We start from the raw sequence: 101,681 nt of genomic DNA on the forward strand, positions 1-101,681 counted from the left end.
ATCTAGTTTCCCTGATGGAACCATCATGTGAAGCCTCTTGGAAGGAAAGTGGTGTGCTTGAAGAAGTTGTCTTCCTAGGAGCTGCTTGCCTGCCTTCCTTCCTTCCTTCCTTCCTTCCTTCCTTCCTTCCTTCCTTCCTTCCTACCTTCCTTCCTTCCTTTTCTTCTTCTTCTTCTTCTTCTTCTTCTTCTTCTTCTTCTTCTTCTTCTTCTCTCTCTCTCTCTCTCTCTCTCTCTCTCTCGCCTCATGTATGTTTTCTGTGAAAGAGAGAAGCATTTCTTTCTGTATCTCTAAAAGCTCTCTGAGGAGACTCAAAGAGTCTGAGTGAGGCAGGAGGATGAGGGGAACTGTACACTTGTAGGCAGGTGAGAAGCAGGGGATGGATCCCAGTGCTCCTGAAAGGAGCAAGCAACCTCCTTCAGCATCATGGAAGTTGTCATTCTTCTTCATTATTCTTTTTTAAAAGACTCCCCTCTTCTCGTCTTGCCCCTCTCCACCCCTGCATGAACTATGAGAAAAGATGGTTCAAACGTCCAAGGCCTTGGCTGAGGCCTTGGCTGAGGCCTTGGCAGGCACAATCTACTTTCCAGATGGTTGCCCTGAGCTGCCTGTGAGTCCAGCATGTGCGGACAACAGTTTAGTCTCCAGAACACACAGGGCCTTATCTCCTAGCCCCACCTCTCAGACTACTGACACTATCAGCTTTCTTCAATCCCAAGGACAAGGCTCATTCACCATATGCCCTTTCCCACTTGTATCAGCCCTAAGTCTTCCTAAACGGAGCAGATTTTACCCATCATGTCAGAATAAAAAGACATGGCTCTCTGTGTTTTTTTATTACAGCAGACCAAACTACCTTTCAACTTGGTTGTTCCCAGTCTATGTCAACATTTCCTTCAGAGCAGGTAGCAGGGATTCTGCCCAAAGCTGAGGGGCAACTCATATGTCCCAAGTCATTCTCTGCACAGCTCACTGTGGGGCCCAGAACAGCTTGGCCACACTGCTGCCATGACAGGCTTGATAAAAAACCAGCTAGTAGTTCCAGGAAAAGCCATAAGATGGCTCCATCCAGGGATGGGCCTGTATCTGAAGGGAAAGTATTTGACATTCCAAATATTCCAACTGTTAGATAAGATTAGATAAGATCCCTAGATGTCCCTGAATCCAGCATACACCTATTTCCCTTTTACCAAGACACCCCTAGACAAATGTCAGTCAATCAGGGTCCTGACCCCTGGAAATCCCCTCACCCCCAACCTCTACTATGATGAAAAACCCCACCCCACCTGGGCTCAGCATTCTCCGATCCCACTGCTGCATTGGACACACGGAGGGTCCAAACTTGAGCTAGAAATAAAGGCTTTTTGCTTTTTACATACAGGAATCTGTCTCTATGGTAGTCTTTTGGGAGTCCCCGTGATCTGAGCATAATACTAACCTCTCAGGATTTCTGTGTGAAAGAAACCACTATTAAGAGAAAGCAGGCCGGGCGGTGGTGGCGCACGCCTTTAATCCCAGCACTCGGGAGGCAGAGCCAGGCGGATCTCTGTGAGTTCGAGGCCAGCCTGGGCTACCAAGTGAGTTCCAGAGAGGCACAAAGCTACACAGAGAAACCCTGTCTCGAAAAACCAAAAAAAAAAAAAAAAAAAAAAAAAAAAAAAAAAGAGAGAGAGAAAGCAGGACATGAGAGAGTCCTGGAACCACCTTGTGTTTCTACTGAGATGCAATTAAATTCAGAATGCAAGACTCACTAAGGTTGAGAAGTCTGTGCAGCAAAGTACAACTAGACCTTGGTGGGAGCTAGGGCTGAATCCAGGATAGTCCTTAGCAAAAGTAGAGGGAGGAAGCAGGGGAAAATTTAGAGCAAATACACTGTGTTGAGGGGACTTTCATGGAAAAAAAAAAACACCCATGCACCTAAAATAAACTTTAGTGACAAAGACGGGAGAATTTGGACAGAAAAAGGGTTAAAAGGAGAAGCACTGATTCTGGGCATTGTCCACTTAAAAAATACCAGGTTTTGCCGGGCGGTGGTGGTGCACGCCTTTAATCCCAGCACTCGGGAGGCAGAGCCAGGCGGATCTCTGTGAGTTTGAGGCCAGCCTGGGCTACCAAGTGAGTTCCAGGAGAGGCACAAAGCTACACAGAGAAACTCTGTCTCGAAAAACAGGTTTCTACATGTGACTTGATGGATGTTGATGACAAATGAAAAAGAAAATCTAACCCAGTGTAGAAACATCTTGACTGAAAACTCTGCAGACAGCTATGTTGGAGAGGATGTGGAGTAAGGGGGACACTCCTCCATTGCTGGTGGGCAGGCATACTTGTACAGCCACTTTGGAAATCAATAAGGTGGTTTCCCAGAAAATTGGGAATCAGTCTACCTCAAGACCCAGCGATACCACTCTTGGGCATATACCCAAAGGATGCGCAATCATACCACAAGGGCACTTGCTCAACTATGTCAATAGCAGCATTATTCATAATAGTCAAAATCTAGAAATAACCTAGATGCCCCTCAACTGAAGAATGGATAAAAAAAAATGTGGTACATTTACACAATGGAGTATTACTCAGCTGTAAAAAACAATGACATCCTGAAATTTGCAGACAAATGGATGGGACTAGAAAAAATCATCCTGAATGAGGTTACCCAGACCCAGAGAGATAAACATGGTATGTACTCCCTCATAAGTAGATAGTAGATGTAAAGCAAAGGATAACCAGGTTAAAATTCACAGCCCTCAAGAAACTAGGTAACAAGGGACACACTAAGAGGGACTCATGGATTGACCTGGGAAGGGGAAATAGATGAGATACCCTGGGTAAACTGGAGGGGGGTTGGTAGAGGAGAGGGGATGGGAGATGGGAACATGAGGGATGCAGATGGTCTGGTCAAGTTGGGGGAGGGACAGAGAGGGAAAGCAACAAAGGAGATATCTTGATAGAGGGGTCCATTTTGGGGTTAGAAACCTGGTGCCAGGGAAAATCCCAGGAATCCACAAGGATGATCCCAGCTAAGACTCCTGTTAATAGTGGAGAGGTTGCCTGAACTGGCCTTTACCTGTCATCAGATTGGTGAATACCCTAACTGTCATCATAGAAGCTTCACCCAGTAATGGATGGAAGCAGATGCAGAGATCCACAGCCAAGCACTAGGCCAAGCTCCCGGAGTCCAGTTGAAGAGAGGGAGGAGAGATTATATAAAATAGGGGGTCAAGACCATGAAGGGGAAACCCAGAGATAGCTGACCCAAGTGCATGGGAGCTCACTGACAGACTCTAGACCAACAGCTAGGGAGCCTGCACGGGACCTACCTAGGCCCTCTGCATGTGGGTGACAGTTGTATAGCTTGGTCTGTTTGTGGGGCCCCTAACAGTGGGACCATGCTCTGTCCCTGGTGCATGAGCTGGCTTTTTAGAATTTACATCCTATCTCACTCAGCCTTGATGCAGATGGGACGAGCTTGGTCCTGACTTAACTTGATATACCATGCTTTGTTGACTCCCATGTGAGTGGATAGGGAGGATAGAAAGGAGGTGTTGGGGGGCGGGGGGAGAACTGTGGTTGGTATGTAAAATAAAATTAAAAAAAGAAATGTCTTGACTGCCTTATGAAACAACTGCCGCGTGCAAAAGGCAAACATTGATCTCTGAACTCAAGTGATGAAACATCTTCCCACTGTGCACAGAGGGGACTGGTGGCCGAGGCAGCCCCGGGGCTGGACAGACCTAGCAGCCGAGCAGAAACCAGCCTTCCACAGCTCTAAGAGCCTCCGCTATGGGACTGAAGAAAATTGATAGTGTCAGTAGTCTGAGAGGTGGGGCTAGGAGATAAGGCCCTGTGCGTTCTGGAGACTAAACTGTTGTCCACACCTGCTGGACTCACAGCAGCTCAGGGCAACCATCTGGAAAGTAGATTGTGCCTGCCAAGGCCTCAGCCAAGGCCTCAGCCAAGGCCTTGGACGTTTGAACCATCTTTTCTCATAGTTCATGCAGGGGTGGAGAGGGGCAAGACGAGAAGAGGGGAGTCTTTTAAAAAAGAATAATGAAGAAGAATGACAACTTCCATGATGCTGAAGGAGGTTGCTTGCTCCTTTCAGGAGCACTGGGATCCATCCCCTGCTTCTCACCTGCCTACAAGTGTACAGTTTCCCTCATCCTCCTGCCTCACTCAGACTCTTTGAGTCTCCTCAGAGAGCTTTTAGAGATACAGAAAGAAATGCTTCTCTCTTTCACAGAAAATGGCCCATCTATATTCTCAGTGAATCAAAGTCTATGAATAGGACATAAACATGTTACTCTGCTCTCAGAGGTAAGAGTTGGGATGAATATTCAAGTTGACTGGGCTATAAACCATCTGCAGTTTTAGAAGGAAAGAATGAGGGAGGAGAGAGAAGGGGGAGGGGAAGACGCAGGAAGGGTGAGAAGCCTGTGCAGTGTGCGGAAGAGATGAGGCAGGAGGAGGCTCACAAAGAAGCGAGTCCTCAAGAGAAAGCCCAGTTTTGCTGAAGCTGCTGCCTTCCTCCTCACACCCCTGCAATGCCCTCCCTTCCTCCTCACACCCCTGCAGTGCCCTCCCTTCCTCCTCAAACCCCACAATGCTCTTCTTACTCTTTACACCCCTACAATGCCCTTCCTTCCTCCTTATACACCCCTAGATATCTTTAGACTCATCAGTACTTACACATACCTGAGAATCAGCTCTTGTATCTGGCCCAGAGTCTTTTATTGTTGAGGACAGTGAGGGATGGAAGAGGAGAATCAATCCTCAGAACAGAGGGATGCTAAGATGGAGATGGCCACTCACCTCCTTCCCTTGATTCTTTTAGATACTTCGTGTTATTACTCAGAAATTGTTTGGTCATCTTCATAGTGAACCGTATTGAAAGACCTTCATCTTTCTATTGTACCATTATAATCATAAGACAGTGTTTACCCAGAGATATTTGGATTCTGGATGATGACTGCTGTCGCCCAAACAAGAAAAACAAATAGTCTCTCTGAGATGTTTCAGAATCAAAAGCCTCAACCTACAGGTCATCATGACCAGCACTAGAGATACAAATGGCTTTTTGTTGTTGTTGTTTTTTAATTTGAGACAGGTTATATGTTATATGTTGCCATTGTTGGTCTCAAGCTCATGATATAGCTCAAGTTGACAAGCCTTCTCCTGTCCCTCAATGCTAGGGTTGTGGGCAAGCTCCACCTTGCCTGGACAAATAGCTCTTCCTCTATGGTTTGTTTTTTTAATTATTCATTTATTTTTATGTGTCTGGGTGTTCTGCCTGCATGTATGTTTGTACACCACCTGCGTGCAGTGTCCTCAGAGGCCAGAAGAAGGTGTTGGATCTTGTGGGGCTGGTGTTACAGGTAGTTGTGAGCTGCCACGCAGGTGTAGGAATAGAACCCCAACCTGGCCCTCTTGAAGGCCAGTGTTATAAACTTCTGAGTCATCTCTTGAGTCCTTGTTTGTTTGTTTTTAACTGAGGACCACAGAAAATACTAGCAAAGGCAAAGATATGGCTTTCCAATTGTGTGGAATTCTGAATCATTTCTTTGTTGTGGAACATGAATCTAAGGATTGATTCCTCGGAGAATTCACCGTTGCATTTGTTCACAATAATCTGATAAAGTCCATTCTAATGACATTCAAGAGTAGGTTTTCTCTGATTTTTCTTCCAGACAAAATCTCCCAGGTTGAAAATCATGATGAGGATATTTAGAGTGAAGTCATGGAAAAGGTGGCCTTAACTGTTAGTGACAGGAAGAGTGTATTATGCGTAGTATTTTGACATGTTTACATGCAATAAGGTAGAATCCAGTATAAGAAGTGAAATTTCTAAATCTGTGGGCCCAAGAAGGAATAGCATGTTATTTCCAAGCATTATTGTGACTTGCTTGGTCACAAAAGATAATGGGACTGTCTTTGGACAAAAGAGCTCAAGAGTTCCTGTAGACTTTGCTGAGTTTAATCAGGACAACTCAGCCTTTGCAGAAAATAGTGGATAGTAAAGACAGTGTAATTTTTGAATGAGAATTATGGTGTTATGTGCTTAAAGTGCTTGTCCCAATCACTTGTGATAAACGTTGGGATATCTCAAGTTAAAAGCACAAAATTGAATAGCTTTTTAGGGGCTGTAAAAGTTGTAGCTTTTTGGAAAGAGAATTCTTCAAATCATCCTGAAATAAATACACCACGGTTAAAACATATTCATGTTTCTGGAGGATGACAGCTGAAGGAGTGTCAGAAAGTGTCCAAAGAACCCTTGATGAATTCTTGGCCATGTTCCTCCTGTACAGATTTTCTGTGACGGAATAGTGCCTTATCAGTTTGCACCAATGTTGATTTATTCTATCAGCCCATCTGAATTTCATGGAGACATTTACGTAACACAGAGGAGGAAACAGTCTTGTCTCTCAGTTGCTGCAACAGATGACAGATAAGCATATATATATATATATATGTGTGTGTGTGTGTGTGTGTGTGTGTGTGTGTATGTGTGTGTAAATATATATATACACACATATATATGTGTATATATATATATATTTTTAATGTAAGTTTTACATGGCAGAAAGTTTGAGTTGGTTGTTTATGGACCAGATTGTCTTTGAGCACTGGGATGTGAATGAAGGGTCATGCAGACCTTGTCCATCTTTGTTTTTCAACATCAGGGACTGAATGCGGATACTTTATAGTGGCTTCTGATTATCTTCAGAGATTTATCCTTTGGAGTGTACATACACACAAGTAAGTAAAGATCATCCTTGTTAGGTCTCAGGAAGTGCTAGGACTAGTACACTGTGAGAATCAAACAGGGGTCTGAGCTCAGGCAGCTAATCTCGGGAAAGAAGACAGGAAGATAAGAGCTGGCTTAACAGGCTGGCTTCGTAGCTCTTTCTTATCCCCAGCTTTCAGCTCTGCCTGTAAGAATTTCTCTCTCTGCCCTACCACAGGGTAATTTACCTCCTGCTCCTAGGTAAGGTCAAATGCCTGTCTTTACCTGCTGGTTTTCACATGCCTTCAATTCAAAGTAATGATGAGCATGACAGAGTGGCCTATTTGAGTTGGTGTGTTCAGGCTCCCTCAGAAATACCCACCTGATACTGCTTGATAGCTGAATGGCTCTTTGAGCACCAGGGAGGATGTAGGTGAAGGGTCATGCGGACTTTGTTCAGCCTTGTTTTTAAAATCAGGGACCAAATGTGGATATTTTATAGTGACTTCTGTTTATTCAGAGATTTATCCTTTAGAGTGTACATACACACAAATAAGTAAAGGTCATCATTGTTAGGTCTCAGGCAGTGCATATATCCAGAAATGAGTTCAAGCCCAACTATAGAAGAATTTCGAGTGGTTAGATAAAAGCCAACATTCCACAGGAACATGTGACAGAACTTGTCCCTCTGGCAGAAAGGACCTATGGCTTTCCTTTGACATATACCTGTGGTTGCCCATCACAGCCCATGCTGGCTTCCAGACTCCTACCGTCTCTAGTCACAAATACCTGTTACACACTTCAAAGCTGCCCAGAGTAGCATCCTGGCCCACTCACCACCTCTTCTCCCACTCCCATCTACCCTAAACTCCCAGGCCTGCTCCAGCTGATGGGCTTCCCTCCACCCAGCTTCTCATCCTCCTTATAACCCACTACCCTCTACTATTCTCTCTCTTGCTAGTCACTGCTCTCGTTTCCCTAGTCCTGGCCCTGTCCTGTGTGTTTCTTTTTCTTTCTGCTTAGTACTCTTCCAGATGTCTCTGCATATTTTCTCTGTCTTATCCATAATAAAAACCTTCCCCCTAATAGAGTAGCCATGTCAGTGCTTTCTTTACTGTATTCTTTGAGTACCATAACCATCACCATCATCATCATCATCATCATCATCATCATCACCATCATCATCAACACCACCACCATCACCATCACCATCACCATCATCATCATCATCATCATCATCACCATCATCATCACCATCATCATCAACACCACCACCGTTATCATCATCATCATCATCATCATCATCAAAGAGTGGGCTAGATATGGTGCTGTGGGATGTATTTCTGTAAGCTATGAATATGTGTTGCTCTCATTGGTTGATAAATAAAGCTGTTCGGATGATGATGATGAGTCAGAATAAGGTTAGGTGGTACATTCAAACTGAAGACAGAGATGAAGAAGGGTGGAATCAAGGAGAGACACCAGCCCGCTGCCCACGGAACAACAAGATGCCAGCAGACGGGTAACACTACAGCCACGTGGCAACATATAGATGAATAGAAATGGATTAATTTAAGATGAAAGAGCTAGGAAAGCCTGAGCCATAGGCCATACAGTTCATAATTAATATAAGCCTCTGTGTGTTTACTTCGGACTGAGGAGCTATAGGACTGGGTGGGACACAGGAAAACTTCTGACTACAGACATGAACTTGCATGGTTTTAACCTCAACACTCATAAACAGGCAGATAAATATCTGTGAGTTTAAGGCCAGCCTGGTCTACACAGAAAGTTCCATGCTAGCTAAGGATACATAGTGAAATCCTATCTCAACACACAAAACACACAAAATCAGATAGATGTCAGGTTTTTACCCTCTTGTGGATGGAGAAGTCGTTTAGCACTTAAGAGCACTTTCTACTTACAGAGGAGACTAGTTTATGGGCATCTGTATTCATGTGTGCATGTGCATGCACACACATACACATATACACCCTTCTTAAAAATGGGTATGCATAAAAACCAGCCTAGAGCTCAAAATCCCTCCTGCAGAAAGTCAGGTCCAAAAGAAACTCTGCTTGTTCAAATTCTGGGGACTGTTCCCCTCTACCAAAGAAGTCATTTCATCATCGCTGTCAAAAGAGACAAATGGCTACCTGTGGTGCCTATTAGCATATCAAAGGGCACATTGGCCTCCAGGATCACTCACTATCACAACTCCCTATTCTTTTTACCCCACCCCTTACCCTAAACTTCTCCAGCTCATAGGCTTCACTTCCAGTTCTCATTCCCATATAACCCCGCCACTATGGCTGTGCATTCCCTGTGGTCTTTCTCTCTTGGCCCCTCTCTCTTTTGTCCTCTCTCTTGGTTGTCTCTCACGGTCCAGTCCAGTCTGCTGGTCATGTTCAGTCTACTACTTTCTCTACTCTGGACTCTTCCAGATGCCTCTGGATGTACTTTTCCTCCTATCTACAACAAAACCCTTTTCCTCAACCATCCCTCAGAGCAGTCATGTCCTCAGTTTATACATCTGGTACTGAAATCCTCAGTTTATATGTCTGGTGCCAAAAGAAGCCTGTAACCTGTAGAGAGTGATGATGATCATTTGCCCTGGGACAAAGAAATTTCCTTTCTTGCTATCCAATCAATGAGATCTTCCCCTCTCTCCTCTGACTGTCTATTCCCCACCAACCAATGGAGTACTGGCCTGTGATTTCCTAATTTGAAAAAATCTATTTTGCAACCAAATTAAGTCGTGCGTCCTTCGTCTTAGTCTCGTGATTCCTTAGCAGAAGTGCGTAAACTACTGGAACGCGAAGACTAAGCTTGTGCCACGTCAGGTCTTCATCACCCCCACCTCCACAGCGGCTTCCTAGATCCTAGGGATGTTGATCTTATTTGGACAACACATGAAAACAATCTTACGTTTCTTGGTTGAGGAAATTTTCCTTCTGCGACTGGGAAGGTAGTTGACAGCGTGTTTGCTTTGCAGGCATGAAGCTCTGGCTTCCGGCCATCGCACCACGACGTAAAACGAGGTGTGGTAAGTTGCTCAGAGATGGAGGCAGCAGGAGCAGTTCAAGATCAGAATAGAAAGCAGGCTTCTGCCACAAAGGACTCTGGGCCCCAAAGTGCGCAGTTTTTAAAGCGCGGTCACTGCATCCCACCAGGTCCAGGCTAAGGAAATCATCTCCCACTGCTCGATCCTCCTTGTTTGTTTACAAGGGACCGCCTCCCAGCAGGGAAAGAGGAACCCTTTGATCCGTATACCTTATAAGCATTAGAAGAGACCCTTTGTTTATGTTGGGTCCCGGGGACATGCAAACAATGGGGAACAGACCACTGAAGTCTATATTAACCAGAAGCTACCTTTATTCCAGACACCGTGGGCAGAAAGAAACTTCCAGCTCAGGGGCGCCACAGGCAGAGTTCAGGCTTCTCACACTGTGACAACGGGGTGGGGGTGGGGGGGATGTCAGGTTTGGAGCCTCTCTTTACAGTGAAAACTAAGCATCAGGTGTGGATCAAAGAGAATATTTTTTGCAATCTTGAGGTTAGTCTCAGTCACATTACGTTTTAAGATTTACAATTTTTGCTTATAGAGTGTTAGTTTACGATAATTGCAAAAGCCTGTAGCTTTCTTGACACAGCTGCTTTCCCCATGGCTGGAAAGAATGCAAGATGATGCAAGGCAGAAGGTCATGTAGAGGCAATAGTTAAAGGTTAAGGGACTATAAGGCAGGGAGTCACGCAGAAGCAACTGTTAAAGGCTAATCTTGGTCCATGGTAGTTGTCGGAGGCAAGGCAGAGGGCTATTGTTAAAGGAATCTTTGTCCACAGTGGCTGCTGGCCGTCAGCTCCCATCTCCCTAGAATGTCCTGGCTTATAATTTTTCTATTTCTGGGCTCTTCTGTTTACAGGGCAGGATATGGCTCCCTGGGAGAGGAGGTGCGCAGTCAGGGTAACCTGACCTCCCCCAAGTCATTTCATTGTGCTTTCTCCAAAACCATTTGCGGCCTTGGTTAACTTCAGTTCTGCTCTGTTCCTACCCTGAATACTCCAGGCCACACGTGGAAGATGGTGGGAAGTGGCCAGAAGTAGCGGGGCTTGCCTTGGAGGCCCCCTCCCTGCTCAGGCACTCTTCCCTTTCTTTTCCAAACCTCCTATAACTGTTCTGGAAGATATCCTTCTTCCAGATGACCCCTCTCGTTGGCTACCAGACTATTGAGACAATGGACCCTGTCTCAGTTAGGGTGACTACTGCTACAAAGAAACACCATGACAAAATACACTTCACTTCCACATCACAGTTCATCATCACAGGAAGTCAGGACAGGAACTCAAGCAGGGCAGGGACCTGGAGACAGGAGCTGATGCAGGGACCATGGAGGGGTGCTGCTTACTGGCTTGTCCATCATGGCTTGCTCAGCCTGCTTTCTTATAGAACCCAGGACCACCAGCTCAGGGATAGCACCACCCACAGAGGGCTGGGCTCTCCCGCCATTGATCACTAATAAAGAAAATGCTCTTCGGCCAAATCTTAATTTCTCAATTGAGGTTTCCTCTTTTCAGATAACTTTAGCTGTGTCAAACTGACATAAAACTATCTGGTACAGACTCCAACAAATTAGAATTTCTCCAGGCTTTCCTCAGCTGCTGCGAAGGTGCTTGGCTTCGAGGAAGCTAAGGCAGCCTGGGGTGAGGCTCTCCTTTCGTCTAGTGATTGGCACTGTGGTGGCAGTCGGCATCTGTCTACATCTCCGAGCTAGCCTGCATCCACTCTGCTCTCATCCTGCAAGAGGTGATGGACACAGGAAGGTAAGCAACGCCCTCGTTAAAGCAGCTGGTGTCAGTGGGGACCCCTGCTGGCCCAGGTTGTTTGTGAAGGCCCTGGCCAGTGTCAACACTGGAAGCCTCGCCTGCAACATGGGGGCTGCCTGGCCCCTTCCACTGTCGCTGCCCCTACCGAGGAGAAAGCGGGGGCAGAGAAAGAAGAATCCGGGGAGTCTGGTGACGACCTGGGCTTTGGTCTTTTTAATTAAACCTCTTTTGTTAACATGTTTAATAAAAAGCTGAACCTGTAAAAACCACCACCACCACCAACAAGAAAAATAATTTCCCCAGTAGTCTCATGCTGGGGAGATAAAAGGCTGGGTGGGCCCTTGTGCTAGCCAGAGGGGGAGTTGTCTCCTGGAAAGAGATTTCACACAGTTCTGACAACTTATCAGACCACTTTGCAGTAGAGACTGGAGCCAAGACAATGATGGGTCAGTGATGGGAGGGACCCCACTTTGATCTGGACTGCTTATTCACGAATACCTCTTGTCCTCCATGTAAGGCTAAAGTTCATGCCAGGATCCTGAAGATGAACTCGGGGTCACGGGACTCTATTTGTTCCTTTTTCCCAATTCACCACATTGAATACATTGCCTTTCTCTGCCTTTGCTGTTACTTGTCTCTTTAATTGATTTGTTGAGGTTGAGTGGCTGTGCCTGGCCTGGTAAGACTGCTACAGCCCAGACTTTGGCTCTACTGACTCCACCAATACTAGAACCCTTCCAGCTGCGGACAGGCAGCAGCCCTCTTATTCCCTCTTTCCTCCCAAGAAAGGCACTGTGGGGGAGACCTAGAATTCTGGCTACCACCAACTTGGTTCAGTACTGTAGAGGGGGAGGGCTTCCCTCTCCCGTGATTCCCAGGATTGCTATGTGACCTTTTAAACCTCCAGGTTGTAATTGGTGCAAACGACATGCTCGACATGCTCGACATGCTCGTAGGTGATGCGGCTTTGTGAAGGAATGTGTTTGCCATGGTTCCAGTGACTTGCTCTGCTGCCCCCTGGGAATCAGCACATGAGGTTCAAATGCTGTTCTCCCTTTCCTTGGCAGCCCCGGACATTTCCCATCCAAGCTTACAATGCCCTTGTTTATATCCTTCACGTAAAATTGGCCAAGATTTACTCCGCCCATTTTCCTTGGAAGCCAACCCCCTTGTCTTCCATATAAGTCCCACACCACAGGGACTGAGTGGCTGCAGAGGCTGGCTTCCAGTTTGCCCCGGGAGTTTACTCAGAGTTTAGGTAAGTGGCCTAGAGATGGCGTCAGAGACTATTTCCGCTTGAGAGTTGGAACTGAGAGGCCAGTCACTCTTGATTGACACTAACTCCAGAAAAGCTGGGCCAGGCAAACAGCTGGAGGCAGGGGTGGAGGCAGGACACAGTCAGGTACAAAGCACTGACTAGAGAGGCAGGAAGGACAGAGCACCCAGGCTGGGGAAGGGAGCATGTGTCTTTAGAATACAGCTCAATCCCTCTATAATGCCAGGGTCAGGCACTGGACCAAGTTCCCCAGTCCTGTGAGACAATGAAACCATCAGCCACAGTCCTAGGTGTCAGTAATGACTGAGGAATACGATTTGGCTCATGGCATATTCAAACCGACCTTCTGATGAGCCATTTGAACACTGTTGTATAAATGTGTTCTATTTTTCAAATGTATTTTATATGAAAGAAACTCCAGTATTCAGCATACTGCCAAGAATTTAGGTGACGCAGCCCACCACCTAGAGAAAAGAATGACTTCTCTTCAGTAAGCAAGGAAGTAAAACAGTGTCGGCACTTTCAAGATATCTCAGCAGAGGGCAATCTTCCAGGCTCACCTGCAGAACTTAGTTGTCCTGGGAGGCTGAGGTGAAGGACTGTCCTGGGGAGGCTGAGGTGGGGGGTGCTGGGGAGGCTGAGTTGGGGGGGTGCTGGGGAGGCTGAGGTGGGGGGTGCTGGGGAGGCTGAGATGGAGGACTGTGCTGGGGAGGCTGAGTCGGGGGGTGCTGGGGAGGCTGAGGTGGGTGCTGCAGTTCTTCTGAGGGTGTGTTCTTTTTTTTTTTTCCTCTCCTTTCCCTGTCAGGCTCCTCCGAGCAACAAAGCTGCCATGGGTCTGGAGAAGTCCCTCATCCTGTTTCCATTGCTCGTCCTGGTGGTTGGATGGGTCCAGCCTTCCTTGGGCAAGGAAACTTCTGCCATGAAGTTCCAGCGACAGCATGTGGACTCGGATTCCTCCGGCAGCAGCCCCACCTACTGCAACCAAATGATGAAGAGGCGGGAAATGACGAAGGACTTCTGCAAGCCTGTAAACACCTTCGTGCATGAATCCCTAGAGGACATCCAGGCCGTCTGCTCCCAGGAAAACGTCAAATGCAAGAACGGGCAGACTAACTGCTACAAGAGCCTCTCCACCCTGCACATCACCGACTGCCGCCTGACGGGCAGCTCCAAGTACCCCAACTGCGAGTACAAAACCAGCCAGCTGCAGAAGCACATCATTGTGGCCTGCGAGGGGAACCCCTCCGTGCCGGTCCACTTCGATGCTTCTGCATAGGGTCCCACCTAGGCCAAACCAGCGAGATGGCCCTGTCGCCCATCCTCGTCCTGCCTCTCCTCTCTTTCATTCTTTCCCGGAAGTAACCCCTGCCAGGGCTTCCATATGAGAAAAACAGGCTTCCCTCTCCCATGCTCCACTCCTGGGACAAATGAAGCAAGACAGCCCTCACCAGAACGTGGTGTCCCGTGAACCTGAGACTCCCTTGACTTCAGAACCGTGAACCAAATAAAATTCTATTCATTAGAAGTTGTGCAGCCAGTGGTGTCCTTTTAGGGCCGGTCACAAAGGACGGCGGACAACAGGCCAGTCGCCTCATTGGTCCAGACCTTCCGCACTCCGGGCAGCTTTCACTATCCTCCTGAAGCGAGCATTTCCTGCCTCTTCTGACTCACTGATCGTTCCTTCTTGCCCTACTTTTCTGTATAAGTCTCACATCTATTGCAGCACTCAGTGGCCGCGTCTCCCGGAGTCCGTCAGCTCCCTACACCAACACAGACCTGCCGAGATCTGTAGCTCAGAGGAGGCCTTGGCCAAGGGAGCAAAGGAGCCTTGCTTTTGCTTCCGCCTCACGGTGAGCTTCCTCTAGCCACGTTTCACTTCGCACTTTCTCAGGGTGGAGGAAAGGCAGCTTCCAGTCTTGCCCTCCAGGGGCTGCTTCCTCTTCTCCTGCCTCCTTAGACTGACTCAGACTTCGTGGAGCAAGTGGGAATGCGTGGGGGCCTTCAGTTTCAACAACCACAGTGGGGGTCAAATTCCAGGGACGCTTTTGGGAAAGAGTCACAAGGGTGGCTGGCGCAGTCTTGCCGGCGGATGATCCAGGATTCACGGCGGGATTCTGAGAGGAAGGAGTCGAGTGAAGGGTTAGTTCTGTAGAGCTGGCCACTGTCACGCCTGGAACAAACCGTACAGTTGCTCTGCAGATCGGTCAATAGTTTTAGGCATATTGATTTTTCTTTCTTTTTAGCCAATGATGGTTTTGAACTCTTTTTTTTTTTTTTCTTTTTCGAGACAGGGTTTCTCTGTATATTCCTGCCTGTCCTGGAACTCACTCTGTAGACCAGACTGGCCTTGAACTCAGAGATTCACCTGCCACTGCCTCCCGAGTGCCGGGATTTAAGACGTGTGCCACCACTGCCTGGTGGCTTTGAACTCCTGATCCTCCTTCCTCCACCTCTCAAGTACAGGGCAAAAGGTGTGTGCCACCTTGTCCCAGCTATTGCGGGAAGGAACCTCTTCTACGATTATCTTCCCATTTCCTTGTCTTACAGACCTAGATAATTCTAAAAAACAAACAAACAAACAACAACAACAACAAAACAGGACTAGATAGAATGATGGGTCATCTGTTAAAAGCAATTACTGCTTTATCAGAGGCCCCAAGTTTGGTTCTCAGTACCCACATGGCAGCTCACATTGCCATTTCCAGGGGTTCTGAGGTCCTCTTCTGGGCTCTGAGGGCATTTGCACACATGTGGTTCATATAAACTCATAGGGCACATACACATAAATGAAAATAGAAGAAATAAAGAGACAGGCTTTATCTTTCAGAACAGTTTTAGGTTCTGTTGTATTTTAAAAATGGTGGGAGGCGGCCTTGGTGGGTTGGAGCCAAGGGGCCCTACAGAGCCGGTGAGATAAAGACGTGTAAGTGCAGACTGCACTCACAGAGAGGATTTTATTGGGGGAAGGAAGGGAGAGAGGAGAGAGAGAAAGGGGGCACAGGGGGGAGAGAGAGAGAGAGAGAGAGAGAGAGAGAGAGAGAGAGAGAGAGAGAGAGAGAGAGAGAGGAGGGGGAGGGGAGGGAAGGGGAGAGAAAGAGAGGGAACCGGCTATGTAGGATGATGTTGTTAGGACCCTGAGTGGGCCAAGGTATTGCCTGCTTACTGGCAAGGTTCCCAAGGGGCCGGCCAGGTAATGCTTAAATGCTAACAGGCTCACATGCTAATCTAGCCATGATTGTCTTCATAACTAAGCAGAGGACTTGTTCCTCTGAGTGGATGGGAGCTAGTGTGGTGGCTATGTTTTAAAGTTCATGATACCCATGAGTCATTTTCTAGGTTTTCCTTGCAAGCTGGCAAGTGTTTATACTGAAAGTCAGTTTCTTTCCTTTTGCACCTGCCCTGAGTCTACAGTGTTAGAAAGTTTGGCCTGGGCCCCTGACTTAGTCTAGACCAACTACAGCTCCCTGCACTCATTTTTCCCTGTCCACACCATAGCTTCCTAACACATGGGGATAGGCTTGTGTGGTGGAGCATGGTGGCATGCAGGCAGACATGGTGCTGGCTACATCTTGATCAGAAATGGGCTGTGACACTGAACGAAGCTTTAGCAAAAGAGACCTCAAAGCCTGCACAAGTGACTCATTTTGTTCAACAAGATCACACCTACTTCAGCAAAGTCACTATGAGCTTATGGGGGCCAATTTACATTCAAACTACTACAACACCCTTTATTGTGGGCTAAATCGTACTCTCTCAAAACTCATATGCTGAAACCTTAACCCACAGACCCTCAGAATATGACTGTGTTTGGAAACAGAGCCTTTAAAAAAAGTGATTAGGTTAAAAATAGGTGATGAAGATATGATACAACCTGAAGGTTGGACACATAGACAGACATACCTGTCACATGCATGCACAGAGGAAAGAGAGTTGTTCATCTGAAAGTGAAGGAGAGACCGCAGAAGAGACTAATCCTGCCAGCGCTGTGATCTTGGACTTCTAGATCCTAGAATGGTGAGGGAATAACTTCATGTCATTTCAGCTGCCTCGTCTGTGTGTTGCATTAGGAAAGCCCAGTCTCCCCTCTAAATGATCCTCCAGCTTTATTGTATTGAAGCGTCTGTTGCTTGGACAAGTGCTGTAGGTCATCTGCTTATACCCTAGTTCTCCAAATAACTCCCTTCCACGCTGATATCACGTCTCTGGGGTGGGTATGTTAAAGCTTGGTGTTGGTAAGAATGGGAAGAAAGACTCCATTCTTTACTTCTTCATCCCAAGAATATTCATTACGTTTGCTTCTTATGGCATGAAGAATAGAATTGTAGGGCTGGAGAGATGACTCAGAGGTTAAGAGCACTCACTGGCTGCTCTTCCAGACGTCCTGAGTTCAATTCCCAGCAACCACATGGTGGCTCACAACCATCTATATAATAGGATCTGATGCCCTCTTCTGGCATGTAGGTCTATGTGCAGATAGAATACTCATGTACATAAAATATGTGAATTAAGAACTAAAAAAAGGATTGTAGAAATCTCTCAGGAAAACAGGAGAGGGGCATGCATATAGGTTACTGGACTCAGTAAATAAAAAGGCTCAGAACTCCAGGGACCTTCTGAGTATCATTAACCCGAGTGTCCCATGTTTTCTGCGGTGAAGGACACAGGCTTGTCATTCAAGGGGTTTTTAATGCTGCCTGTTTCTCTACTGCCCTTGACATTCTACTATGTCTAGGTGAGTGTTTCTCTCTCCAAGACTTCTGAAGAACTAAAGACAGCCTGTGACTCCCGGAGGTTCCACATGTGTTGCTGACCTTCCTTTACCCCAGAACGTCAGCTCAGAAGACTCTATCTGATAACTATCCCTTCCCCTCCCAACATCAGATGAATAAATAGAAGACAAATCCAGAGAATCCTTAAATGTCCATGGCAAAAGAAAGGATGGGGAAAAAAAACCAACAACTCTGTTTCACCTAAGAGACTTAATTTATTTTCTCTATTTTTTTAAATTGAAAATGGACTTTTAATATATATTCTGATCATTGGTAGGGAAAAAACAAATGAAAACAGAAATGAAACAAAACCACCTCATATTATCTAAGCTGTCAAAATAGAAAAAAAATCAAATAGCACAGTGACAGCGGCAGGATCTAGACTCACCTGAGGAGCCCCTGGTGCGTCCCTAGTTTGTGTTAAGTGGGTGAGCAGAGCCCCACTGGATGTAGGTGACATACTCTATGGTCTGACCAGATGGGAAGGGTCAGTGAAACATTCTTCACTCTGCCTTCTAACTGCAGACTCAGTGCGGCCTCACGCCTGCTGCCGCACCCTCCTTGTGCCATGGACTGTGCCCTTCTTAAACCTTTCCTCTTTTTTTTAGCCCTCTTTTTTTTAATTAATTTATTTATTTATCTATTTATTTATTATATATACAGTGTTCTGCCTGCATGCCTGCACTGCAGGCCAGAAGAGGGCGCTAGATCTCATTATAGATGGCTGTGAGCCACTATGTGGTTGCGGGGAATTGAACTCAGGACCTCTGGAAGAGCAGCCAGTGCTGTTAACCTCTAAGCCATCTCTCCAGCCCTAAACCTTTCCTTTTATTAGGTACTTGGTCACTGCCTTGAGAAAAGTAACAGATACAATAGGCATACCTACTCTTGATCACACTTGTAATCTCAGCACACGCGAGCGCTCTTGACAAGGCTGAGTTGTGCTCTTCCCAGAGCCAGGAAAAAAGAGAGTGTGAGCAAGTGAGTGAGGCACCTGTCATCCCAGCGCTTGCCAAGTGGAGCCAAGGATTAGAAATTCAAGGCCAGCTTCATTTCCATAGTGAGTTCTAGGCCACCCTGAGGTACATGGGATCCTGTCTTAAGAGAGGGGGGCTGGAGGAATGAGATCAAATTTAACCCAGAACAAACAGAAGAAAGTAATAAAAATCAGCATTGAAATCAAGGAAAGAAAACAAAACCACCTTTGTGTGGTTTCTATTTGATGTGGCAAAACACTAGGACCAAAAGCAACTTGGGAAGGAAAGGGTTAATTTTATCTTATAGCTTACAGTCAGTTATCCAGGGAAGTCAGGGCTTGCCTGAACTCAAGGCAGGAACTGATATAGAGCTCATGAAGGGTGTTGCTTACAGCTTTCTCCTCATGGCTTACTCAGCCTGCCTTCTGATAGCATTCACAATATCCGTCCAGTGATGGCCTTGCCCACAGTGAGCTGGGCCCTTCCACACCAACTGTCAATCAAGAAAATGCTTCAAGTCAGGTCCAGTGCCATACACTTTGATCTCAGCACTCAGGAGGCAGAGGCAGGCAGATCTCTGTGAGTTTGAGGCCAACCTGGTCTACATAGGGAATTTTCCAGGGCAGACAGGACTACATAGAGAACCTGTCTCAAAAAATAAAGTGAAATAAAGTAGAGTAAAATAAAAGAAAAGAAAAGAAAATACAGAAGCTCCACAGGCTTCCCACAGACCAGTCTGGTGGGAGCATTTTCTCAACTGAGGTAGCTCTTCCCAAGTAACTCTACTGTGGTGGTTTGAGTAAGAAAGGCCCCCATAGGCTCATATATTTGAATGCTTAGTCATCAGGGGGTGGCACTATTTGAAAAGGATTAGGAAGTGTGGTCTTATTGAAGTAAGTGTGTCACTGGGTTTGACTTTGAGGTTTCAAAAGGTCATGATGAGCCCAAAGTCTTTTCTTACTGCCTGCAGATTTGGATGTGGGACTCTCAGCTCTCTCTCCAGCACCACGTCTGCCTGCACGCCACCATGCTCCCTGCCGTGATGATAATGGACCGAACCTCTGAAGCTGTAAGCCTGCCCCCATTAAATGCTTTCTCTTACAAGCATTGCCCAGGGCCTGGAGAGATGACTCAGAGGTTAAGAGCACTGGCTGTTCTTTCAGAGGTCCTGAGTTCAATTCCCAGCAACCACATGGTGGCTCACAACCATCTGTAATGAGATCTGGGGCCCTCTTCTGGCATGTAGACATACATGTAGGAAAAATGCTGTATGTAGAATAAACCTTTTTTAAAAAATGGTTACTTATTCTACATAAAATAATTATTAAAAAAAAAAAAGAATTGCTATGGTCATGGTGTCTCATCACAGCAATAGAACACTGACTAAGACTACTGTATAAACACAGCCTTGAGGTCAGAGGTTTGAGCTTAGAACCTCCACCTTTATACATGCTTGGCTGTGTGTACCTTTAGGTCTGTGTGCCTACTTAACTTCCACATGGCTTGTGTGCAGCCAGTGTGTGCCTGGTGCCTGCTATGGCCGCCTCCCTGGTGGCTTTACAGCTTTAGGCTGGAGTGAAAACTGACTCTGAGTCCTCAATAGCTCTCCAGGCTCCTGGCTTCCAGTGACCCCCCCTCCTTTCCCGGTGTGGGAGCATGAACCTTGCAGAGCAGAAGGAAGGGAGACTAGCTGGAAGAAGTGTGGGAGAATAAGAGAAGACACCAGGGAGTGAAATTGACTGTAATTGTGAAAGGTTTTTTCTAATTTAATAAATGAGTTGATAACCATCCTTGACTACATGGTGTTGAATCCAGCCTGACCAAACCAGATGCTGTCAAACAAACAAACAAACAAACAAACAACCCAAGCCACTACCACCAAAACAAAACAAACAAATAAACCAGCAAAATTTATACTCATCATACTGAAAAAGGAAATGATTTTATTTCTATGAGCATAGTACAATAAAGCTTGATCCAAAAACATAACAGGATACATTGTTCAGCTGCTTGGACTTTTTTTTCTTCTTTTTTGGGGGGGTGGGGACCAGTGATGGAACCCAGGGGCCTTTGTGCACTAAGCAAGTGTTCAGTTACTGAGTTACATCGGAACCCACGTACCTTATTTCTTTTTGCCTTGACTCTTCTGATAGCTTAGGCTTTCTAATTCTTTCAGTGCCTTCCTTTTCTCGGTAGGAGGAAAAGGCGAAGTGGGAATAAACAGTAAGAGAACCTGTGTCAACCAGAAGACACGTGCCCTAAGCCTTAGACAATCTCATCTAAGTGCACAGGAACCAGCTGGTAAGGGGGGTCATCCTTCTTGGGACGCTCACAGGCCACAATGAAGTATTTGTACTGCACAGCACCTCTGTAGCGACAGTGTGGATAGGTTTCCCCAGTGTGCGCACAGTCAATCATGCTGACAGGCTTTGCACTCACGTGGCAGTTCCTTCGACCGTTCTTGCAGGTGATGTTGGGCAAAGCGCAGGTAGCAGCCACGTTCTCAAAGGATTCGTGCAGAAAGGTGTTTTTCTGCTTACAGTGCCGGGTGTAATTGTTGACACCACGCATTGCTGTGTTGCACTGCTGAGGACTTATCTGTACATGCTGAATTTCAAACCAGCGAGCCTTGGTGAGACCCTTAGGCTGCGTCCCAAGTGGACACACTGGCTCCCACAGCCCCAGCAGCAGTAGGAGAGGAAAGGATCGCCGAAGGTCTACGGCCATTTTTTTCTGTGTAGGAAGAAGGAAGATCGTGCTAACAGAAGAAGCTTTAAGAACGAACAAATCATGACCAGTTTGTTGGGTTTTTTCTTCCTTTTAAGATGTAACAGTCGCCGGGCGGTGGTGGCGCACGCCTTTAATCCCAGCACTCGGGAGGCAGAGCCAGGCGGATCTCTATGAGTTCGAGGCCAGCCTGGACTACCAAGTGAGTTCCAGGAAAGGCGCAAAGCTGCACAGAGAAACCCTGTCTCGAAAAACCAAAAAAAAAAAAACAAAAAAACAAAAAAAAAAAGATGTAACAGTCTTAAGAAAGAGAGAAAGCCAGTCTCGTAATTCTATGACAACTCTGAAATCCAGTGAGGAAGACAGGGGATGAGCACACAGCCCTGACTGGCATAGCTCGTCCTTCTCTTTGACCTGTGTTCATATGTACAACACTTCCCCCTGTAATCCCGTCTAACATGTTTACCCTTCCTCCCCAACAGCATCTCCCAGCCAGCTCCACTGCCTGGCAGGGCCCTCAAGTGCCTCTCTTACCAGCATCTCCCAGCCAGCTCCACTGCCTGGCAGGGCCCTGAAGTGCCTCTCTTACCAGGTGTTTTTGCTGTGTTCCTACTGGATCAGTCCCAGGTTCTGAATGTTTTGTTAGCTTTTCTCCTCCAAGCCAGTCACAGCTGTCTAGGTGGGGCAGGGCAAGAAGGACTCTTAAGCCCATGAAAGAGAAACCTTAGATTTTGCAGAAGTACAGTGGAGTGAGACTCCACCTCCAAGCAAGCTTTGAATGTTTCGATGTCAGCGAAGAGGAAGAATTAACTCAACTTAAGAAACAAGTAGACTCAAAACTCAGTTTTAAGGACCTGTTCTCTTGCTAAGGGGTTTTAACGAACTTCCTTTTTGACTGGAGTTTCAGGTTGTTTTAAAGCTCTTTGATTTCAATTTCTTAACAACAAAAAAAATACTTTGTATATTTGTATAATAGTTACCTCATACTTGGCAATGTGAGTTCCTGCAAGTACACATGAATACATCATTTGTTTGTATATGTGTCTATGGAGCCAGATACTAGGCTACGCACATTTAGGAGTTTACAGTCTACTGAAAGATAGTCAGGTAAATCAATAAGTATGTTATGAATTAATAACTACAAATAGCATTCATGGTGTGGTTCACACTAAAGGGGACAAGAGTTATTTAAAGACACCCACCCAAGTTGAGCTGCATTTTGAGGCATAATTAATTAGATTAATAGAGGGGTAAGGACCTTTAAAAGGAGAACTGTGTGTGAAAAGACCCAAAAGCATAAAGAAGAAGAAGAAGGAGAAGGAGAAGGAGAAGGAGGAGAAGGAGAAGGAGAAGGAGAAGAAGAAGAAGAAAATGAAGAAGAAGAAGAAGAAGAAGAAGAAGAAGAAGAAGAAGAAGAAGAAGAAGAAAAAGAAGAAGAAGAAAAAGAAGAAGAAGAAGAAGAAGAAGAAGAAGAAGAAGAAGAAGAAGAAGAAGAAGAAGAAGAAGAAGAAGAAGAAGAAGAAATGTAGGGTATTTGCATTTGAGTCTCTTGGCTGCTCACCACTGGTGTGCACTACAGGACTGATGCACCGCATCACCTCATGGAGGGCTGCACTGGGACTCTGCGCCTCTGGCCTTATTTCTTCTAATCAATTCTGCATATTTATTATGCATTATTCCCAGATTAATATAGTTACAACAGTACACTTTTATTCAAAGAGGTGTTTTTGTTTGTTCTTTTTCAGATAGTGTCTTGATGCTTGCCTGGGACTCAGTATCTCTTTGCATCCACCTCCTAAGTGCTGGGATGCAGGTGTACACCATCACGTTCTCTTTGACCAATAACCACAGAGGGAGGTGTTTATACATGATTTAACCACTGTGGTTTGAGTGTTTCCCCATAGACTTGAGTGTTTAAAATACTTCGGCCCCAGCTGGTGGGACTGTTTGGGGAAGTTGTGGAACCTTCAGGAGGTGGAGATTTGCTAGAAAAAGTGGGTCACTGCAAGGGGGTCTTGAGGTTTTATACACAGCTCCACTTCTTGCTTGTTCTATGATTTCTGATTGAGATAATTATAACTCCTGCCATGATTACTCCCTGGCATAATGACTGAAGCTGTGACAGACTTAAGTTGTGAGTCAAATTAAACCCTTCCTCCATTAAACTGATTCTTCCTGGGTTTTTGGTCACAGAAACAAGGTGAGTAACTAATGACATCCGCAGTCATGATCACTCAAAGGTTAATATAGAACTAAGCATGCTGGCTCATTCCTGTGATCCTAGCACTAAGGATACTGACAAGGGCCAGCTCTGGTTACCTGGAACTGGGTCTTGAAACAAAAAATAAACAACAATAACAGAAACATGTTTTTAAATGCTTTAAGGAGGCTGGAGAAACGACTCAGTGGTCGGGAGTGTGTCCTGCTTTGCATAGCACCTGAGTTCAGTTCCCAATACCGATAAAAGGCAGCTCACAACCTACTGTAATTCCATCTCCAGGGAGAACCTGATGTCTTTGGCTTCTTTGGCCACCTGCAGCCACAATCATGTATCTCCCCGACACCATATGCACCTTAAAAAAAAACTCTAAAAGTAGCTTTTAAGATTAGTTTCTTCTTTGACAATGCCATAAACACACACCCACCCACCCACACACACACACCCTACATTCTGATCACACTCACGCCTCCACCCTCTCTTTTTTAAACTTACAATTTATTCATTTATTTAATGTGTGTTTTTGCACACACATGTGCTCACACACACATGGACTTGTGCCATGGTGTGTGTGTGTAGATCAGAGGGCAGCACTTTGCAGGAGTTGGCTTTCCCCTTCTACTGTGTGGCTCCCTGGGATTAACTCAGATAATCCAGCTTGATGGAGGCTCCTAATCTGTGGAGCCATCTCACTCACCCCCCCTTCACTCTCTCTTGTTCTCTTCATACCCCCACCATTTCCGCCTTCCGACCACCAGGCACTTTCATGTATTTAGTTTAATTTTGTTTTTGTTTGCACTTTGTAACCCACCGGGTTTCAACAGGGCTGCTCATGTGGGCGTGGATATAAAGCTATCTACTGGAGCACAAGTAACTCACACCGGCTACGTCACTGAAGACAATGACTGCTCCAGCAAGCCATTGCCTACAGTTAGCTCCCCTTGGAGGGTGTCTCATGAGCCTCTCCCCTATCTGTGACTGAATGTTTATGGACTCAGTCTTGTGCAGTCAGTCCCTAGCAAGCAACCACGGATGTTGTGAGTTCAGGCATGCCATGGCCTTGTTGTGTCTGTAAGACAGCATTACATGGCCGCCGCCATCATCATCATCATCATCATCATCATTATCATCATCATCGTCATCCAGCTGTTACATTCTTTTCTCCCCACTCTTTCTTGATGGTTTCTGAGCCTTGGAGAGGATGATATAGGTGGCCCATTCAGGACTGGGCACTTGATATTCACCTGTTCTTAACACTTTGACCAACCATGAGTCTCCATTAATTGCCATTAGATGTGATTTTTGTCTTTCTCTCTACAGCTTACAACATACTTTCTTTGTTCTGTGTATTCAGTGATATGATATTTATTTTCTGGTTCTAGTTGGTGTTCTGGGTGTTTCTTCTATTTGGATGGGCATGTCTTTCCCTAGCTTTGGGAAATTTTCTTCTATGTATTCATGGAAAGTATTTTCTACACCTTTTGTGCGAAAATCTTTTCCTTCTAGTCCCACAGTTCATGTTGTCCCAGAGATTCTGCATGCTGGTTCGTAGTACATTTCAGACACACCATGGACAACACAAATTGGACTTGGTTTTTCTTGGGGGTGGGCACAAGTGTGGGAGGGTGAACCTGGGAGGAATGGGAAGCAAGTGTGATCAAGGTGAATTGCATGAAATTCCCAAATAATTAATAAAAACATTATGTCGGGGAAGAAAAGAATTCATCTGGGAGTTTGTGTCTTCTTTGAGCATATTTAAGTTGTTTTTTATTTTTTATTTTTATTTTTTTGGTTTGGATTTTCATTTAAATGGTTCTTCCTAGAGGTTACTGGATGTTAGAAGTTTTTGGAGGAGACATGCTGTCATGGTTTTTCATGTTACTGGTGTTTCACACTGAGTTCATCCAGTCAGGATCAGATCGTTGATTCCGTTTTTTGTTGTTTTAACTCAGGTAACTTTCCTTCTTTCAGAAGTGTTGAGGTGACCTTTTCCTTTTAAGCTGGCCTTTAAGGCTCTTTCCCCAGAACTCCCCAAGGCTTGAGAACTATTTCCAATAAAAATCGCAATGCTTCAGTAAGCCCACCTTGAAAACAGGGTAAGTGTTTGTACCTCACAGTCGCTCCTTCAGTACCAAGTGTTCTCGGTGTGGAAGGAACATTAAATATTAGTCTTTCTGTCAGACCCCGTGAAGCTTTTGTTTAAGACAAGGAATTTAAATCTTTTCCTACCCCCTACCTGGCAAAACTTTTGTTTATCCACAGGCCCTGCTGCATGCTTGGATCTCCAGATGCCTGCCCAGGCTCGCTTTCCTTCATTTCCTCTGTACCAGTTCTTCTCAAACTAAGCAACCTGTGACAGGCTGAGGTTGGAGCTCAGCCAGCAGGGGAAGGACACAGCACTCTTGCATTAAGATAAAGGCTGTTGAGTTTCTTGCTCTGTGGGTTTGTTCTTGAACAGCTGTGAGCAGTTCGCCCTTACAAATCAAGCTTTGCCCGACCAAGAGGCTTTCATGAGATTGGTGGTGCTTTCTTTTGGACCGCGAACTGACTTCTAACTGGTGGAAAAGGGAAACCAACAGTACTGTGTGTGCTCGTCTCTTGGTGACTGTGGATCTAGCTGGGGAAAATGAAGAAAAGGCAGCGAGAAGTCACGGGGGGATCAATGATGAGTATTAGGTTGTTAGTTTAGATAGGAAGCAGGAAAGGGAGAAGTTCCAGAGGAGGGGAAATGGTACAGGCAAATAAATAAATAAAATGAAGAGTGGGGAAGTCTTAATTGAAGATAGACTAAAAAGAAAGGGATAAAGATACGTCCTCAGACACTGTAGGCCAGTCTCGTCTCTCAGGAAGCTGAGTCTTCAAGGCCCTATATACCAGGCAAGGTGAAAGGGGAGTTTGGGGTAACGGGAAGAAAAAGGAAAGGAACCAGAAAAGACACAAGCTGTATGACAGACGAGGGGCTGGACAGATCCCTGTCAGACAGACGAGGAAAGGGGCCACTGATGGACAGCAAAGATGGCAAGTTTCCAACGTCTTCCTCACTTCCCTGACCTGAGGCAAAGTCCCCAGAGCCTTTTTCTCCCACAAGCTGGGACTCCTTGCCACTCTAGGTGGGCCAGATACGTTCAAGGTGGGTCCTGAACGTGTTTACCTGAGGCTGTGGGCTAAAAAACTCTCCTTTCTTTGTTTAAACTGATCCTTCAAAAAATTAGGGGAAAGTGTGTTAGTCATGGTTCTCTAGAGGAATAGAACCAGTGGGACACATCTCACACACACACACACACACACACACACACACACACACACACATCAGTTAAAAAAAAAAGTAATAACAGCTAAATCACACCTGAGACCCGAGAACCCAGTAGTTACTCAGCCCTTAAGCATTCATAGTAGTCCATGGTGGCTGTCTCTCACTGAGGATGGGAAAGGGGTAACAACCAATAATCGCTCAGTCCACAAGACCTCAGCAGTCCTAATCTGGTGCTAGACCTTCAGAAGATTCCTGGAGAGCAGCTAGCCCAGTAGGAAAACTTGGAAAATCTGGTTCTTATAGCAGTGACGGAACGGGAGAGGAAAGGCGGAGCAGGAGGGAGAGCCGCTTTGGGCCACTTCCCTTTTATATGAGCTACTACCAAAAGGTGCCACCCACAACTGGGAAAAGACTCCCACATCCATCAAGGTGGTCAGGACACTTCCTCCAGAGAGGCTCCTTGTTCAGGTGATTCTAATTTGTGGCAAGTTGACATTAAAACTAACCATTATAGAAGATGATCTATCTAAGGTCACCAAAACCACTTAAAATCCCCAGACCTCCATAGGAAAAATGGAGCTGCCCCCCACCCCCCTGCTCTTCAGGGAGTTTTTCTTTCGGTGTCCCGCCCCCCACTTTTTAACAAGTTTATGTTGCCTATGACTGCCTGCTGTGTCAGAGATTTTAATGTCAGCATAACACAAGCTAGAGTTATCTGAAAGGATGGAACCTCAACTGAAGAAAAAAGCGTCCATAAGATCTGGATGTGGGCATGTTCTTAATTAGTGATTGATGGGGGAGGGCTCAGTCTCTTGTAGGCGGTGCTATCCCTGGGCTGGTGGTCCGGAGTTCCTATAAGAACGCAGGCTGAGCAAACCACAGGGAACAAGCCAGTAAGCAGCACTCTTCCCTGGCCTCTGCATCAGCTCCTGCCTCCAGGTTCCTGCCCTGTTTGAGTTCCTGTCCTGACTTCCTTCAATGATGAACTACAAGGGGGAAACGTAAGTAAAATAAACCCTTTCTGCCTCAACATGCTTTTGGTCTTGGTGTTTCATTGCAGCAATAGAAACCCTAACTAGGAGAGAGAGTTAACTAGTACAGTAGGTACAATGCAACCACATGGGCCCCTTCTCCTCCCTTCCCTCACACCCAGTTGATTCCTGTCAATGCAAGACTGCCTCCCCTTCCTCTGCATTTATCAGGAAATCATAGACAGCCTGGCACAGGAAATCTTCCCCTTTCTCTGATACCCTAAGAAAGGACACCCTAGTCTGCCCCAGGAGCTTGAAGTCTCCTCAGAGTCCCGCCATGCTACCCTCTGTCTGTGTGTCCGCCCATGGTGTTAATAACTCTTCTAATGAATCTCTCACCAAATGTGCCGCCAGGTGCCCCTGAATTCCAAACCACACACTTTCAGGTCCTAGGGATCTGAATGCAAGCCTTCATGCTGTGTATCAAGTACTTCACCAAGTAACCCATCTCTCCAGGTCCAAAGACAAATGTTCTAATGAGTGAACCAGTAAATGCTGTTTGTTCATCTGTGGTTGATGCAAGAAAGGTTTTAAGGGTTTTTTGTTTGTTTGTTTGTTTTATTTTTAATGTTTTTATGGTGCTAGAGAGATGCATTAGTGGTTAAGAGTGCTTGGAGAAGAACTGAGTTTGGTTCCCAACATCCATATTGAATGGCTCACAACCACCAGTAACTCCAACTTCTGGAGATCCAACACTTTCTGGCCTCCACAGGCACCCTCACACACATGCATACACCCCCCACACACACACATATTAAAAATTTTTTAAATCGTTAAAATGTATTATTATTATTTATTATTATTGTTATTATTGTGTGTCTATATGTGACGTGCATGTGTGGTGTGGTGTGTCCATGGCACGACATGATGCATATGGAAGCCAGAGGACAATTTTGTGTCATTAACTCTCTCCTTCCACCTTTGGGGTAGTTTCCAGGGATCAGCCAGGTCACTAGGCCTGTGAGCACTATCCCTTACCTGTTGGATTAGTTACTTTTCTGTGACTGTGAGAAAAGACCATGACCAGAAGCAACGGATGCAAGAAGGAGTTTATGATGACTATGGTTTCTAGAGAGAGAGTCCATAAAGTTGGGGAGGTATGGCTGCAGGTAGCTGGAGCGGGAAGCTGAGAGATCACAACTTCAACCACATTCAGAAAGCAGACATCAAACTGGAATTTGGATGAGATTACAAACTCTCCAAGACTGCTCCACTGGTGTGGTTCCTCCTGCAAGCTCCACAGTCTAAAGGTTCCACAGCCCGCCAAACAGTACGCCAACTGGGGACTAAATGTTCAAGTGTGTGAACTCTTGGGGACATTCTCGTTCAACCCTCCTTATCTGCTACTGAACCACACAGACTTCTGTCTTGGTCAGAAGTTACTTGGTCAGGGTTACTATTGCTTGATGAAACACCATGACCAAAAGCAATTTGGGGAGGAAAGGCTTTATTTGACTTACACTTCCAAATCACTGTTCATCATTATTGAAAGAAGGACAGGAATTCAATCAGGGCAGGAGCCTGGAGGCAGGAGCTGATGCAATGTCATGGAGGAATGCTGTTTACTGCCATACTCTATTTGTTTTCTTATAGAACCCAAGACCACCTTCCCAGAGCTGGCCCCACCCACAATGCACTCAGCCCTCCCACATCAATACAATCACTAATTAAGAAAATGACCTAAAGGCTTGCCTGCAGCCTGATCTTAGGTAGCCATTTACTCAATGGAGGCTCCTTCCTCTCTGATGACTCTAGCTTGTGTCAAGTTGACATAAAACTAGCTAGTCCAACACCCCAGGAAAGATTATTTTTGATCAGGCAGTGTTTATGGCTTGCACACAAATGACAGCCTAATATCTGTCTTGTTTTTAAAAAAAGATTTATTTTTATTATTTTTGACGGTGTGTAGGTGTGTGTCTTCATGCGGTTATGTGCACAGGAGTGCAGGTGCCCTTGGAGACTAAAGGTGTTGGATGCCCTAGAGTTGGAGACATAGATGGTTGTAAACCCCCTGATGTGGGTGCTGGGAACTGAGCTTGGGTGCTCTGGAAGAGCAGCAAGTGTTCTTATCTACTGAGCCATTTCTCCAGCACCCCTAATATTTGTTTAGTGTTAGAAATCTTCTACAGTCGGGAAGAGCAAATGATTGGAACACTTCATGCATACTTTATCAAAGCTAAAATTAAAATCCCAAGCCAAAGGATAAGAAAGGAAAAAAAAAAACCCAACTACTAACTTCCTGAACCACCAGTTATAAGCCAGAGACCTACCACATTACTGACCCAACATGTTAGTTACCTGTTCCCCTCTGCCCTGATTTCCCATTTGGGTAGAGCTAAAGAGGCCACCACAGTCACTGTCCAAGTCAAGACTTGACTCTACCTTAGCACATAGGTATAACCACATGTATGTAGGTGCCTATATAAAATGCACCTTGAGCCAAAGTATAAAATATTCACATCTAGTCATACTTCATATAACATGCAACTGCACTGCTCACACCAATACACAACACAATTCTACACACATGATGTGTATATGTACGACACACAGTGGAATAACAATTTATTTGTGGAAGGGAGGATCACTGGGTTTGGATAGGCATAAAGATGAGGACATGGGGAGAGGGGGACACCCTGACTGAGTCAAGAGAAGATGCTGTGTGGTCTGGCTGTCCAATGTCCTCCCACAGGCTCCTTTGTTGAAGGCTTACTTGCTGGCTGGGTCAGGAAGGCTGTAATTTACTTTGGCAGTGGGTTAATCCAATGATGAACTCATAGCTGCGTGGGTCTGAGGACCCAGTTGGAGGGGGCAGGCCACTGGAGCCACAATTGTCATATCTTGTCGCCATGCCCTTCCCCTTCCTTCTCTTTCTACTTCCCAGTCTCTATGAAGTGAGCAGCTCTGCTCGTCCAAATTTTGTTACCATAATATTCTACCTCACTCTCCCCCATGGACAACAGAGCCAACAGACCATAGACTTAAAGCCCCGAGGCGAGGAGGCGAATCACTCCTCCCTTGAGTGGGTTCTCTCAGATACTTTTTCCCAGCAGCAGAAGCCGTGAGAGCCGAGTCATGAAAAAGGTGAATAGAAGTAGGTAGACAAGGGAGGAATGTTACTTTAGGCAGAGATCAACATAAGCATGATCGTAATACTGAGAATCAACATGTTTGGAAAACACTGGCATTCAATTTTGAAGTGGAGTAACGGTAGCTATCGTAAGCAGGGGGTTGACATTTGAGAATTACTAACGGCTTGCCCAGAGCTGGCGAGCTGGCCAGACTTTCTAGACAAAGATGGGCTCCAGCATCTTCATGTCCTCTATGCTGTCGACATGCCCATCTGCATTACAGTGAAACAGAACATAGTTGTAGCTCCTTGTCTCTATATATCTACTTATGTAATTATCCCAATGGCACTGCAGAACCTTAATCGGCATCTGCGCCCAAACGTAGGAGTTTTTGTAGCGATCTTTGAAGTTGCCACTAATGCATATATGCTCAACTTTGTACCATGACATATGAACAAATAAGTGTGAGATCTTGGGTTTCAGACCTTTCTCTGTCATGAGCTCATCACATCTGTATGCACTGAATTCTTTGTTTGGATTTAGGTGATGGTATTCCATGAACTTCCTCCTGGAAGTGCTCTGTGCAAGCAGGCTGTAGTGCAGGCCCAGCAGGAGCAGAAACATACCCCAGGACTTCAGAGAGGACGCCATCGCAGGCACCAGGGCCACCTAAGTGGGCACAGGAAAGAGAGGGGACAGTATTGAAACACTAACCTGTAGGCTGAGCTGTACTTTAAATTTCTATTCCCACATAATTTTGTTTGTTTCCTCTAGATAGTAATGATAATTGCAAAAAAAAAAATATGTTGCAGACTGAGTGAACCAAGAATAAAATTGCTAAAAAAAAAAAAAAAAAGATGGAACTTACTTTGAAAACTCCAAGTTCCTTTCACATGCCCTCACTTCTACTCAGTGGAAGGAACCCAGTACTCTCTCACCAGCTCTAGCTAACTCCTCAATGCTCAGAGGATCACGGAGCCAAGAGACTTGTCTTCAGAGTTCAAAGACTAATCCCCATTGAAGGGAACAGAGCTGCCTGGGAGATATTGCCAAGCAGGAAGGTGTTTGGTCCCTGAAATTGTAGCCCGGGGTGCAGGTCACACTGATTGCACCATGATGCTTCTCCTCTCTTGAGCCCCTTACAGCATTTCCCCCAAACCTTTCATATCTTTTCTTAGGAAATGTATCCCTATGTTCATTTCAAACCATTAGGACTTGCCAGAACTGCTTGTTGAACATGTCTAAAGGAACAGAAGGTCTGAAATACTAATATTAATGCAATATTAACATTCAGTTAACCAAATACCAAGACGAAAACTAGCTTCACAGGAGTGACTCTGGGTAGAAGACAGAGTGAGATGTTTGAAAAGACTTCTGCTATAACAGAGTCTGCCCACATTTACAGAGTGTACCTGGTCTTTTGAGCCTTTTAGTTTGTTCATAGCCCTCATATGGGCCTGATAGATCTTTGAGAGCCAACAAAAATACTTTGGTAGACTGTCTGAGGGTGGAGTAGCGGGGGAGCCACATCTGTGGGGTTAAGGCTGGGCTGAATCTGAAGTCTTGTTCTCTATGGTTTGGGTCAGTTTTCATTCTTAACCCTAAAATGTCAGTCAATCTCTTTCCTATGATTCCTGGCCTTTCAATCAAGTTTCCTGTACACCAATCCTTCTAACTCACCTAATCGGTGCCCACGTCGCTGGTTGCGGTGGGTGCAGAGATGGGGGATCTGAAGAGCAGAGTCTCTGTCCTCTCTGGAGCTCCCAGGAAGTCCACAGCAGTAGAAAAAAGAATGACAATAGAAGGAGAGGACTTTGGGTTTGTGGGGGTGGTGGCGTGGAGGGCAGGGTCAGGAACATCTTTTTGTGCCAGCCCGTTTCCATATCTTCTCATGTGGAACACTTGGGTTCACCCTGAGAACCGCCTTAAGCAAGGTCCGCATGCATCAAAGAAGGACGCCCAGGCACAAAGGAATTTCAAAGCACTGGAGAGAGGTGACCCCTGAGAGGGATTGTTGACGGACAACCGGAAATCTGGCCCTGAAACTTATTTCTCGGACAAGCTTTCTGGAGAATGTCCATGAATGGCCAGGCCATATTCTATAGGGAATTGGGCAAGGATGTGATCCGCGGCCATGTCACCAAGAAGTGAGAGTAGGTATCTAAAGTGCAATTTGTAGAGACATTGAGATAATGGAGTGTGCTTTCTACCGGTGACGCAAGGGCTGCTGGCAGTTCAGCTGCGCTGCTGGAGTGTCTTTCCAGTTTGCCTTGGCATGAAAATGTCTGCACGCATCAGTTTATACCCAGAACTTATTTTCAGAGGCAGGTGTGGCGGTGTATGTTGGTAATTTTACTAGGTAGGGAGCTGAAGCAGGAGACGCAGTTGTTTCAGGCCAGCCTGTGCAATAACAAGGAAAGTCTGTCAGAGAACACAAAAAATCCACCAACTGTTATCTGCAGATGCTAGAAAATTGGGAAGCCTGCACTGATAGGCTGAAGTGGGGCATTAGGTCGAACTACATTCTGCACATCCTCCTATTTTTTTGTTTTGTTTTGAGACAGGGTTTCTCTGTGTAGTTTTGGTGTCTGTCCTGGATCTCACTCTGTAGACCAGGCTGGCCTCAAATCACAGAGATCAACCCGGCTCTGCCTCCTGAGTGCTGGGATCAAAGGTGTGCACCATGACCACCGGGCATCCTCCTATTCTCTAACTATTCAAGGGACAGGGAGAGAACACCCAGGGGGAAATTGTGAGCACCTGAGTTTGAATTACTTAGAGATAAGTCTGAGGAAGGATAAAAAGGCAATCCTATGCACAGATGTCCAGAGCCCTTTCTAACAAGTTTCCAGAGACTACTGAAGACTTAAATGCAAGCAGTGACTTGATGGATACAGGGAAGAGGGAAACCTGCTGAGAGGTGACAGGAGGAAGGAAGGAAGGAAGGAAGGAAGGAAGGGAGGAAGGGAGGGAGGGAGGGAGGAAGGGAGGGAGGGAGGGAGGGAGGAAGGAAGGAAAGGGGGAGGGAGGGAGGGAGGAAGAAATTCTTCTTTTTGGTGGTGCTGGCAATTGCACCTAAGACCTTGAGCATGCTGGGAGAATGCTGTATTTACAGACCTACTTCCCCAACCCAAGCCATAGTCTTTCAAAGCGTCTCTCTTAGAGTATATTACAGAGCATCAGCAAGCCATTCTGAGAATTCTAAGAACGTGTGTGAGGGCAAAGTGCTGCACCCAAGCCTGTCCTCAGGATCAGGACCACGTGCAGAATTGCTATACCACAGGCCTTTCTGTCACCTAGTCAACACAGTGTTCAGCAAAGAAGTGATAATCTACTTTAAATGGGGAAGAAGATTTTCTAGGCATGCATCCACAAATCCTACTATAATCGGAAGCTAACATTACAAAGGCCTTTTGGATACACAGGCATGTTAGGAAGCAACCTAAACTGCAGAACCCTTGTGTACAGCTGCAGAAATGTGAAACTGTTGACCTAGCTGAGGAAGGTAAGGCAACCATGATTTCTGGGAACTTATTGGCTTGGGACCTGACTATGTAAGCTAGGCAGCTTGCCTGAGAGCTTCCAGCTGTCCACCTGTCTTGACCACCCAGCTTGTTGTTGCTGGGGTCACAGGCCATCATGACTCACCTTTTTTTTTTTTTCCCCTGAGATAGGGTTTGTCTGTGTAGCTTTGGAGCCTGTCCTGGCTCTCATTCTGTAGAACATGCTAGCCTGGAACTCACAGAGATCCACCTGCCTCTGCCTCCCGAGTGCTGGGATTAAAGGTGTGTGCCAACACCGCCTGCCTATTTCTGGAAACTTCTTAAAGAGTGCGCAAGTCTTATAGCTCTACTTTTCCCCCTAAAGCTTCTTAGGTTGTGGTTTCTAATTAGAGTTGCAGATATCTTCCTTTCAATGTGAAGTTTCAGTCACTCCCTAATCACACTCTTTAAAAATATTAACCTGTCTATGAATTCTTTTTTTAATTTTCACTAAACTATAGCTAGAATTTAATTGCCCCAGCCAGTGGGGTCTCAATGGGGGCGACGCACCTGTGGGGGAGAATGAAAGGGACGGGGAGACACAAAGGAAGACAGCAAGACAGGGTTCTGAACAAGCTGCAAATTTTATTCTCAACAAGGCTTATATAGCACGGGAGGGAGAGGTGGCAGGAAGATTAATGCAAGGCCAGCCTGGGCTACATGAGTATATTCCAGGATAGCCTGGGCTACATCATGAGGTACTGTCTCAAAGAATGATATAAAATATAACAAGGTTTATTGTCTTCTTTTTTATTTTAAAATGATTTTATTCTGTGCTCATGAGTGTTTTGCTGCATGTGTATCACGTGTGTGCCTGGTGCCTACAGAGGTCAGAAGAGGGTGTGAGTTTCCCTGGAACTTCAGTTACAGAAATTTGTGAGCCACCATTTGGATGCTGGGAATTGAATCCCCGAAATTGGCATTATAAACAGTTGTGAGCTGCTGCTCCGGTGATGGGAATCAGAACTGGGTCCTCTGGAAGAGCAGCCAGTGCTTTTAACTGCTGAGCCATCCCTCTAGCCTCCAGCACCTAGTACTCTTGATTAACAATACCACATACATATTATATGTATATATATTCTATCAGTTCTGCTCCCCTAGAGAACACTGACTAATACAAACACAGTAGAAGGAGTTAGGGAAAATAGGAATTTTTAAACAAGAAAAACAGCTGAACAGCTTCAGAAAAAGCTCGTAGCCAAGCATGGTGACCCACCTTTAATCCCAGCACTCCGGAGGCAGAGGCAGGTAGATCTCTGTGAGTTCCAGGGCAACCCGGTCTACATAGTGATGTAGCAGGAATCTTAAAGAGTCTTACTAATAAAATCAAACCTGTGGCCAGTTATTGGGGTGAATGCTGGAAGGTCAGAGAAGCAGAACAAGCCACAGCTAACCTCACTTGGCCCACTTCTCAGCTGGTCTTGTTTCCTCAGACTGGAAGCCTCTGTGTCCTCATATCTGAATGGCTCTCAGCTGAACTGTGCTGCTCAAAACCTAAAAGCTTAACCAGCCAAACGCTTAACCAGCCAAATGCTTCTAGTTTCTGCTCCTCACGCCTTATATACCTTTCTGCTTTCTGCCTCACTCCCTGGGATTAAAGGCATGAGTCACCATGCTTGGCTGTATCCTTGAACACATGGATTTCTGCCTCTGGAATGCTAGAATTAAAGGCGTGTGCTACCACTGCCTATCCTCTATGTTTAATATTGTGGCTGTTCTGTCTCTGACCCTAGATAAGTTTATTAGGGTGCACAATATTTCGGGGAACACAGTACCACCTCATAGTGAGTTCCAGGGCAGCCAGGACTACATAGGTAAACCCTGTCTGGAAAAACACAAAACAAACAAAACCAAAGTTCATTGCTTCAGGAGCACATGGGAAAAGGTGGCATTAGCTCATTGCTGGAGATGGCCATTGCCAGGCCACCATCCTGGCTTATCTGGAATACCGCAGAAGTTCTGGGGCTAGGCCTGTTACAAGATGGCAAGCAAGAATTTGAGGATTCCTTGGAAATACTTGGTGAAGCTGGGTCTGGCGGCACAGGTCTGTAATGCCAGCTCTGTGGGACGCTGGCGGAAGGTCAAGGCCTGCCTGGACTGCAGAGAGAGGAATGCGCATGCAAGCTTCTTGTGCACATCTGTGGCTCAACTTGTAGGATCTTGATGTAAGAAGTCCAGTGTGTATTGTGAGCATTTCCACTTCCACTGGCAGAAATGATGCATGAAGAAAGGTATAGAGCATGGAATGCGGTTTGTCCAGGTCTGTTTGGGCACGTCACTCACGCAGCATCTCCACATACTCAGTAACTTAGAAGGCTCACCAAAGGGCCTTGTTAAGGAGATTTATAGAGTTAAATCTCCACCCTAATTCTTGGAGACTGGTGGGAAGGGCTGTGCGTTTCAACTGTCTAAACACTGGGTGTTCTTCCTGACTTACTTATCTTGAGAATTTTAGGTCTTTAAGTCACTTCGTTAGCATAAACGCAGGCCTGATCAGTGCTGTCACTCTGGAAACAGCAGCAGGACCTCTGTGTCAGAACTAAGGTGACTCATGAATGACCAGCTCTCATGGCGGCCTGGAGGGTGCCCAGGAGAGGATTTCTCTTCCCACCCTCTCTCCTCACTCTAAATGTGTTTACGCAGATATGACATTGGCAGGAAAGTCTTCTCTTGTATCTACTGGCATCCCATGCTTCAAGGACCGTTGGTTTATTTACATAATTGTCTTGGCATACTTCCTGGGCTGCACTTCGTGGGAGACGTTCACTAAAGTCAGGCTAGGGAAATTCAGATAGAGTCTCTTTTCCTAGTTGCTATTATTCAAATGTCATCTTTTTTTTTTTTAACATAATTTCTTTCTTTATTCTTTGGGAATTTCACATCATGCACTTTAATCCCACTCACCTCATACTCACCCCATGTCCTCCCCTCACGCCTGCAGCGCCCCAAAAGAAAATGAAGAAAAATCAAACTGAAACCAAAAAGCAAGCAAACCAACAAAACCAAAATAAAACAAAAAGCTCTTCTCTACTCTGTCATTCCTGCCTCTCAACACCTCTTTGTTTACCCCGGGGAGCAGCCAATATCTTTTTATTAATGTCCTATTAAGTGTCCAAAGTGGGAAGGAACAGGTGTTATTGGAGTGCTAGTCTTGTGGCTTTACTCTTGTGGTCCCAATATGTGAGGTCCTGCCTCTGAAACACCAAACCAAACAGGAAACGCAACATGGGAATACACAGAGGAGCTTTAACCACTGTGAGTGTGCTGGTAAGGCAAGGACCCTGACGTCTTTATCCTGTCTCTGAGGGGCTAGCCAAAGCACTGAGATTACATAGGGAATGAACGGAGGCAGGAGGCAGTAAGCAGTTTCTGTCCAGCTGTGGTCTGGCCAACTTTTATGTCTGGTTGGTCAGGCACGTTGTCTGAGCCAGGGAGACGGCCCAGTGGGTAAAAATGCTTGCCCTGCAAGCAAGACAACCTGAGTTCATTCCCTGGAATCCATGGTAAAAAGAGAGCACCAACTCCCAGAGTTGTCCTCTGACCTCTTGCTAAGCACCTGCACACACACACACACACACACACACACACACACACACACACACAAATATAACAATCTTTCTTTCTTAAAGGGCCAGCAGCAGAGCCCGCCAGTAAAAGCCCTTGTCACACAAGCCTGATTGATGATCTGATCCTTGTTCCACAGTGGAACTGACTCCCAAGGGTTGTCCTTTGACCTCTACATGGGAACTGTGGCATCCATGCACACACACACACACACACACACACACACACACACACACACACACACTCACACACACATGTAAAATCCTGAAGAGGAAAGCCATTATTCTCTGTTTACCCATCTGTTGATCTTGGACTCCATTTGTCCACAGAAGACTCAGGAAGGACAAATCACACTCGACCAGAAACTTCAAACATGTTACCTTACGTTCAGTCACCCACTGGGCACATGCAGTCACAAACATTAGTAATGCCAATAAGGGGTGGGAATGTAGTTCGGTGGCATGGTGTTTATCTATCATACAGAAGGCCATAGGTTCGAACTCAGCACCATATTAGAAAGAAAGAAAGAAAGAAAGAAAGAAAGAAAGAAAGAAAGAAAGAAAGAAAGAAAGAAAGAAAGAAAGGTTGAAATGACACAGAGAAGATTAGGACGGCTCCTGTGCAATGTTGACACACAAATTTGCGAAGTGTTCCACACTTAAAGCTGGGTGATGGTGGTACCCGCCTTTAATCCCAGCACTTAGGAGAAAGAGGCAGGTGGATCTCTGAGTTTGAGGCCAGCCTGGTCTACAGAGTGAATTCTCAGACAACCAGAGCTCCACAGAGAAACTCTGTCTTAAGAAATAGAAAAACCCCAAAACCAAAAAAACCAAAAAAAAAGAAAGAAAGAAAGAAAAAGAAAAAAAGCCGAGCAGTGGTGGAGCACGCCTTTAATCCCAGCACTCAGGAAGCAGAGCCAGGCAGATCTTTGTGAGTTTGATGCCAAACTGGTCTACCAAAGTGAGTTCCAGGACAGCCAAGACTGTTTCACAGAGAAACCCTGTCTTGAAAAAAAAAGAAAGAGAAAAAGAAAGAAAGAAAGAAAGAAAGAAAGAAAGAAAGAAAGAAAGAAAGAAAGAAAGAAAGAAAGAAAAAACAAGCCAATAACGCAGCACTCTGATTTGCCATGGGAAGAACTGGAGCTGTTTAGCCAAGGCTGCCCCCAGGTTCTTTTCCAGGTCTTGTCTTGAGTGGGATCACGTTCTGTACAGTGAAGGAGTCAAAGTTTCTCTGTTGTAATGGATCTGATGAGTATTTGTCTTTGACCGGATGGATAGGGACTCTCAGGGGCAGGAGTGTTCACAGACTGGAGAGGAACTGAAAGAGCAGGGAGCACAAATCCAGGACCCAGTGGGTTCAACAGACAGCTCTTTATTATGATGAACACGCGGAAAGCCTCTCAGTGAAGGGGAGGGGTAAAAAAAATACTGGTGATCTACTACATTTTTGACACAGCATTTTAAAAACCTTACTAGCCACAAGCTATAATAATACCAAGTAACTCACATCTTTCATTGTGCCAGCATGCCATGTCCAAGTTCTTAAAGGTTTCCCTAAGGAGGACATTTAGGAATAGCAGGACACATGTATAGTGAAGTAGGGAGAGCCCTGTGTGAGTAGCCAGTTCAGCCGGATTTTTGTCTGAGATCTTCCACTGTTCTCACGGTCTTCAAATCCCTTAACTCTACACTTCTGAACACAGTAGCAGAATTGGCATCAAGGGCAGTGGTGAGGGCATTGAAATGAAACAATGTGAACAAAATAAAGGCACTGTGTAGTAGTGGAAATACTATCTCAGTACTTGTCATGCATACATGCCTCAGGATAGACTCTGGGAGAAGCAAGCTGTAAGGGGAGGTTTTCTTCCTCTCTTGGGTGTGCTGCACTTAATACAATGGGTTATAGTGGGTATCTATGGGTCTAAGGCATGGGCAACGGGAACAAAGCTTGAGGACTTTCAATACATCCCTCATTGCTACTCTCACTGACTCCGAGGTCAACCACCGGTGGGTGACCGGCTGCAGCAGCTGCGGGATGACACCTATCTGTCAAAGTGCACCGGGACCTCTGGGTCACCCTCACAGGCTATGACCACCCGCCTGGTGCTGGCCCTGGCCCTGTATCTACAGTTGGGAGCCCTAGAGCCCCCTGTCTCCCTGCAGTCGGTGACCTTCACCACGCCCTCGTGACAGTTCCTATTGCCGTTCTTGCACTGGATAGCGGTGGTGCTGCAGAGGCCCCGGATGGTCCAGATATCTTCGTGGATGAAGGTGTTGAAGCGTTTGCACTGAGGCGCAGTCATCTTTCTTCTCTGCATCATCACGTTGCAGTACCTGTCATCGCCACCCGTGTCCTGGGGGGCGACGTGCTGTCTCAGGAACCTCTGGTACATTCGATCTTGGCCAGAGGAGGGCTGCACGAGCCCTAACCCCAGCAGGGTCAGCACCAGGAACAGAAGCCAAGACTGGGTCCTCTGCAGAGCCATCTCTACCTAGGAAGTGCCTGAGAAGAAAGCAAGAAGAGGAGGAAAGGGTAAGGCCTGGGCACTGGAGAGGTTCTGAGAACGGCCAAGTGAAGTCTCAGGAGACTCTTCCCTTCCCCCTTCCTTCCACTTAGGATGTGCTCGCTCTTTCCTGTTCCTGCCTTGTCCACCCTTTTCTCTGAGAGCGAATAGTTTCGAAACATGGACGTCCTTGAGAAAACGACCCACTCTCTTTACTAAATGACAGGTGGTCTAGCCACCAGAGCAAGCCAGGGCAGAACTGACTGGGTGGTTAGTTTAGTGACTAGAGTGCAATACAAGGAAAGGTAAATCTGCATAGAGCTGGAGTTTGAGGTTTGCAAGAGCATTAGCTAGTAGGATCATTAGGGAGTGTTTGCTGTTCCGGAAATGTCCATTCCCAAAGGTGTAGATAGACTGGAGTCAAAGCAAGTACAAGTTATGCCAATTTGATGCCTTGTTTCTAGGAAATGAGGAAGATAAGGTAGAACAGACTTCCGTCTAGCCTTTCCTCTCCTGTGACTATTTTGTTAGTGGAGTAAATCACATGTTTGAGGGGTGTTTGGGGGAAACTCTTTACAACTCTGTTAAAAACAAATACTTGTCTCTGTGAATTCGAGGCCAGCCTGGTGTACAGAGTGAGTTCCGGGACAGCCAGGGCTGTTACACAGAGAAACTCTGTCTCAAAAAACCAAACCAAACAAACACCCCCTTCCTCCCAAAGCTCAGGGATCATTTGGAGGGAGGGAGGGAAGAGATTGAAAGGCAAGGGGTAACTGCAGTGAAGCAGTGTTTTCTGGGCACAACAGGGAACTTGAACATATGAACTCACAGCTGTTTAGACAGCATGCACAAGACCTATGCAGACTCAAGCCAGACAAAATCCCAGACTGGGGGGGAGAGGTGGGCATGAAGTCTCACCCCTAACTCAGGAGCCATTGGCAGGCGATATCGGCTTAGAGAGGAAGAACCCATTTTCTTTAAGGATGTGTGACTCCTGGTACGTTGATCGCTCCAGAGGATAGTCCACACCCAAGAGTATTTGGGCAGAACAAATTGGACTCAATGGTTTAAATAATAAAAAAGGAGGCTGTGAAGCTGGGTGGATGGGATGATGGGGGTAGATCTGGGAAGAGCTGGGAGAGGACAGTGAACATGATCAAAGTACATTGTATGAAATTCTCAAAGAATTAGTAACAACCTTATTTAAACAAACAAAACAGGATCATAAAGACATGGCCAGTACTTTTCTTCAAGAATGGTTTAAGGAATGGCTATCAGATGCTGCCCTCTGGCGGTCAGCCCTCAGATTGACCCCCAGGTGCGTTGATAAAAATCATCCCTGATGCAAGAGAAGTGGACACCTCAAAGTAACAGGGACAGTTGTTTAAGATCAAGCAGACTTAACAGTGCAAGTACAGTCCAAGAGCTGCCTCCTTCAGAGCCAGTTTAAGTACATAGATACCACTGTACTTCTCTTCAAAGATGCGGCTCCAGGATGGCAGATCCCGCCCATGACTGAAATGCCTTGTGAGTCATGAATACTTCATCCTACCTGAAGCCTATGCTTTGATAAGTGATAATTACCAGTATCAAATGCAAGTATTACTCTTTAACACTCCCCCCAATTTCACAGCCATGTCTATACCCTACTTCTGTGCCCCCGGCTACAGATTTGAGACAGCATTACCACAGTTATTAGTAGCCTTGAGGGCATTGAGGATGGGCCCCTCCCTCATGTTTGGTTTGGGGCCCTACCTCCTGTTTCCCTGGTAACACTAGACAGGTGAGCATCAGCTTGGCACTTTGTGGGCTTCCTGGTCAAGAGTGGAATATCTGCCCCTGGATGGTTACATGATATTCTGTTCCACTCCAAAGACTAGAAAATAATCTACTATTTTCTCCTCCTTAAGGGTTAATCCAGCTCTACTTGTCAATCACCTGGCCAGGAAACGGACCCTCAGAAAGACTGATGATCTAAAACCACACTAAGGAGATGGATGGGCGATCATTCCTTTAATGAGCTAGTGCAGTTAACCTGTCCAGAAGTCCATCCCTCAGTACAACCACTACTGGGCCACTGGCCTGCAGCCTGCTAACTTGTCTGGATTACTCAGAAAGCATGTTTTCTTTTTTGTCCTTTCTATCCCCTTTCTTTCAGATACTGGCCAGAATTTCTAGCCATGCCTTCCCAGAACCCTGGGCTTTCTTACTCTTTCTCTAAGCCCCTGCCTCCACCCCTACCTTGCGCTGCTTGCTGAACTCCACTGCTGGACATGGCTGCTTTCCTAGACCCTAACTCAAAAGGTATTCTTTTTTCCTTCCTCTTCTCCATCTGCTTCCTCGGGTAGCTGCCAAGTTTTACAGCTTGCATCCATTATTTTTCTTTTAAACTCCAATAAAATTGTTCTCAAGCTTCTTTCTGAGTCTGTTTCTAAGGTTTTTTTTTTTATTGTTTGCTTTTTTTTTTTTTTTTTTTTTTTTTTTATCGAGGGGACCCAAAAGAGGGAACAGTACATTCTGCTAACACCATGTCAGGCAGAGGGGAAATACGTGGTCCTGAGAGGAACAGAGGCAGGGAAAGCTGCTGCTTGATTTAGTTCTATCAGCTTGTCTTAGCCTAGAGCAGCTGCTCTCAACCTGTGGGTCATGACCCCTATGGGGGTCGCATATCAGATATCCTGCGTATCAGATATTTATGTTATTATTCATAACAATAGCAAAAATACAATTATAAGTAGCAACGAAATAATTTTATGTTTGCGGGGGGGGGGGGGTGTCACCACAACATGAGGATCTGTATTCAAGGGCAACAGCATTAGGAAGGTTGAGAACCACTGGCCAAGAGTCACCTGCAAAGGGAGTTTCACTTAAGAGATTTCCCAGGTCAGACTGGCCTATGGGGTTCTTGATGGTTAACTGATGTAGAGGAGCCCACCCCACTGTGAGCAACACTGTCCCCTGGACTGTGGGAAAAAAACCACTAGACATGAGTCTGCAAGCCAGCCGGCCAGCAGCAGTCCTCCATGGTTTCTGCTTCAACCTACTTACATTCCTGCTCTGACTTCCTTCAGTGAGAGTGTGTGACCTAGAGGTGTAAGTCAAGCAGACCCTTATGCACCCCATTACTTTATGTTCGCAAAGGATTCATCACAGCAGCAGAGATCAGAACAGAACACTGTCTCTCCAAGACCGCGGACATAGATTCTGCAGGGACACACAGTACTTACAATTTAGCTTCAGCAGAATGGGGTGTTTATTTGCCACCCCCTCTCATTTTACCTGGGTCTTAATTACTCTCTCTACTCATGCTTTCTTTTTAACTTAAAATATGGATTAGGGGGCTGGAGAGATGGCTCAGAGGTTAAGAGCACTGACTGCTCTTCCAGAGGTCCTGAGTTCAATTCCCAGCAACCACATGGTGGCTCACAACCACCTGTAATGAGATCTGGTGCCCTCTTCTGGCCTGCAGGGATACATGCAGGTAGAATACTGTATACATAATAAATAAATAAATAAATAAAAAATATGGATTAGATAATTGGCTAAATAGAAACCCTAAGGTATTCATGTAAAAGCAAACACACTCTTCAGATACACTAACCAAATGAATAAGTAAGACACACTAAGACATCCTAGGGGAGTAGTGTCGGCAGCAGTAAGTTTGCTGCCTTAATTTTAAATGCCCTTTTGTGTCCTGTCCCAGTTAAGTTGTTTGTGTAAAAATGTGCAGTTGGGTTCCGGAGGGTGCTGGGGATCAGTTCCCCTGTGGTTTTTCCTGTTTGGAAAACAGTGTCCGGCTTGCCTCCGGATACAGAGTAACCATTCCTTGACCCCTGGTGTTGGAGGGGTATATAAGCCCATGTTGGTACGAATAAAGAGAGCTTCCCTGATGAACTGAGACTGGGTGTCTAGAGTGCTGTTTAACCTCGGTGTCCCTCGCCAGATTTCGTGCTCCAGCTGCGCGGGTCGCAGCAGAGTAGTCCAACGTGGACACGTATAGGTGCATCTCAAAGGCTCTCACTATAAGAGAAAATGAAGGAGCTAGAGATAAAGCTGTGATGGTCAGTAGAGTGCTTGCCTAGCATGCATGGAGCCCTGGGTTCTATTGCCAGCAGCACACGCTGCCAGGCATGGTGGGGCACACCTGTAATCCCAACACTTAGGAGGTAAAGGCAGGAATAGCAGAAGTCCAGGCGAGCTTTGGCTACAGGAAAGAGAGAGGCTTTCGTATTTAGTATAGTTTTAACCAGGACTCTCCCCAAAGGCTCTCCCGCTGTGTCAAAGATTCTCAATAAGAACTTCTTTGGGCCAAGCTGGAGAGATGGCTCAGTGGTTAACAGCACTGACTGTTCTTCCAGAGGTCCTGAGTTCAACTCCCAGCAACCACATGATGGCTCTCAACCATCTCCGGCGCTTATAATAAATAGCTAAATCTTTAAAAAAAAAAAAAAAAAGAACTTCTTTGGACACCATGAGTCTCCTGTGCTAGCTGCTACACAGTTCAGAGTTTCAAAGTCCCTCAAAGGCCCATGTCCAAGGCTTAGTCCCCAAGGAGGAAGTGAGATCACTTAGGGCATTCCCATTATCCTTGAGCACGTATCTATGAGGAAAGGAGTTGAAAGCAGGGTCACTTTGGGATGGAGGGGCAGGTCTACTTCTTCCAGAAGGCAGACTTACTACATAGTAATAGGAAGAGCATAGGAAGAACAGAGAAGAAGGAAGCCATGTGTGAGATGGGCCAGAGATCGACTCTTGCAGAGCAGAAAAAGGAATGCCAGCTTGGTCTTCAGAACCAACTGTCTTCCCTTTTTTTCTTTTTTCTTCCTCTACTTTCTTCACTTAGGAGAAAATAACAACTGACTACAGTGTGTTATGCTCAGTATTATTGACTCTCTTTATTTTAAAGAGTTAATCACACTCTCAAAAAATCGGAGGTCTAGTTATTAGTGTTGTGTCTCCCGGGAGAATTTCCTCTCCAGTTGCATGAAATTTTCTCCCTCACATGGTCACCATTCTGTGAAATTTGAGAGTGTTTCTTGTCTGTTCCTTGCACAGCCAGCAATCACCTATGATTCTGTCTTCTGTTTCTCAGATGGCTTATTGAGACACAATGCCTTCCCTGTAAGTTGACATTTCACTCTAAATAGGTTTGTATTATGATAGAGCAAGAGACTCAGTACAAAAACACCAAGACTGTTTTCGACTGCTTCTCCACCAATGGGTGAGAAAGACCCATGCAGGCATGTGATTTTTATTGTTATTGTTATTGTTGTTTGTTTGTTGCAGGAATAGGATGTCTCCTTCTACCATGTGAGTCCCTGAACCAAACTTGGGTCATCCGTCTCGGTGGCAAGCACCTTTCCTCACTGAATGACCTCACTGGCCTATTGAATATTTATTTTTCAAGGTAACTTTTCTAATGAGAGACATTGGAAAACTTCTTCTTGTTTTCTGAAGAGATGGTGGTGATTCCTGGGCTGAGCATCAGCAGCTGACTTCCCAAATTCGAATATTGTCAGAAAGGCTGGGCTCACTCAAGTACTGGCCCACAGTTTGAGAAATGGAAAAGTAGGACTTTGGGCCCAGTTTAGGGCAAAGATAGCAATAGGAGACATGTTAGATAAAACTGCAGCCCTGATATTCAGATATCCACAGGACAGCCCAACTGGTAGTTTTAATTTATTAGCAACTGTTTTCTAAATACAACATCTAGGTATGTGTTCATAAGTCTTCCCTAGCAAGACACCACCTACGGAAACTGTGGGCGGGCCAGTGTACCAACGGCATCCCACAGGAGACATTTCACACTTGAAGACAAATCTGGCTGAAGAATGCAAAATAAGCTTGGAATCTTTCTATAACTTCCTCAGGACCCCACAGTTGTCCAGCATCACTCAATAAAGTAAAAGATTAATAATAAAAAGTATAAAAAGTAGCCAAGTTTTTAAACTTTAAATAAATTAACTGTGACAAAGCAATATGTTTGGAGTATTCCCTTAAAATCAACAATAAAGCCATTCCTTAAGACAAGAGGCAGACACTCAATGGATAAAAAGGAAAACTAGAGGGGCTATAAGAATGGAAAGGAGTCCCTACTCTGCAGTCTGGAAAGCAAGTATTTCATCACAAGTCACCACTGCTTAAGGCCTACCTCCCTTGCCAGCTGTGAACTCACACTTTCCAAGAACCCAAGAGCAAACCTTATTTCCAAGGAAAGAACATGTGCTAAACCGGGGTGTGCCCCTGGTGGTTTCTGATTCTACCTTTGCAGATGGTAATTCCACCCAAGGCATCTCCTGAGTCACCTTATGACCCCACTTATCAAAAGATAGAGAAAGGGGGCTTGAGGTGGCTGGCTCAGCAGTTAAGAACTTGCTGTTCTTGCAGAGGACCTGGGTTGGGATCCCAGCACTCATCATGACCATCAATAACTTCAGCTCCAAGGGATCCAGCAACTCTTCTGACCTCCCTGGGCACCAGGCACACATGTGGTGCACATACATACATGCAGGCAAAAACACATATAATAAAAGAAAATATGCATAAAATAAAATAAGTCATTTTAAAGAGAAAAGGGCAGATGTCCTAGCAGCCTTTTACGAAGTGACTTGAGAGGCACCCGACTTGTACATATGACTAATCCAAGACTCTCAGTTGGGAAGCCCACACCCACATTTGGGTATGTCGCACTTTCTGAGTGCCTCTCTCACAACCTTTATGTTGATAGCCTATGTTAAGATGGTTATCATTGGTAAAAATCCCCAACTCTGCTTCACACAGACTAGTCTTGAAATTCTTTTCTGTGTGTGAAACCATGAATCTGGTTTGGCCAGAGTTGAGGTCCCTAAAAAAATAAATGGAACTCATTAAGTTGCTGAGGATGGGCAGCATGATGTTGTGTCTGCCCCTCAGTGCTCACAGTCTCATGCTGGTTTGTGTGCTGTGCATGTAAGGGAAAGGAGGAGTGGGTGGGGAGGATATCTTTGGTGTGTCGGCTCTTAGTCGGAACCCTTTCCCTAAAGGCTTCTTTGGTGACCTATTACTTGACTCTTTCGAAAATCCCCATCTGTCCCATCTGTAAATCAATTATCATCCTCACCACCACAGGAAGATGAAGTCTACCATTGATTAGCAGGTAAGGAAGAACATCTCTGCTCCTGCCTCTCATCCCAGGGAGCAGCTGAGTAGAAAACATATGAAAAGCTAAATTATCTAGGAACTAGTGATTCTTCCAGACGGATTGTTAATGGCTTTAGAGACATCTTTATTTATGTGCATCATAAATCAGGAGACAGAAGTTTCAGATACTTCCTTTTCTGGCCACTGACAGTGAAGGTTGCCATCACTGTTGTGGGTTAAGAGGGGATTAAAGGAAGCAGAACCATCTCTGGGCGAGGGGCCTGCTTGCTTTGGACTGATAATAGACTCGTCAAAGTGGACAGGAAAGCCGTTTTCACAGGCAATAACAATGCGTCTGAAATCCTTGGAGGCTCGGTACCGGCACGGAGGCAAGGGAGACCCTCCTGAATGCTTGCAAGTGGTGACCTGGAATTTAGAGATGCTTATTCTTAAGTTATTGTTGTAAGGATTTCCGCCTTCTCCACAGATGGCCCTGATGCTTTTCTTGTTGTCATGAATAAAGGTGTTGCGATCTTTGCAGGGAGAGGTCAGCTTTCGATCCACCATCATACGATTACAGTATCTGTCGTCCCGGCCCTTCGGATTGGCATCATAGTGCTGAGTCAGGAATTTGATATACCTGGCGTCATCATTCTGAGCCAGAGTTGGTGGGGTCAAAACCAGACCCAGCACAAGGACCAACAACAAGGGGCCCAGTCTCATGGTCATCTCTTCCAATAGAGATTCCTGCCAAAAAACAAAATAGTAGGAATGGTAGGGCCTTGGAACCACATTCTAACTTAGGCTAGAAGGGTGGGGACTTTCCCCTCTGATAGGACATTATAAGTCAGTTGACCTCAGTCATCTAATTCATCCTCTGCTTGGGCCTTCCTAATGGACTGCATGACCCAGTCATCTTCCTCTATCTTTCAGGATCACATCGGCCATAACATAGTTAAAAACTAGTTATATTCTTAGTCACTTATTACTTAACTTGATAACGAACATTACTCAACTCCTTGTTGGGCCCAGGAACTGTGCTAGATCCTGGGACACAAAGACCTTTAAGATATACCAAGGACAGGGGCAGTGGTGTGTGTCTGTAAGTCCCAGCTACTTAGGAAACTGATTTAGGAGGATTGCTCAAGCCCTGGAGTTCCACACAGGCTTGGGCAACATAGAAGACTCCGTTTGGGGAAGAAAGAGAAGAACAAAACAGAAATGTGGCATCCAGGGGAAGCAATGGGGCCTCCTGAGGTGAGATAGGAGCTGAGAGCCATGAGGAATGACATCTGGGAACCATGACCACAGGGGCAGCCAATCCCCCAAGGCTACAGAGATGGGGTTCCAGGCACTCAGGTCACTCAGTTCCTCACCAATGAGGAAAACTGTTGAGAGCAAGTCACCTTGGTGTGAAGGGGTCAGGTCTACTTCTCCCAGAGGGCAGAGTTACCATTCAGTGCATAGGAAGAATGGACCAGTGGGCCTGGAAGAGATGCTTACGGAGGAAAGGGGGAATCAGGCTTGTTCTTCAGTGTGTCTCTGCAGAAGCCCTTTGGACGACTCGGGAGAACAGTTTCTAGTCTCCCCTAGGTTTGTAATGTGGTTAACACGGGCACAAGATCTTCCAGTGTGGTAAAACAAACCATGACAAAATGAAACTGAGACCTCTTCATGAAGCCAAAGGACTTACAATATGCTATAAGATCTCTCTGGAAAGGACAGAGCAAAGACCCCTGCCTTCATCTCTCAAGAGCTCTCAGCTCACCTGGCACCACATGCATCCATCACAGACCACACACCTTAGAGCCAAAGGCACCTCAGCTGGAGCTAGACCCCCTTGTGGGCTTTTAAAAGATGTTATTTCTCATGAAATTTGGAGTTCAGACTCAAGGGGCATTAGGTTGTCTGTGATAAGCAGTGTCTGATAATACCCTTAGGTCTTTGGAGAAAAATGTAAAAATCACCCCAAGACCTAACAGCCCTCCTCATAGTGGGACTGAGGAGATGGCTTGGCAGTTAAGAGCACATACTGCTCTTGCAGAGGACCTGAGTTCGGGTCCCAACACTCACACTGAGCAGCAGCTCACATCTACCTGTAACTCCAGCTCCAGAGGATCTAATGCTTCTGGCCTGTGTGGGCACATACACATACATGTACCTGTCCACAGACACGCATACATACACTTAAAATATTAATAATAATAATTATTATTATAATAATAACAATAAATTTTTTAAGCTCTATAAGGAGAAAGTAGTTCAGTAAGTAAAAAGCTGGGCTTGAGGACATGCTGTGAAGGGGAAACATAAGGATCCCCTACTACCCAGCCCAGTAACTGGTGAGTTTCGGGTCCTAGAAAACATGGTAGACGGCTTCTGAGGAACATCTATTCAAATGTGCGCCTCACTACAAAACCCATATAGGCCTATACCCCAATATACAAATGGCCCCACATTCAACCACAACAGCAACAGCAACAACAATCAACTTTTAAGTTTTGGATATTGTTTTGGATACAGGGTCTTGCTCTGTAGCCCAGGCTGGCCTCAAACTCTTGATTAAGAACTACCAGGCCCAGTTAATGTAGCTCAGGGGAGATGGAAGCAAGAGAATTGGAAGTTCAAGGTCATCTTTGGTTCTATAGCCAACTCAAGGGCAGCTTGGGATACATGAGACCTTGTCTGTAAATAAATGCAAAGAATGTTGCATCTTTCAGCCTGAAGAAATATGTTACTGAAAGGGAAGATCAGCCCTAGGTAAAAGTTTTTTTTTTTTTCATTTCCTTAAACGTGCATTTCAGCTGCATTAAGTTAATCATTAATTTTATTTTGTGTTTCTCTTGCTTGTTAGTCTGAACAGTTTTACTTTAACCGTGTGTGTGTGTGTGTGTGTGTGTGTGTGTGTGTGTGTGTGTGTGTGTGTGTGTGTGTGAATAAGGCACTCAGCCTGTATGTAGTCTGCTCCTCAGTGCAGGGTCAGGAAGGATAGCAGGAATCTCGGAGGCCAGGGGCTCTAAGGCCCTACTTAGCATGTGGGAGACAGGTGATGGAGAAGGAAATGAGCTGTCTTCCTAATTAGCATCTGACGCTAACCCACCCTGTCTGTTTCATGATAACTGTAGACAATCTCGGTATATGGCTAAAGAAGACCAACTTCTTGTGATTGCACAGTACTGAAATAAGAAGCTTCCCTTAGCATACATATAATAATCTGTAATAAAATCAAACTCGAGTGTGTTTTGTTGTTTATTGAGAAAAGATGGTGCCTGAGTGTAGAAGGGACAGCCACCCTGAAGAATATCCAGCATTCACGTGCAGCGGCTGCTCTAAAAGAGCCACTTGGCTGTGCAAAACCCAGCTGTGGGGCTCCCGCTTGCTGAGCTCTTCACGTTTGTCTTGGGGTTATCTTTCCTGGGTGTGATTTCTCTTCAGAAATTAGGAAGAGTGTATGCATGCGTGCAATCATAAAACAGGCAAGGAGGGCTGATGCAAGTCTGGGGCTAGCCTGACTACCTAGTGAACTCCAGGCCAACCTAAACACACAAAATAACAAGAGCTGGTAATACCTGAAAGAATCAGCAGGTGGCAGCAGTGGCTAGCACAGTTGGCCCTTGTGGAGGCACCAACCTGTACTTAAAACCTTGTAGAAAGGAGTACAGGTTGTGGGGAGTGTGAACTGGCAAGCAAACTTGCCAGGCTTTAGGTAGTTAGGACACCAAAGCAAAAGCCATAACGTGGAGGATCCAAGCGCTAAGGAGATCACAAAGCAGATACTTACCGGCTATCAGATTTCATGGCCTCTGTTTCCAAGCACACCATTACTCATGTGAACTTGGGCAAACAACCATTTACCCGTCCATATCACCTGATGCTGTATAATCTACAATTGAGTGGTATTTGTATTCTTTACCTTGAATCATAGTGCTGGCTTCACAGCAGACTCTCAATACCCCCTGGTGATCAACTTCCTTTTCCTCTCCAGGCCTATGCTTTAATAAACATAAACATGAGGGGTTCTAGCTTTGAAAGTCTGGGGGGGTCTATGGTTCTCACTAGGGTTACAGATCCTTTATCACGATTCAGCAGCGTTGGAATTATGGAACAAATTCATTTAAAGTTAGTTGATGGCACAAGGCACCCACTGGAAGGAAGAGGTGATGACACAACCTTGGCCCAGTTGGCGGAAACACATCTTCCGTGAAGGTTGTCTGTGTAAGCCAAGCCCAAATATCAGTAGACTAACACTACACGGGGGCTTGGTCTCCTAAAAAGACCCTTGCTTTTTAGACTTTGAAAGCACTCAGGTCTATGTGGCCAGGTAAAGGGGTTACTTGTTTCCAATTCGCAGAAATTGCCCATTAATTTTTACCAACTCACCTAACGCAGTTCTTGGGCTTATTATAACTTCATTTCTCTAAAACATCCAGAAACCGAATCCCAGCAGCACCCCAGCACCACCAATGTCTACTGTCTGCTCTTGCAACTGTCTCGCATTTAAATTTCCCCAAAGCCAGGTGAAGTATAACGGTGAGAAAACAAGTGACGGCTAGATTATGTGGGGTGCAGGTGTAAATCTGCCAGGGCCAAAGGTGCTGAACCTTAGTCCCATACACAGCACGTGACGGTCATTCAGATTTCTGACAGTAGAGCCCATTCCCACTCTTCTCTAGACTCATTCTATCCGTTCTTAAACTACTCTCGCAGTCCTCACAAGAACCCATGTTCTCTTTTTCTCCCCATTGGCAGCGCTTTGTACCCAAGAGCTGCAGCAGCGTTGACAGTCCGGTGACAACCTTCCCTAGCTGCACCCTCACTGACTTGTGGATCTCCAGCAACACTCCCAGAGGGAAGCCCTAACACCAGATGCCTAGTCTTCCTTCCCACCCCCAACCTCCCATGTTTGGATCTTGGGACACATTCCACTTTGTTTTTAAAGAGCATCCTTAATTTTTGTAAAGGAAATAAATGAGTAGGACACAGGGCTGGAAGCATACTTCCTGGTTCGGGGTTTCTCTTTCTATTCCTGCCAAGCCACAGGCTTGTTATGGAGGGAACGGGACAGTTCAGACGCCCTTGGGCAAAGGGTTTCCCAAGCCTTGGAAGATTTTTATCACAGCTGAGGAATCCCTCCTACACCTCTGTCACCTGCTCTCAATTCTATTCACTTATCTTCACCCAGATACAAACTATCCCCATGGAAACCTGCTTTCATTTTAATTAGGCTCTGACTCATTTTCCTTTTAATGCCTGAGCTTGGGTCCGGAAGTCCTAAGGAGGGAGGATTGGTTTCATTAAAATAGATGGATGGCTAGAAGGAGCACAGGCAGAAAGAAATAGAGTAGTCGAGTACCCAGGAGGAAGAGCCTTACCGAAGTTGGCCAGCTTTCCTCCAACTGGAGAGGAGTCTAGCTGTTTGCTCCTGGAGACCAGGTCCAGCAGGGTGAAGCTAGAGGCTCCTCTCAGTCTGGTTATATAGAGGGCTCATGAGAGGGGGTGGGGGAGAGGATTTCTAAGGATATACTTTGTCAGAGAGATGTAAACCATGGACACCAATAGTGGACAAACAAGGAGTCATTCACCTTTTCCCTGGGCATGCCCGGGCCAAATATTGACCACCTAGTGGATCAGATGTTTTCTCAGAGATGATGTTTGCTGGGCGCGGCCTTTGTTCCAAAGCTCTTTCCTAATGTGCATGGTCCTTACCCTTGCTCACAGTAGGACTGAGGTTCCACTCTTCATATGCCATACGGTAGATGCAAAAACATTATCTCTGATCTTAAGGTCAACTTCAAGAACTACTTTGGAAGAAGTCTAGAGGAAGGAGAGAGGCAGCTGTGCTCCCGCCTCTTGAAGCCTCAGAAATACCTTTACAGTTTCCTGGACTCCTCTTCCTTCTATCCACCCGCAGGAAACAAAGCCTACTACCAGCCTTCTGTTCTTTAAAGCACAGTTACAAAACCAGTTGTCTACATCTAACCATCACCGAAACTATGTAAAGAAGGTATTGTGTACCTTTGCTCTGCTGACGAGGAAACACCGAGAGTAAACAGTGTATATACCACAGGGTCAGACTTCTAACACAAAAAGCACGCAGGGTGGTAGTATGGAAGTTCACTAGAATTGTTACATATTAATCTTCAGGGCTGGCCAGATGGCCCAGTGGTTGGGGCACAGGCTGCTCTTGGCAGACTCAATTCTCTGCACCGACATGGCAGCTCACAACCATCTATAATGATGCCTTCTTCTGGCTTCCCCGGGCATTGCATATGCCTGGTACACAGACATACATGCAGACAAAATACCCACATACAGGAAATAAATAAGTATATAAAATTGAAAGAATTGTTACACATTTATCTTGTATGGAGGGCAAGATTGCAATACTTTAGCTCTTTGTCAATTTCTAGGTTTTGCTCCATCATTCTGTGTAAATATTTGTGTGTAGTTTAAGCTGCACTAATCTAAAAAAAAAAAAAAAAAAAAAAAGCAAAAGTAGAAACCCCCCTCCCACAGGTTGATATGAGGGGATAGAGGCAGAGACGAGGGACACAGATGAGGGGATGTTGAGTCTGGGCACAGGAACAAGGGCATCTGTTGACTGACTTGTTCTAGCAGGAGGAAGAAGACAGCTTGTCAGCATCTGCAGACTCCCTCAGCAGGGCTGTTCCTCTGTGTAGCAGGAACAGAACTCCCTCAGAAGCTGGGGCAGGAAAGATGCAAACAGGTAGCCCTAGGGCGCTGACTTGGAGGCATGTTCACACCTAGACAGGGCACACTTGGAGAAGACTGCTCTTACCTAGAGTTCCCACAGTGTGGGTGGGATGGATCTGGTTTCACTTCAGGTTGGTGTCACTGAGGAAACAGGCTGTCAACTTTCCTTTGGGAGTTAGCTAATCTCATTGTCTCTCCATTAGGTGGAACCTTTCCAGAGAAGAATATTTGCTTACCCATGTCTGTATTCTTAGTGATTGACACCTAAGTCCTCATCAACTGACCTAGAACCTCTAACCATGCAAACTCTCTGGGCTTCTCTTTAAAGGTTCAGAGATGCAAGATTTGGGAGCAGTTATTAAATAAAGCTTGATCGCTAAGGAGAGCAACATGGCTAGAGAAGTTGGCTGATAGTCCCCTGGGGACTGATGAGGCCATCTGGGTGTTGCAATAGATCCGGGAGTGCTCTGCTCTTCCCGCAAATGTTGCTGAAGTTGGCTCATTTGCCTTTGCCAATGAGCTATTGTGTAAAATAGCCCGACCACAGTGTAAAACCTCTAGGAGTCTAGTCTCTTTAAAAAAAGCGCACCCCTTTAATCCCAGCACTGGGGAGGCAGAGGCAGGTGGCTCTCTGTAAGCCTGGTCTAGAGAGCGAGTTCTAGGACAGCCAGGGCAACACAGAGAGACCCTGCCTCAAACAACCAATCAAACAAACGAACAAAGAGAAGCTGCCCAGAATGTGCACATCCTGAGGGAGACACTTTCAGTGGAAAGGCCCTGCAGCTTGACCCCTGAGCTTGGGGACCTAGAAAGGACAAGCCTCCACACTTCAGCTTTGTTGAGGCACAGCCCTGCTTGGAGTTCTGCTTTGTCCTCATCCCTTTCCCTTCCCCCTGCACTCCTAACCCAACTGTGAGCTGCAAGGGAATGAGGCTGGGGTTGGGATTAGAAGACTCAGCAAGCTGTTGTGGCCTGCCTTCCCTCTGCATTGGTGACTTGAGGGTCCTCGAGTCTCTGGAAAGGAAGGCACAAGCGCACTTCTGACCACAAGCACACTTTCCTGCCCACGTGACCAATGCAAACTTTGTTCTGCCGAATGCACAAATGTAAAGTGTTTCTGAAGTACAGAGAGGCAAGAGCACTGAGGACCTTCAGGGTGAGTAAGACCTCTGCTGGTATCCAACTGGGCACAGAAATGCTCGGTGTGCAGACACACTGTGTGTGGTGGGGCCTACTTTAAATGAATCCCACATCACTTTTTTTTTTTGTTTGTTTGTTTTTTTTTGTTTTTCGAGACAGGGTTTCTCTGTGTAGCTTTGCGCCTTTCCTGGAACTCACTTGGTAGCCCAGGCTGGCCTTGAACTCACAGAGATCCGCCTGGCTCTGCCTCCCGAGTGCTGGGATTAAAGGCGTGCGCCACCACCGCCCGGCTCCACATCACTTTTTAAACAGATGTGGAAGAGCCGAGTTCCAGAGTCATCAATCACCCATTTGTTAGAAGGGAACAGCCAAGTTCATTGCAAAACCCGATGGCCTCATCAGTCGCCAGGGGAAGTGTCAGCCAACTCCTCTAGCCAGTGAGGCCCTTTTCTGGTAAACAGCGACAAGGTAGACAATTCACCCTAACCCACAGCACACACAGACACAAAATCTACTCATCTCACACAGCACCTTGCCCAAACAGAGCAGCCTCTTTTTTTTTTAGGGCTACGTAAGAGTGCGGCGGAGCAGTCAAAGACTCACAGGAGTCAAGCCCCTCTCTGAAGTCACTGGCCCTTCACCTGGCACTCAGAGGGTTTAGAACCTGCTCAACTCCCTGACGAGAAAAGCCAGGACTTCTTTTTTTTCTTCCAAGTTGGCACATATTGAAACAGAAATGGGTATTTTTTAAAAGTTTTGTATTTTATTAAGACTCAAAGAATTATAGTCTATGAATGATGAACAGTGTGTGTGTGTGTGTGTGTGTGTGTGTGTGTGTGTGTGTGTGTGTCTCGCTACGGCTCAAACCCAGGGCCTCACACATGCTATGTAGACTACCACTGAGCAACATCCCTGGGCCTGAATATTATATCTTTGTCGGTAATTTTAATTTATATGTAACAAATGGCAATTTTAAAAAGTCTTCATTTAAAAAGACAATGTTTTAACCAACCAGACAGGGGTTGTGCAAGCCTTTAATCCCAGAACTCAGAAGGCAGAGGCAGATGGATCTCTGTGAGTGAGGCCAGGTTGGTGTATAGAGCTAGTTCCAGGACAGGTTCCTAAGTTTTAACCTCCCAAAAGCATTCCCCTTTCCTGGAATTTTTGTCTGTTCCTTCTCCAAGCCAGTAGCATCCATGGACACATGAGGCATGAAATTCTCCTTCCAAGAATTCTAGTGTTGGGTCATTTTCCCCTTTATATAGAGTGTATGTTTGATTCTGTCCTTAGCACTCACTGTAGAACCAAGTGTGGAAGGCATGGGTGAACTGTGTAAATTCCTTTACAATGCTAACTTAACACTTAATCAGTGGCAGAAGTAGCAGCTGAAAGAGAAAAGCTCACAGGACTAGAGCTTGAGGAAGTCGGGACACAAGTGGTTGAGGGAGAACATGAACAAAGTCCTCACAACTTCCCTGAATCTCCAAACAAGACACAAATTCAACATTCACTTCCCAGCATACTGGGCTTTGGCCTAGTCCTGGCTTCCAGTTATTCTCAGAATAACTGTTTATGGAGATTGTTCTCTGCTCAAACATAGATACAACGGAAAATCTCAAGCGATGTTTCTCCAGCCTTCATCAGTACACTTTGTAATCCGTAATTGGAGGCTGCAATAATGCTTCCAGCGGACAGCTCCACAGACGGTCCACGGGATGCAGAGAGAACAAGGATGAGAGAGCCTCATGCAGAGCTCTGCATCCCTACGAAGCTGAGGCACTGCTGCTTCACTGATGACTCTTTCGGACCTGGTCTCTGACCCTGGCCATAGCTCGTCCACTTTTTCTAAACACCTCCTGCTAGACCACAGTTCGACCGACTCCACATTATCCGAACTGTGTTACTGATATCCCACCACTCCATGAAATCAAGATGAGAACAGGGGGGGCAGCCTGTGACAATCTCTCGACCTTCATTTTACAGGTGAGGAAATTGAAGAACAAAGAAAGGAACATTAATTGACCGAGGAACATTTGACATTCCTGTGACCATAAGCTTCCTAATGCACGACACGACTTTTATATCCCATTGGAATGATTTCTAGAGAAATCAAAACTAATTTTTAAAGTAGTACTGAAAACTATTTAAAGGAAACCAACACTGATTATTTCCATAAATCTCCCAAACAGTTGACTTCCCCTTTTATCAGCGAAGAGTTTCTTGCATTAAAGCCGCTGTGACTAGCAAACCGGCTCAGCGCTGAGTGGTGCCCCTGCTCTTTGAATAGCTGAGGCTGCTCTCGGGAGTGGGCCAGGGGCTGTTTGGATAGATACACTACTGAGGTTTTCAGCGATCGCATGTGTGAACTAACTGTAAAGATTACTGCCGTCACAGAGGGAAGATCCTGGCCCCCTGGAGATGTCCCAGTATAAGGCCATGGTTCCTACTGTTCTTCCTGAACAAACAAGTTCCATCATTTGCACTGCCACGGTTTGGTGTGCTGTCTCAGAGCAAGAGAATCCCAACCGCCCACTAAGAAGGCATGGAGGAGGTTGTTGACGCTTGTCTCCCAAAATTTCACAACACACTTAAGGGTGAGTTAAGGGCGGGAGACAGGAAATAGAAAACGAAAACACCCGTTAAAAGTTACGCGTGCACAAACAACCTTCCCAGGACTTTTTCACAAATCTGATACCAACCTAGGAACCCTCAGCTCTTCCTTATCTGAGCAAACGCGGGCGGGGTTCCAGGAACTCCTCCCTTCGCAGACTTTATGGTCCCCTCCGAGCCTGGGCTCTAGACAATGGCCATCCACGCTGGACTCTGCCAAGCTGTGGAAAGGGAACTCTGGAAAGGGTATCGCCAACTCTGGCAAGAGTTGATCCCAGCCACACCTCACTCAGCTCCGCAATCAGACTCGAGACGTCGTCTCCCAGGAGCCCCACAACCGCCCTCGGTTGGAAGGGACTTCCAAACTGTGGCGGAGCAGGAGGAGAGACCCACCTGGCGCGCAACTGGAGGCGGCGGCTCTGTTTCTCACCCTTGTTGTTTTCCTAGTGGGATGCCGAAGAGTAGAAACGAAATTTCCTTCGGAATCTCGTCCGGGATATGGGTGAGGTCGGCGTTGCCTGGCCACGCAGACAGATTGGGGCGGGGTGCAGAGGAGCGGAGGGCGGGCGTTCCAGCCTCGGCGGCTGGGACCGACCGCACCCCATTTCTCCAAGGATGCCCCTCCCCGCTGGGCCCTGCTTGCAGAACCCAAAGAAGTGACCCCAGCCTCCAAGCAGGGAACCAGTGTGGGGTTCTGCGCAGAAACCAGACTGGCAGATGTCCCGAGGACCACCACGAGGAATACAAGCCACTGATGCTACAGAGACCCTGGGGGACTCTGGGAGGTTCTCTGGGGAGCTCTAAGAACCCAGAAATTTGGTGTTTTGTGCAGTCCTGTGGTGCTGTCCCCTTTCACAGGATAGTTACAGCACGAGAAAGTTTGTAGAGAAGTATTTCCAGTTACTAAAGAAAGGAAGTGTAAAACTACAGGGCTCGTCCGGGATTTGAACCCGGGACCTCTCGCACCCAAAGCGAGAATCATACCCCTAGACCAACGAGCCGTGATATTGTGATATTATTTGCAATCCCTCAGTCTACGCTAAACATTTTGGCGCTGGGCAGCTGTCAGGTCTAGGCTGCAGTTTCTTTTCTCTCTTTTCTCCTCACAGGGGCATTCTCTTTCGTATTATTTCACTATCACCTCATCTTTGTCAATTCCCATCCATTAATTCTGGGCCTGTGCCCTCTTAGTTTCTATCCACATGCCGGACAACTCTAGGCTCAGAATGGGATCAGAGGAGGTAGCTTTTCAGATTTCAAGTCACACGCCCGTTTATTCCAGGAGCCAGAGGCGAGCCGGGTTGGCGCTGCCCGCTCCGGGTGGAGCTCGGCTGCAGAACAGTGGAGTCAGGAGCCTCCGACAGGCGCAGGACGCGTTCCGCGCACTTGCAAACCACCCCTGCAGCCACACAACACTGGGGGCAGGAGGAGGCTGCGGGTGGCCAGCTAGGCTGGAGGAGAATCCGTTTGCTCAGGCTCTGACAGTCTGCAGACCCCCCCACCCCCGCACCCCGCAGTCTTCCTGATTAGGAATTGCGTTTCCAACCTCACTTCCTTTGTTTAAAGAGTTGGACCCATCTGAACTTTGTACTCTTGCAGTCTCATGTCCAACTCACGTCAAAAGCTACACAAACACCTAAATGAATAAAGTGCCTCTTTGCCAGTTAGTGGGGCAATCACCGGGGTCAGTTATGGTTTTTTTGTTTGTTTGTTTGTTTGTTTGTTTCTCCCCCCGCAAACCAGAGTCCCGCGGGCCATCAGAGGACTGAGAACATGCACACAAGCATGTTCACAAGGTTCTGTTACCTTGTGGTCTTTGGTGTCTGGGCTTAGGACATAGGGCAGCAGGCTAGGCTCAGTTAGAAACTAAAAGTAAACAATGAGGAGAGGGCCAGGAGCCAAGGGCCAAGAGTCTTGTTTTTCTGTTTCTAACGATGCTGCTGACCGGGCAAGGACAGCTAACTTACTGTGTCCATTCTCGGGAAAGGGGATTGTCGGTCAGGACGATCTATCTTCAGACCTTCAACTAAGGAGAGCCCAAAAGACAGGCTACTCCTTCGAGCCGGAATCGAACCAGCGACCTAAGGATGGCTGCAACCGCTCCTACAGTCCTCCGCTCTACCAGCTGAGCTATCGAAGGGAAGCACGACACCGTCTCCACAGAAAGCCGTATTCAGTGGGTCGGTAACCACCTAGCGGTGGGGGCTCGGCCCTGCCGACAGCACCCCATGTGCCGAAAGCTGCAGACACCCCACCAGGGCCGCCGTCCTGCCCCACCCGGCCTTGCCAGACGCAGCCAGAGCTGCCGATGCTCGCCTACGGGGTGGATGCACGCCTGCATGCGGGGACGCGCACACCAGAGATCTGAGACCGTGCGCTCCGCACCCGGACCGCGCGGCATTCTGCGCACCCAGTCTGCGGGCGGGACGGCGTGGGATGCCACGGCAGCTCGGAAACCCGGGGACTGGAGGGGTGGGATGCCACGGCAGCTCGGAAACCCGGGGACTGGAGGGGTGGGATGCCACGGCAGCTCGGAAACCCGGGGACTGGAGGGGTGGGATGCCACGGCAGCTCGGAAACCCGGGGACTGGAGGCGCGGCTTGGTGGTAGCGCCGTGGCCCAGCGTGAGGTTTTCCAAGTTCAACCTCAGATCCTAAAAATAAAAAAAAGCTCTCCTTGGAGAAAAAGCATTCTTTTTAAAAAGGAAGCCATAACCACAGCCTCTGTGAGTTCAGACCATGCTTTCTTGCCTGCTCCAGACTGTGAGGTATCGGGATCCCACGGCCCGGGAGGAGGCCCGTTCTCCTTCCTTCCTTCCCTCCCTCCCTCCCTACGCGTAACAGGCTGTAGGCAGAGACCCTGCCTTCCCAGGGTGCAGAGAACTCGGGGGGGGGGGGGGGGGGGTGAGGGACCGCACTCGAGCGCCAGGAGTAGAATTAAAAATGAACAATGGACAGAAGGCTGAGAGGTGAGCAACACCATATTTTCAGGAAGCCTCCTCAAAAGTATGCTTAGGCGTAGGCCCCAGCGAGATTTGAACTCGCGACCCCTGGTTTACAAGACCAGTGCTCTAACCCCTGAGCTATAGGGCCACACGGAAAGCGCTCTTCTCTCTTTCTTACAAAAGGATAATTTTGCTGGCTCTTCGGCCGCCCGACTGTAGGAAAAATGGCAAACTTGGATTATATTTTAGTCCATTCCCATTTACAGTATATTCCCGTATACACTCTGTTCCCGTATGCAATATGGGAATTCAATCTACAGACTCTGGGCTTGTTGGGATTGGCGTAGTGGTGGATTCTGATGGGGGTCACTACTATCCTCAATTTGTAGAAATGTGACCACTCCGACGACGACGACACCACCACCACCACCACCACCACCATCAGAGGACTCTGGTGCTTCCTTCAGACAGTGAAATCTAAAACAGATATCCAGCGTAAGGAATAAAGCCTATTACAAGTCTGGGGGGAACTGACGCTCCCACATCTGGATTTTCTCCTGGACTCCGAACTTCCGCCGCATGCCTCTTTAAAGATCCTTCCCCTCAGGTCAGAACAAGCAATCCCTAGTTCGCCATTTAATTCTTTCCTTCGTTCAACAGGCTCCGAATTCTCCAATTCCAATTCTGTGCTAGGTTCTACACTAGAAACTAGATAGGGATTCAGATTTTACTACTATTAATTTGCTTCCCTGACAATTATTTTATTTTCTTCCCTCGTACTTCTTTGTGTACCACGTGGGTGCCTGGTGTCCGCGGGATTTTTTTTTTTTCTTCAATTTTTGTGAAACCAAAAATGAAAAGCAGATGTATACCAGTTGTAACTTGCAAGTAAACTATGTGGAAGGCCCTTAGAAGGGGTGGGCCGGGGTGAGGGGGAAGTCTGACGATTCCTGGTAGAAGAAAATTATGAGTGAAGCCCGAGAGGACCAATATTTAAGGGTACACTGTTAGAACATGGTGGGTCCACCCTCCTCGAAGGGACAAGAGCCGAGACAGGCTAGGAGACAGGAATGCCGTTAGACCCTCCGGGAAAGAGGAAACGGAAATTCACGGAGCAAGGCATGCAAGGTAAACTCAAGGGAGGAGAGACTGGAGAGTTAGGACACCAGAGCCGTGCGAGCCCAAAGCCGCCGGCTACAGAGAAAAGAGTAAAAGACGCAGGGAAGCGAAGGTCTGCTGCCTTTAAATTCGGCGGACAGAAAGGAGAGGAGACTCACTCATACCTCGGTATTTGCAAAAAGGGGCAGACGTGCAGAGATGTCAGGGTTTGGGTGGGATAAATAGCAGGTGCTCTTCACAGAATACGCCTGTGTTTAGAGTCTATGGGCTAAGGTCATGATGAGGTTAAATTAAGTAAGTCCGGGAGTAGAGCTGAACGGCAGAGCTCTTTTCTGAACTGCAAAGTCTTGGGTTCAATGTTCAGGATCACAAAAATAAATTAAAAATAAAAAAAAAAGTTAAACTGGGAATAGTAAACCTCGCTGTAGGGACTGTGACCTAAGGATCCCGAGATCAAGGCCAGCCAAGGGTGCACACACACACAGAGAGCGAGACAGTCTCGATCAATCAATAAGTAAAAATTAACTTTTCAAAAGGTTACTTTCTGTTTTATTTTTTTTTCTTAGTTTATGTATGCGTGTTGTGCCTCCACGTATGTTTGTCCACCACTTGTTTGCCTGGGGGCCGGTTGAGGCCAGAAGAGGGAACCGGATCCCCTGGAACTGAAGTTATAGACAGTTGTGATCCATGTGGGTGCTGTGTAGGGGGCCAGCCCCCTCCCCACTTATTTACCCCGGAAACTCTTGAGGAATGAGGAATAAGAGACTTAGAGAGTTAAGAAGCAGAGAGAAAACACAGGATAGACTCGGGAGGGCCTGGATCCTTATCCAAACGGGCCCAGAGCTTGATTCCAAAGGGGTATTTATAACAATGCCAAGGGGTGGCACAAAAGACCTCCCCCTTGCTGATTAGACCCATACAAACACCTGGTACCCAGGCCGGTGGTCCCATCAACCTCCCATGCAGTCCTGTTGGGTACAGCCACTAGGAAACCTAGTGGGCTCCAACAGTGCCGGGTTGCTGATGAGGTACCATCTCCCCAGCCCTTAACTGTTTTTTTCAGGTGGGGTCTTTATGTAGTCCTGGCTGGCCTGGAACTCACAGAAATCAGCCTGCCTTTGCCTCTGCCTCCATTACACCTGGCTCTACAATTAATTTTTGTTTTCTTTTTAAAACATTTACCTGCTTTATTGTCTGTATGGGGGCCATTGAATGCTGCAGCTGGAGTGTGGCGTCAGAGACCAACCTTTCACCAAATGAGTCCCACCAAGCCATCTTGCCACCTTCCACCAGAGTTTTTATTATTATTCATCGTTGTTGTGTTTGTGTCTGGTAGGTTTGTGGAAGTCAGAACAACTTTGTGGAATCAGTTTTCCTTCCATCTTTATTTACATGACTTCTGGGGACCAAAACTCAGATTGCTGGGTAAGCATGCCAAGAAAAGACTCAAGAAGCCATCACAAATGCCCAAAACTTATGGGCTGGAGAGATGGCTGCTCTTCTGGACGGCCCAGGTCCTCTTCCCAGCACTCACGTGGTGACTCACAAATGCTGATAACTCCAGCTTCAGGGAACCCAGTGACCTCTTTTGGCCTCTGAGGGCTCCTGCACACATTAAATACACATATTCTTGCAGGCTCACACAGGTATCCATAAATAAAAACATGATTTTTTTTTAAGTTATGCACTCTTGAAGGAAGATAATAAAAGTATCACCGGGAAAATCTCTGAACTGGGTATTCCTAGGTTCTTGGTGTCTTTTCTTTTTCCGAGACAGAGTTTCTCTGTGTAGCTTTGCACCTTTCCTGGGACTCACTTGGTAGCCCAGGCTGGCCTCGAACTCACAGAGATCCGCCTGGCTCTGCCTCCCGAGTGCTGGGATTAAAGGCGTGCGCCACCACCTCCCGGCAATTTTCTAGTCTTAAAGAAGTGAGGGACTTGCCGGGCGGTGGTGGCGCACGCCTTTAATTCCAGTACTTGGGAGGCAGAGCCAGGCGGATCTTTGTGAGTTCGAGGCCAGCCTGGTCTACAGAGCGAGCTCCAGGAAAGGTGCAAAGCTACACAGAGAAATCCTGTCTCAAAAAAAAAAAAAAAAAAAAGAAGTGCGGGAGCTAGGCAGATCTCTGATAGCCAGACAGATAGGGGGATGGGGGCATAGACAGACAGTAAAGACGGCAAACTTCTAAGAAATTTCTTCCTCTTCCCTCTGAGCAGAGACAAAAGCTACCAGCCTGGCTCCACTTCTGTTTGACTGATTCAGGCCGATCAGAATTGTTCAAGGCCAAATTTGATTACCTGAAGTTCTGGGCCTATCAGCAGCAAACCCCCGCTTCAATCCAAAACAAGAGGAATGGTCCCATCCGATGCCAGCAAAACGACTTAAAATTCCTAGCCCTCCAGGGGAAAACAGATTTCAGTTTCTGGATCCCCTTCCCATTTTGTGGGGAGTCTGTCTCCTGTATGCGTCCCCCCACCCTGGTGTGTGTGTGTGTGTGTGTGTGTGTGTGTGTGTGTGTGCACGCGCGCTCACTTCTTCACGCCTAATAAAGTTTGTTACCTGTTGCTGCCCGCTGCGTCTGAGATTTTTTTTCCCCCCTACCTTTTAATTCTTTAATAGGTGGAGAAAAAGAACTGGATCATGACCCCTAGAAAACAACAGAGTTATGTTAGGTCTGGGCGCCTTTTCTTCAACTTTGACTGCACTGTTTGCAAAAGACTTAAGCCAGGATCAGGGACATATACAGCCTCCAGGCTTGCTTCCTCTTTGTGGAAATTTGCCTCTAAGTATACCGAATTTAGTCAAATGGAAGATGTAATTTGAATATTACCAGGGAACCACAATTTCCTTTTAAGGAATGAAAAAAAAAATTGTTCAAACATTCCCCAATCCCAATCCCAGCCTTTTGCGGGGATAGTCACCCGTTTTTCTAGATAATAGTAGTGGGGTCAATTCTCAGCTACTGCCACGCACGAACAAAAGTGTCAGATCAACAAAGCGATGTTCCGTGATTTGCACCAGCTGCAATTAGGAGGCGCGCGACGTCTTTCCTGTGCAGGGAGTATGGAAGTTCATGTTTGGTGGATCCTACGCCAGAAGCTAACGGGTGACATCTGCGGTGTGGTGGCCACTCTTCCCGAAGTCGGAAGACCTGTGAGCTTCGGGAAAGAGGGGGAGTGATGGGAGGGGGAATGTGACCAGAGCGCACCAACATCTCAGAATTCTGGATGCGTGGAGCACCGATCTGGTTCACTCAGTCTGGGCTGGGTCCGAAGGGAAGGGAGCCTCTGTCATCTCCTCCTGAAGCCACCAGCCAGCACGGCTTCCACGCAGTGCACAACAAGTCTGCAGCCGCTGGCGACACACTGGACGAACGCCAAGATACCGATTCTCAAGAAAGGGAACAGGGCTCTTCAGCCTGCAGACAGCCCTCTCACAGGGACGCCCGGGGCGGTGGGGAGACGCAGGCTGCAGGCTGGGAGCTCTGGCTGAGGCTGGGGCGCGCTCTGCTTCTGCACGCGGGTTTTACGGAGCACCCGGGAGCTGGGCTAGCCTCGGGCCTTTCGATGAATGCGTCTCTGGCCCTCCGAACCTGGCCCTCCGAACCGAAAAACTCCAATTCCAAGGCCAGAAAAACACTTGGAGTCGCCCAGCCAGTGGGGGGCCGCGGGGCAGAGGAGAGCTGCGGCTGCACCCCGCTGCGGTCCAGCTCCGGGTGCGGCCTGCAGGGTGCGGGGCTCCACTCCGGAGGGAGGATAGTCTGTTTAACCCACTCACTCCAGAGCCTAGCTAGCGGTGTGGGGGCGCAACGGGACAGGACAATCCTCTAACTCCAGATTTCAGGGCACGAGTTAAAGAGAATGGAATAATGTAAATAGCTAGTGTACACGGAAGAGGACAGGCGCATTGGTAGTGTGGCCGAGCGGTCTAAGGCGCTGGATTTAGGCTCCAGTCTCTTCGGAGGCGTGGGTTCGAATCCCACCGCTGCCAGTGTTTTCCTTCCCAGGGCTTCGGTGGTTTCGGTGGTCTTCACTCTGCCCTTGCTTGCTCTCCCGTGAAAACGCGATTGTATTTTCTGAACTCCTGCCACTAGACCGAATATGTGAACAGAAAAAGGACTCAACCTAACGAACGGCAGGGAGCTCACAATGTAATCAAGCGCCCCAGTTCTCTACCAGGCACTTCTACCCCCGGAGTGTGAAGCTCTCTTTAAGGTCAGACAGACGGTAAGGTACGGCGAGGAGCGGCATTGCAGAGCTGCAAGTGTGCTGTGCGGGCTCCTGACTGCCTCTGGACTAAATCACAGTACCTCCCACCTGCCTCCCGCATCTGTCCTCCCTTTCCAACACAGACCAGCAGGGAGTGATGCCAAAGAACTGAGCCGAACTAAGAAGACCAGAACCAAAGGGTCCTAGGATGAGCTTGAAGTCAGGCCCGCCGCCCGCCGTTTGCTTGTTTGAGGTCGCTCGTTTGCTTTGTTTTGCATTTTCAGGCCGACTCTCATGTGGCCCAAGCAGTTTCTGGATCTTGATATGTAACTGAACATGACCTTTGAACGCCAGCCTGCGTCTTCCAAGCGCTGAGACGAGAGGCCTGGTCCACCATACAATGCCATAACTGGAGGTTTCTTTTAAAGAAACATTATCTCATGGTGCCTTTCCTAACCGAATGTGGCAAAACTGTCTCCAAATAGTGTCTAACGGGACCTTGAAGAGTCATTTTGGTCTTTATCTTCTTATTTTGTTGGTTTTAGGAGTTTTAGGATGTGGTGCTATAGCCAAACCTGGCGTGGAAGTCACTGAATAGCTCAGGCTGGCCTCTGACGTACAGTGGCCAGGCGGACACAGACTGGGTGCTGGGTGCAGGCTGTGGTGATTTGGAGAAGCAATGCCCACCACAGGCTCCAGGACTGGAACAGTTGGTTACCAGTTGGTGACACTGTTTGGAGAGGAGGTACAGCCTCGCGGGAGGAAGTATGTCACCAGGAGCAGGCTTTGAGTGCCCATAGTCTTGCCCACTTCCAGTTTGCTCTCTCTGTATCCTGTTCGCACTCGAGGTCGTGATCAGGCCGTTTCTGTTTCCGGCCACCACACCACGTGTTCCCTCCTTATCGGGCCCGGTTCCCTCCTTATCGGCCCGGATCCCTCTAGAACCGTGAGCCCACATAAACTCTACCTTCTATAAGTTGCTTTGGTAGTGGTGGCTTATCACAGCAGCAGAAAGGTAACTAACACAGGATTAAGAGCCGTGTTTCTTTCTCCCTAAGTATACCCTTGTCTGCCCCCCCAATATAATCTCTTCATCAAATACTCTTTGTATTTCTCCTAATTATTCTCATCTTCATCTTCCTGTGCCTCTGTTTTGACCTCGACCTCTCTCTCAATCAGTTAACCTACCTCCCTCACCCATCCACTCACCCTCTGTTGGTAGTTTGAACGACAATGGCCCCATAAGCCCATAGGGAGTAGAGTCATTAGGAGGTGTGGCTTTGTGGGAGTAGGTGTGGTCTTGTTAGAGGAAGTGTGTCATTGTGGGGGCGGGCTTTGAGGTTTCCTATGCTCAGGATACTACCCAGTGTCTCAGTGGACTTCCTGTTGCCCTCTGATCAAGATGTAGCCAACACCATGTCTGCCTGCACACCACCATGTCCCACCATGATAATGGACTGAACCTCTGAACTGTTAACAGTCACCCCAATTAAACGTTTCCTTTATGAGAGTTGCTGGGGTCACAGTGTCTCTTCACAGCAGTAGAAACTCTAAGGCACCCTCCTTCTTCTTTTCTTTCCATCAAACTCTCTGTCACTCTGTGCTTTCTTACCTTCTACTTCTCTCTCTGCTGTCTTTCCCTCTCCCTGTCCTTCCTCCATTTCCACCTGACCCTCTCTCCTTTCCTCATTTCTACTCTCTTCTTCCTCTTCTGCCTTCCAACCTTTATTCTTTCTTTGTCTGTCTCCGATCCTTCACTTTTCCTTCCCCTCCCACACTTCTTCTCCTCTATTCCGTCTCCCCTTTAGACTCGGAATGGGGATGCTAGTGGTTGTCAAGGGGATGGACAAAAATTGGATATCTAGGGAAATCAGAAGATAGAGCCACGGAGAAAGCAAAATTAACGGCTTTATTGCAAACAACTCCCTTTGGGGTGGGTGGGGCCCTAAGCTGGGAGTCCACTAAGCGGGTTCTGAGTTGAGGGTTTTATATGGTCCCTGGGTCCTCCCCTTTCCCTGTCAGTTCTGTTTGGATACTCCATTCCCTCTCCCCTTGTTTTCCCACTATTTTTCCTCACAATGACTTCTGGAAACAAGAAGCTGCCATCTTACTGAAGCTGCTTTTGCTTTCCCTGTCTACCTATATCCCTGTAACTCTCCCCAAGTCCTTTGTCTACCTCCCTCCTCCCCTGGGAGACCTGGATCTCACTACCTAGACCAGGCTGGCCTTGAACCCACAGAGATCTGCCTGACTCCGTCTCTTTGGGATTACGGTCATGTGCCCTTTCTGTCTCTGAATCTGCTCTCCTGCTCTCCCCCTCAGTCCTACGTCTCTTTTCTTTTTTCCCTCCGGTGCCTCTCTTCTGACGTAGGACCTCTTCACCTGTCTCTCTAGACACCTCTCCAGCCCTGTGTATCTCCAACCTCTCTGTGTGTGCATTTTCCCCGTGCCTCCCTCCCTGTCTCGTTTTCTCTCTTCCTTTTGCATTCCTGTCTCATTTCTTTTCCATTTTGTTCCATCCTCTCAGGACTTGTTAGCCTGTGTATCTTTGTCTCTGACTCCTTATGTGTTGCCCTGCAAGATGTACCACTCCCTCCTCCCCCTCTTCTCTTCCCCACTTTCCCTCTCCCTCCCCCACCCTCTCCCATCCCAGTCCCTGTCTTTGTAGTTCATTTATTCTTTCTGTCTTTTTGTCTCGTATTCTCATCATGTATGGAGGAATAGAGAAAGAAGGCTCATTCTTGCACTTGTGTGAGAGGTCTGTCACAGCTAGCAAGATGAGGTCATGCCTTAAAGTGTGCGTGGTGGTATGCCCCTGTACCTACTGACCTCAATTCATGTGCTTTAGCTTTGCCAAGCTCACTCACACACTGCTGTGTGGAGGAAAGGACCAGAATGGAGAACTGAAAGGCAGCGGAAGACACAGCCCAATGAGATCCAGCTGCTGGGTTCTCAGGGGAGCCCTGCTGGGGTGCTAATGCCAACAGCCACTTGGCATAGCCCTCACCCAGCTCCTGCAGCTTGCTCCCCCAGTTGCTCCCTGCATACTTTGGAGCATGGAAACATCCTGGCAGATGACACATGGAAGCATGGGCTTAGATAATGCACACTGGCTGGTTTTGTGTCAACTTGACACAAGCTAGAGTCACCAGAGAGGAAGGCGCCTCAGTTGAGGAAATGCCTCCTTGAGATCCAGCTGTAAGGCATTTCCTCATTAAGTGATCAGTGGGGGGGGGGGGCAAAGTATGGTGGGTTGTGCCATCCCTGGGCTGTTGGTCCTGGGTTCCACAAGAAAGCAGGCTGAATTTTTACTGGTACTCATAGGAGACCTGCCCTTTCCTGGATGGAGACAGAAGAGGAGGAGATTGGGGGGTGTGGAGGGGAAATGGGGAAAGGGACAGGAAGGGGGTAAAGAGGCCAGGATATAAAATAAATAGATGAATAAAAAATAAATTATAAAAAGAAAGAAAGCAGGCTGAGCAAGTCACGGGAAGCAAGTCAGTAGGCAGCACCCCTCCATGGCCTCTGTAACAGCTCCGGCCTCCAGGACCCTGCCGTGTTTGAGTTCCTGTCCTGACTTCCTTCAGCGATGAATGCTGAAGTGTAAGCCAAATAAACCCTTTCCTCCCCAGCTTGCATTTTGGTCATGTGTTTCATTGCTGCAACGGAAACCCTAACTAAGACAGGTGAGGAGGCCCCATTCTGCTTGGGGCCAGGCCCAGAACTTTCCTGAGGCACCTAAAACAGGAACCTGGATTAGAGACAGTCTGGGAGCTTGACTCCCGGCTCCAGTCTCCTTGCTGGCCTCTGTGGATGGTGTCACTCAGGTAGCCCTTTTTTGTTTGGTTGGTTTTGTTTTTTTGAGATAGGATCTTTCTATGTGGCTCTGGAAGTCGTTGGATAGAACAGACAGGCTCAAACTCACAGAGATCCCCCTGTCTCTGCCTCCTGAGTGCTGGGATTAAAGATGGGTACCTCCACATCTGGCCTGAAGGCTGGAGCCTTTTGAAGGCTACAGAATACCAAGACCCTGCTGAGGCAGGGGGAATCCCTTGGCCTCCCAGGGACACCACTTTCCTTCAGCAGTGGGATTCTTGACTTGATGTAGAAGCCACAGTATAACACTGAGAGGAGCTGCTTGGTTAAAAAAAAAAAAAAAAAAAAAAAAAAAAAGCTTATAAGGTATCCTGCCCCAAAAGGAAATGACCCCTCTCTTTCCAATGAGCATCAGAGAGCTGAGCTCCTGTGGAAGAGATTTCCCTTAAAGTCCTTTCTGTGATCAGTTCCATTTGGACATCACATGTCTAGGATCAATCCCTGGCGTTCCTGTCAGCTAGCCGTTCCATCTCCTCAGAGGCCATCCCCCTCCTGATCCTGACAGTGCCCTTGTCCTCCTGACAACTCGCTGGTTGGGCCTCTGCATCTTCCAGCTGGGGTCTACTTCCACCTGGGCACAAAAGCCAGCAAGAGCTCCCACCAACAGTGACCTGTGAGAAGAATACAAATTTGGGTGCTTCTAGAAGGACACAGTTGCTGTCCCATCTAGCTTGGCTCCCTGCCCTTCACTGAACAGCCCCCACCCTCCTGGGACCCTTGACCTCTTCCCGAGTCCCCGCTTTAATTCTCTGTTCTTTACCCTGGCGTGTAGCAAAGCAATGGGAGCCGCTGACTGAAAGCTGGTGGTCCTCACTCTTCCCTCAAGTGTAGTAAAACCACTTGTCCCAACATGCAAAGGTTGGTACAGGGAGGGACCATGCATCAGGCCAATCCTACCTCCTCTCCCTCTCACCCACCCCTGCTTTCTTAGCAACAAGAATTAGTCTCCTCACTACCAGGAGAAAGAGGCTGCAGAAGGACAAGAGCCTTGCTGAGGGCACCCAGCAGCCATGGGCAGCAAGCCTGCCCAGAGGGTTTGCTACCACCTACCCCAAGGGCCTGAGGCATGGGAAGCTGGGAAGGCTCTTTTTTTCTTGCCAGGGGTCAAGTTTCTAAGTGTCCCTAAGGATTAGAATTTTCCCGAGTCCCCAAGGAGGGACCTTAGGGCCTTTCACGATCTCACTCCTTTCAGTCTTCACCATGGTAGAGTGGAGTAAATGTGCAGATGGCTACGGATGTTCTTGGGCTGCTAGCCTCGTTCAGGCCCAGATGACATGCCTGCAGATTTTTGCCCACATAGTGATACCTAATGTCTGGTCTTTTAACTTGGCCTTTTCATGATAGCTCTGTGCTGTTTTTCCTTGTGTTTTCTTATTGTTCACTCACAGCTGTTTGGTGATACATTTACACACTCTTAACTCTATGAGGATTTTAGTGTTGAAAGTCCTCATTGGGAGACACCTTCCAATATGGCCCAGATGGGAACCTTACAATAGATGGATATATTATACCATCTATTGATTGAACCAAGGCAAAGCATCTTCCACTGTTTGGATGTTCTTGTATGTGAAAAATCCTGTCAAGAATTGGGGAGACTCTCTGGAGGTCCCACCCTCCCTAAAGATCTGTAGGCAAATAATGGTTGATGGGCAAGGGAGGGACATTTTCTTCAGTTCTGTAGCCATGGGCAAGGTGCCCATGCTACTGTGAAGACCTCTCACCCATGCTACTGTGAAGACCTCTCACCCATGCTACTGTGAAGACCTCTCACCCATGCTACTGTGAAGACCTCTCACCCATGCTACTGTGAGCGTTCCTAATGAAACTCACTGGGTCATAAAGAAATTTTAAAGAGTTCTCAGTTACTTAAATTTTCCTGCTTGTCACTCTATATTGCATGTGGAGCAAGATCTTTGATATCTGATGGCAATGGCTTTTTTGTTTGTTTTGTTTTTGATATGTCAATCCTCAAACATAGTTCTTGCTTCAAAAAAAATAAAAGAATATTCTGGAGCCAGATATGAGTGACTGTCACAGCATGGCAGCAGTTTTGTGAAGTTTTTATGGTAACAGATCAAAGGGAGCTATCAATCACAAAGTGTATAAGTGCATTCATTAGTGGCAACATCTGGAAGGCCAGGTGTATCAACAAGGAAATCTCTGTTAGAGGCCTCTGTTGCTTTTTGGGGCATTCTTAGCTTTTGGATTGGTGGAAGCAAACTAGTGGTGTGTTAAGAGTGTGTGTTAGGTCTGGGGAGACATTCAATGGGCAAAGCCTTTGCCATGCAAGTGTGAGAACTTGTGTTCTGATCTCTAGCACCCGAGTCGAGCTGGAAATGATATAATGCATCTGTAATCCCAGCACTTCTAGAGCGAGATGGGAGGTAGAAACAGGAAAGACCTTGGAGAAAAATGAGAAACCCTGCCCCCAACAACATGGAAGACTAGGACTGACACTAGGGTTGTCTTCTGACCTCCACATGTGCATCATGGCATGTCCACACATACACACACACACACACACACACACACACACACACACACACACACACACACCTATAAAACCATAGTCAGAAACCATAATATACAAATAAAAGACCAGTGAAGTAAAAAAAATAATACCCAAACAAAGCAATATGAGACAAAAAAAAAAAAAATCAACTAAAAGCACCATTAAGTTAATTTTGTGTTGGCCATCTACTACTGGGCATGGGGCCTTCCTAAAATGTGGTTAATATGCCCAGTGAGACTCCAATGGAGAAAACTGATTTTTCCGTTGAAACTGGTTGTCAATTGGAGATAGTTTCTTGGTTAGGAATGGGAGCGCATGTCCAGTTCTCCCTCTCAGTGATGGGACCCCCCCCCAATGGGGTTTGAACCTATATAGGCTCTGTGCATGCTTTCTCTCTGTGAGTTCATATGTCCATCAATACTGATGGGCCTGAAAGGCACTATTTTACCATCCCCACCGGCTCTTACAATCTTTCTGCCTCCTCTTCCACATAGTTCCCTGAGCCTTGAGAGGAGGGATTTGGTGAAGACATGCACTTACAACTGAGTGTTCCAAGGTCGCTTACTCTCTACGCATTGTCTAGTTGTGGGTCTCTGTATTAGTTCCCATCTACTCAGGAGGAAGCATCCCTGGTGGTGGCTGAGTGAGACACTGATCTATCAGTATAATAGAGTGTCTATAGGAGCCAATTCATTATAACATTCCTTTAGCAGAACAAGAGTATTTGGTTCTTCCTAGACCCATTGAAGGGAACTCCCACACAGCAGGGGCTCCCTTCCAGACCCCGGATTAGGCACAAACCACAATCAAACACCTGTTTTCACAGAGAGATATTTTATTAGGAAAAGTTAAAGTGGCTGCTTTCTGACTCAGGCAGAAAAACAGCAGCAAATGACCTTGCAGGTGCCATTTTTCTTTTGAATTTTTATTATTAAAATTTTTAAATTTATTTTACATACCAACCATGGTTTCCTCTTCCTCCTCTCTTCCTGTTCCCCCCCACACACACCTCCTTTCTACCTTCCCCCCATCCACTCCTCAGAAAGAGTAAGGCCTCCCAAAGGAGTCAACAAGCATGGCATATCAAGTTGAGGCATCCTACCACTAAGTTCCTCTCCCCCTGCATCAAGGCTGAGTGAGGCATCCCACCATAGGGAATAGGTTCCAAAAAGCCAGCTTATGCACCAGGGACAGAACCTACTGCTAGGGGCCCCACAAACAGATCAAGCTACACAACTGTCACCACATGCAGAGGGCCTTGGTTGGTCCCATGCAGGCTCCCTAGCTGTTAGCCCAGAGTCTGTGAGTTCCTACTAGCTCCAGTCAGCTGTCTCTGTGGGTTTCCCCATCATGATCTTGACCCCCCTGGCTCCATATCTTGATAGAGGAGGGCATTATAGGGCTAGGGAGAAACCTGGTGCCAGGGAAAATCCCAGGAATCCACAAAGATGATCCCAGCTAAGACTCCTAGCAATAGTGGAGAGGGTGCCTGATCTGGCCATCATCCAGTCATCAGATTGGTGACTACCCTAATTGTCAGCATAGAACCTTCATCCAGTAACTGATGGAAGCAGATGGCAGGTGTCATTCTTAGGAAGAGAAAAAGAGGAGGTCTGTGTTAGAGTGGGCTAGATTGTGGTGGTAAAGGAGCTAGAAGATGAGGGAGAAGGGGAAGGGGACAAGAGGGATATTTGTCCCAGAGGACAAAGGACTGCCTCTGGACAGAGAGGAGGCAGAAGTGGCACATAGGAAAATGGCGGTTTATAAAGGTAAAGGGGGAAACCCAGTGTTAAGATGAGGTGTTTAATTTTAATTGGCATGTTAATTAGGTGAGCCAAAGGGGGCTTCTGATTGCTGGACCTTGGTAGTCAGCCTTAGGAGGAAGAAGTGGCCCAATAAGGGAATAGACCTTGGTGGCTAGCTTTAGGAATGTAATTTAACAGTCTTTAGCAAGGCAGAGGGAATGGGGAAGAAAGGCAAGGCCTGCCAGAGCCACATGCTCGAGTGGGCTAGAATCCCTTCACCCATGACCTATCTAGTCTTAGGTTCTTGGCCACTTGAGCAGTGTCAGGCATGGGTTCCATTTCATGGAGTGGGCGGGCCTTAAATCCAATCAGTGGTTGGTTACTCCCCCAGTGTTTGAGCCACTGTTGCACCAATGTTTCATATAGACCAGTCACTGTTGTAGATCACAGGGTTCATAGCTGGATTGGTGTTTACCTTCTCCTCTAGTAGCTTGCAGAGTGCCTTCCAGTCCTATGAACACTAGTTTGTAGGGATGAAGGGTCTAGTTAGGGACCAGCTCAACTTCTCCGTGTTCAAAGAGATATGTAAGTGTTGTCTTCAGCAATAGGACCTTACCATCAGTTTATGGAGAGAAACTGCCCTTGGCAATAGCCTGAGATGTTTGGAGATTTCAATGGGGCCCATTTGTCCAACAACTCAACTAGTTGTAACCAATTCCTGGCATTGGAAGTTTTAGTTGGTGAAGAAAGATGTCTAGTTGGGTCATTGTCTCTCTATAATTTGATGATTCCATTTAGATTACACACACACACACACACACACACACACACACACACATATATATATATAAAGGAAAACTTCCACAGTATTAAGTTTCCAAATGACCTCTTAAACGGTCCTTGGTGTTGGTTATCCCTCCCTGTATTGTCTCCCTTACGCCCTCGTTCCCTCCCCCTCCCCATTTAATCCTCCTGTTCTAGTTTTCCCGTCTCTCCATAACTATATATTATTTTTCTCCTTCCTTGGAAGATTCCCCCACCCCCACCCCCAATCCCTTCACTCTATACCTAATTTCTGTGGTTATACGTACTATAACATTCCCATCAAATGCTACATCCACATATAAAAGAATACATACCATATTTGTCTTTTTTGGGTCTGGGTTACCTCACTCCAGATGATTTTTTCCTAGCTGTGTACATTTACTTGTGAATTTCATGATTTTTTTTAACAGTCAAATAATATTGTGTAAACATACCACACTTTCCCTTATCCGTTCATCTATTGATGGACAGCTAGACTGCTTCCAATTTCTGGCTATTGTGAATAGAGCAGCAATGAACATGGATGGATGAGTGTCTCTGTGGTAGGATGAAGCATCATCCTCTGGGTATATACCTAAGACTGGTGTAGCTGAATCCTGAGGTAGATCTATTCCCAGCTTCCTAAGGAACTGTGACACTGGTTTCCACAATGACTGTACAAGTTTGCACTCCCATCATCAATGGATGAGTGTTCCCCTTACCCCACATCCTCACCAGCAAAGCTGCCCTTTGTTTTACTGATCTTGGCTATTCTGACAGGTGTAAGATGAAATCTCAAAGTAATTTTGATTTGCATACCCTTGATGTTTAAGGATGTTGTACATTTCTTTAAGTCTTTCTCAGCTATTTGTGTTTCATCTTTGAGAACTCTCTGTTTAGTTCTGTACCCCATTTTTAAATTGGGTTGTTTGTTTTCTTGGAGTCCAGCTTTTGTTGTTGTTGTTGATCTTTATATATGTTAGATATTAACCCTCTGTGGGATGTATAATTGGTAAAGATCTTTCCCCTTCTGTAACCTGCTGCTTTATATGATTGATGGTGTCCTTTGCCATATGGAAGTTTCTCAGTTTCATGGGGTCCCGTTTATTAATTGTTGGTCTTAGTGCCTGTGCTATTGGTATCCTGTTCAGGATGTTGTCTTCTGTGCCAGTGAGTTCAAGACTATTCCCCACTTTCTCTCCTATCAGATTCAGGGTATCTGGTCTCATGTTGAAGTCCTTCACCCATTTAAAGTTGAATTTTGTGTAGAGGGAAAAACAGGCATCTATTTGAATTCTTCTACATTCAGCCGTCCAGTTTGACCAGCACCATTTGGAGAAGACGTTGACTTTTTTCTCGTATGTATTTTTGGCTTACTCAAAACTTAGATGTTCATACATGTGTGGACTTATGTCTGGGTCTTCAATTTAATTCCACTAATCAACAGTTGTGTGTGTGTGTGTGTCAATACCATTCTTCTTCTTCTTCTTCTTCTTCTTCTTCTTCTTCTTCTTCTTCTTCTTCTTCTTCTTCTTCTTCTTCTTTATTCTTATTCTTATTCTTATTCTTATTCTTATTCTTATTCTTATTCTTATTCTTATTCTTATTCTTATTCTTATTCTTATTCTTATTCTTACTATAGCTCTGTAGTACAACTTGAAATTGGGAATGGTGATACCTCCAGAAATTCTTCTATTATTCACAGGATTGTTTTAGTTATCCTGGGTTGTTTTTGTTGGTGTTTTGTTTTGTTTTGTTTTTCGAGTCAGGGTTTCTCTCTATAACAGTCTTAGCTATCCTGGAACTCTCTTTGTAGACCAGGCTGTCCTTGAACTCACTGAGATCCACCTGCCTCTGCCTCCCAAGTGCTGGGATTAAAGGTGTGCACCACCACCACCTGGCTTATCCTGGGCTTTTTATATTTCCATATGAAGCTGAACATTGTCCTTTCAATTTCTGTGAAGAACTGTGTAGGAATTTTGATGTAGATTGCATTGAATCTGTAGACTGATTTGCTAGAATGGCCATTTTTACTATATTAATTCTACCAATCCATGAGCATGGACATTTTTTTCCATCTTCTGATATGTACTTCAATTTCTTTCTTCAGTATCTTAAAGTTGTTATTATTTAAGTCTTTTATTTGCTTGATTAGAGTTTTCTCAAGGTATTTTATTATTTTTGAGACTGTTGTGAAAGGTGTGGTTTCCATGATTTTTTTTCTCTGTCATTTGTATATAGAAGACTATTGGTCTTTATGTATTAATTTTGTATCCTGCTGCTTTATTGAAAGTGGCAATCAGATGTAGACATTTCCTAGTGGTGATTTTAGGGTCTTTTAAATACAAAGTCATATAATCTGCAAAGAAAGATGCTCTGTCTTCTTCCTTTCCTATTTGTATCTCCTTGATTTCTTTTAATTGCCATATTTTTTAAATTTTATGTGTGTATTTTGCCTACATGTATAGCTGTGTACCACATGTGTGCCTGATGGCTTCAGAGGCCAGAAGAGAGTGTCTGTAGATTTCCTGTAATGAGAGTTGCAGATGGTTGTGAGCTGCCTTGTGGTTTCTGGGAATAGAACTTGGGTCCTCTGTAAGAGCAGCCCATGTTCTTAACTTCTTAACCAACTCTCAAGTCCCCTCAGTTGTCTTATTGCTCTAGCTAAGTACTATGTTGAGTAGATATGGAGAAAGTGGGCATCTTTGTCTTGTTCCTGATTTTAGTGAGATTGCTTTGAATTTTCTCTGTTTAGGTTGATGTTGGCTGTGTGCTTGCTATAAATCGCCTTTATAATGTTGAGTTATGTCCCTTGTATCTCTAGTCTCTCCACAATTTAATCACAAAGGGATGTTAAATTTTAGAAAATTGTCTTTTCTGCATCTAATGAGGTGATCATGTGCTTTTTGTCTTCCAATCTGTTTCTATGATGGATTACATTTATTTACATATTTTTATGTCAAACCATCCTTGTACACTGGGATGAAGCTTACTTGATCATTGTGGATAATCTTTTTGATGTGTTCTTGGATTGAGTTTGCAAGGCTTTTTTGTTGTCGTTTTGGTTGTGTGTGTGTGTGTTTTGTTTGCTTGTTTTTTGTTTTTGTTTTTTTTTTTTTTTGTAGGATTTCTCTGTGTAACAGCCCTGACCATCCTGGAACTCACTCTATAGACCAGGCTGGCCTCAAACTACAAAAATCCCCCTGCCTCTGAGTTTGCAAGTATTTTATTGAGAATTTTCTGTGTTCATCAGGGCAATTGGGCTGTAATTCTCTTTCTTTGTTGGGCCTTTGTGAGGTTCAGGATAATTGTGGCCTCATCAAAGGAATTAGGTAATATTTCTTCTGTTTCTATTTTGCAGAATAATTTGAGGAGTGTTGGCATTAATTCTTCCTTGAAGGTCTGATATAGTTCTGAATTTAGTCCTTTTGATCCTGAGCTTTTTTTGATTGGGAGACTTAAATACTCTTTCTATTTCACTAGAGGCTATGGGTCTGTTTAAGTTGCTTATCTGGTCTTGATTTAACTTTGGTAGTATATATTGAGACATTTATCCATTTCTTTTAGGTTTTCCAGTTTGATGGGGTTCAGAGTTTTAAAGTGTGTCCTTATGATTCTCTGGATTTCCTCGGTGTCTGTTATGATGTCTCCTTTTCATCTCTAATCTTATTCATTTAAATCTTCTCTATCATTTAGTTAATTTACCTAAGCATTTATCAATCTTATGATTTTCCCAGAGAACCAACTCTTTATTTCATTCAGTTGTTCTTGGTATTCTGATTTTTGTTTTATTTCTATTTGATTGATTTTATTCCTGAGTTTGACTATTCCTGCTCTCTACTCCTTTTGGGTGTTAGTTCTTTTTCTTCTAGACCTTTCAGGTCTGTTAAGGTGTGTTGTTAATATGAGATCTCTCCAAGTTTACTTTTTTATGTAGGCACTTGATGCTATGAACTTGTCTCTTAGAATCATTTTCACTGTGTCCAATAGGTTTGTTGTGATTTCCTTCTCACTAAATTATAAAAGTTTTAAATTTTTCCTTAATTTCTGACTTGATAAGTTTTCACCCAGTAGTGAGTTGTTTGGTTTTCCCAAGTTTGTAAGCTTCCTGTTGTTTCTATTGTTGTTGGTATCCAGTTTTAATCCATGGTGAGTAGATAGGACACAGGGTGCTATTTCAGCTTTTTGTATCTGTGGAGACTTGCTTTGTGTGCAAGAATGTGGTCAATTTTGGAAAAAGTTCTGTGAGCTGCTGAGAAGGAGGTATGATCTTTTGTGTTTGGGTAAAATATTCTATAAATATATTCTAAGTCTATTTGGTTTATAACATTATTTAACTTCAGCATTTGTCTGTTTAGTTTTTGCCTGGACAACGTGTCTATTAGGGAGAGTGGGGTATTGAAGTGATCCACTATTACTATAGCTATAGTAGTATTTATGTTATGAGCTTGGGTGCCCTGTGTTTAGTGCATAAATGTTTAGAATTGTGATGTCCTCTTGGTGAATTTTTCCTGTGATGAGCGTGTAGTGCCCTTCCCTGTCTCTTCTGACTTCCTGAAGTCTATTTTGTCAGATGTTAAAAGGGCTACACCAGATTACTTTGCTGGTCCATTTGCTTCTCCCATCCTTTTTCCTCAAGGTCATGTCTATCCTTGCTGGTAAGGTGTGTTTCTTGGATACAGCAGAAAGATGGAACCTGTTTTCTAATCTGATCTGTTACTCTGGGTCTTATTTTACTCGGGGAATAGAGGCCATTAATATCAAGAGTTATAAATGAGCAGTGCTTATTGATTCCTGTTATTTTGTTGTTATGATGTGCTGGGATTATTATTCTTCTGTTTTCTTGGGTGTGGTTAATCTCTTCAGATTGAGGTTTTCCTTCTAGTGCCTTCTGTAGAGTTAGATTGGTCGACAGATACTGCTTAGTTTTGGTTTTATGGTGGATTTCCTCCCTCTCTCTCTACTGTGATTGGCAGCTTTGCTGTATGTAGTAGTCTGGACTGGCATCTGTGGTCTCTTGGAGTTTGTAGAACAGTTGTCCAGGCCCCCATTGTGAAGCTGGGTGCCATTCTAATGGATCTGCCTTTGCATGTTACTTGATGCTCTTCCTTTGCAGCTTTTAATACTTTCTTTGCTCTGAACATTAATGTTGTGATTATTGTGTGCTGTGGAGAATTTCTTTTCTGGTCCTGACGACTTGGTGTTCTGTATGCATCTTGTACATTGATGGGCATCTCCTTTAGGTTAGGGAAATTTTCCTCTATGTTGAAACTATTTTCTGTACCTTTAACCTATGTTTCGTCTTCTTCCTCCTCTATTCCTATTATTCCTAGATTTTTGTCTTTTCATAGCGCCCCGGATTTCCTCGATGTTTTGTGCCTAGATGTTTTTAGATCTAACATTTTCTTCGACTGAGGGGTCCATTTCTTCTATCTCATCACCAGCACCTGTGATTCTACCATCTCTGGTATTCTGTTGGTGAGGCTTACCACTGGGGTTTTTTGCTTGACTTCTTAGATTTTTCATTTTCGGTTTTAATTCAGTTTGGGTTTTCTTTAGTGAGTTTATTTGAACTTTAGTGAGTCTCACTATTGAACTGCTTTCATTATTTTGTTCCACTGTTTATGTTCTCACAGACTTGATTAATGGATTTATTCATATTCTCTTTAAGGTCCTTGGACATACTCATAACTGCTATTTAGAAGTCTTGTGCTTCAGTTATGTTGCATTTTTCGGTGTTTATTGTGGGAGGATTTCTGGGTTCTGGTGGTGTCTAGGCATCTGGGATTGGGGTGAGTCAGGTGATTGGAAGGCTGATATCCGGTCTCATCACTGTTGGGTGGATACTCTGGTCCTTGTTTTCTTTTGCTCTCTCTGTGGACCTCTGGATCTTAGGAAAGCCTTTGGGTCCCCTGGTGGGTGGCAGAGAAGAATAGAGCTGGGCCAGCAGGAGAAGCTGAGAGAGGCCCTGGGGAGGAGCTAAGGGGACCCTGTCCACACCAAGAGTCAGGGTCCCTAGGTAGCTGGAGGTTTGGTGGGAGGAGGGAATCCCTCAGGCAGGCTGCAGTAGGACAAGGAATAATCCAGAGAGACAGGGATGAAAAAATCTTTGGGGACGCTGGGTCTGTGCCAAGAGTTGGAATCTCCAATGAATAGAGTTGAGGTGGGAGGAGAGGCGCCTGAAAGCAGCACGAAAGAGTGAAAATCACCTCTGTGAGTCCCAGCCCAGTGTGGCCACTGGGGGTCTGGGGGCCCTAGAAAGGCATTCAAGCTGAGGACGGTGAATGGGCTCAGCAGGTTGTATTTATATGTTGATTCTTTTATATGTACATGTAACAACAGTGGTAAAGGAAGAGGAGGCTGTGAATTTAAGAGGGAGCAATAGAAGAGTCAGAGATGGGAGGGGCTAGGAGGAAAGAGAGGATGGAGGAAATGATGTAATTATATTTTAATTAAATTTTTAAAATTTAATCATGAAGTATTCGATACCCCTTAAAAAAATAACAGCGCTATTTGACCATGAAACCTCTGGAACCATGAACCAAAATAAACTTCAAAAAAAAAAAAGTTATTTGTTTCAGTCATTTTGCTACAGCAACTGAAAGTTTATTAATGCAATAACCAACTTAAAAACTAGAAAGATTTATTTGGGATTATAGTTGGAGGTTCTATCCATCGCCAGTCAATTTGATGCTTTGGGGCTTGCTGTGAGATTACATGTCACTGCGAGACTATGAGAACATGGTCAGGACTGCAGTTGTGACCTGCTTGCCCAGCACATGCCAGGTCCTCGGTTTAATCCTCAACACCGTGGAGGCTTCCAGATCCAGGACTAGACTTCAAAAACTGTGAGCCAAGCTAGGCATGGTGATGCTCACCTGGAATTCCAGCACTCAGGAGGCAGAGGTAGTAAGATTGAAGCCAGCCTGGTCTAAAACCAACCAACCAACCAAACGAAAAACTTGTGAGCTAAATGAAGCTTTTTTTTTTTCTTATAAAAGCTTATACGTTGATTACCTTAGGTTTCTGTTACAGCCATGGGAAGCCAGTTAACGTAGAGTAGAACACTCCTCAGTGGAATTAGTGCCTGTGTAAGAGGAGGCCAGAGAGCTAGCATGCTCTCCATCTGTGAGGGTAAGAAAGGAGATGACTCTAAACCAGAAAAAAATCCTCTAAACGCAGAGGACCTGCCTGCTATGACCCTGGCTTCCAGCTTCTGTCTTCAATAGCGAGAAAATAAATGTCTTATTGCTTTGTTTTTTGCAGTGCTGTTGGCCAAAACTAGAGATTCGTCCATGCCAGGCAAGTGCTCTGTCTCCAACCTATACCTTCAGCCCTTCTGGTTCATGACAACTTGTCACAGCAGCCTGCACTGAGCTGAACGTACATTGTATCATTTTGTGACAACATTTTTTCTTGCTTTCCTATGTTGTTAAAAATTTTAATGGGACAAAAGGAAAAAATTAATTTCAAGGAATCTGTCATAATGAAAAAGAGACTTCTGTATTCCAACTATTATTCTCATTTAGTCTCCGCATTCTAAACTGTAGTTCTCTGTGTTCTTGGGTTTCTACCTTGCCTCTACAATGTTTGGACCAGAAGCAGTTGCTTCGGATAAAACTGAATTCCTTTAGGAGTTCATTATCAGTTTGCATTTCCTGGGATCTATATAACCCACATGATATTTGACATTCCCCAGAGAGTGGTTGGTTAATTCTGCAGAATTAATTTCTATCTTTAGGGGGGTATTTCTGACCATAATTTTTTTAACCAAGAAAATACTTTATTTCTAAAAACTCAATCATCGTTCAAATTGCCACTGTGATATATTTACTCATTCTCCCTCTCTGCATTTAGAGCATAAGATAGTCTCAGTGAGAACTTCCCCCACGGGCTTGGGTATTAGAACATTTGATTTCCCGTTGGTGGCTCCGTTTGGGGGAAGGTGTGGTTAGGTGGAGTACCTGGCTGGAGGAAGTGCATCACTGGGGGTGGGCTTTGAGATTAAAAGCCTCATGCCACTTCCAGTTCCCATTCTCTGTTTCCTCCTTACCGCTGGAATTCTCAGCTTCCTGCTCCTGAAACCACGCTGGCCACTGGCTGCCTTGCCTCCTTGCCACAACAGACGCCTATCCCCCTGGAACTGTAATCCAAACTGTAATCGGTTCTTCCTGAAGTGACTTTGGTCATGGTATTTTGTCACAGCAACAGAGAAGTTACTAACACAGAGCAGGTGGGAGAGGTTTTAACTAAGACAACCAGTAGCATGGAACAGGCATTAGTTACTTCCTGTGTCCCTGGGACAAAATACTCCACCAAGCAACTAAGGGAAGGAAGGAAGGATTTATTTATTCTGGCTCACAGTCTGAAGGTGCAGTCCCTCATGGTGGGGAAGGCTTGATGTCAGGACTTCATGTCAGTTCACGTATGTGGCAGCCAGAGGTTAGTGCCAGTTCTCTTCCTCTATTGCTCTCTACCTACTTTTTGAGGCAAGGTTGCTTTCTTTCTTTTTTTCTTTATTAAGAAATTTTCTACTCACTCCACATACCATCCACAAATCTCCCCTCCTCCGTCCCCCCCAGCCCTCTTTCCCGAGCCACCCCGCATCCCCACATCCCCCAAATCAAGGTCTCCCATGGGGAGTCAGCAGAGCCCAGCACACTGAGTCCAGGCAGGTCCAAGCTCCTTCCCACTGCACAAAGGTTGTGCAAGGTGTCACACCACAGGCACCGGATTCCCAGAAGCCTGCCCATAGACCAGGGACAGATCCCGATCCCCCTGCCTGGGAAGGCAAGGTTTCTTATCAAATCTGGAGCCCACTAATTCTGTAAGTCCAGCTGGCTAGCCACCTCCAGGAATTCTCCCGTCCCTTCCTTCCTGCATTAGGCATGTGTTACCACACTCAGCTTTCACGTGGGTGTAGGGGATCTGAACTCGGGTCCTCGTGCTTGCACAAGAAGCACTTTGCCAACTGAGCCCCCCTCCCCAGCTCTACTACCTTACGTTTCTGAGGCTTTTTGTCAGGAAAATTTTGAGACATACTAAAAGTATCTAAACTAAGTGCTGGAGAGATGGCTCAGCAGTTAAGAACACTGGCTGTTCTTCCAGAAGACCTGGGTTCAATTCCCAGCACCCACATGGCAGCTCATAGCTGTCTGTAACTTCTGTTCCAGGGGATCTGATGCCCTCATATAGACATATCTGCAGGCAAAACACCAGTGCACACAAATTAAAAAAAAAATTCATCTACAAAAGTATCTAAACTAGTATAATGAATTACAGTGTTAACCAACATGTAGTTCTACAAATTACTACGTCATGGCCAAGCTAGTTTTATTTATACTCCCCGTTTTATTTTGCAGATGTTAATGTGAATTTGTTATAACTAATTTTTCTATAGTTTATTGTTTATAGTTTATAGCAATAGTTGTTACTGATGAGGAAAACTGAAGGTAAAGGACCCAATAGGCAATGATGAGAACACCAGTTTAGTTTAAGAAGGTTGCAATTCATTTAACACAATAGATTTGTTGTGATGGCTAACCGCGATGGTCAACTTGATGGGACTTAGAATTCTCATGAGAACAAATCTGTGGACATATCTGCAAAGAAATTTCTAGGTTGAGTTCATCGATGTGGGAAGACCCACCCTAAGGGTGGGTGGCATCATTCCTAGGTCTGGGGTCCTGAACTGTGGGGGAGAAAAGGAGCCAGGTGTGGTGGTGCACACATTTAATCCCAGCACTTGGTAAGCAGGGGCAGGGGGATCTCTGTGAGTTTGAGGCCAGCCTGGTCTACAAAGTGAGTTCCAGGTCAGCCAGGGCTACACAGTGAGTGGTGAGCCCGGCATTCACCGCTCTCTGCTTCCTGCAGATTCTTTGCAAGGTCATGTGACCAACTGCCACGCTTTCCTTCCCATGATAACCTTACCCTCAAATTGTGAGTCAAAATAATCCCTTTCTTCCTTCAGTTGCTTTGGTTACATATTTTGTTCCATAAAGTAACTAACAAATTTTTCACATTAATAATCTGAGTTAAAACATTTTCCACCTGTTCTCAGTGTACAGAGAGGGGAAATTTTACAGGCTATCTTAAAAGCAAGAAACAGCAGACTCTAGGGAAATCATGAGTAAGCATAGGAACATGTCTGCCTTCTGCTGTCATATAACAAAACAAAAAAAAAACATTGGAAGAATCAACACAAAAATAATGAAGTGCTTAATTAGATGACGGGGAATGAGTGGGTCTGGACAAGGGAGGGAGCAGAAATTAGTTTCTCCTTGTGTTGCTGGGGATACAAGTGGGTTTGTACGTGCAGTTAGTACACTCCCATTGAGCTACACCTAGTGCTGTTAACCTACATATTGTTCTTTTTGTTTTTGTTTTTGTTTTTTTTGTGTGTTTCGAGACAAGGTTTCTCCTTGTAGTTTTGGTGCCTGTCCTGGATCTTGCTCTGTAGACCAGACTGACCTCGAACTCACAGAGATTCACCTGCCTCTGCCTCCCGAGTGCTGGGATTAAAGGCGTGCGCCACCACCGCCCGGCCCTATATGTTGTTATAGCTTTACTTTTGAACCATGTGCATATACTTAAAGATGAAATCTAAAACATCATAAGCTTATAAAGCCACAAATATAAGCAAAAATTTTTCTAATATGCTCTACTGTTATATGATCAGTTAGGTTTGACTGTATTATTAGCTGAATGCCAAAGCTATTTTCATACAAGTAGCTCTGTAATTTTAATACTTAATCTTTAACAAAGGCATCATAAATATGTTCTGGCATAAAGGGTCTCTTCAACAAATCGTTCTGGGAAAAGTGCGTGTCTGCATGCAGAAGAATGAAACTACACACCTCTTACCCTGCAGAAAAACTCATTCAAAATGGATCAAATACCTTATGGTAATACCTGAAACTTTGAGATTGCTAGAGGACACAGGGGAAATGCTTCAAGAATAGGTAAGGGTTTCCTGGGAAAGATTCTAATTGTATAGGAAATAAACTTAAGAGTTGACAAACAAGATTAAACCTCTTCAGTGCCACAAAGGAAGCCGTCATTGGAAAGAAGAAACAGCCTGCTAAATGGAAAAAAAAAAAATCTCTGCTGACTCTGTCTGATAGGAGATCAATGTGTGAACACTATACAAAACCCAAAAGCTAAATACCGAAAATCATATAACTCATACAAATGAGCTAATGAATTGAATAGATAGCTCTCCAAGAAAACAAAACACGAATGGCCAATGAAGATTTTAGGATGTGTTTAATATACTTAGCCATCAGGAAACAAATTGAAATTACTTCGAGATTGCATGTCACTCCAGTTGGAATCACGAAGTAAACAAATGACAACAAATGCCGACCAGCATGTAGGGAAAAAGGACTCTTTCTTTATTCCAGGTAAGACTACACTGATGCAACCAATATGGAAATCAACATGGAGACTCTTCAAATTACTAAAAACTCCCGTATAATCCAGCCATACTCAAGGAGTCCAAGTCAGCACACCACAGAGATCCTCGCACATCCGTGCCCATTGCTGCTGTATTCGTGACAGATAAGAAATGGAGTTGAACGACAATCAACAGATTGACAGAAAAGGAACACATGGGTGAAGACACACAATGGAACTGTCTTCAGCTGTGAAATAGAATGAAATCATGACATTCAGAGGAAAACGGATGGAAATAAGTCAAACTCAGATGACAAATATTGTGTTTTTTTTTCATATATGGAGCCTAGATCTAAATTTATACATACATTGTACACACACATGTTTGGATATGTGTATGTAGGATATGGAAGTAAGAACGTGACTGAAAGAGAGAAAGATCTAAAGGTAGGGGGAACGAGAGAGGGTAATGGGGGTGTGTGCCACGAAGTCGGAAGGTAGAAGGGGATTCATTCACAAGACACTGAGAAGGGACGTGGGGAGGGACAAGAGGGCAAATAAAAATAAACAAATGACAATAATATGCGTTAAGGAAATGTCTCAAGGAAACCAACTCATTTGTGTGCTAGCAAAAAAATTTCAGTTTTGAAAAACTAGTTCTGTAATTAAAAAAATATGATCTTGCCTGATTCTTTCTTTTTCAGTAGCTTTAGTATTATAGTTCAACCACAAAGTTTTACTTTGAGACAGGATCTTATTATACATCCCAAGCTGGGCTCAAAATCAGGGCAGCCCTCCCATGTGCTGAGCATGTGCTGGGATCCCAGGCATGAGCCATATGCTCATGTTTCAGTGAAGGTTTAGAATTTTGTGTAGAGTTCCCCGGACGGCTCTCATACTTCTTGGGTCTTCTCTTCAGACACATCCTTCCCTTAGCTTAGCAAGTGAGAGCCCTAGCTTAGAGCCTGATTTGGTGTGGCAGCTTTGACAGTCCTCCAGTCCACTCTTGCCCCCTCCTTTACAGTCTAGTGATGACTTGTCTCACTTTGCCCAGGATTCTTTACGGCTATCTTTTATGCTCTCAGAAGCATTACGTCCAGCAAGGATGGAATCCAGTCAAACTGACCCTAGAAAGCCCTGGGTGTTCTTGGCTCAAAACCCAATTCATGTCTATTTCAGAAGAGCAGCTGCTCTTCCAGTCTGGGGTTCAGGGCAGGTTAACACACGTGCTGTTTTTAAGCATCTAGTATGTTCCAAGCATTGAGAAAGGGAAGCCAGCAGAACGGGCCATAGTTCTGGTTGGAAAGTGGTCGGAAAGATAGGATGGAGAGGAATAGGTAGAAGGACTGAGTAAACCAGTTTGAACCTGAACAAGAAGTCATCAAGTCTTTAGTAAGGAGCGTATAGTTCATAGAGATGGGAACATGTGAGCAGCTGTCCAGAATCCTTGACCATATTTTGGGTGTGTGGAATTACATGGGATTGGTAGGGTATAAAGTAGATGGCCGGGGAAGCAACAGAAGAGGGTCCGTACAGCCTTTTACTATCTTATCACACCCTTGGGCCTCCCATTATTTTCCACCATAGAACCCAAGGGAAAGATTCACACTATTGTTTCAAGTCCTCAGGGTAAAGAGATGATGTCTGTGTTACTGGGGTTACAAATATCTCCCCCTGAGTGTCACGAGGAGAGAGGCAGTTGGTGCTGGTCGGATGCCATGATTTCCCCCATTTCCATAGTTAATGCTCCTTTTACAGTCACCTGACGGAATGGTTGACAGCAAATGAAGAAATCATTCCTTGTCTCCTTTTCAGATTTACCAGGCACAGTGTCTAGAAAGTGGCCATAGAATTACAGACTTCTCCCGGGCGTCTGGGACCGCGTTGGCACCCCCGCCTTCTCTCTTTTCCTTTATCCCTCGCTGTCTGGGTAATTTCTCTCTACACGGCACCACTGCTTTGTACGCTCCTCATGTCTGGATCGAGTCTTGTTTCCCCGACTAGAAACTGAAGTGGCTCATGGTGAATTTTGATACAGATACTTATCAGGGAGTTCAAGTGCTCTTCCCTGCTCTCTAAAACCAGGAGCCAGGAAGAGCGGGGTCTAAAAGTAGACAATGGACACTCTACACCTGAAATCCATCAGCAAGACAAGGAAAAAAAGTGGAGTGTTTTTCAACCCCTAGAGATGAACACAGCGATTGGTAAGTGTGTTGTATTCTCAAGGTAGAAGGAACCCTCGATGTTTTCCACTTGCCCTCTAGCTACTGTCCTGGGAGTGACATTTTAGAGTGTCGAGACACTTGTGTTGTGCCCAGTACAGACTAGAGCACTGATCATGTTGTCCGAGCCATTCTTTCTACACAGAGAAGACAGGGCCCGAATGTTTGACTTGCTTGTGGCAAAAGAAGGAGCAGTGTGTCCAGGAAGGGTGGCTTATGCCTTTAACCCCACCACTCAGGAAGCAGAGGCAGACCCCTCTCTGTGAATTCAAGGCCAACCTGGTTTATGTAGCAAGTTCCAGGGCTGCTTATCAAGACCCTGTCTCAAAACAAACATCAAACAAAGAAAGCCTGTGAAGGAACAGTGTAACACCCTCCTCAGGGTCAGAAAGCCCCTGTGCTCACTAGGCAGAAAATTAGTACCAGAGGTTATGCCAGGGCAGAAAGCCCAAGGGAAGAGGCGTTACCCAACTCTCTGTTTTCCCGAGTGTAGCATCCATCCCTTGGAACGCCAAGGACACCAGGCTACCATCAGCTTCACAGTACAGGGTGCCGGAAGGACCATAGCATGGAAGGGGATGTTGACTCGTAAATTGGGAAAGATAAATATTTCAAGGCCCTACACTTGTGAAGGTATCAATGGCATTTGGGAGCAGGTAAGTCACTGTCCTGTCACTTCAGATAAAGATAGGCTCAGGCCAGAGAAGCAGTTTCATAGGGAATGTCAGAGGGTCCAGAAAATAGGTCTGTCTTTGGATATCCGGTGTTGTCTCCTTAGTTTCTGTTCTTTGGTCGAATGCATTGCTTCCGTGGAAATGTCCCTCCCGCCTCAAGCACTCACTTGAGACTGTTTATTTTAGGCATTTCTTTCTTGAGAATACTGTTTTCCCCTCTCTGTGAGGCTCATTTCTGATATCCTTCTTGGCATTCTCCACACACCAGTAGCATTTCCTCTGGTCACGAACCCTAACTGTTCTGTCACATCATTAGGCATTGAACAGTGACCCAGCAATGTGGCCTGTCTCTGAATCACCGAATACAGAATGTGGCACATGAGGAGAGCAGAGATAACACGGCAGTCCTAACCTATACAATGTGATTTCTGTAGAGGCTGGAGGGAGGACACCGGATGAGCCCCTAAGGTGAAGGATCACAAAACTGCTGTGTCCTAGACAAAAGGTACAAATGCTTCCCACTCACACATCTAAGATTCGGAGGTGAGAAAGGATAATAGAGCAGAATGTAAGGAGTCTAATGTTTGCTGGGAATTGGATGGTTGGGGTGTGTTCAGAACAGTACAGCTAGAGAAGAATCAATGCTTTTAAAATCAATTCTGATGTTTTTAATTCGTTTTTTCTTTTGTGTTTTCCTTATCTTTTAATGGAGACTCCATTAAGACAGCACTTCAGGATCTCATCACTTTGGCTATTTTTATTTTTTTAGTTGGTGGAACTGGAAGGACTTGAACCAGCTCCATTTCCAATTTAATTAATTATAGCCAGGAATTAGTAATTCTGTTTCTGACAATCCAATGGCGTCCGGTTTTGGAAAGGTTTTGGACTGTGGTTCAGCGGAGAAAGTGTCACAAATTGAAAAAAGGCTTCATGAACTCATATTTATATTAACAAGTGTACTTAACTTGAAGGCAGCAGACTAATTAAATGAATCAACATGGCTTACTGTTCTATCCTCCTTTTTCGTATTACAACTTACTTCAGAAATGCAAACATTTTGTGGAGATCTGAGTTTCCTTCGATTCTTCATTCTCCATAAAAAGGGAGAATTCATGTACAAAATGGCCCAGCTTCTACTGCCAGTTGTGTGACTCGGTTATTGAAATGCGAACAAAGCTCCATTCTCGATCATCTTCCAAATGTGGTGGCAAGCCAGGCCTAGATTTTGACTTTCATCCTAGGATTTTCTCTGCCACTTCATTTGTTAGGTTGGCATTGGAAACGCTTTGGAATCCTTTGTCCTGTTATTTCACTCACTCCTTACCAAAAATTGCAGCCAAGGAGCACAGTGGACTCAGCCCAGAGAGTAGGGACACAAGAACTCAAAGGCAGGAAGTCAGCGGGAGCCTGTTTCTTCACAGAATCGTGTTCTCATATCTTCGCCCAATTCAGATATTCAGAGAGATTTTCCTCGTCATCGTGAAGAACCATCAGTCAAGATTTGAGAGTGAGATATGTGGAGATTCAGGCTCCTGATATTTTCTTAAGGCTGAGCTACTCTTTAGGGAAAATTTCTCCAGCTCTGTAATCAGATAATGATGTTGAGTTTCAGGATGAGTAATCGGACATTCCTTTCTCATGACCACGTTCATATTGTCTTACAGGCGGAAGAGATAATAATGGCCCCATGTGGGAACCACAGTGATGGGACTACAGAGTTTGTCCTGGCAGGTTTCCCAAATCTTAACAGCACAGGAGTGGAACTGTTTTCTACGTTCTTTCTTATTTACCTGTTGACTCTAACGGGAAATGCGTTGATTGTGGGGGTGGTAGGAGCTGATCATCGTCTGCAGACGCCCATGTATTTCTTCCTGGGTAACTTGTCCTGCCTAGAGATTCTGATCACTTCTGTCATCATTCCTAAGATGCTTAGCAATTTCCTCTCAAAACAACACACCATTTCTTTTGCTGCATGCATTGCCCAGTTTTATTTTTACTTCTTTCTCGGGGCCTCTGAGTTCCTCCTGTTGGCTGTCATGTCTGTGGACCGCTACCTGGCCATCTGCCGACCTCTGCACTACCCCTTGCTCATGAGCGGAGCTGTGTGCTTTCGTGTGGCCTTAGCCTGCTGGGTAGGGGGACTCCTCTCCGTGCTTGGCCCCACAGTGACAGTGGCCTTACTTCCTTTCTGCAAACAGGGCGCTGTGGTACAGCATTTCTTCTGTGACAGTGGCCCGTTGCTACACCTGGCATGAACCAACACCACGAAGCTGGAGGAGACTGACTTTATCCTCGCCTTTCTTGTCATTGTGTCCTCACTCACTATTACCGCTGCATCCTATGGCCAAATCGTCCTGGCTGTCCTGCGTATTCCTTCCGCATCAGGCCGGCAGAAGGCCTTCTCCACCTGTACCTCCCACTTGATGGTGGTAACCCTCTTCTATGGGAGTGCCATTTTTCTCTATGTACGGCCGTCACAGAGTGGCTCCGTGGATACTAATTGGTCAGTGACAGTGGTAACAACATTTGTGACTCCTCTGCTGAATCCGTTTATCTATGCCTTGCGCAACGATCGAGTCAAGGAAGCGTTGAAAGACATGCTCAGAAAGGTAGTAGCAGAGCTTTCGGACAACGCTTTGCTTCCGGAAAGTCCGAGGAAGAAGACAGGAAGTTGAAAGTAGAGGGACTCCGTCTCAGATTCACACAGCCTCGCTACCAGCTCTTCCTTCATCTGGACCGTCTTGAAAGCACCCACAGTGAGCTTCAAAGATACCAACTCTAAAATTCCTTTTTCAAGTGAAATGTATTGACTCTGCCTTATACCTAGTAATAACAACTCACACTATTTTTAATGTCTTATTTTTATTTTAATTGTGTGTCTCTGTTGGGGGAATGTGGGGTATGCACACAAGAGACCAGGAGTTAGACTCTCTGGTAGGCAGACAAGGAGAAGGGCCATGGCTAGGTAACACAGGTGACCAACTTCCTAGATGGCTGCCTTCTTCCTCACCTTCTGGTCTGAGACAAAAGCCTGACAGCTTAAAACAAAGTCCTGGAAGGCCTTTTTCCCTCTGCCAATAGGCCCTCAGCTGATGGACTGTTACACAACAGTTATGGGCCAATAGACTATTCTATCTTTCTTCAAAGTGATCAGCCCTAAGCTGGGGGAGGGAAACTCTTCAGAGATTTCAACAACCTGAGCCCTGGAGAAGAGCCTGGGGTTTTGGGGTTCCTGAATGCCTCCTCTGCTTTGCAGAGGGTCTTTTTCTCTGTGTGTCTGCTGTATGCGTGTGTTCTCACCTCCCGATAAACACCTTCCTTCAACTGAATCTATCTGCTCCCACTTTCATACTTTGAGATTTCTCTGCTGCTACGTATCTTGCTTGAGAGATTGTCCCCCCTGCTCGCCTTATAATTCTTTAACTGGCAGAGAAAATGAACCTGATCAAGACCCCTAGATTGTATCACACACGTGAGTATGGGTGCCCACAGAGGCGATCATGGGTGCTGGGAACCAAACTCAGATTCTCTGGAAGTACTCTTAACCATTGAGCCATTTCTCCAGCCCAACTCATACTATTTGATATATCAAGACCCAAATGATGGTTTTATCTCCCACCCATCATCATAACACCTGCAGTGTTTGCACATGTGTGCATTTGTCTGGGATTGGGATCTGTTAAAATATCCCTAAGTCGACCTTTAGGAATATCTGTGTACATCCTCTATTCAAAAGTGAAGACTGACTACACTTCCAATAAAGGTTTCCAAATATTTATGCAAAGCAATAATACTAGAAAAATATCAGAAGGAGGCCTGAGGGTGTAGCTTAATTGGTAGAGGGCTTGCCTAGCATGAATGAAGTTCTGGGTTTGAGCTCGATCGCTTTGTAAACTAAATGTGGTAATGTGTGTCTGTAATCCCGATACTTGGAAGGGATCAGAAGTTCAAGGTTATTTTCACCTACATAGAGTTTGAAGCCAGCCTGGGATACATGAGACCCCATGGATGATGATGATGATGACGATGATGATGATGATGATGGCGGCAGGGAAGATGACTCATTGGGTTAAAGCACTTGCTCTGCATCCACGGCTGAGTTCAAATCCCTAGGACCTGTGTAAAAAGTCAGCATGCCTGTGAGTAGCTGCAGCTCCAGCCTTGGGAGGGAAGAGAGATGGATTCCAAGAGTTCACTGGCCAGCCAGCCTAGTGACAGTGGTGAGCTTCCAATTCAGTGAGAGACCCTGTCTCGGGGTAATAAGGAGAGCGTTTGAAGATACTCAACATCCTGCTTTGCTTCTGCATGGGGATGCATGTACCATATAAACACACACACACACACACACACACACACACACACACACACACACACACACACACACATATCCACATGCCGTACACACCCTCCCCATACACACAATTAAACATGCATAAAAATAAACTCATGTGAAATCCTTCTGTCTTCATCCTTCTTTGTCAGCTTTTCTTTTCTTTCTTTTTTTTTTGTTTATTTTTTTTTGGTTTTTTTTGTTTTTTGGTTTTTGCGAGACAGGGCTTCTCTGTGTAGCTCTGGAGCCTGTCCTGGATCTTGCTCTGTAGCCCAGGCTGGCCTTGAACTCACAGAGATCCACCTGCCTCTGCCTTCCGAGTGCTGGGATTAAAGGCGTGTGCCACCACTGCCCGGCTAGTCAGCTTTTCTTATTTCCAGCTGTTTTCTTTTGGTCTGTTCTTCTTGTTTTTGTGTGTATGTGTATTTATATATGCATGATTATGATTTGCATGTGTGTGTGATGTGTACACACTGTAAGTGCAGGTGTATACATGCCATGGCACATATATGGAGGTCAGAAGACAACTTTGGCATTGGTCCTTGCCTTCTGGGCAATGTGCACACTCGTAGGCTAAGCTTCAAGGGACGCTCTCGCCCCCACCTCCCACCTCCCCATAGGGGCACAGGAATTACAGATGTGTGCTGCTGTACCCTACTTCTCAGATTTGTTTGTTTTTAAGACAGGGTTTCTCTGGGTAGCCCTGGCTGTCCTAGAACTAACTCTGTAGGCCAGGCTGGTCTTGAACTCATAGACAGGTGCCTTTATCTGCTTCCTGGGTGCTGGGATTAAAGGTGTGCGCCACCGCCGCCCGGCTCTGTACCCTGTTTTTGTTCAAGTTCTTAGGATCTAAAGCCATGATCTCACACCTGCCCGGCAAGTGCTTCCCCACTAAGAATCTCTCCAACCCCTACTTTTCTCCTCCATGTGTTGTTAAATAATGGTGCCTCAAGGGCTTTTTCCTTCTGACTTTCTGCTCCCTTTAGGAATTTTCATTTACATCCCAGATTTAATAACTGCACATTGATGCCTGAGATATTTTTATCTCTAGGCCCGATCTCTCATCACCAGACTCACAGGTTCATTGTCGAGCTAACTCCGTGGAGGTATCTCCCACTCAACACGCTCAAGACTCAACCTGCCATTTCCTCAGCCCTTTTCTCTAACCTTTAATTTCTTTCTACCTCAGTACACAAACTGACCGCTTCATTATTGCATTCAATCTCCCATTAAGACTTGTCCTCACTGCCTGGTCAGTCCTAAATCTATCCCAGTTCTCTTCAGTTCTACAGCAACCTAGGTGATACTTGCTTTCTTTCTTCTCTCTCTCTTTCCCTCCCTCCCTCCCTCCCTCCCTCCCTCCCTCCCTCCCTCCCTCCTTCCCTCCCTCCTTCTCTCTCTCTTTCTTTCTTTTTTGTTTTTTGTTTTGTTTTTTGAGATAGAATCTCTTTGTGTAGCCTTGGCTGTCCTGGAACTCGCTATGTAGACCAGGCTGGCCTCAAACTCAGAGATCCGCCTGCCTCTGCCTCCCAAGTGCTGGGATTAAAGGTGTGTGCCACCACTGCCTGGCCTCTAAGTGATCCTTTCAAATGCATCATCTACTCTAACACAGGCCACTTAAATGTCTTCCCATCCTTTAAGATAAACTTACAAACCTGCTTACACTTACAAACAAGTTCTCTCCTAACACACTTTTCTCCACAGCGTCCTTATGTTCCATGTTTCTTGTAAATTAGCCTCCATGTAATTGTTTTCTCCTATCAGTGTGGAATTTGTATTTATTCCTCCTTAAGCATAGGTTCACGTGTTCCTCCAATCATTATGTCCTCTGTAAGTTTTCCATATTGTACACTTCAGTATAGGACAGATTTCTGTTAAAATAAAATTTCTTGGGCTGTTGAATGTGGCGGCTCACATCTTTAATCTTGGTACTCAGAAGGCAGAGGCCGGCGGATCTCTGTAAGTTCAAGGCCACCTTGGTCTACATAGTGAGTTCCAGGCCAGCCATGGATACACAGTGAGACCCTGTCTCAAAATATAATAAATAAAATAAATTCATGAACTGTGTATTTTTCCAGAAACAGGTATTTCTGTTTTAAAATCACTGCATTTTCATGCTGGAGAGTTGGCTCAGTGGTTAAGAGCACTGGTCACTCTCTTAAAGGACTGAAGTTCAGTTCTCAGCTCCCACATTAGGTAGATCCAATGACCTCTGCAGCATCTGGACTCACATTCACATACCTACACACACACACACACAAACACACACATACACACATCATCTGCACTCATTGTCACATACCTAAACACACATATATACATTATCTGCACTCACATTCATATACCTGAACACACACACACACACACACACACACACACACACACACACATATGTACATTATCTGCACTCACATTCACATACCTACACACACACACACATATGTACATTATCTGCACTCACATTCACATACCTACACACACACACACACACACACATACACACACACACACACACATCATCTGCACTCATAGTCACATACCCAAATACACACATATACATATCATTTGCACTCTCAGTCACGTACCTAAAACACACACACAAACACACATAATTTAAAATAAAAATAAGTCTTAGAAAAAGACAAAATTATTACACTTTCCATATTCTTTTTTTTCTTTCTTTGTTGTTGTCTGTTTGTTTGTTTTGCTTTTCGAGACAGAGTTTCTCTGTGTAGCCCTGGCTGTCCTGGAACTTGTTCTATAAAGCAGGCTGGCCTTGAACTCTTGACCTGACTGCCTCTGCCTCCCAAGAGCTGGAATTAAAGGTGTGGGGCACCACTGCCTGGCTACATTTTCTACAGTCTTGCCATCTCAATTAGAAATTCCACGAGGTCAGGTCCTCCGGAAGAGCAGCAAATGCTGTTGACTGCTGAACCATCTCCTCACCCTGTTCCAGATCTTAAAGAGCATTTTAGAGCTGGGTGTATGGGTGCATAACCGTAATCTCTGCATGTAAGAGGCAGAGCTAGGAGGACTTTGAGTTTGAGGCCAGCCTGGGCCAGTCTGAGTTGAGGCCAGTCCTCTTCCAGAGGACCTGACCTGAGTTCACCTCCCAGCTCACAACTGCCTGTAACTCCAGCTCCAGGGGATCCCACACCCTCTTCTGGCCTCCAAGAGTACTTCACATATAGAGCATAGTCTCATGTAGACATACACACACATACATAACTTTATTTTAAAGATTTAGAAAAAATTAGAACTCCTCTCTGAAGATTTCTTTCAATCAAAATCAGAATTAATTTAATTTTTTACATTTTACATTCTTTTCATAAACAAATAATGATTGAGCACATTGATGAGATGAGACCGTCTTTCCACTTTTGTGGAATTTAGAATTGAGATGGTAAGAATATAGAGATCTATAGCCTTGTCCTGCTTCCTCTTCTCTCTCTGCTTCCTGTGTGTGGATGAAATGGGATCAGCCTGTTTCCTGAATGACTTTGTGCTCCTCTGGCCATTACGCTGTCACGCCTAGCAAAAACCAAATAAATAAACAAGCAAAATACCACATCTCAACGTGTTTGGTAAAAGAAAGTTCTTTACAGCATCTCATGTGCCGTATACTGTAAAGGTGATTTCTGGTCTTCATCGCTTTCTGTGTTAGTGACGGCAGTTGTGTCCTGGCTGGCCTGCTTCCATGCTCTACACGCCTGTCCTGTCTCTACACTGGCATTAGAATTTACTTGAAACGCATACATGTGAGCAGGGTCATGGTCATCATTTCTAGATTCAATGGCCTTTGTAATTGAACCTGACACCCATGTTCCTTCTGTAATTTATCTGAGTCAGACAGCTTATATATGGAAGATACACTGAAGTATAAAAATAGGCATGTTGAGGGCTGAAGAGAATATTCAGAGATGAAGAGCACTTGCTACTCTTGCAGAAGATGTGAGTTGGGTTCTCAGCACTCATGTCAGGTAGCTCGTGACCACCTGTGACTCCAGCCTCCAGGGATCCAACACTCTCCTTTGGCCTCCACAGCCACCCACATACATGTGGCACACACACACACACACACACACACACACACACACACACACACACACATATATAGGGGCTGGAGAGATTACTCAGTGATTGAGCGTGCATACTACTCTTCCAGAGGACCTGAGTTCGATTCCTAGCACAACCTCTATGACTCTAGCTCTTCTGGCCTCCTCAGGCACCTGTACAAATGTGGTACTCATTGGAGAGAGGCAGACATTCATATAAAATAAAGTAAATAAGTCTTAACTCACACGCAAATAAAAATAAAATCTCAAAACGAAAAACAAAGCAAAAAGAAACAAAAAAGTCTAGCAAGCCTTTGGATACTTACCCACTTGTTTAAGTGTTCTTTGCTGGCTGGCTGGCTGGCTTCTTTATTTGTTTCCAGTCCTGGGGATCACATAAGGCCAGAACTCCCCATAACCTTCCCAAACAGCACTACCAACTCCAGACAAGTGTTCAAATACAGTAGCCTGTCTTTTTCAAATCACAGCAGCATGTGAACTTTTCAGAGACCCTCACCCTAAATGTAAATAGCACAAGATGAGCCCAGATAAAGGCTTCTTAAACACAGGAGCACACAGAAAGCACTTCAAGTTAATGTGAGGCTCTGTTAGATTGTCGCTGTGGATGGGTCTCTCTGGAACCGAGAGACAAGCCTCTGGGAGGGTCTGGGAGGCATTCCCAGGAAAGATTATATGAAGGGAGAAGACTCTCTTCCAGATGGACAGCACCTTTGGGAGGAGGGGCTCCACATGTAGAGAGGTCTGAGGAAAAGAGAGATCTGCTCGCCCGCCTTCATTGCCTCCTTGTTGGTGAGGGTGACCAGTTCTGCAGCTGCTACCACTCTTTCCAGATGTTAAACCCAGCGTCTCCGTGGTCCAACAAGGATAGAAAACCAGCAACCAGCTGGGAATCTTCCAGGCCTTTAACACCAAATTAGGTCTGCTGGCATCTGCTACCAAGTTCTTAGCTCCTCCAGCATGAAAACAGTCATTGTTGGATTTAGACAAAATGTGTAGACAGGAAGAATTTGAATGCATTTCTCCTCATCCCCACTTTTCCTTATAATAGATTTATGAAACATTTTAGTATCAGACAAAACAGAAAACAAAATCTAAAGGATCTTGGCAAACTTTCTCAGACATTCCTGGCAGTTCCTGGTCTGTAAGGATGAGCTGTTGGTTCTGGGTCTTGGATAATTGTTGATGCTTGCTTAGCTAGATTCAAAGTAATGCTCATCTGTGGCTTTGGGAAGCTGGTTCCGTCCGCTTCCACAATCGGCTCTAAAAAACTGTCAGGGGCCAGGCCCGTACAGTGCCTGCCTGTGATCTCAGCACTCGGGAGTCAGAGCTGTATCTTAAGACCCTGTCTCAAACAAAATAACAATAAAACAAAACCTGTCTTGGGGCTGGAGAGACGTCCCTGTGGTAAGAGAGTGTGCTGCCCTTCCAGAGGACCCTGGTTTGTTTCCCAGCATCCACATGGTGGCTTTTAACCATGTGTAAGGACAATTCCAGGAGCTCCGACACACTCCAGCACCCTCTTGTGTCCTCCAAGAGTACTGCATGCACCTGCAGTCAAAACACCCATACACCTAAGATAAAATAAACATTAGAAAACCAAAACTAAACCATCTGGCTTCATGGATAGAGAGACCAAGTTTACTACCCGATAATGAGACCACTTAAGATCATTCCTCTGCCTCTTGACTGTGAGAGAAGAATGGCTGTGGGACAAGTGGAAACTAATTCTCCCATGCCCTCCTAGGTGCAGGTTTCTCTATTGGGCAAAAAGTGCTGTGGTAAGGCTGTCTAGATCTCAGTCTCCACAGTGCTACCTCGGAAGATCCTTACCACACTGCTGGTTGACTTTTTCCCTTGATATTTCTCTTTGGCCCTTCCTTCCATCCTTCCTTACTTCATTCATTTCTTTCTTTCTTTTTTCTTTTTTTTTGTGAGAGAGGAAACATAAGAAAAATACCCTGTGGTGGTCTGAAAGAAAATGGCCCCCATAGCAAGCGGCACTATTAGGAGATGTGGCTTTTTGGAGGAAGTGTGTCACTGTGGAGGCGGGCTTTGAGGTCTCCTATGCTCAAGCTATGTCCAGCGTGGCTCACAGTTCACTTCCTGTTGCCTGCGGATCAAGATGTGGAACTCTCAGCTCTTTCTCCAGCATCACATCTATCTGCCTGCATGCTGCCATGCTTCTTGCTATGACGATAATGGACGGAACCTCTGAAACTATAATCCAGCCCCAGTTAAATGTTTCCCTTTGTAAGAGTTGCCATGGTCATGGTGTCTCTTCACAGCAATAGAAACACTAACTAAACACAATCCAACCAGACTGGTCTGTGAGCAAGCTTGTGGTGCATTTTCTTGTTTGATGATGGATGTGGGAAGGCCCAGCTCATGATGAGTGGTACAGGGAGCTCCCCAGAGATGACCGCTCAGACAAAGTTTGTAGCCAATTGGAAGTCTTTATTCCAGCCTGCTGGGACTGTACGCAGGAATTCAGGACTTAAGTGTAGTCCTGAGTGTCCAGAGCACAGGATTGTTGAAAGCAAACACCTTGTCCTGCCATCTCACTCAGCAGCTGCAGGGGGTGGGGGGTGCTTCGCAGAATGAGCAGTTTAACAGAAGCAACTTGATTCTGGGTTCCTAGAATAGAGCTGGGTAATTTTCCGTGGGATTCTCCATCAAGGAGATCAAATTTAGACAAACCTGAAATGGCCTCTGCAAGACTACAAGATGGAGGAACCCCTGCACTGCCTTGCCTCATTACAGTACCACCCCCGGGCAGGTGGGCCTGGGTGCTGTAAGAAAGAAAATGCAGCAAGTCATGGGGAGCAAAGCCAGGGAGCATCACTCCTCCACGGTCTTTGCGTCACCTCCAGTCTCAGGTTCCTGCCTTGAGTTCCTGCCCTTTCCCTGGGTGATGGAATAGAAACTATAAGATGAAATAAGGGCTTTCCTCCCCAGGTTGCTTTTGATCATGGTGTTTTATGATGGTGCTTTGAATGAGAATGGCCCACACAGGCTCATGTGTTTGAATGGTTGGTCCCCAGTTGGTGACCTGTTTAGGAAGGATTAGGAGGTGTGGCCTTGTTGGAGGAGGTGTGTCATCGGGAGTGGGCTTTGAGGTTTTGGAAGTCCCCTCCAGGCCCAGTCTCGAGCCTGCTCTCTGCTTGTAACATTCCTATCCAATGTGAGCTCAGTACTCCAGCTCCATGCCTGCCTGCTGCCATGCTCCTCACCACGTTCATGGACTAAACACTCTGAAACTGTAAGCAAGCCCCCAGTTAAACGCTTACTTCTTTAAGTTGCCTTGGTCATGGTGTGTCTTCAAGCAATAGAATGAAAAGACACTTATCATAGATACAAGAACCCTAACTAAGACACAAGCTCCTTGGGCAGCCAGACTCTAAGCTAATTAGGCCGCAGATGGCACATCCTGTGTGATGGATACCAGTTTGACTAAGCATTCTGGGCTTCCCAACTTCCTCCATATCTTCTAAGCCACATATTGACAAAACGTCTTCCTCACAGTATAGGACCCCTTCTCTCTCCTGAAGACTGAAATGGCCATCTTTGCTCTTTTCGGTGGTCTGAGGCCTTTTCCTTTGGAGCTCACCATTCTGTCTGGCATCAAATAAAGCTTGGGACAGTCTGCCTGGTGTTTCTCTTGAGCCCAAGACTTTACAACAACCCGCTTCAGGAAATAAAACCATTATTGACCATGACCAG

At 45.8% G+C, this 101,681-nt stretch overlaps 6 protein-coding genes, 4 non-coding genes and 1 pseudogene across 10 annotated transcripts; 4 read left to right on the plus strand and 7 right to left on the minus strand.

The window, feature by feature from the left end:
• The first annotated feature begins 13,630 nt into the window (after nucleotides 1-13,630).
• On the plus strand, nucleotides 13,631-14,306 carry Rnase1 (ribonuclease A family member 1, pancreatic). The gene has a single exon (XM_052734306.1). The coding sequence runs from the start codon at nucleotides 13,651-13,653 to the stop codon at nucleotides 14,095-14,097; it is 447 nt and encodes a 148-aa protein (XP_052590266.1). The 5' UTR covers nucleotides 13,631-13,650; the 3' UTR covers nucleotides 14,098-14,306.
• Nucleotides 14,307-20,490: 6,184 nt separating this feature from the next.
• Nucleotides 20,491-21,995, minus strand: Rnase6 (ribonuclease A family member k6). Its single transcript, XM_052734307.1, has 2 exons — nucleotides 21,884-21,995; nucleotides 20,491-21,300 (listed from the first exon to the last, which is right to left on the minus strand). Exon 2 carries the CDS (start codon nucleotides 21,292-21,294, stop codon nucleotides 20,833-20,835), a length of 462 nt encoding a protein of 153 aa, XP_052590267.1. The 5' UTR covers nucleotides 21,295-21,300; nucleotides 21,884-21,995; the 3' UTR covers nucleotides 20,491-20,832.
• Nucleotides 21,996-30,242: 8,247 nt separating this feature from the next.
• On the minus strand, nucleotides 30,243-32,930 carry Eddm3b (epididymal protein 3B). Its single transcript, XM_052734308.1, has 2 exons — nucleotides 32,548-32,930; nucleotides 30,243-31,536 (listed from the first exon to the last, which is right to left on the minus strand). The coding sequence occupies exon 2, from the start codon at nucleotides 31,516-31,518 to the stop codon at nucleotides 31,084-31,086; it is 435 nt and encodes a 144-aa protein (XP_052590268.1). The 5' UTR covers nucleotides 31,519-31,536; nucleotides 32,548-32,930; the 3' UTR covers nucleotides 30,243-31,083.
• Nucleotides 32,931-38,547: 5,617 nt separating this feature from the next.
• On the plus strand, nucleotides 38,548-38,635 carry LOC128108071 (uncharacterized; annotated as a pseudogene).
• Nucleotides 38,636-39,328: 693 nt separating this feature from the next.
• Nucleotides 39,329-58,567, minus strand: Rnase4 (ribonuclease A family member 4). Its single transcript, XM_052733360.1, has 2 exons — nucleotides 58,453-58,567; nucleotides 39,329-40,475 (listed from the first exon to the last, which is right to left on the minus strand). Exon 2 carries the CDS (start codon nucleotides 40,456-40,458, stop codon nucleotides 40,015-40,017), a length of 444 nt encoding a protein of 147 aa, XP_052589320.1. The 5' UTR covers nucleotides 40,459-40,475; nucleotides 58,453-58,567; the 3' UTR covers nucleotides 39,329-40,014.
• On the minus strand, nucleotides 47,060-58,566 carry Ang (angiogenin). The gene is made up of 2 exons (XM_052733358.1): nucleotides 58,453-58,566; nucleotides 47,060-48,342 (listed from the first exon to the last, which is right to left on the minus strand). The coding sequence occupies exon 2, from the start codon at nucleotides 48,322-48,324 to the stop codon at nucleotides 47,761-47,763; it is 564 nt and encodes a 187-aa protein (XP_052589318.1). The 5' UTR covers nucleotides 48,325-48,342; nucleotides 58,453-58,566; the 3' UTR covers nucleotides 47,060-47,760.
• A 421-nt stretch (nucleotides 58,568-58,988) lies between the features above and the next one.
• Trnap-ugg (transfer RNA proline (anticodon UGG)) lies at nucleotides 58,989-59,060 on the minus strand. The gene has a single exon. It is a non-coding gene; the product is annotated as a tRNA-Pro (tRNA).
• Nucleotides 59,061-60,112: 1,052 nt separating this feature from the next.
• Trnay-gua (transfer RNA tyrosine (anticodon GUA)) lies at nucleotides 60,113-60,199 on the minus strand. The gene is given in 2 exon segments: nucleotides 60,113-60,148; nucleotides 60,163-60,199. It is a non-coding gene; the product is annotated as a tRNA-Tyr (tRNA).
• An 879-nt stretch (nucleotides 60,200-61,078) lies between these two features.
• Trnat-ugu (transfer RNA threonine (anticodon UGU)) lies at nucleotides 61,079-61,151 on the minus strand. The gene has a single exon. It is a non-coding gene; the product is annotated as a tRNA-Thr (tRNA).
• A 4,877-nt stretch (nucleotides 61,152-66,028) lies between these two features.
• Nucleotides 66,029-66,110, plus strand: Trnal-uag (transfer RNA leucine (anticodon UAG)). Its single transcript has one exon. It is a non-coding gene; the product is annotated as a tRNA-Leu (tRNA).
• A 24,437-nt stretch (nucleotides 66,111-90,547) lies between these two features.
• Nucleotides 90,548-92,447, plus strand: LOC128107983 (olfactory receptor 6S1). The gene has a single exon (XM_052734309.1). It carries the CDS (start codon nucleotides 91,151-91,153, stop codon nucleotides 91,808-91,810), a length of 660 nt encoding a protein of 219 aa, XP_052590269.1. The 5' UTR covers nucleotides 90,548-91,150; the 3' UTR covers nucleotides 91,811-92,447.
• Nucleotides 92,448-101,681: the final 9,234 nt, after the last annotated feature.

This window comes from Peromyscus californicus, unplaced genomic scaffold, assembly GCF_007827085.1.
Source record: "Peromyscus californicus insignis strain IS unplaced genomic scaffold, ASM782708v3 Scaffold_12__1_contigs__length_115047231, whole genome shotgun sequence".
NCBI lineage: Eukaryota > Metazoa > Chordata > Mammalia > Rodentia > Cricetidae > Peromyscus > Peromyscus californicus.

Excerpts from the sequence above, each read along its gene's own strand:
- LOC128107983 (XM_052734309.1), top strand. The coding sequence starts at position 91,151 with ATGATGTTGAGTTTCAGGATGAGTAATCGGACATTCCTTTCTCATGAC.
- Ang (XM_052733358.1), bottom strand. The coding sequence starts at position 48,324 with ATGACCATGAGACTGGGCCCCTTGTTGTTGGTCCTTGTGCTGGGTCTG.
- Rnase6 (XM_052734307.1), bottom strand. The coding sequence starts at position 21,294 with ATGGCCGTAGACCTTCGGCGATCCTTTCCTCTCCTACTGCTGCTGGGG.
- Rnase4 (XM_052733360.1), bottom strand. The coding sequence starts at position 40,458 with ATGGCTCTGCAGAGGACCCAGTCTTGGCTTCTGTTCCTGGTGCTGACC.
- Rnase1 (XM_052734306.1), top strand. The coding sequence starts at position 13,651 with ATGGGTCTGGAGAAGTCCCTCATCCTGTTTCCATTGCTCGTCCTGGTG.
- Eddm3b (XM_052734308.1), bottom strand. The coding sequence starts at position 31,518 with ATGGCGTCCTCTCTGAAGTCCTGGGGTATGTTTCTGCTCCTGCTGGGC.